This window comes from Camelina sativa, chromosome 7 (genome assembly GCF_030686135.1).
Source record: "Camelina sativa cultivar CO46 ecotype springtype chromosome 7, ASM3068613v1".
NCBI classification, from domain to species: Eukaryota; Viridiplantae; Streptophyta; class Magnoliopsida; order Brassicales; family Brassicaceae; genus Camelina; species Camelina sativa.
Genome location: NC_141886.1, coordinates 5920460 through 6062924, shown reverse-complemented (window position 1 = coordinate 6062924; position 142465 = coordinate 5920460). Strand labels below are relative to the sequence as shown.

At 33.7% G+C, this 142465-nt stretch overlaps 13 protein-coding genes, 2 long non-coding RNA genes, 2 other non-coding genes and 6 pseudogenes across 28 annotated transcripts in view; 5 read left to right on the top strand and 18 right to left on the bottom strand.

The window, feature by feature from the left end:
• LOC104700453 (uncharacterized) overlaps window positions 1-1021 on the bottom strand; it is a 1815-nt gene extending 794 nt beyond the window's left edge. Inside the window, exons 1-4 of the mRNA XM_010415976.3 lie at window positions 833-1021; window positions 482-620; window positions 97-230; window position 1 (exon numbers count right to left, since the gene is read on the bottom strand). The exon at window position 1 is cut by the window's left edge and continues 794 nt beyond it. Coding sequence (XP_010414278.2) covers window position 1; window positions 97-230; window positions 482-620; window positions 833-972 — 414 coding nt within the window. The 5' untranslated portion in view covers window positions 973-1021. The remainder of the gene's footprint in view (window positions 2-96; window positions 231-481; window positions 621-832) is intronic.
• Window positions 1022-7248: 6227 nt separating this feature from the next.
• Window positions 7249-9202, bottom strand: LOC104700451 (CBL-interacting serine/threonine-protein kinase 11 pseudogene; annotated as a pseudogene). The gene has a single exon (XR_015561562.1). The product of XR_015561562.1 is annotated as a CBL-interacting serine/threonine-protein kinase 11 pseudogene (transcript).
• Window positions 9203-10950: 1748 nt separating this feature from the next.
• Window positions 10951-13301, bottom strand: LOC104700450 (EPIDERMAL PATTERNING FACTOR-like protein 6). 2 transcript variants are annotated; one of them, XM_010415973.2, is made up of 4 exons: window positions 13115-13301; window positions 12535-12727; window positions 12352-12398; window positions 10951-11425 (listed from the first exon to the last, which is right to left on the bottom strand). In XM_010415973.2, the coding sequence occupies exons 2-4, from the start codon at window positions 12698-12700 to the stop codon at window positions 11180-11182; spliced, it is 459 nt and encodes a 152-aa protein (XP_010414275.2). In that variant the 5' UTR covers window positions 12701-12727; window positions 13115-13301; the 3' UTR covers window positions 10951-11179. The 2 variants fall into 2 exon arrangements, with proteins under 2 accessions (XP_010414275.2, XP_010414274.2); XM_010415972.2 differs by having other exon boundaries at window positions 12535-13235.
• An 8376-nt stretch (window positions 13302-21677) lies between these two features.
• Window positions 21678-22204, bottom strand: LOC147940924 (uncharacterized). Its single transcript, XR_015560846.1, has 2 exons — window positions 22072-22204; window positions 21678-21925 (listed from the first exon to the last, which is right to left on the bottom strand). It is a non-coding gene; the product is annotated as an uncharacterized LOC147940924 (long non-coding RNA).
• Window positions 22205-31418: 9214 nt separating this feature from the next.
• LOC109125399 (F-box/LRR-repeat protein At2g43260-like) lies at window positions 31419-32542 on the top strand (annotated as a pseudogene).
• A 1535-nt stretch (window positions 32543-34077) lies between these two features.
• LOC104700448 (protein GRAVITROPIC IN THE LIGHT 1-like) lies at window positions 34078-35964 on the top strand. Its single transcript, XM_010415971.3, has 2 exons — window positions 34078-34268; window positions 34518-35964. The coding sequence occupies exon 2, from the start codon at window positions 34536-34538 to the stop codon at window positions 35805-35807; it is 1272 nt and encodes a 423-aa protein (XP_010414273.2). The 5' UTR covers window positions 34078-34268; window positions 34518-34535; the 3' UTR covers window positions 35808-35964.
• A 5914-nt stretch (window positions 35965-41878) lies between these two features.
• LOC104700447 (ferrochelatase-2, chloroplastic) lies at window positions 41879-45224 on the bottom strand. 2 transcript variants are annotated; one of them, XR_015561561.1, is made up of 10 exons: window positions 44953-45208; window positions 44518-44803; window positions 44224-44367; window positions 43776-43877; window positions 43395-43498; window positions 43175-43301; window positions 42903-43038; window positions 42705-42805; window positions 42423-42624; window positions 41879-42292 (listed from the first exon to the last, which is right to left on the bottom strand). XR_015561561.1 is itself a non-coding variant. In XM_010415970.3 (10 exons), the coding sequence occupies exons 1-10, from the start codon at window positions 45045-45047 to the stop codon at window positions 42071-42073; spliced, it is 1536 nt and encodes a 511-aa protein (XP_010414272.2). In that variant the 5' UTR covers window positions 45048-45224; the 3' UTR covers window positions 41879-42070. The 2 variants fall into 2 exon arrangements, 1 of the variants encoding a protein (XP_010414272.2); XM_010415970.3 differs by having other exon boundaries at window positions 42903-43055; window positions 44953-45224.
• Window positions 45225-45936: 712 nt separating this feature from the next.
• On the bottom strand, window positions 45937-46941 carry LOC104700446 (transcription repressor OFP17). The gene is made up of 2 exons (XM_010415969.2): window positions 46560-46941; window positions 45937-46459 (listed from the first exon to the last, which is right to left on the bottom strand). The coding sequence occupies exons 1-2, from the start codon at window positions 46939-46941 to the stop codon at window positions 46116-46118; spliced, it is 726 nt and encodes a 241-aa protein (XP_010414271.2). The 3' UTR covers window positions 45937-46115.
• Window positions 46942-49421: 2480 nt separating this feature from the next.
• LOC104700445 (transcription repressor OFP2 pseudogene) lies at window positions 49422-50834 on the top strand (annotated as a pseudogene). The gene has a single exon (XR_015561011.1). The product of XR_015561011.1 is annotated as a transcription repressor OFP2 pseudogene (transcript).
• A 733-nt stretch (window positions 50835-51567) lies between these two features.
• Window positions 51568-53506, top strand: LOC104700444 (tubulin-folding cofactor A). Its single transcript, XM_087457739.1, has 4 exons — window positions 51568-52173; window positions 52457-52618; window positions 52799-52885; window positions 53252-53506. Exons 2-4 carry the CDS (start codon window positions 52466-52468, stop codon window positions 53351-53353), a joined length of 342 nt encoding a protein of 113 aa, XP_087313865.1. The 5' UTR covers window positions 51568-52173; window positions 52457-52465; the 3' UTR covers window positions 53354-53506.
• A 330-nt stretch (window positions 53507-53836) lies between these two features.
• Window positions 53837-57462, bottom strand: LOC104700443 (MYB-like transcription factor ETC2). Of its 4 annotated transcripts, none has more exons than XR_015561560.1 (4): window positions 57293-57416; window positions 57089-57193; window positions 54593-54686; window positions 53837-54011 (listed from the first exon to the last, which is right to left on the bottom strand). XR_015561560.1 is itself a non-coding variant. In XM_010415965.3 (4 exons), exons 1-4 carry the CDS (start codon window positions 57363-57365, stop codon window positions 53967-53969), a joined length of 300 nt encoding a protein of 99 aa, XP_010414267.2. In that variant the 5' UTR covers window positions 57366-57462; the 3' UTR covers window positions 53837-53966. The 4 variants fall into 4 exon arrangements, 3 of the variants coding, with proteins under 3 accessions (XP_010414267.2, XP_010414268.2, XP_087313866.1); XM_010415965.3 differs by having other exon boundaries at window positions 57089-57176; window positions 57293-57462; XM_010415966.3 differs by lacking the exon at window positions 54593-54686 and having other exon boundaries at window positions 57089-57176; window positions 57293-57445.
• Window positions 57463-73697: 16235 nt separating this feature from the next.
• LOC147940923 (uncharacterized) lies at window positions 73698-74778 on the bottom strand. The gene is made up of 4 exons (XR_015561559.1): window positions 74637-74778; window positions 74424-74535; window positions 74175-74312; window positions 73698-74070 (listed from the first exon to the last, which is right to left on the bottom strand). It is a non-coding gene; the product is annotated as an uncharacterized LOC147940923 (long non-coding RNA).
• A 115-nt stretch (window positions 74779-74893) lies between these two features.
• Window positions 74894-78494, bottom strand: LOC147940922 (MYB-like transcription factor TCL1). Its single transcript, XM_087457738.1, has 3 exons — window positions 78255-78494; window positions 78040-78127; window positions 74894-75155 (listed from the first exon to the last, which is right to left on the bottom strand). Exons 1-3 carry the CDS (start codon window positions 78457-78459, stop codon window positions 75059-75061), a joined length of 390 nt encoding a protein of 129 aa, XP_087313864.1. The 5' UTR covers window positions 78460-78494; the 3' UTR covers window positions 74894-75058.
• Window positions 78495-88022: 9528 nt separating this feature from the next.
• Window positions 88023-90722, top strand: LOC104700441 (thylakoidal processing peptidase 1, chloroplastic). Of its 3 annotated transcripts, none has more exons than XR_015561558.1 (7): window positions 88023-89058; window positions 89378-89446; window positions 89548-89683; window positions 89806-89892; window positions 89972-90039; window positions 90156-90292; window positions 90398-90722. XR_015561558.1 is itself a non-coding variant. In XM_010415964.3 (7 exons), the coding sequence occupies exons 1-6, from the start codon at window positions 88426-88428 to the stop codon at window positions 90280-90282; spliced, it is 1053 nt and encodes a 350-aa protein (XP_010414266.1). In that variant the 5' UTR covers window positions 88023-88425; the 3' UTR covers window positions 90283-90292; window positions 90398-90722. The 3 variants fall into 3 exon arrangements, 1 of the variants encoding a protein (XP_010414266.1); XM_010415964.3 differs by having other exon boundaries at window positions 89548-89616; XR_015561557.1 differs by having other exon boundaries at window positions 90156-90722.
• Window positions 90723-91363: 641 nt separating this feature from the next.
• On the bottom strand, window positions 91364-91434 carry TRNAG-GCC (transfer RNA glycine (anticodon GCC)). The gene has a single exon. It is a non-coding gene; the product is annotated as a tRNA-Gly (tRNA).
• A 2054-nt stretch (window positions 91435-93488) lies between these two features.
• Window positions 93489-93559, bottom strand: TRNAG-GCC (transfer RNA glycine (anticodon GCC)). Its single transcript has one exon. It is a non-coding gene; the product is annotated as a tRNA-Gly (tRNA).
• A 381-nt stretch (window positions 93560-93940) lies between these two features.
• LOC104700440 (B3 domain-containing transcription repressor VAL1) lies at window positions 93941-98837 on the bottom strand. The gene is made up of 12 exons (XM_010415962.3): window positions 98123-98837; window positions 97770-97851; window positions 97581-97682; window positions 96916-97478; window positions 96692-96788; window positions 96415-96589; window positions 96197-96273; window positions 95707-96096; window positions 95546-95595; window positions 95315-95428; window positions 95144-95202; window positions 93941-94890 (listed from the first exon to the last, which is right to left on the bottom strand). Exons 1-12 carry the CDS (start codon window positions 98248-98250, stop codon window positions 94319-94321), a joined length of 2409 nt encoding a protein of 802 aa, XP_010414264.2. The 5' UTR covers window positions 98251-98837; the 3' UTR covers window positions 93941-94318.
• Window positions 98838-102603: 3766 nt separating this feature from the next.
• Window positions 102604-108020, bottom strand: LOC147940919 (uncharacterized; annotated as a pseudogene). Its single transcript, XR_015561556.1, has 20 exons — window positions 107807-108020; window positions 107402-107519; window positions 107263-107285; window positions 106957-107144; window positions 106743-106790; window positions 106624-106666; window positions 106311-106486; window positions 105991-106086; window positions 105806-105860; window positions 105619-105715; window positions 105336-105528; window positions 104868-105021; window positions 104751-104788; window positions 104353-104419; window positions 104175-104276; window positions 104055-104080; window positions 103656-103952; window positions 103140-103468; window positions 102974-103023; window positions 102604-102899 (listed from the first exon to the last, which is right to left on the bottom strand). The product of XR_015561556.1 is annotated as an uncharacterized LOC147940919 (transcript).
• A 226-nt stretch (window positions 108021-108246) lies between these two features.
• Window positions 108247-110633, bottom strand: LOC147940918 (trans-cinnamate 4-monooxygenase-like). The gene is made up of 3 exons (XM_087457737.1): window positions 109446-110633; window positions 109228-109361; window positions 108247-109028 (listed from the first exon to the last, which is right to left on the bottom strand). The coding sequence occupies exons 1-3, from the start codon at window positions 110228-110230 to the stop codon at window positions 108430-108432; spliced, it is 1518 nt and encodes a 505-aa protein (XP_087313863.1). The 5' UTR covers window positions 110231-110633; the 3' UTR covers window positions 108247-108429.
• A 4813-nt stretch (window positions 110634-115446) lies between these two features.
• On the bottom strand, window positions 115447-117524 carry LOC104700437 (protein NETWORKED 4B). The gene is given in 4 exon segments (XM_010415960.3): window positions 115447-115693; window positions 115696-117009; window positions 117117-117228; window positions 117348-117524. Coding segments are annotated over 4 exon segments (1524 nt in total). The 5' UTR covers window positions 117363-117524; the 3' UTR covers window positions 115447-115610.
• Window positions 117525-126662: 9138 nt separating this feature from the next.
• On the bottom strand, window positions 126663-128390 carry LOC104700436 (uncharacterized). Its single transcript, XM_010415958.2, has one exon. It carries the CDS (start codon window positions 127784-127786, stop codon window positions 126809-126811), a length of 978 nt encoding a protein of 325 aa, XP_010414260.2. The 5' UTR covers window positions 127787-128390; the 3' UTR covers window positions 126663-126808.
• Window positions 128391-129713: 1323 nt separating this feature from the next.
• Window positions 129714-130714, bottom strand: LOC104700435 (mitogen-activated protein kinase kinase kinase 20-like; annotated as a pseudogene).
• Window positions 130715-135235: 4521 nt separating this feature from the next.
• On the bottom strand, window positions 135236-136670 carry LOC147940917 (F-box/kelch-repeat protein At2g43270-like; annotated as a pseudogene). The gene is made up of 2 exons (XR_015562819.1): window positions 136182-136670; window positions 135236-136099 (listed from the first exon to the last, which is right to left on the bottom strand). The product of XR_015562819.1 is annotated as an F-box/kelch-repeat protein At2g43270-like (transcript).
• Window positions 136671-142465: the final 5795 nt, after the last annotated feature.

Sequence of the window (142465 nt, the reverse complement as noted above, 5' to 3'; positions counted from 1 at the left end):
ACTGGTCACCAAAAGACAACAGAGAGATGGTTATGTCAAAAATCCGACAAGTAAATAGATAGCATCATAGCTATAACAACTACAAAACTCCCTAACCTGTTCCAAGCTGGAAGATTAAGCATTGTGTATACAAGCTTGATCTTGCCTGCAATCCCAGAGAAGGATTTGAAAGCAGCAGCAGCTTCTCTCACTGCCACCGATTCTCTCGGATGCTGCCAAGCCCATTCAAACTGCAAGCAAGGTTCCCCCATCAGCTTTACTAAAACATAACCTATTACTTATCCTTGTCTCTTCAACTAAGCCTATAAACCCAATTCAAATTTGATAAATCTAAAGAGATAAACAGAAAGGAGAGGCCACAGGTGAAATAAAAGCAATATCTTTTGCCAAGATTGGTAAAAAAATTTATTTAAAGATTGAAGCTTTGGGGTATCGAAGATACGATCTTTAAGGGTGTTAAACAAAAAAAAAAAAAAAGGACCTGAAGGGCAGAGACGTTGGTGGGGAAGCCATAGATACAGAGAACCATTTCCCAGGGACGTTTCCTCTTTGTTCTCCAAGCACCACTAGTGATCTCTCCATTGTGCTGCCTTATTCTCCGCTTCGGGTTCACCGTAAACCTGCATATACCAGATTATTGTAAATCCCTTCATCAAATCTAAAACTTTCCTTTACTGCAGATTACACAAAGACCAAGTTCGATTCAATAAGAATCATAAATTTCTGATCCAGATTGATTACTTCATAAACAAACAGAATCTTCAATTTCAATGGTACGGATCATCAAAATCGAATTTGGGGGAAAAAAGAAAAAGACGAAGGCAGTAAGTACCCGATATAGGTTTGACCCTTGTGACGAGGGCTAAGAGAGGTTAAGAGGTAGCAGGCGAAGAAGCCTTTCCCTTCTTTTCCGATGACTCCATCCTCACCGACGGGATCTAGGGTTTTCCGATTTCCCCTTTTCTCTCTCATCTCTATCTCTCTCTCTCTCTCTTCGCTTCAATTCGACCGTTGGACTAAGACGACACTTAAAAAATCCGTTATCTCGTAAAGTATGATAATGGGCTTATGATTAAAGCCCAATATTTATACGATATGGCCTAATTTGAAAACTACGATGATCTATCTCGTGCATCGTTTATTTGCATTGAATCCTAAAAAGTTAAAACCCATCAGGTTCAAAATAAAATTGATACTAATTAGTAATTATGGATTAATTACTATGTTTATATAATAATTTTCTATATATATACTTGGTTCGCATGACACTGTTATCCATTACATAGGTCTCCTAAATAATTGGATTCACCCTTAGGGTGAACCTCTTCATTCACCATTTTATGAAATTAAAAAATAAAATCTGCACATTATTATAAAATTAAAAACTTAAACTGTTTTTTTATAATTCCAAACCGATATATAATTTCATTCTAATTGTAAAATCTAAATCCTAACCATCTCATTTGTAAACCCAAACCGACATATAATTTCATTTTAATTGTAAAATCTAAACCCTAACCATCTCATTTGTAAACCCAAACCGACATATAATTTCATTCTAATTGTAAAATCTAAACTCTAACTATATCATTTGTAAACCCAAAGCGACATATAATTTCGTTCTAATTGTAAATCTAAACCCTAACCACCTTATTTATAAACCCAAACCGACATATAATTTCGTTTTAATTGTAAAATCTAAATTCTAACCACTTTATTTATAACACAAACCGACATATAATTTCGTTTTAATTGTAAAATCTAAACTCTAATCACCTTATTTGTAAACCCAAATCGATACATAATTTTGTTCTAATTTTAAAAATCTAAACCAAGCCAATATTTAACTTTTCTTAATTAAAAGTACACAGAATTTGTTTCCTTAATTTATTTTGCTTTTTAATTTAATTTTGATTTATTTTTAAAATGAAATATTAGATAAAAGATTCTGATTGGATGAGAGAAGAGGAGGTGAACAAAAAGTTACCCCTAAGTATTTTTCTTGATTTTGGAGGTTGTAAAAACAGCCCACTTATATTAAATTTCACCACAGCTAAATTTTTAGACTTCAGATAATATCTCCTCATTTTAAATCCTCTATTTTTTTTCTTTAGATATAATAAAGAATTTTGAAAATTTTGAGTTTGCCTAAAATCAAAAGTATAATTGAATTTTGAATTTTAACTTTGGTTTAGTAGACTTTTTTAAAAAAAAGCTATAGTAGACTTTTTATCTAGGAGAGTTTGGGACAATATATTTTTTTAGAATTTTTGATTTTTGATTTTTGATTTCGAAATTTTTTGTTAAAATAGAATTTTGATATATTTTCTTTTATGTGGTATACAATCCTCAGTCACAATTTTTTATTTTCATTTTGTAGACTTGCAACTTTTTATGGCATTAAATGAAAAACTGAGTGTAATGCAATTTAACCGTGGACAAATTTTCCCATAATACGGTAAAACCTCTATAAATTAATAATGTTGGGACCAAAATATATTTTTAATTTATAGTGATATTAATTTATCTATAAATTAATAATAATTATTTTATAGTGTAAATTAATAATTATTAGTTTATAGGTATTTTTAATTGTTTAATTTTTAAAAAATTATGAATGGAGACCATTTTTGCAAAATAAGATTAGAATTTTGGATGTTGTAAATTTTATGGTATTGGAATTGAATTTGAAATAATTAAAAAGTATTATTGACAATGAATTAAAAATATTATAGACAAATCCACTTATACACATGACATAAATATTCAAATTTATGAATAAGAATATCAATTATCGTATTATAATAGTCTATCAAACTATCAAAATGTATATGATGCATATTTAGAAATTGAAAACTTTAAAAAAATTTAGCTGTTTTATGAAATGTTATAGAATAATTTATATCATTATAATTTGAAGATACAACATAATAATTGTTTTATAGATATGATGTTTAAGAGAAACATATTTTACTATATATATATGTAAATTTACATGATTATTAATTTATGATGTTATTGGGACCATATTTTACATGGAGATTTCAAAAAAATTATTATCTTATTATTTTATCGAATTTTGTTATTTTTTACACTGTCCCGACTTGGGACTAGCAAAATTTATTAATTTATAGTGTTTATTAATTTATAGAGTATTAATTTATAGAGGTTTTACTGTATAATGCACATGAATGTATCTTTTTTTAAATAGTTTTACGCGACAACAACCAAAATCACACTAACCAAAGAGAATTTTGTTGTTTTATGACATAATTAAAAAACGCTAAGAGGGGTATTGAAATTAGAATTTTAAAAGATTTGGTTAGATTTAGGAAATTTTGGATTTTGAGAGATTTCAATGAGATTGTATGATACTTTGGTGGATTTATTATTATTTTTATTTTAGAAAAGAAAAATAATTTGTGATTTGGTGAGATTTATTGAAAGATTTTAAGAGATTTACACACACGAAAGCAAATAAGGTTCATCGACTTCTCAAACACAAAAGTCATGTCTAATAATTATGGTTTCAATGGACAACACAATGGAAGTATGTTTGGAATATGATTTTTCAAACATATTCAATATTGCAGAGGAAAATTGTAGAAATAATTATTTGGAAACCTTGAGTAGACACGATAAGTTTCAAGGGATGAATCAAAAAAATGCATTAGAGAGGACGGTGGTGTACTGGTGTTGAATCTTATGAAGAGGTCAATATATTGAAAGAAAACTCATTAGAGAAGTAATTCTGATTTTGAAACTCACCTGCTTTGTTTTTGTTCTTATGCAGTGAACTGGAACATTACTTGCATTTTTCACAAGGCAACATGAAACAACAGAACTCTCCAAAGAAAGTATCTTATATAAGCAAATCTATCTCCAGAATTTCTATTGTTTTGTAATCTCATGTATGCTTTATGTTTTTAAGAAAATAACAAATACTACTTTGATTCATTGGATTCTCTTCTAGACTAGACGGATTCCTTCCAGAACCGAATGGATTTGTCTATTCCACAAGTAACAAAGACTGATTCAACCGGCGAATAGCTCTTGAGAACTGTTTTTTTTTTTTGAGAACTGTTTTTTTTCTTGAGAACTGTTTTTTTTTTGTTTTTGAAATCCTTCAGAATAACACATATAGAGGTGAGATTGTTTCGTTCTTATTTCTCACTAGTTTTCAACTAAAGAACTATCCAAAATCTTTTAAAATAAATGTTAAACACTTTTACAAAAAAAATTGTCAAATTTGAATAACACTGGATTTTATAAGATTTTTATAAATCTCTAGTTGAATAACAATATATTCTAAATTACTTTGACTGATTTTAAGTAAATTTCAAATTCAATAACACTGGATTTGGATAATGATTTAAAAATCACAAATTGAATAACAGAAAATTTTATTAAAAAACCAGAATCTTTTAAAATTCTAATTCAATACCTACTCTAAATTTTTTTCCTTTTCTTAGCTAACTTCAGCAAAGCTTGGTGAGAGACTTGTTCTTTCCCATCAATGAAGATTCAGAATCAGTACATTCTTTTATAGAAAAACGATTCCACCAAAATCTATTTTATTAAAAAATTTACTCACTCCCTGAATTTGGTACTAGTGGCCTCTAACATTTATTTCTCTTTAAATAATCAAGAGTATCTATTGATCATGTAGAAGGAATGTCAGCAATTTTCGACATCCCAAAATTTAGGCAATAAACAATTAATCAAAATAAAATATTGTTTTGATATTTTGATACAAATAAAAAAAATTGCGGCAGAAAATCCATATTACATGGTTGTGGATCAAGGTTCAAAACAACTTCAATAAAAACAAAAATATGCAAAATCATCCAAGTGAGAAAAATAAAGTTAGATATACAACCTCTGACATGATGTTTTTCACTCTTCCTCTTCATCCAATACCGATGGGATGAAGAGTTGCTTGCCTAGAATTTGAGGGCCAACAAAAGAATTGAAGGCTGTTTGACTCCATCTCTTCCTTCACGGCTTAATTACATGAAGCTCGTTCATGTATGGCTTCATGTGAATCAGACCACCACCAGCTCTGTTAGGTAAGCTCTCTTTCTCTTCTCCGCAGTCACATTCATACCACACAATCATAAGCCTAAAAGTTAGAAAGAAAAACAAAAGAGCAAAATGAAGTACAATGATATAAGGTGTAATTTATTGTTTTACTCGGAATTCACATAATAGTTATAAACTAAGAGATTTTTTGTGAATTTCAATATAGATATTATTTTTAAGATGTATTAACTTCATCAACCACTTTTCTTCTACATCTACTGTCCTATAATTCACACCAAACAACCTATTTTGCCACATTGTTGGTTCTCTTTGCGCCTAAAAACCAAAAGGTGGGCAGAAATTGTACTTTGAGCTGTTCAATGATCATATAAGATCAAATTAAATAATTATTGTTTTTAAAAAATAAAACAAAATCGGCCAAACAAATGATGAGATGAATAAGAAAGGCTGGTGCTTATGATGATGCTTTAATAATGATAATGATTCCTTAACCTTCACTCCTTTTGAGTTGTAAATTCCTAATCAAGTAGACAATAATAGCTTCTTCTTTTTTTTTTTCATAAAAACAATATGCATATTTTTAAAGTTTTTGCAAGGTATTGTATGTACATACCTTTTTCATCACTGGACTTGGAACTCCATATTCAATCATTTCATATGTTCAATAATACATTACACAATGTTAAATTGAAGAAGCCATATCACACAAGCAATAATCCGAAATTGATAATAAAGTCCAATTAAATTTTGCCCTCCAATACTATGTGAATTAGAAATCCAAATTAGACATAGAGAAGAATATTTTCTACACAATACAAAAGAGTAAGTATCTACAAATGCTGGGGAAAACGGCCAAAATCAACCTCAACTATTTGTCAAATGCTTTTTCATACTTGAACTTTAGTACCATGTAAAAATCAACCTAAGTCATCCAAAAATTCAAATTTTAAACATAAACTATGTGTATTTGGCCGATTTCAACATCTATTTAAACGGTGTTAATTAGCGGGTTAACGGTGCTGAATCACATGACACCGTGGCAAACACATGGCAAAAAATTCCATACGACGTCGTTTTAGTTTTAAAAATTGTATAAAATCAAATGTGGTAGGGTTCGAACTCGGGTGGATGAAGCCCAAATAAAATTAACTTCACGCTATAACCACTGGGACACAACGACATATTGTGTTATGTTTTGTAATATACATTATTAAACAGAGTTATCTGTAAAGCAATAATTTAATCTTGTCGGGCTTGTCATCTTCGTCTCCTCTCTGCCTGCAACCATCTCTCTATCGTTCTAACAAGCATCACTTCCTGTAGCGAACCGTCCGCTTTGTTCATTTAACACCGTTTCTTCTTCTACTATGCCGATGAATCTCCGGATCTGTGGAATCCGGGGAGAAGTGTTTGGTTTCTCTCCGTCGAAGCAATTGACCTCGTGTCATTTCCAAATTAAGAGTAGAGACAACCAATAGCGGACCCAGGATAAATTTTAAACCAGATCAAACACAAGTAAAAAAAAAAATTGATGAGGGTAAATGTGTTTTTTTCTTAATAACCATAGGGAAATTTAAAAATTTACCCAGGTCATATGACCTGCCTTGCTTGTACGTAGGTCCGCATCAGACAACCTTTCTAGTTTTGATTATGATTTGCCAATTTATGATTCAAATTGTTATGGATAACTTTAAAGGCAGAACACAAATCAAATTATGAACAAAGGCTTCTTTTCCAATTTGATTTTTGGATTCTAAAGTTTTTGTCCCGGCGGCTGGTAAGAAAAAGAGACAAATGGAAAAAGATATATTGAAGCGTTGTGAGCTATTAAACGATGAATCAATATGGCTCAGTGGTATGTGATAAATTTAGGTGGTGTACGCTCCGCAGATTCGAGTCCACCTTGTAACCGTCAATATTGTTTTCACTTCAAAACGACGTTGTTTTGAATTATTTTAATTTTATGTGTTTGCCATGGTGTCATGTGACTCAGCACTGTTAACCCGCTAATTAACCCCGTTTAAATAGATGTTAAAATCGGTCAAATTCACATAGTTTAGGTTTAAAATTTGAATTTTTGGATGATTTAGATTGATTTTTACAGGGTATTAAAGTTCAGGTATAAAAAAACGTTTGACAAATAGTTGAGTTGGATTTTGGCCGTTTTTCCACAAATGCAGTTCTATACTTTGTTGTACTGGTACATAGTGAATAAATACATGCATTTTCTCAGAAAAGCACAAAATAGATACCCTACAACTTCGTACAGAATTTTAAATACATACGTCAATATATATATTTTTTTTCAACGGTAATGAGATAAATTCTAAAAACGTAACAAGAACGCAAATCAACCCAGCCAAATCCAACAACTGCGATTAGGCTTTTTAAAATCTCAAAAGAACGGCGTTTTTTTTTTTTTTTTTTTAAATAGCTGCGTTTGGAGACGTCTGATCGCAAACGCGAATAAGTCGAACCTTGAGTTTATCATTCCACATCTCCTTGTAACAATCAGCATCACCACCTCTCCGCCGTGCCTCCACAACCACAAGCAAATCATTCAACCGCGAAACACAAATCCCAATCACAAATTTCCCATTCTGCCCTTCCATCTCAAACCCACACTCTTCATCCCCTTTCTTCTTCATCCTCAGATTCTCCTCCTTCGCAAACACCTCAACCTCCTCCGCCAACATCTCAGGCGTCTTCTCCGATAAAAACCTCTCCGATTCCCCAATCGAACCTCCCCCGCTGCTGCTACAACCATCGAACAGCCCCGACAGATCTAACCCCGACGAGTACGAAATCAAATCAAAAGCGTTTAAACTCTTCACACCTTCCAATTCAATCTTCCGATCTTTCTCGATCTCGTCGTGGAACTTGATCTGTTCCAATCCTCCTTTAACAAACCAAGGATCAACCAGAATCTCATCGATGGTGATCCTCTTCTCCGGATTGATCTCGAGAAGACGAGAAACGAATCGTTTCAGATCCGGCGACATCCATCGAGGACAACGATACTCTCCTTTGTAAATCTTCTTATACATATTCATCAGATTCGGATCGTTGAACGGTAAAAAACCGGCGGCGAGAACGAACAAGATGATGCCACATGACCATACATCGACTTTAGCACCTTCGTAACCTTTCTTAGATAAAATCTCCGGCGCAACGTACGCCGGAGTACCGCACAACGTGTGTAACAACCCGTCGGGTCTGATCTGATCTGTTAAAGCACTGAGACCGAAATCGGAAACTTTTAAGTTTCCGTTTTCGTCGATCAAGAGATTCTCCGGTTTGAGATCGCGGTGGTAAACACCGCGAGCGTGGCAGTAACCAACGGCGGAGATCAGCTGTTGGAAATACCTACGGGTTAGATCTTCGCTGAGACGTCCGTGTTTGGAGATTTTGTTGAAGAGCTCGCCTCCTTTAACAAACTCCATCACGAAGAAGACCTTCCCCTTCGTCGCCATTACTTCGTGGAGCCTAACGATGTTTGGATGGGATAGTCTCCTCATGATCGAGATCTCTCGTTTGATGTTGTTGGCTAACGCTGGATTCGTTAAGAGCTTTTTCTTGTTGAGGATTTTCACGGCCACGCTTTGTCCTGTTCGGCGGTCTCGTGCGTGGAAGACTTTGGCGAAGGCGCCGCATCCTAGAAGCTTTCCGAGCTCGTATTTCCCGAATAAGGCAGCCGCGGCTTTGTTGTCGCCGCTCCCTAAGACGATCTCGATCTCTGGCATGGTTTTAGAAGCCAGAGAAAATGATGTTCGCTTGGAGAGTTTTTTGAATACGCGTAACTGAGATGTGGTCACGTATGTTAAACAGTCTTTCTTCAATTCTTCTTGGAGAAGTTTGTTTACTTTTTATGGAATAAGAATTATAAAAGGAAGTGTGGTTAGGTATTTAAATGGGGGAGGGTTGAGGTTTAATGATGAGGATTAAGATTGCCTAAAACAGAGTTTAACCGATTCTCTCTTTTTATCTTTTTTGTTACTTTTTTAGACTAAATGGATAATTCAAAAAAGTATAGGAATGTAACCGTTACGAAAATATGTTTTGTATTTTACAAAGAAGCCAAACTTAAACGTTTTATAAACCCAAACTTAAATTAACCTCATTCAGATGACCCTAAGCAACAGTATTGCAACTCAACCGGATCATCTTCAATAGCGTTACTGATCCACAACAATTTATATCATCTTGATCTTCATTTGCAAATATATAACCAAACTTAGTCTTTAAACCAACTAAATTTACGTAAACCAAGCTTTAAGTTAACTTCATCCCAAATCATTCTGACCAGCAATGTTGATATCATCTTTGATTATTCTCAATAGCAACATTCGACCTCATTTATATCATTTACGAAATATCTTCCTTTTTGAGCAACCGACCCAAAATAAAAATAAAAAAGTTTTTAAAACCCAAATTTTATATATGTGAAGCTTTACTATACAGTATATACATGCATCTACTACCATGTCTCACTTACAGTAGAAATCATTGCAAAATAAACTGTCCCATGAAGGAAAATGTAACCAATAATTTAATTTCACAAATAATTTTAATGTTACATAATAATTCAAAAATAATTAAGTCAACTGTTAAAAAACTATTTTTAATCGATTTATTTATCTAATTTCTTAAACCATGCATATAGAATGGTAAATTTGCTTTTTTTTTGTTTTTTGTTTTGTTTTTGATAAAAAAAAAAAGTAAATTTGTTTTAAAATTAATTATTTTCGTTCTATAATTTTTTTTGTACTATCGATCTACAGTCAACACCCAGTTGCATTTATCATGCGTATAACAAATGCGGCCAATCCCACAAATTATTACTCTCTCAATTATTGTGTTGTCGATAGTTTCTACTTCATTTCCTCTATACCAACGCGGCAACGCGTGATCTTATCACCATACACTCTCGTAACTTGTCTCGTACTTTTTAGTTTTTACATCTAGAACAATTCAGAATCTTGTATATTGTGCTAGAAAGATGCACATCGATATTTCGATAAAGAAGCGTGTCTCATCTCATGTGGTTTTCATTCAATTTTTAGGTCGTGAGCCTCGTGAAGATAGCGACTTGGTTAGTAAAAATTTTAATTTATACAAAACATGTTCCACGAGACTGTGGCAGGTGTCCTAATGGTAACACTTGTCGATATCCGAACGGTGGAATAAGTCGACGCCGGCTTCCAGCTGGACGGTTCAGGGTTGTGGGCCGGCTGTTGAAAATTTCGGTGCTGAGATATGTTTCTATTATTAACCTGATTGCAGACTAATTATATCTCTATTGTTTAAATCTGATGGACTAATTATTTCTCTGTTATTGTAGTATTATTCTTTTGTCCGTTTAAGACCGCAACCCAAAAAAAAAAAAAAAAAATCTTTGGTCGTTATAATCTATTTATTTTTAAAATAAAAGAAGAAAATTCATGGGCAGTTGACAGTTACATACTCACTTGGCGATTAAATTTTACATAAAAAGTCTTACTGTTTTCAATAGTAAAGAAGAATTAGTCAGTCAATGACTCCGACATAATCGTTTGAGCAGTAATATATGGCTGTGGCCTGTGACTGATATTATAAGCTTCTTTTTTTGTATAACATGATGTATTAGAATGAGACTACGTAAGCATATGCATTCTTAGATATTATTAGTATATATGCTTAGATGATTTGAGTGCGTTGAAATCGTTGCAAAATGTAAATGGAATCAACGAGTCTTGGAAATAGATGTTTACAGTTTACTTGGATGCATGATCGATTATATACGTGCCAAGAAAACTGTTATTGGGCTTTTTGCTTATCTATATTAGACTACATTTTATGAGCATAAATCTATCCGATCAATATTAGGAAGCCCGTACGTTTAATAAGACAATAACTAATAGCATGTCATGCTCATGAATTATTCTTACCATTTTATATCATTTGTTACAACCTAAAAATTATCGTACAGACGGGAGAATCATCAAAAGTTTCATGAGGGGCTGTCTTAGAAACATGTTTAACAAATAATTAATATTTGAGTAGAGACGCAAAAATTAAGACATAACCATGAAACCTACATATAGATCATATATATAAATATATAATGTATATATGTGAGTATAAATATAATCTACGATCATGGCATGTACAACTTGTTGCCACACTTGCATCTCCAAGCCTCAGGGTAGTATTCGGCGGTGACAGGCGTGCCCGGAGGCACTGGTACGTGCACAGGCCTGCACGGCGTACATCTTCCACACTTGGATGAGCACCGTGGTGGAGATGATCCCAATCCCCTTAGAATCCTCCGTAGCTCCGCGTCCTTGCTCTGGTCACCGATTTTCCTAGTGTTCTTGATCACTACTGTACTCTTGCCACCCTCCTGAGCACATACTCAAACCATATATATCAAGCGCATACATATATATTCTACTTTATAATTTTCTTTCTTTGGATGAAATTAAATACACAGTAACATAAACCCTAACGATATGGTTAATCAAGAATGTTTTTTTTTTTAACTTTTCTAATTAAATTTAAAGACTTTCAACATGGTGAACTCAACTCAAGTAGTATAATACTGCTAACATATGCACAAACTTGCTAACATGCGCAAGATTTTGCTAAACTGCGCGGTTTAGGTGAAAAACATTATTAAGACAGGGCTTGGGGCGGGGGGGGGGGGGGGCTGTGAGACAAGACGCGGGAAAACCGCTCCGGAAAAAGCGCTACGCACATTACCAAAAAAGGTGCAGAGAGATTGAGAAGTTCCAAGAGGCTGTCATACGTTAACGTGCGCCGTGGGGGCGAATGACTACTACTATTACCACTAGATTGAGATCGAAAAATTCACAGACAGAAGCAAGGTAGGGGACCCACGAGAGCTGAACGGACCAAAAGTTGAGTACTGTCCTTGTCCTCGTGTGCGCTAAAATGAATCGGACGGCTGAGTATCTGTGAAGGAGTACATGGCATCTGCATGCTCAGTCAGTCTCGACATGCCGTCACAGTCGCTGACTGTTCAAGCGCATTTTAGCCACAACCCCTTTTGGTTGTGTAGTCCTTTTAGAGACCCCCACATTATAAGATTATATTATTTTTAATGTCTATTATGATGATGATTCAGCATCAATCTTTTACTCCAAAGATGCTTGAATCAGGAGATAATTTTTTTTTTGAATATTATGTGGTTTTAGTTTTTGATTTATTTCTTCCAAAATTATTGACTCATGAACAGCACCCAAAAAACAAAAACAAAAACTATATTGGATCACGCAAGAGAGTAAGAGGTTAAAACAGCTTACGAACCTGTGCAAAGAAGTTCCCTAGTTTCTTAGAGTAAGAGTTCCTAATATCTGCATTTTTACAACAATATAATATACATAAACCCAAAAGATTATATGATACGTACGAACCATAAATTTAAAGATATTTATGTTGGAGAAAAATAATATATATTAATGAAAACGAGAAAAAGGAACTGGGGCTTACATGGAGAAGAAAGCGAAGAGGAAGTAATGAATGTAGTGGACACACAGACGACGATGAAGAGTAGGAATATATAGAAGAGACTGAACTTATTGGCCCTTGAGTTTTCTGATGTTGGTAATGATGATGGTAATGATGATGACAATGATGATGGTCTCTCCAAACCCATGATTACGAAACTTCCTGAAAACCCCACCTAAGAAGAAGCTAGCAGAGAGTAATTATGAACTCCTCCATGCAAACAAAAACAAAATAACTTTGATGGGTATATAAAAACCAGAGATGAAAATGGAAATCAAGAAAAGATGATTCAATAGGGTTTTTTAAATTTGTTTTGGTTTTATATGATTTGGGTTTTCTCAAAAAACGAGAGGGAGTAGTGGGAGTGGTTGAGAGAGAGAATGAACAAAAGGAGTCGATTATGAGAGAACACAAGGAGGGTTTACTGCAAAAATGTGCAATTAAAATTTGGATTTTTTTATATAATAAGATAAGAAGAAAAAAAGAATAAGGATAAAATTATATAGATTGGAGGGAAAGGAGAGAAAGAGTGTAGCAAGAGAGAAGTAATTAAGAAAGGTACCTAAGCATTGCTAAGTTTGGGAGTTAGATTCTCCTGCACTCTATACTCTCTGTCATTGTACCCTTCCTTTCCCCAGAAATTGCTTTTAGCAATCTTCCAAGCCATACATATATATATATATATATATATGCTTCTTCTTTTTTAAAAAAGCAATTCTTATAGTCGTTTTTTTTGTTTTTTACTGTTTCTTAATTAAGTTATTTCATATGCATGTATACACATTTGAGGTGTGTGTCACATCACGTTAATGAGGTATGATTTTGCTTGATTAGTAATAATGATATTAATAATTTAATCTTGATTTTTGTTTCTTTCTTAGGGTTTAACATAAGTACTCAAAGATTAGGGTTTCATATAAGCAGTAATTTTTATAACGATGGAATGTTTGTATTTAAGTTAGAAATGGTGCGTTTTTAGCTCTGAGGGTGAAAAAAAAGGCGATTAGGGTTTTTTGCTTTTCCTGCACGGTTTGATACCACCGGAGGCTATGCCGCTGGGGGACGTCGGTTTTGCGCATCGGGATATTGAGAAGGACAGAGTTGAGGTAGAAGAGGGTGAGATTAGTCAGGTGGAGGATGTGTTGGCTGCGAAGTCTGTGATCTCTATGCCGCAAAACGTAGAGGGGACTGTCGAGAAGGGTTTGTCAGTTGCGGTAGCTTCAGGTGTTGCAGATCAGCAAAAGGTTACAGCGAATCAAGCGAAGATGGGTGGTCAATCGAAACAACGCACATGAGTTTCGATGGTGAAAGATTCAGATGTGATGGAAAAAGTGGAGTTGGATGTTGAGGAGATTGATGGTATGCCAACTGTTAGGATCCCATATGCGGTTTTTGAGGAGGCTCAGCCGCTTTGGGAAGACTTTCTTATTGGTAAATTCTTAGCCAAGTCCCCTTTTGTGGGAAGGATTCATGCTTTGGTGAATAAGATCTGGACTTTGGGTGACAAGACAATGAAAATAGATGTTTATGCGGTGGATAACACCACTGTGAGATTTCGTATCAAGGATGAGCGCACTAGACTGCGAGTACTAAGAAGAGGTATGTGGAATCTTTGCGGTGTTGCAGTGGTTCTCACGAAGTGGACTCCTATCATTGATACTACACATGAGGGTCTATAAACGGTTCATATGTGGGTTGTTGTCAAGAATGTCCCTCCCAGGTATTTCTCTTGGAAGGTGCTAAGTGCGATCACTAGTCCTTTAGGACTACCAAAGCGTTTACACCCGGAGACAGAAGCGTGTAAATCGTTTGTGGAGGTAAAAAGTGTTTGTGGAGGTGGATTTGACAAATAGTTTACCAAAGCACATGTCTTTTAAATCTGGAAAAGGGGGGGACACAGTTGTGGAGTTTGTTTATCCTTGGTTGCCACCAAGGTGTGTTGATTGTTCAAAATGGGGACATCTTCGTGTTGACTGTTTATCAAAACAGAACCCTATTATCTCGGCTTCGGTCACACCTGGTCTTGTCGACAATGTATCACCTGTCACAGATGCTGAATTGCAGTATATCCCGGCAAGACTGCAGGAGTCCCCTAGTAGAGAAGATTCTTTGGCGATGGTTGAGAAGGTGATCCCTAAGGAAAATGTTGCAGAGATTGTGAGGGGGACGGGGGACAATGTGGTCGCCGGTGCTGATACCTCTGACCAGAGTACAGATGCAGAATGGTGTACACCTATCAAAGGCATTCGTAGTCCGGGGAAAATAGCTCCACTAAGCAACAATGAGATATCTAACTTGTCAAATTCTTTCTCATGTCTCAGTGACAAGGGAGAGAAATGCGAGGATATCTCTTCAGAGCTGCCTCTAAGAGAAGCAAGTGCGGAAAGTGTGAGGGAGACTATTGCTGATGAACCCGATCAGGAGAAACTTGCTCGGGATGACACAGATGATACAGTGTTGGACGAACAAGGAGTATTGCTGCATCCATCCCTCCCGCGTGCCTCTAAGGAGGGACATAAGTATGTTTCGGTGAATGGACAGCAGAGTACAAGGCTTCAACCCCCTAGTACTCTGCAGACACATAAAGCTCAAAAGAACCTCTGATGTCGGGTTTCTTTTGGAACATCCGTGGTTTTAATAAAAAGGAAAAACAACGAGTGGTGCGAGAGTGGTTGTCTCGAGGAAGGTTTGATTTTGGTTTTTTGATTGAAACAAAGATAAAGGAAAGACGAGCAGAGCGAGTGTTTAAATCAGTTTTTGCAGACTGGTCCCTTCTCACAAACTATGAGGAGCATCGATTGGGTAGGTTATGGTTGGTTTGGAGAAACAATGTTCGGGTTACACCAATATACAAAACTTCACAGTTGATCACAGTTTCGGTTTGCATTGACGATCGCCATGAATTCTTTGTGTCGTTTGTCTATACTTCTAATCTTTACGCAGAACGCAAGTCACTCTGGAGTGATTTACGACACCATCATAACTCGACTCTGTTTCGACACAAGGCTTGGCTTATCTGTGGAGATTTTAATGAAACAGATATTGATGACCATTCTCTCTCTGATTCATCACCATCTGTTACACTGGGTATGCGTGATTTTCAGGACCTTGCGCGGGACTGTGAATTTGTTGATATGAGTTATCAGGGACCGCGTTTTACATGGGGTAACAAACGCCACGATGGAGTGATATGCAAAAAATTGGATCGAGTGTTAGTAAATCAGCATTGGCTCCAACACTTTTGTCAATCATATTCTGTTTTCGAGTCCGGAGGTTGCTCAAACCACTTAAGGTGTCGGTTTTATATCACTGATGAGCAGAGGAAAGTGCAGAAACCTTTTAAGTTTGTAAATGCTGTTACAACACATCCGGATTACCTGAACACGCTAGCCAGATATCTGGAAAAGGTTCCCTCCTTTGTTCCATTCAACCTCTGCAATGCATAGATTTACAAAGTCTCTTAAAGGACTCAAGCCTCACATTCACCGCCTAGGAAAACAAATGGTCAGCAATATCACTGCAAGAACAAAAGCTGCTTATGAAGCTTTATGTGAGGCTCAAAAGAAGACAATGGTCACACCATCAAGCCAGGCGGTCCATGAGGAAGCTACGAAATACGAAAAATGGAGGACATTAGCAGACATTGAGGAGCGTTTCCTGCAGCAAAAAGCTAAGTTACACTGGCTTCGGATTGGAGACCAGAATAACAAAGCCTTCCATGCGTCGGCGAAACTTAGGGAGGTGCGGAATAATATCAAGGAAATCCAATGTGCAGATGGGAGATCCGTACACACACAGGAACACATTAAGCTAGAAGCAGAGCAATACTTTACAAACTTCCTCACTTTGAAACCTGCAGATTTTGTAGATTGGTCTACTCAGGAGCTAGCACAGATTTTGGATTACAAGTGTGATGAGACTGATAAAAGCTTACTTACTCGAGAGGTTACCAGTGAGGAAATCAAAAGGGTGTTGTTTGCTATGCCAGTAAACAAGTCTCCAGGGCCTGATGGTTTCAATGTTGAATTATTTAAAGAATCTTGGTCAGTTGTGGGTGATGATTGTGTTGTGGCTGTTCAGTCATTTTTCCAGACTGGATTTTTACCAAAGGGGGTTAACTCCACTATATTGGCCTTAATTCCAAAGAAGAAGGATGCAAAAACCATGAAGGATTACAGACCCATTTCATGCTGCAATGTCCTCTACAAAATCATTTCTAAGATACTTGCAAACAAGCTAAAGCTCATCTTACCAAAATTTATATCTCCTAACCATTCAGCTTTTGTCAAGGATAGATTGTTGATGGAAAATCTACTCCTAGCTACAGAACTTGTTAAAGATTATCATAAGGATTCAGTGTCCCCTCGGTGTGCTATGAAGATAGATATATCGAAGACATTCGATTCAGTGCAGTGGAGTTTTCTCCTTAACACGTTGCGAGCTCTTGACTTCCCGGATACGTATATACATTGGATACAAACTTGCATCACCTCGGCCTCTTTTTCCGTACAGGTGAATGGGGAACTGGCAGGTTACTTTGGTAGCAAACGGGGTCTCCGGCAAGGTTGTTCTTTGAGTCCTTACATGTTTGTGATCTGCATGAACGTCCTCTCTCGCAAATTGGATATAGCTGCTCAAAATAAACAGTTTGGTCTTCACCCAAATTGTCGATCAATGAACCTAACCCACCTCTGTTTTGTGGACGATTTGATGGTATTTGTGGAGGGACAGAAGCAGTCGATTGAAGGAGTTTTGGATGTTTTTCAGATTTTGCAAAACATTCGGGTTTGAACATCAGTCTTGAGAAGTCAACTCTTTATATGGTCGGAGTTTCTTCGATGGAACGGGAAGTGATTCTCCATCGGTTCCCTTTCGAATACGGTACACTCCCTGTTAGATATCTTGGCCTACCTCTGCTTACTAAACGAATGTCAGCAGCAGACTACCTTCCTCTATTGGAAAAAATTAGATCACAACTAACCTCTTGGACTGCGAGGACTCTCTCGTTTGCAGGGTGACTACAACTTCTCCAATCGGTAATTTTCTGGATTGCTGCTTTTAGACTCCCAAAAGCATGTGTGAAAGAGATTGATAAACTCTGTTCTGCTTTTTTATGGGCTGGTCCTTCCTTAAACCCCAAGAAAGCGAAAGTTGCATGGTCTGATGTCTGTTTGCCAAAGAACGAGGGTGGTTTGGGCTTACGCTCTATTGAGGAGGCAAACAAAGTCTGTGTTCTAAAGGTTATATGGCGAATTCTCTCTGCAAAAGGTTCACTATGGGTAAGTTGGGTAAATCGGCATCTCGTTCGAAGTGGTTCTTTGTGGGCAGAGCAAGAACCACTAACCTCGGGATCATGGATTTGGAGAAAACTTTAAAGTATAGGACCATCGCAACCCAGTTATATAAAGTGGATGTCCACAACGGTGAAACCACATCTTTTTGGTTCGATAACTGGTCGGATTTGGGGTGTCTTTACGATAATCTGGGAAATAGAGGAACAATATCTCTTGGGATACCACTCACAAGTACGGTAGCCGAGGTTATGGAAATGAACATACAGCGACGACATAGACAGTCACTGTTAAACCAAATAGAGGAGGCGATCAGGGCCCACAAACTTGTACGTGATGCAGAGGTGCAGGACGTAGCTCTCTGGAAAGGAAAAAACGATTGCTATCGCAAGAAATTTAGCACTAAGGATACCTGGTCTTTCATCCGAACTCCTCATCCAACTCTGGAGGTTTACAAAGTGATCTGGTTCAATTATGCAACTCCAATGTTTGCTTTTCTTACTTGGCTACTAGTAAAAAACAGACTTACTACAGGCGACAAACTTCAGCGATGGAATATAGGTGCTAACCCAAGCTCTCTTTTTTGTGGTTATCCATTGGAAACTACTGCACATCTCTTTTTTCAGTGTCCCTACTCGCTACATATCTGGGAATCACTAGTGAAGAAGATGCTTCTGAACAATTATCACACCGACTGGCAAGCGATTACAGTTCTACTTGGCGGCGAAGATCTTGACAAGACTACAAAGCTAATCATCGGCTATGTTTTCCAAAACACCATACATTCTATCTGGCTGGAGCGGAACGCAAGGCGTCATGGAGAGCAACCTGCAACAGAGGAGAGGTTAATCAAACTTATTGATAAAAACATCAGAAACAGACTTAGTACAATTGGGGATGAAAGAAGTACAAGCATCCAACGGTGGTTTGCTGCAAGATTTTACTGAAGTATGTTTAACATAGTTATCTAAGAGTTTTCTTTTTTTTATATTTTAAAAAAATTGTGCGACACAAACTTTATAAAAGGTTTATTTTTTATTTGAATATAATTTAACATTAAATTAAAAAAATAAGTAGTAATTTTTTTAATTAAAGCGGAGAGAAGAGAGGTGACTGATTTGAAGAGAGAGAAATTAGGGAGGGCCGTACGATGAAAAATGAGGGAGATTCCGAAGGCAAGGAGGTATGGACAAAACATCCCAACAAATGTGTAAGAGGGGTTCCATGTTCATTTCTAAATTACACATATATATATATATATATATATAGTTTTAACTTTTTAACAATAACTATTTACTCATTTCAATTCACAAAGGTTATATATATGCTAATATGCATGTTAACGATTCTTAATAGTATAAACGGTAAAAAATTAAACAATAAGCATTTCAAACAGTACAATTACATATATAAATGGCAAACAAATTGCAGTATAAATTAATGAATTTGTGGTATCGCTACCTTTTGTTTCCACCGATACCGCATAAAAATGTTTGATAAACAAATTAAATGTTTAATTTTAGCATCGAGCATGAGTGAAATTTTTAACAACTAATTTTTTGGAATTTATTTTTAGGTTTAATCAAATATATCAGTGTTTCTTACGTTTGACAAGAACATTGTTTTATACGGTCGAATAACAATATAATCATCGCATGCAATACCAAATATTTTGTTCTTCGATGTCTTGGAATGGTATGACGACCTATACGTATTTTTTATATTTATGAACGGTGATATTACTGCCAAAGAGAATGAAAGTTTCCCTAATAAGGTATGATTATACAATTTCACCATTGATAACTTCAATATGTATCCTCTAAATTCTAGTACTTGGGTACACTTTTGTTTCTTATCAATATTTTAGTTAAGTTGGTATTTACTAATCCTAGTATTTAATTTGTAGAATGTGTTATGTGTCTGAATACATCTATCTAGTCGATGGATGATCGTTAGGATTGTATGATATTTAATGTCTTAGTTTTTGTTTTCTGTCAATATCTTTTGTTCTCTTTTTTTTTGTTTGTACTTTTTAAGATTGTGTGATAAATCAGACAATAGCATTTAAAAAAGAAAAAAGATACAATGGTTAGGATAACTGAAATCCCAAAACAGAAGCCCTATAATCTTGGAAAAGGAATGCAAAATTTCATAAAATATCACTTTTGACTGACCACTTTTTAAAAATATCATCAATGTAAAACTTTTGAAGAGAAGAGAAAAAATCACAATTCTATATCTTAAAAAGATACAATGGTTAGAATTGTGATTTTTTCTCTTCTCTTTAAAACTATGTTTTAAAAACGGGGATATATCATAAATTTTTCTTTTAAAATTATGTTTTTATATATTCTATAATTTTAAAGACAATATTATAGTTTTATATTTTACTTGATATATTTTTTAACATAAATAAAATTCCTAATTAATCCCCGTTTAATCTCCGATTTTCTTGCTAGGCGCTAAGTTCATCCCGACCTCCCAACTAGCGCTTAACAATTTCTAAAACACGGGTGATACATGTCATAATCTGGTTTAAATATGGAAATATGCATGTGTGAGTAATACTGAAATTACAAAGAACAAATATCTTTATGGAGAAAAGACGATTTAAAAAGTAAGAACTACAAACTATTTTATCAAGTACTTGCTTTATATTGTTCAAACATGACTCAGGAAGTTAATATTTTGCATATCCAACCGTCTTCTTCGCAAATTACAATTGATATATAAGTGTATATAACATTTCCTAATTAATTCCAAAAAAAAAAAAAAATTAAAATATGGGTCTATTTAAATCGAAACTAAGATATGAAAGCATAGAAAATTGGTCGATAATTTGTCACCCGTTCTCCAAACAGCAGTAAACAACACATGAGCTTATAGTAGTCGTAGAATGGTCACACATAAATTATTTATTATATGCTTTTTGAATATGGCTGAATATCTTATATTTCTGAATCACAACCATAGTAGTCGACTACGAGAGAATACATAAATATGCATAGGAAAAAATTGAGAGGGTCACATGCCAAGGTAAGTATCTCTATCCTGACACACCACTTCTCAATTATTTTATAATAAGGTTTTATACAAAGATCTGACACACTGTATCCTTTTTTTTTCATTTCATCATGTTATTGTTATTTGAAATTTCATTTTGTTTCTTGACTGTGAGTCTGTGACAGATGGGACTTGCATTGTTTTTCTATCTATTATGTACTGATTAAAAGATGTCAAGGATGATGCAGCAAGAAACACTTATTTTTTTTCTTAGGCCAATAAATTAAGAAGAAAACACATATCAGTCCTAGGATCTGAATGATCATGCATTCATCCCATTATAAATGTATAGAAAACAAAAAATAGCACACTCCCGCAGGCGGATCTCAATTCGCACTTTCGCAGCCTCGCAGGCATTTGCAAGGGCATATAGGGTTTAAAATTTAGAATTTTCTTACTTTTAGAAAATATAGACTATTTAAATTTTTTTGCTATAAACTCTCTTTGAGAGTCCCATATTAGACTCTAAAAGCAAGATTATTGGAGGTTCATATATTGGGGATCTTATACACTATTTGAATTTTTTATGAATTAATTGTGTACTTTTTAAAAAATAAGAATCTTTGATCTCTTAATTAAAATTATCTCCTCCAATGGTAGGATCTAAATTTGGGTCTCTTATTTTTGAAAATATAGTTTTTTTTTAAATTTAAAATTTTTAAATAGAATAGAAGTAGTTTAAATGTTTAAACATATAAAGATTAATAGAAAACTTTTGATTGTTTATGATGAACAATTTCAAAAAATTAGTAACCAACCTCAAGATAATTTCATGACAAAAAGGTAACAAAAAAAACAGAGGAAATCAGTACAGGACCTTCTTTTTAGTCTTGCTTACTTCTTCCTCCTCATCTTCGTCGTCTTCTTCTTCCTCATCCTCATCATCTTCTTCATCCTCATCTTCGTCTTCATCAATATCATCTTCATCGTCATTGTCTATTTCAAACTCCTCTCCCTCAATAGCCTCACCAGTGAACCATGAGACAGCATGAGGTATAATCTTCTCCCGGATCGTAGAACTGCAGTAAGCAAGGAATACTTTAATCAGATATTAAGTAATGTATAACTTCACAATAAAAGATGCTAGCTCATGCTTTTATGCAGTAGGTAAAAAGATAAACGGAAAAGTATTAGACTGAAAGAGTTTTTATTCAGGAATACGAACCCAATGTCATAGTCTTGTTCCATCAGATTCTGAAGTTCCTCAGCCTGCACCAAGAACATTAAGCTTTAGAAGAAATTTTGATCAAACATATTCAAAACAAGGCATGTTTTGGAACCAAATGATATCATACACTGTCCTCATCAATGTCTTCGTCATCATCAGGAACTTGGTGAGGATTGAAGAAGTTGAAGAAGCTTTCACAATCTTCATTCTTGGTAATTGGCTTAGCATTCTTCGCACCTTTCTTAGGCTTCTTCTTAAGAATCTTCTGAGTTAAGCATTTACTAGGATACCAATCAATTTCTGTCCTGAGAGAGAGAACAAAGAAACAGAACCCAAGTTGGAGCATAGGTCAACACAAGATTACGCAGTTCCTTGGAAGCATCTCAAAACAAAACATGCTATGGAGCAATACAAGAAAGTATCAACCAGAAACAAATGCAAAGAGTATACCTTCTGCAGTTTTTTCGTCTTCTTGGTCTATCTTAGTATCCTCTGGAGCCCCTTCAACGTCAGTAGCTCCATTCACAATATCATAGCGCCGCACATTCTAGGTGTCAAAGCAAAATTCAAGAGAAAATCAAAAGTAAACATAGCCAAAGCAGATAAAGAAACTTATCATCTGAACAAAATGGTTTCTAATTTAGATAAAGTAACCACATTCTAAAGATAAACGTTTGATCTTGTCACAAAGGCTGAAAAAGGGACAAACATTGTTTTGTTCTCAATGTATACTCACTCAAAGGTCACACATTTGTACTTCCATATCCATACACAATACTGTCAAAAGGTTTGGTTTATTTTATCTTTATAAGAGTTGCTCCTTCAAGCAGAAAAAAAAAAAACAAAATCAAAAAAAGAATCACGGAAAACTAGACATAATTGAGTGAATCAATAATTATCGGTATTATAGCAAATAAAATTGAAAGATTACTGTTGATCAATAGTAAGATGTCAAAAGATAAGGTTACAGAAAACTCAAACAATGGTGGTACTCGATAAAAACCTGATGTTATTATCTCGGTTGGACAAAAATTTTCCCAAGATATTGATTGCAAGGACTCGTAAGCCACCATTTTCTTCAATGCTCATTATCGTTTGAACGCATTCATATAGGATAGCGTTGCCTGCATTTTTGTTTGACTCGGTTTTTGATGTCACCTAAGACATTAAAAATCAAGTTGGGAATCAAAACGATTTTCTGTGATTATGATTCTAACTGCTCTAGATCAATTTTTTTCTTAATGCAAGTATAACAGAGATCCTTCTAACAAAATCCATAAAGGTGAGAAAAAGGCTTCATTTGTTACCTTTATTGACTCTGAAATATCAGAAAGAGCAAAACATTATGAAAATAACATAAAGGAAGATTTTGAAAAGCAAATAAAGGATCACAAAGACAGCAAAACATGAAAAACCAGGTCATTCAAGCCAGGAAAAGCCTTGAAAAAAAGGGACTCATATTTGATAGCTAATAAAGACTTGATAGCTAAAAAAGGGACAAACATTGTTTGTCAAACAAGATCCACACAGAGCTGAATGAAGGAGTAAACTTACCTTTTCGATTTTAGCAGCAGTTTTCGCAGATTTCCCAATTAACTTTTCTGAACTGAGCTCCATTTTGATCCTTATCACCTAAACAAATCAAACAACTCAATTACAATTAAAAAAACCCATTAAATCCTGACTAATTCTGGTCAGCCCCCTGCCTCATCTATGGTGCACGATAGAACGGAAACAGCGGAAGATAGAGATAAATCTTAAAAGATTTTTTAGGAAAACAAAATTCAAATCGAAGAAGCCTTCACCTGAGATTATAAAGAACACGGCGCGGAGAAAGAATAACAAACGGCGGTGAAGCTATTTAGGGTTTTAGCAGATTCTATCTATCGCGATTGGCCTCCGCCGAGTCAATCGTCTCCGCTACACATCTCCATATCCTTCGTCCAAACACCTTCCCTTGATTCATGATCCTTCGATTCCAAATTCCATCTTTTCTTGTTTCGGGACTGTGATCGCCAGAGAAAGAGAGAGAGAGACGAAAGTAAATAATAATCGAGCTTCCCATAAAAAAATTTCCCTTTTGTATTTTTTTTTTGGCCAACGCAAAAACGACACGTAGCGCCTCTTAGAACAAAGATGAGTATACTATATAACAACCTCCCTTAGCTTTTTTTTTTCTAAATTATTTTTTTTCTCCAAAACAATATGAATACCTCTAAGAGACTACCGATGGAGAAGGTCTAACCCCCGAAAAAAAAAGTCCCGTAATGGTGTATGATTTCTTTTAATCGATTAGTTTTTCATCCATTTTTTGGGTTATTTTGCTAAAAGCTCTTTTTAAGAGTCCCATAGTGTATGATTTGGTTTTGTCATGAAGAATGAAGATACAAGATTTTGAGAGATGAAAATTTTGTACTACGAAACCTTCTCACAAAACAAAAACATTGCAATGCCATTTCCATCGAATCGAAAGACAAATAAATTTTAAAACAGATTAGAAAGAAAAAATTAAGTATGGAAGACCGGTAGAGGCGGATAAATTAAAGCGTTGGTAGTCGGTTTGTGGCTGTACAGTAATGGGTTTAATTAATTCATTTCTTTCAAGCTCACAATCTATATCATTCTTAAACATTTTTTTTTGTCGTTTTAAAAAAATTGGGTGGTGATCAGTTTGTAGCAACATTGTATTTTGGTTAACGTTATGTTTATTATATAAAACAAATTGATTTCATTTTAAATTTTGAACATGTCTCTTTATCAATATATTTATTTTGAACATGTCTGTAGTTGGGCACTATAAAATGGATAACATTTTGACAAGCAAATTTTGTTTGGTTAAACTTTATATTGGTAATTTTGCTAATTAATTAGTCTGCAAATAAATAAAATTTTGATTATTTTCGAAAGGAACTATTAAATTATCAAATAATTCATTTGTAAAATCATCCAAAATGTACTCTTTTTTATCCGCCAAAATATTTGTTGGTTTTATGGATCGGATTTTCATCAACACAATTGCCACTTAAGCTATATCAAATAGATAATAGGTATCCTTCTTTGTGTTTGACAAAAAAAAAAAGGTATCCTTCTTTGTATCTCATATGATATCTAAAGTAGATCTCTTGTCATACAGATAAAACAAGTCCGAGGAGGAGAAAAATGATAGCGGGAGAGAGAAGACGGGAAGTATGCAAATAGAGAGAAGCAAAAGTTGATAAGAGAGAAGAAATAGAAAGAGACAAGAGATGCACGAGCGTTTTGAATTCGTTGCCCTGTGTGTTTTCAGCATTTAGATTGGACCACCTCATCGTTTTATTTTTTTACTTCCCCTTATTCATTTTTTACCAAGACATAGTTTAAATTAAATACTATCAAAAGATTCAAGAATACAATATATAGATAGAGCTTTGTGGTCGAGTAAACAATAACGTAAAAGGGATACAATCCTTGATTGCCTTTGATAGAAGGATGTTAAGGAGGTGTGTAGCTGCAGTATGGAAATCCTCAACCCAAATTTCGAAAGACAACACGAAGTTGTATTCATATTCTTTTTTCTTTTGTCAAAAATAGATTTATCTATGTGTCGTAAAAAACAAGAAAGTAATATTTAAAGATGTAAATAAATATTTATTTTTCCCAATTCAATTCCAGATTCCAGAATATAAAAAAAAGATATGTGAGGGTGAAAATTTCCGAACATACCAAAAACATTGTTATGAATCTAACAGAAGAGATCTGGCGACTACCCTTGAGATCCATCCTCAGATTCAAAACCGTCTCAACCCAATGGAGATCAATACTGGAGTCGAAAAGGTTCGCAGAGAGGAGGAGGCGTGTGAATAATGTTCAAAAGATTCAGCATATCCTAGCGCTTAGAGACCACCAGACCGAGTCACAGTTCAAAGGAGAGGAAGAGGTCGAGATGGTCTATTTACAATGTGAAGCCGCTGCTGATAAGATAGTAGAATCAACATTCAAAATGAAGAAGATAAGTTCATGACTTTGTTATTATTTTCTTCTTAAGTTCTTGGTTACAATACTGTTCATATTTATACTAAGAGGATTAGGCTTAACATGTCACCTCTACCTCTAAACCTTTGAACCTATTGGTCAACACAATTTCTCCATTGGAACAGCTGTGATTACTTTTGCTTTTGAGACATTGCTTGACAACTTCCTCCTTCTCATCTAGATTCTTCTTCTCTTTGTCTTGATTTGTACGTGGGCTTGAGACTTCATTAATGGACTCTTTTTGCTTGATGGGCTCTGGCTTCTTCTCAACGGACTTAGGCTTCCAAACCATCTTTGGCCCACTATCTTTTGGTTTTGTCTTGTTGCTGTCCAAAGAGAATTCTAGGGTTGCTTTCTCCGATTCTCTTTTGTCCTCTCTTTTGTCTTTCTCTGAGTTGACCAACTGATAGAACTCAGATCGTCTATTAGCCCCCCGCAAACTTGGCGTGGGTGGAACAACGACACCGAGTTTGGATCAAAGAGCAGCGAAGGGTCCTGGTGGTAATGATTTGGTGAAGATATCCGCGATTTGGAACTGATTGTGGATGTGAGTGACGACGATGTTACCAAGAGCAACCTGCTCACGAACGTAGTGGTACACCGCTGAGAGATTGTCACAGTAGAGATCTGGAGTACGATGCAAAGGGATCCCCAGTTCCTTCATGATTTTATAAAACCAGGTAATCTCAGATGCAGTTTCAGACATAGCTCTATATTTTGCTTCTGTAGAGCTCTTGGAGACAGTGTTTTGCTTTTGTGATTGCCATGAAATTATATTACTTCCTAAGAAGGTGCAAAAACCACCTGTAGATCGACTTGTAGTTTTGCAGCCTCCATAATCACTGTCACTATAGACTTGTAGTCTGAAATATGTGCTTTTATTGAAAGAGATACCCATCGTGACTGTCCCTTTAACATATCTGAGAATTCATTTCAGGAGGTGGAAGTTGGAGACTGTCGGTTCATGCATCCTCTGACAAACGAAGTTGACAGCAAAATGGATGTCTGGTCGAGTCAGTGTAAGGTATTGAAGTTTGCCTGCCAAACGACGAAAGTAAGTGGGATTTTCAAAGAGTGGTTGCGGATGCTTGATTTGGCCGAGTGTTTGTGGCAGAGGAGTTGGCATTGGGGCACAGTCAGTCATCCCCGCGACAACAAGTAAATCCTCTGCATACTTTTGTTGTGAGAGGAACAGCCCAGCCGGATGAAACTGAGCTTAGATTCCCAAAAAATAGCTAAGTTGCCCCAAATCTTTCATCCTAAATCGTTTGTTTAGCTCATTGAGTAATGTCTCTAATGCTTGTGAGTTGTTTCCAGTTATAGCCATATCATCGACATAGAGAAGCAGAAAGATGATATCCTTTCCCCTGAAGTAATAAAATAATGAGGGGTCAGACTTGCTGCAGCAGAAGCCAAACTCAAGAAGAAAGGTACTGAACTTATCAAACCATGCTCTCGGTGCTTGCTTTAGACCGTAGAGTGCTTTGTGTAGATGACAGACATAATCTGGTTTTGCAGGATCAACAAAGCCAGCCAGTTGAGTCATATAAACCGTTTCTGTCAAATCGCCATGCAAGAATGCATTCTTCACATCCATTTTCTTGATTTCCCAGCCCATAACAGTTGCCGCATGAGGAACAGATCTTACTATTGCTGTTCTCACAACTAGACTGTAAGTTTCAAGGTAATCTATACCTTCTTCCTGGACATAGCCTTTTGCCACTATTCTTGCTTTTAATTTATCGAGTGAGCCATCTGCATTGAGTTTTGTCCTGAATACCCACTTATTACCTAGCACATGCATGTCAGGTGTTCGAGGAACAAGAGTCCACATTCCTGCTTCATCACAATTACCATATTCTTCATCCATAGCACCATTCCAGCCAGGATGTTTGAGAGCAGCACTAACCGTCTTTGGCTCTGGATTGGAGACTTTAGAGGTAAATAAAACATACCGTGGATTAGGTTTTCTTATTCCTGCTTTTGCTCTTGTGACCATCTTGTGACCTGGTGTGGATACAACTGTGGGTGCAGGAGACGAGTCTTCAATCGGTAAAGTCATTTGAGTAGATTCCTGAGGAGTTGTGTCAGTAACATTATCAGCCGTCGAAGTATTAGTTGAGACAGAGGGAGACACATCATCAGAGTCATCCTCAGAGTGTGAAGATGAAGGAGAGTTGTTGCCTATAGGAACAGGATCAGAGCCTGCCGTACACCCAGAACTCTCCTTATCAACCACAGGACGTGAAACTGAAGTCAGAAACGGTGGGAAGTCTTCTTCATTGTAAGTAAACTGATCAGGATGAGGAAATGTGCCATTGACATAATTTGACTCGATTGAAGATTGTTCTTGTGTTTCTGTAGGTTTCTAATTGACAAAGCTTTTGTTCCAGGCTTGCAGGAGTGGTGTACACAGAGTCTGCTCAGAGGGAGATACGGTGTGAAAAGGGAATTCTTGTTCCGCAAACAAGACATGTCGACTAATGTAGACACGCCCATTAGAGATGAGTAAGCACATGTATCCTTTATACTTTTCATTATATCCGAGAAAGACACATTTCAACCACCGTGGATCAAAATTGTTGTGAACATAGTCTCGGAGTGTAGGGTAACATGCACAACCAAACACCTGTAATGACGTATAATTGGGTTTGTGACCATGCAGGGCTTCATAGGGGCTACGATTATCGGACAGAGTGGAGATTAGCAGCAGGTTAATGAGAAAGTTCGTCGTGAAGAAAGCTTCAACCCAGTATTGATAAGGTACTCGACTCTTGCACATCATCGCTAGGCCTAGTTCAATCAGATGTGTATGTTTTCGTTCTGCTAGACCATTTTGATGTGGTGTATGTGGACAAGAGATTAATTGTGGAATCCCATGTTGTTGGAGATGACTCAAAAACTTAGTACTTGTAAATTCTCCACCACCATCACATTGAAAACTACCAATTTTATTTTGAAACTGATTTTCCACTAAATCTTGAAACATAGTGAATAATGAAAAGAAGTCTGACTTTAACTTAAATGAAACCAGCAGAAGCGAGAGAAGTTATCTATGAAAATAACATAATACTGAAATCCTTGCACTGACTTTATTGGTGCAGGTCCCCATAGGTCGCAGTGAATGCGTTGTAGAGGCCTTGAAGTTGTCGTGCTTGAAGGAGAGAAAGGTAATCTAGTGCTTTTCCCAAATTGACATGCTTCACAGATGCCATTGGAGCTTTTATTGATAACTATTGCTTTTGTTGTGGACAGATTTTGAAGAACTTGTTGACTTGGATGCCCCAACCTCATGTGCCACACATCTTCAGAAGCTAAGTGTTGCCGAGAGGAGTAAAGAGCCTGAACTGGAGTGTCCTTCAGAATGTAGAGACCCTCGTTACTGCTGTTTTCCAGAGCCAGAAGCCTCTTTTTTGCCTTATCAAGGATTTCAACATGATCATCATCAAAGTTAACAGAACATGGATTATCTTTGGTAAGTTTCGAAACCGATAACAGTGATTTTGCAATGTTAGGACAGACCAAGACATCCTTGAGAGTAAGCTTCCTGAGCTTGCTGGCAGACTGGTAGATCCAGTGTGATTGATGGGTAGAAATTCTCCATTTCCGACCATGACAGTATCTGACCAGATGTATGGACTTGATTGTTGTAGGTTGTGATGGGAGTTGGTGATGTGAGCAGTGGAACCGGAATCAGGGACCCATTCATTGCCGGAGTGATCGGTGACATCAATGATTCTCATAGCAGTTAAGGCAAGCAGAAGCTCTTCTTGTCGGTAACTGTTGTTGTACCGATGCCAACAAGACAGAGCAGGATGCCCAGGTTTTCCACATATTTGACAGATGACTCTGGTGTCTGTGTTCGAGGAGCTGCCAGAGACTGATCCTTGAGTGATTTGCTGATGAAAGCCTCTGCCTTTGGTAGTGAAACCTCCACGTCCTCGTGAGCCACCAGAGCGAACATTTCCTCTTCCTCGACCAGAGTAGTTGGTGAAAAAGGCCAAGTGAGGAGAGAGATCAACAGAGGTGCTGTAGTTGGATAGCCTATCCGCATACGAGGTCAACCGAGAAGCCACATCATCGAAGGTGGGAGGTGGATGAAGATCAATCATTCCTTCAACCGATATTTTCACAGGTTCATATTCTCTACCTAACCCTCTTAAAGCAGCAAAAATTTTCATCTTTTCCGGGACAGGACTACCAATGGAGGATAGTTGTTCACACACATTCTTAATATCTCTGAGATAGTCACTCATAGATCGTACTAACTTTTCTGCAGATTGGAGTCTACTTTGTAACTCGAAGAGGCGAGAGGATGATACCTTATTAAAGTTATTTGTGAGTGCTAACCACAGATCCTGAGCTGTTTTGGTGCATGTGACTTCAGCGAGAATATCTTCAAACAACAAACCGAGAAGCCAAGCACGCACAATCTGATCAGCCCTGAACCATTCACCGTAATCTGGGTTTGGAACAGTGGTAGCCTTGCTCGATGGAAGAGACACCGGAATCACCTCAAGCGGAGCAGGATGAGCACCATTGATGAAACCGAGTAAGTTTTGCCCAGAAAGAAAGGGCTCAAACTGAGCTTTCCAAGAGATATAGTTCTTCTGTGTTAGTTTGAGAGTAACACAGTTTGTAATGTTTAACGCAGGAAAAGAGTAGAGATCCATGGATGGATTAACCAAGGATCTACTGTGCTCTGATACCATGATTAGATAGTAGAATCAACACTCAAATGAAGAAGATAAGTTCATGACTTTGTTATTATTTTCTCCTTAAGTTCTTGGTTACAATACTGTTCATATTTATACTAAGAGGATTAGGTTTAACATGTCACCTCTATCTCTAAACCTTTGAACCTATTGGTCAACACAATTTCTCCATTGGAACAGCTGTGATTACTTTTGCTTTTGAGACATTTCTTGACAGCTTCCTCCTTCTCATCTAGATTCTTCTTCTCTTTGTCTTGATTTGTAGATGGGCTTGAGACTTCCTTAATGGACTCTTTTTGCTTGATGGGCTCTGGCTTCTTCTCAACGGACTTGGGCTTCCAAACCATCTTTGGCCCACTATCTTTTGGTTTTGTTTTGTTGCTGTCCAAAGAGAATTCTAGGGTTGCTTTCTCCGATTCTCTTTTGTCCTCTCTTTTGTCTTTCTCTGAGTTGACTTAGTGATGGAACTCAGATCGTCTATTAGCCGCCACACGACCTTCGATGACGTGTGATGGTCTGGTTTGCATCCTCGGCCCGTACCAGGCTGGATCAACGTTTTGAACCCTTGCACGGGAGAACTCCTTAGATTCCCTTATGGCCCAAAGCCAGTAGATACTAGTCGCTACGATCACTATTGTCAGCTAATTCCCGGACCTGGAGCTATATATAATATATATTCATTGATGGGGCTGAAAAATCGAAATCGTAGAATCTAGTTTCGAATGTTTCCCGGAATATTTTGGTCGATGGGATTTGGTAAGGACGAAGTTAGTGGAAGCAGTAAAGTAGTGAGAATGTTCTTTGATAGCGACCAATCTGAAATTCTTGATATTAACATTGGTGAATGGCGGAAACTCCCAAGTCCTTCGTACCCTGTGGAAGCCACAAAACATTCGGCCTTTGTGAATGGGTCCATCTACTGGTTCCAAGTAGTTGATGATTACAAGATACTCGCTTTGGACCTTCACACTGAGCAGTTCCGTGGAGTCCCCAACACCGCCCATGTTACCTTCCCCTGCCCCTCTAGTCAACCTTGATGATCGTCTAGCCATGGTCAGGAATTATATTCAAAATTCTCATGTGAACGCAGAGATATGGACCATGGATACACAAGAAGAAACATGGACCAAAACTTACTCAATACGTTTATTGCCTACACATCTTTACCCCAACGTGTGTGGGATGTGGTTCATTCCACTAACAGTTTCGAAGTAAGGGAATCTTTACTTCCATGACAGTGAGAAGAGGTTGTTCAAGTATTATCCGAAGACTGACCAAGTTTGTTGGATCGCCAAAGACATTAGTGTTCTATCTTCTTTTGTTGAAAATACGATCCCACTTCGAGATCCAAAAATCATGACATACATATCCGGATTTCAGTATTCATAATCTTGGATATCCAAAAATTTTAGACAAATCGAGATCTCAACTACTGTTTTGCCTACCACGACTTTTGAGGCTCTTGTAATTTTTCGTTTTTCTTCTGTTTCGTCTAGGACATATTATCATACGTTTTTTTTTTTTTTTTTTTTTTTTTTTTTTTTTTTTTTATTATCATACGTTTTATTTCCTCTTTGCTTTTAAGTTCTGGATTGATGGAACTCGATTGTTTCGAATATACTCAATGCTTTAAAATTTTTTGTTTTTTTACGGATTGAATAAGTGTATATACTCTATTTGTTCACTTGTTGTGTATATTGTGTAGCTGTTGTAGGACCTGTAGGTGCAAAAGCTTCGAGTGATGTATGTTATCAAAAACCTTCAAATTAAAATTAGGAAAATATATTATTTGGTACTATTATAGACGTACATCTTTCAATCTTTTTTAGTTTTTTTTTGGGTTAATTCATCTTTCAATCTTTTATCACTGTTCTCAATTTTCTAACCCAAATCATTTTTTTCCTAACCCTATCATCTCAATTTTGTTTTCCTTCATTCAAACTGTTACTTCCACTGACGAAGATAGTTGATGTAGCTACTTTCTTATCAGATTTTGCATGCATAAAACAAATATATTGTTTTTTATGATCTGTTCGTTAGTTTATCATATGCATTCTTTATTTTATTTTCAAATAGAAACTCAAACGGTAAAAGTGAGTAATTTGTTAGACAATTTTTTTTTTTTTTTGGCAGTTTGTCACATTAGTTGATGCAATTTTGGGTGTATTTGAAATAAGAAGCATTATTTTTTTCTGAATAATTATTTAGTGTTTAATCTATAATTTTCATTATTAATTATAATAATTATATACTTATACTTCATGTTTTCTGTTTTAGTTGTCGTTTAATTTTCTAATGCATATGTTTGGTAAAAAAATCCAATTTTATTATAACTGTGTTAATGTCTTGACTCATAAAAAAAATTTAGAAAATATATCAAAGAAGAGTAAAATAGAAAATTGTGTGAAAAAATCTTAAATGAGTATTAATTTGAATAAAAAATAAGAATAAGAAGAGTTTTCTAGATTTTCTTTAATTTTAGTTTTGCGTCAAGCTAATACAAAACGGATAATTTGGCACGTAAAGTATGTACCGAATCGTTTATGAGTTTATATGTAAACGATGTTCCTTTACAATGGCTGATTTAAATTAATAATGTTGACAAAAAAAATTACTAATTTAAATAGAAAGAAGTATATATTTGGATTTAATATTGTTGAACTCTTTAGTGAAATAGTTATAAAATTTATGCAAAAACGCATCGGTTTTTAGAAAACGTGTAATACTCAAATAAATAAACCTTGAGACAAACAATGAAAAAGAGTCCATTAGGAATTCAAATCAAATTTTCACCACTTCGGTTTTATCAACATTTTAAGAACAAGAAGCAAGAAACAAGAAAGTGTGTAATAATAGATTTTTACTGACCAAGCAAAAGAAATACTTACTATACTGTAGTATAATTTTGATCAAAAAAAAATACTATACTGTAGTATAATTAGGACAAACAAATAAAAATGAATTTTTAAAGACATGAGTCCCAAGAAAGAAACAAAGGAGGAGACAAAGGTTTTTGTTTCTCCGCGACGGTGCCTGTGGAGATTCCTGAAGGTTTTCTCTCTTGGATTCCCAAAGATTTATTCAAAAAAAAACAATTAAACAATTACTAGTAATTTTGAAAACTGGTTGAAGATCAAAGTTTTCGAACAAATAGATTATTTATTTCAAAAAGAACTAAAAGCCAATTATAGTCGATTTATATAATTTAGGAAACCAAGAATTATCACAATTAACGAGGCTCTTGTTTATTTAATTAGATCTTCAGTCTTGTTTAATTAGGAGCAAAATCTAAAAAAGAAGAATATAACGGAAAACCTCATTCCAATGTTAAACAACAACAACAAGCATTCACTCTGAAAGACAGAGAAAGAGAGAGAAGCACAAACCACAAAGGCTCCAACTTTGGCACTTCCTCGTGCATATTTGGCTTTGGCTGCTACTAGTGTACAAAAAAATCCAACAAACAAGGTGATTTTTTTTTTTTTTTCTTTTTCATTCTTTTGTTCTGTATCATACAAATGGTTAAGCTTTCTTAGTGTTCTTGTTTGTTGTTCATCATTTGAATCTTTTCTTGTTCTGTTCTACTTAGCTTTCACGTTTTGACCAATTTGAATCAGCTAAAGTTAAAACCAATGAAAGCTTTGGACTTTGTGTTTCGTTTCTTGCTCTATGGCCTTTAATTTGATAAAGGTTGTTCCTTTTTTGCTTCTGGATTAGGGTTTCTTTCTTCAACTAATGGAGAATGTCGCCGTTAAAACATTGACTCACTCCTCGAATCTATCAGAGATCATGTCCAAATTCGCTAAAGTCTGCAAATTTAGATCCATTGGTGTGTTCTCTGGCCAGAAATCGAATTCAAACGACCTCTGTGAAGTAGAGATCTTGGTAGATGATGATAAAGCCAAGGAAACTGAGGTTTGTGATATCATCAGCCACAAACCCTCGAGAAAGATTCAAACTTTTCGTTGGGATGATGATGAGATTTCGAAGCTGTTCGACATTGTTTCAGCCCTTAAGCTTGCCTACGTTGAGTTTCAACAAGCTCATTTGCCTTATGATCCTGACAAGGTCATTAAAGCAGATAACCTCGTCGTGTCTCAGCTCGAGGCTTTACGCAGAATCAAGCGTCTCTACCTTAAAAGGAAACAGCTTGACGCAAAGAAGGCAGAGATTGCTGCTTCTTGTTTAGATCGTTTGAGAGATGAAATCGAAGTGAATGAGAAGCATTTGGAGAAACTTAAGGCGCAAGTGAAAACTAAAGAGAGTGAGATTCACTCTTTGAAGGAGAAGCTAGAATGTTTGGTTGCAGAGAATAGGAGACTCCAGGATAGGTTTGTTAGTGTTTCTTCGTTTGAATTCACGTTTAGAGCTGCTTCTAAGTCGGTTCACGACTTTGCTAAGCCAATGATCACTCTGATGAAAGCTACAGATTGGAATATGGATAAAGCAGTGGAAGCTATTGTTGGAAATGTAATGTTTGCTAAAAAGTCAGATAAGAAGTATGCTTTTGAGTCATACATTGTTCAGAGAATGTTTCACGGCATAAAGCTTAACCCGTGTGATGCGACAGAACTAATGAGTTTTGATGATCCATTGGATGTGTTAACAGCGTTTCCAGACTCAGCGTTTTCAAGATTCTGTGGTCAGAAGTATCTTTTAGTTGTTCATCCGTCCATGGAGGCTTCTTTCTTTGGGAATTTAGATATGAGGGGACTAGTTTTGCTCGGTAAGCATCCAAGAACAATGTTTTATCAAATCTTTGCAAGAATGGCAAAGTGGGTATGGATTCTTGGATCATTTGCAGCTTCCTTGGATCTTAAAGCAAAGATCTTTGTGGTCAGAAGAGGAACCAGATTCTCAGGTGTATACATGGAATCTGTTGTTGTGGGTGATGACAAAGAAGAAGGACAAGACGATTTAAGCGTTGAGTTCATCACAATGCCAGGGTTTAAAATTGGAGATTCAGTGTTTAAGTCTCAGGTTTATCTTTCTAAGACAAAAGGGTAAAAAGAACCTCTCTGCAGATTTGGTTATTTCGATAGTTTCAGGTAAAGAGCTCTCTGTTTTTTGAAAGTTTTGTAGGTAAGTATAATAATTTGGTTTGTATCTTTGTTCACATTCAAGTTTTGGTCTATAATTAATAATAAATTACAAGTTTCTTCCTTATGTGAAACGCGCGAAAACATATAATCTTTATAGTCTTTCACACATGTCAGTTTCCAACTTTAAGCTCTCCAAATGTAAAATGAAATGATAACATGACAACAAACTAAGATAATAACTTCTGAATTCGATCCACACAAAGGATGACAGACAAATTCTTCAAATGTCATGTACATTATAAACATAAAGGCAAACATAAAGATTGATCGACTAATATGATGAGTTGGAAGAGATTTATGGGTATAAGAATATGGTCACATTCGACATAATTTATTGTCATGACTCATGAATAGATATTGGAGACTAATAATAGCTATAGATAGAAAAACTGCAAATTATAGGTTAGTATAGCATATTTTGGTGGAATACTTGAGGGGGTTATTGGTTCTATGATTTTAATGGATTTGAAAAATCCAAACAAAAATAATGTGCTATTCAATCATTGATTTTAAAATACTTGTGAAAATTATGTGTTATTGGTTCCATGATTTACAAATAGTTGTTAAAATCCTATGTTATTCATTTAATGATTTGTTTTTGGATTTCAAAATCCACATTATGTTTAAAATAAATTTGAATGAATTTGAAAGTGTAAAATATAAGGATTCAAATCCAAAGATAAAATATGTTATTTCAAAATCCATGTATTTTGATTTTTAGTATTTACAATTCCATATGGATTTAGAAATTACCTCTCCAATAACAGCCCATAGTCACAAATTTTGAAATGATGAGTGAGAGAATCAAAGAAATACAAATATACAATACACCAATTTCAAAATATTAAAATGAATTAAATAAAATGATATTTATTGGAATATTAATTGATATTGCTAACTTTTAGGGGGTGTTATCGAAAAACAAATTTAGTGAAGCAATGACATGTATATACTTCATTTAAAATTTGGACTTGATAATGATAAAGCAATTTTTGCTTATTTTGAAAATCTTGAGCTTAGTGTCTATAAAACTAGATAATATCCCGCGCAAATGCGCGGATTGTTGTATAATAGAATATATTAATTAATTTAAATTTATTTGATAATCACATAAAAAAAACTTAACAAATTAATTTAAATGTCATTAACATTTTTGACACTTTCATTTATTCAAATCATACAATATCAAAATATATAACTTATTTAAATATAATCTTACATACATTATACATATCTCTTAAAGTTATTTATTTTTTATTGTTCAACTTTGATAATAATTTTTATTAGTATTTTTAAGCATTTGAGGTAATAAAATATTATTAATAATAAAAACGAAATTTTACTATGTGATTTAAATATATAATTTAAGTTTTTCATATAAACTAACACATAACCTAAAGTATTTAATAATTAAAAGCTAAACTATTTTGAAAGTAAAAAATACATATTTCCTATAAAATTAAATGAAGTGCATTCAAAGTTTTAAAATACGATAAAGAAATCTTTTTAATATTCCCCTTACTTTAAGAATCTTAAATTAAGATATATTGCTAGGTTTAGTTATAATTTTTAATTCTTGTAATATAAGCTAGATAGAAAATGAAAAATCAATTTGTTTTTTTATATAGAAAATCTTTAAAGTACATATTTGGATTAAATAAAAAATAGTGATTTTTATATCATTATATGTTGAATCACAAACTGAATATAATGATTATTATTCTAAAATAAATGTATTACAATTTTGTTGGATGTAAGTGAGAGTTAAGAAAAATTGATTTGATAATTATATTACAATTTTTTTATATTCCCCTTAATTTAATTTATATTGCTAGGATTAGTTTCAATCTTTCATCCTTGTAGTAAAAGCTAGAAAGAAAATAAATACCAAATTGCTTTTTTATATAGCAAAATCCTTAAAGTGCATATTTAAATTTCAAAATTATGACTTTTATATAATTATATGTTGAATCACATACGAAATATAATGATGAGTATTCTAAAATATATTTATTACAATTTTGTTGGAGGTAAGAGAGAGGTAAAAAAAATTGATTTGATAATTATATTACAAAAATTTCCTTCATGAGAACATTTCAAATTTTAAGAATAAAATAAATATACATGAATTTGTAAGAACTAATCAAACATCTAAAGTAAAGACTTAAGATGTTTTCTTTAGCTTGATTCCCTTATTATGAGATGGTTCTAACCAAAATATTATTATGGTCATCAAAAATTTATTATACATATTAGAATACATATGTATTCTAAATCAAAATAATATAAGAAAACAAAGAAGAAAAGGAGAAGTACATAAAACAAAGAAAGAATAAAATTCAAAACAATGTAAAATATATAGTAAACAAAAAATATAATCAAACTCTTATTTGGGTTTGCAAGAACATTATAAAAAAACAAAGAAAATATTTAGGATTTGGGATATGGTGGAGGAGGATGTGAGAATGGTTATTTATAGGATAAAAATTGATAGAAGTTACATTTCTAAAATAATTAAATTAGAAAAAGTTACAATTATAATTAATAGTGTGTTTAAATGAAAATGAATGGAGGAGAAAAAGTCAATTCACAATTTATGTAATTTCAGTTATAATTCAGTAGTAAAAAATGAATTTAAAGTATGCATTAATGTATATAATAAAATGTCTTGGCTAATTAAAAATGAATATTAAATTTTTAAAATTAAATGTCAAATGGACCAATAAAAGGAATAGGAATATCTAATTCTCAAATAAACTTGATTTTTTTTTTTGTTAAAACCAACATATGTGCATTTAAATCTAACTATGGAAATTCAAAAAATAAATATGAATAGATTAGAAAGGCAATAAATATAAAAGAAATATTTTATTTTTTATATGAATAAAATAAAAATTGTAAACCATGTTAAATATATATAATACTTTCTAAATTAAAATATATAATCAAACTTTTACAACACATATGAGATATAACAACATTTGATATTGGTGGGAGAGGAGGAGATTTTATTTTCAGTTATAATTTTATTTTAATGTGTGAGTTAAATGTATTGTATTAATTGGTCTTAAATATTGTTTAAAGCAATTAAACAATTAGAAAGTTAATAAAAACATTAGAAAACATTAAATAAAAATCAACCAATAAGGAGAGATCAAAACCTGACTTTTATGTATATGATTTACGGAGTTCCACAATTTTTATTTACCAATTTAGGAGTGAAAAAAGATATTCTTAAATACTAAAACGCACCACAATTGTGAATTTTGAATAATGTTTTTCAATTTTATTATTTTAAATAACAAAAATACTAAATTACGTTAGATATATATTAAAAGTAAAATAAAACGATAACATGACTGTTATTAAATTAAATCAAGATAAACTTATGAATTCGATCCACACACAGGATGACAAGCAATTGTGCACATGTTAGGAACATTATGAGCATAAAAACGACCATAAAGATTGATCGGCTAATATGATGAATTGAAAGATATTTATGGGTATCAAAGAGGTCACATTGGACATATTTAGTTATCATGAAAAACTTATCAGCGGAAGAGAGCATATAACTCAATACGAATAACAGAAACTGATCCATGAGGTTTTTAAAAACATATGCGAAGCAAATATATATATCTATATATATATATATATATATATATCTCAGTATTATGATTTAGGAGGAGCAAAAGTTAAAGGGACTTAGAGCTCTAGGCGGGAGTTTATGGATAAATTTTCATCCAATATATCATATATACATATATGATTTAATAGAGACTAGTAATGGTTAGATATCAAAAGAATTGCAAATTACCCCTATACATATATTAATATTAATATATGAAAAGCATTCTTTAGAAATATGTTGATATGTCTAGCTCGGGAATAACCTCAGGAAGTCTTGTAGAATGACTTTTACTATAAGAATCGAGGGAAATAATGTTGAACGGCCAAAAGATTCGGGCTAGTCGTTTCACATCAGAGTGGGTATCCGAAATCTACAGCCAAAATACAAAAACATTAACAGAATTAAGTAAAAATATGTTTTGATATTAATTATCTAAGTCCACTATGAATTAAACATTACCTCACGAGATTGTGTCTCATCTCCCTGAATAAGCTCCAATACTTTGAATAAAGCAAGAGAGGTTTCACATACATATTCACGTCTGTACCTAAGACTACAACAGACGATTGTCAGCATGGTGAAAACGCAAAGCAAACAACATATAAGCACATACCTCTCATCAAAGAAATAAAAATATACAATACACCAATTTCAAAATATGAAAATGAATTAAATAAAATGATATTTTTTGTAATATTAATTGATATTGCTAAATTTTAGGGGGTGTTATCAAAAAACAAAATCAGTGAAGCAATGACATTTATATACTTCGAGACACATTTTAGTAAATAACACTCATTAGTTACTACGAATTATATTACATCCATGCCATTATAGATTATTCAAAATTCATAAAAATAAATTAAAACTATTTGATATCTTTCAAATTTATCAACATGCACCTCTTTTGTTAACATCTACTTTTATAAATTATTCAAAATTACTATTATAAAATCTAATGTCTAATTTAATTAGTAAAATAGTAATACTCATATATTTACGTTGCAAGAAGAAGCAATGTTCGATCAGATTCATCAAATTCATATGCTCAGTGATTTTAAAAACGAATTTATATATGTTATCATCATGATTGTACCTAATGTTCAAAACATTTATAATTTCAAAAATTATATATTAGGATTTAAATAATTTAATCATGATCATAATCTCAAACGTATTAGGATTATAAAGGAATTTTGAAATAAAACACAGCTAAATTTCAAATTCATTCATGTTTTAAAGATATATTCAAAATGAAGATGACATTCATTCAGAATATCCTTTTTAGAACATAGATATATTCATACTTTAAAATTTAATTATATTTTTTCACAATTATTTTTTTCTCTTATTCTCTTTCATTTATAGAAAATCTTAACAAACCGACTAATTCAACAAATTAGAAATGGTTTAATTGAAAATATTAAATCATTAAAATTAGGCTATCTCCAAAAAAAAAGGAGTTTTAAATCCGATTGTTACTAGCATATAATAAAATTAACTAATTAAATTATCTTGTAATATAATGTATGTTGTTAATTTGTTATGGTTCTATAAGAAACATGCAAATTGTTGTTGTTATTCGATAAAACATAAAATATATGAATTTGATTTTTAAAACACAAGAAAACATGTATTGCTATAAATAGTAACATTTTATCAATAGATTTTCCACGTCAAAACTTTTTTCCACATTCAATATATTTTTACACCGAATAAATACAAATTAAAAAGAAGAATTAAATACATACTTTTTTTTAACATCTTCCTTTATTAACTTGAATCAAAGATTACATAGTTTATCAATGAATATACAAAGACAACCAATCCTTAAGTAAGACAAAGTAATCGAAAAGGTGAAATTAGATGTCGCTTCGTCTTCATTTGATATTCTTCTTGCTTGGCTAACATCTTTTCGATGAGACTCCAATATGCTTTTTGAAAATCATTGATTACGATCCATCTGTTACATCGTGAGCCATACAAACATCTCCAATATGTCTTTTTATTTGCACTCATCGTATTCATCCATGGTTTAAAACGATGTCCGTCTCTGACTATTTCCCATACATAGAAATTTTGGGAACACCAATACTCAAAGATTCTACTAGTGATGCCATAGATGATATACATACTTCATTTTACACAAACGACATTTAAATCCTAAAAAGTATTTTATTTCAATTGATTTATACTTCACATAGTGCGAGTTGTTAAGTAGACTAAGTTGTAGTGTCGAACATTTTCAGCAATTTTTGAAATGATGTGTAATCATAGAAATAAAATACACCAATTTCAAAAGATTAAACGAATATGATATTTACAGAAATATTAATCCATATTGCTAAATTTTAATGTCTATTTCTCCCCTACTTCTCGTCACCATAGTTTAATGTTTCATGAAAATACAGTATGACGTATTTAATGTCAAGATTCTACAAAAAAGAAAATAAAAAGAGAGTATAACAACATAGCTGGGGCCTTATCCCACACGGGTTTTTGGATGGAGAAAAAAAAGACTATGTTTCTTATATTTATAATGATGGCAAGATGCCCCATTGATGCAGAAACCCTTTTCCGGTGGTGACTTCAAGCACCAAGAGCGCTAGCACCGCTAACATCGCTGCTCTTCCGTTCCATGTTTCTGCACTTTTTGTCCATCCCCATTCCCACATTGTCACTGGTGCTGGTAACTCCCTCCTCTGTGAATCATACGTTGCTAATAGTTCTTCTACACTCCCGAGTGGAACTAACGACTGCCCAACAACAACAACAAAAAGAATTAAACCATAGGGTACTAATGAACCATCGAAATGAAGATAAAACAGCTTCTTCTTTTGTGGAGCTTTTAGGACATAAAAGATGAATGAGTGTTGTTGTTGTTACCTGTCGAGCTTCAAGATTTGAGACTGCCATAGCTCCAACATATGGAAGACTTTCCACAACAGCATCTGCCAAGTCAGATATAAACATGGGTTCTGTTCCTAACGCAGGTACTCTCCCCCAGTTTTTGATACCAGACTTCAAAGCTAACTCTTTATACTCAACATCTATCTCCTCCAGAGTTTCAATGTGCTCGCTCACAAAGCTGTTAACATAGGGAACAAACTTGAGTATCAAATAACCAGAAGAGACAGCATTTTGTACCAGAAACACTGTTTTCTTTACCTTATGGGTACGGCCAGAAGATTCTCAACACCTTTTTTACCAAGATCAGTTATGGCTTCTTCAGTGTATGGCTTAAGCCATTCTACTGGTCCAACTCTGCTCTGTTGGAGAGTTGCGAGAAAATAACAAAACAACAGACTGAGTGAAACTATTTCAAGATCACGTTTCTAGATACTACTAATGTAACAAAAAAGATACCTGATAAGCAAGAGTGTAAGAATTAGTTATCTTTCTCTTGTCTAACTCCTCCATAATCAGATCAACGCATTCTTCCATCTCTGCCTTGTAAGGATCACCAGCTTCTTCAACATATGCAAGAGGCACTCCATGTGCACTGAAAAATATTACAACCTGTAACATATATTTCGGTTTGAAGTGCGTCTTAGGATAGTTAAAATTGGCAAAACCAGAAAACTACAAATTCTTTTCCTTTATAAAAATCGAGTGAGATGAGACGCAAGATTGTCTACCTGACTAGGGGAACCAAATTTTTCCAACTCGCCTTGGATTAGATTTGCCATTGCCTTTATATATCCTTCTCGCTGATACCATGAGGGTATAACAGTATGCTGCATGTTCACAAGATACTCGTCCTCACTATGTAAATAGTGAGCCAAGCACAGAAAGGTAAATAATTATATATGCTGGTCTTGGTATATACTAAAAACATGAAAGATGTGCAAGTCTCACCGAAATATTCTCTCCAAGAGTCTTAGGCTTGAACCACTAGTCGATATCGAAAATTGTGGATAAAGTGGTAGAACAACTAGTTTTGTAATTCCATCTGTTTTTATCTACAAGTTGATATAGAAAGAAAATTAGTAAGAGTCACTAGGGTCAGCTTCAAAGAAAAATGTTTACATACTGTTATAGAGCTTACAAACAAACTCAAAAGTAAGAGTTGTAAGAACTTTGATCAATTTGTTCCTTTTGTGTATACATGTTAAATTATTTGTGTTCACATTCAAAAACCAAACAAAATATTATTTTAAGAGGAGGTATCATCTGACGTGTGCATCTACGTTTTGGAAATGATGTGTGATAAATTACAAAGATGTTGTGGTTACGCACCTGTTCAATGGCTTCTTCAGTGAATGGATGCCAATACCGCATACCAACATATACCTTTGCTGGGACATTTTTCTCCACAAGGCACTTTCTTAATTCTTCAGCCTGGTGAATAAAGTTATGACAGGTACAACATAAGAATGTAGAGTAAACAATGGCATGACTTAATAGCATGAGGAGGAAGCTAAACAACTAAAAACTATGAACTAAAGTACTCTTATCGCTACTTCCATTCGATAAATTTTGCATAATGTAAACAACTAATTACTCTCAAGTTGAGGTGTCTAACACAAGCAAAAGAGATATACAAATGGAAAGGAAACTGAAAGTCTGAAACACTTTGTAAAACTACCAAGCCATTTTAGTTGCCTCTTCTAAAAATAAATGACAGAGGATAAGAAAAGCAGAGTAGTTAAGATCAAATTGTGATATGAGAAAAACAAGGACTAACCTGTGCATCAGTAATGTGGCGAAGAGGAGAACCACCACCAATAGATGCATAACCTTCCTTGCTTTTGGGAGCCCTTGCTACTGATATAAACTGAGCTAACGGCTTCTGAAGAAACTGGAAGAGCGGCGGCAACCGTATAATATCCTAACAAACAATTGAAACAGTCATAGTTGAGCTTTTTCAGATAAAGAGTGTATCTTTTGCATATCCAAACAAAAAGGTTGTAACTTTGCAAAATCAAAAACACATATTCGTAACGCATTTCAAGGATGCAGAGAGATAGAGATTAGATACCGGGTCGGCAAAAAGGTTAAACAAGAAAGGTTGAACATCATCTAAAGTCTCAGGTCCACCAAGGTTCAACAACAAGACTCCAATTTTGGGATCACCACTGAGAACAGAGGAAGGCGAAATAGCATCATCACTGATAACAGAGGAAGCCGAGATGTTTAAAGGAGTAGAAGACACCAATGCTCTCAAAGGCAATGAATGCTTTCCAAGTAGACGGTTCGAAAGGGATGATAGATTAGAGTAGTGCAGAGATCTCTGTGAATCGTTGTTACTCAATTGTGGCAAGAGTCTGAGGTATACACCAGACAATAATACTAATCAGTTATGTAATGTCTAAGGTGACACACAGAGAGAGAGAGAGAGAGAGAGAGAGAGAGAGAGAGAGAGAGAGAGAGAGAGAGAGAGAGAGAGATATTGTAATGGTAATCGGAAACTTACGGAGGAAGAGGACGAAACGAAGAGTAGGAGGAACAGGAAGAAGAAGAAGAGCAAGAAGAAGGAGATGGTGCTGCACTCATGGCTGGGCAATTCATTGCAACAATTGAAGTAAACCGTAACGCAACGATTGGACTTGGAGAACAAAAACTCTGATTTATAATATTACATCCGAATTGTTTTGTTGATATTTTTCCAATAATCAGACAGAACAGAGTTGGGATAAAATGAAAGGGGCTTGAGGAGTGTGAAGACGCGGAACCACACGTGTCCACACATTTGCGATAATTTTTTTATTTCTCAATTTTTATATTACGTAAAAATAAAAATTAAAAAAAAAAACCTTCAATTGATATTTTAATTTGTAGATGAGTTTATTAACATATTTAAAAAATTAAAAGAGAACATGTAAAATGTTGTGAACTTGTGATGATAAAAATGTAAAAGTCAAATTGATTTATTAGATTACTTTATTTTTGATAAAATAAATTTGGTGGAACCGGTCATACCGGATTGACCTATGATTCAGTTGCTTGTCTGTGTCCGAACCGGAAAGGGAGAAGACAAGATGAATTTGGTCAAACATAGTTTTTGCTCGGTTCAAGAACTGTCAACGATGTTTCAAATCTTTGCAAAAATGGCAAAAGTGGCTATAGGTTCTTGACATCTTTGTGGTCAGAAGAGGAACCAAATTCTCAATCTCAAGTGTCTACATGGAATATGTAGTGTATGATGGAAAAAAGAAGAATGACAACAAGGTTCTTTAACCGTTGAATTGTTCATAATCAGAGATTTAGTTGTGAAATCTCATGTGTAATCATCTTTCTAAAACAAAAGGGTAAAACCAAAAAAAGCTTTGGAGGTAGGTGATTATGAAAGTTTTATTGGTAAGTACTAATGATGAACTATAACATTTCTCTCCATACTCCATGGATCATTTGGTTTGTATCTTTGTTCACATTCAAGTTTTGGTCTATAGCTCATATAAATCCAAGTTTCTCGCTTATGTGAAATGCGAAAACATACAATCTTTATGGTCTTTACACATTTCAACTTTGAACTAAAAAAACCTTAAGATAGTGTGTATCCAACAATTGTCAAACCACAAATATATTAATTATTTTGGTCGACAAAGAAAGATATCTTTCGCTCATGTATTGATCTGTTCATTCACCTGAAAACAGGTCTCTGCAAAGCTCTCCATAGAATCTGGACACAAGTTCAATGAAGACAGGACTCTTAAGATTCTTCCAACAATAGAGAAGCTCCTCTATGTCCATTAAGTCATCCATCTTCCCTTCTTCAACAATCAGATGGATCAGATAGTTTTCAAATGTTCTGCAAGCATCTTCCACAGCATTGTCTTCGAATGCGTCTCTTGAGTTAAGCGATCTCCTGGTCCGTGCAGCGTAAGCAGGCGTCGTGATCGGTGAAGTGAACAGCTTCTTGGCTGTTGCTGGTGTAAGAGGCGACTGCATATACTTTGAGAAATCCTCATCGTTCACACTAACTGCAATGGCCATTAAAGAAAAAAGAGATAAAGATCCACGTTATATTTGCAATATAGCATAATCGTTTACTCGAAACTAAACTGATATTGATCGTCTTACAAGTGGAACTTCTGGCTTTGGTGTTGCTCATCTTCTGGTTCTTGCTTGGGCTGAGAAAACAAAGACAAGAACAGATTGGCTTCTTGGGATGATGTCGACGTCTAGGTTTGACATTGCTATGACGGGAACGAAGAGGTCTAATAAAGACAGGTCTTTTAACTCTGAAGCGGAAGAGTGAGACAAATCTGTTGCATGATTTGGAAAGCTTTGATTTGAAGTTAATCAAAGTTGCTTTCACTCTCATTGTCTTGAACCTTTTTTGATGATGATGATCCTCTTTGGCTTTTTGCTCTGTTATGGGCGTGCATAAGGTTTGAAAATTGGAATTATATTGCGTGGATTCACGTCTTTGTGTGTGTAAATCATGATGGTGGAGTCCCATGAAGTTTTCTAAAAACGGTGGACTAAAAATGTTTTTTTTTTTAATTTAAATTGCAAGTGTTTGGTGGCTCTTGCTTATAAACAAAATCCAAGATGATGATTTGTTCTTGTATATTCAATTTCAAATGGTCGTTACTTCATTGGTGGGTCAATGCAACTACACATGTTGAATATGTATAAACTAGTCCCACGTCCAATTCTAAGTGGAAAACGAATCACCTTTTAAATATGAATAATCCGCTAGTTAATTAATTTCATGGATTTTAGAGATTTCATACTTAGATGTTTCTTTTTTATGTGTTGGATTTCACATCTACAAATATTGCAAGACTTGGACTATGAAACTAAGAGAGTGAGATTCAACAACTAACCACAATTAAAATAAATGCTCTTGTATTATTGGCAAACTACGAAAAATCTCATGCCTTGCATGGCGGGTTAATTATATATACTACTATAGTGGAATATATCAGTATTTTATAATTAAACATATCCTACTATATTAATTTGGAAGTACAAATATGAAACTAACTTTAAAATATATAAAAAATTACATTCAATTGCCATTAGAAAAACTTAATTAAGATTAATTAATTAATTAAATAAATATAATTAATTAGAAAACGAAAATTGTAAATACATAAAATAAAATAAATTGTAGAAAAGTTAAAAAACATCTATTAGAATCAAAACTAATTTGTACTTTAAAAAATTAACAGCTTAAATTTTAAAAATCTAATTGAATAAAATCTATAGAACTACAAATTTTGTCAAAAAACTTTTCCAGCATGGGTTAAATTTTTTATCAAAAATCAAATGTAATAAAATATATAACAGTTCTTAGATTTTGAAAATTAATAAATAAAAGATATAGATATAGTATCTTATCTATTTTAAAAAGTTATATTTTTTTTTAGCCACCGTTCTTTAGAAAAATAAAACTAAGTTGAGATTTAAATATATTTTAATGCTTGAAGATGCTTATTACAAACAAGTAATGGAAGACACAGAAAAAAAAACAATGAATGTTGTTTTTAAGAGGTTTTTCAGAATCTTCACTAGTTATATTTAGTTGCTTTTTTTACATGTTAGTTATATTTTTTACTTACTTCACAACAATAGCAAGGATTGCGTTTAATTGACAAAGGTTTAAACAATTTTATTCATTAAATGCAAATATTTTATTGACAGATTTTCAATAAACATTTTTAAAATACAAAAAAAATTAATATAAACAAACTGAATTTTTAATCACAAACCTTTATAAATAACATAATAACAAAATAATTTATTAAATATTTTCATCAAAAAAAAGTTCAGCCCACATGTTTCCGCGGGTTAGTACATAGTACATATTAAAATGCGATTCGTTATTTTTTTTTGCTCGACTTTTTAGCCTATGAATTTGTAGTTGTACCCTATGAATTTCTTTTCATTTCATGTCTATAATCAAATGTGAAATATATATGATTGTTTATTGGCATGCTGACTGCTAAGTCTCTTCCCTGTTCAGTAATAATTTTCGTAACATTGGCACATTGCTTTGATTTGTGTGTGCACATATATTATCTGCTGTTTAATCCAACTTTCATATATAGATTATAGGTTTGTTTAAAGCAATATAAACTCACATCAATTTATAGTTATCGGTCCGACGGCCTCTGATCACTAATCAATTGTGCTTATATGAAGCAAGGATGGAAAATATTTTATTTTGAATAAGCATCTTTCTTTACTTTGTCGAAGCTAAAAAGATAGTTGCCAAAACAGTTGATCTGTAAAGGAAATGTATATAAAAATAGTGTCCTCAAAATGTTCGGCGTTAGTGGACATGGTAGACCAAAATTTTCTTAAGATCATTACTACGACGCAAAAGTTGCTTCACCTTTATTCAAAGGTGTTCAAATGAGCAAAATGGAACATTTTATTATCCTAATCTCATCATTTGTATATCTGTATCACCTATATATAAAGTGCTAGAATACTAAATTATTTCTGCCTAGAAACATAAGATAAGGTTCAGACTTTACCAAATTCAAAGAAGCATCGAAATGAATGTATATAATTTCATTATTATGTACTAAAACCAAGATTGATTGATTCATATATATATATAAAAAATTAGTTGAATTGCGTAGTTTTTTATATATTTATTTAGAACTAAATGATGAGGAACGTTTTAGTGTTTTCATTCAAAAAGCTTCTTTAGAAGAAAAAAAAAAAAAAATCTTTAGAAGAGGAAAAAAAAAGCTGCGTTTTCTTATGCAATTGCCATTTGGTCAACGGGTTCCCTAAAACTGTTTACATTTGTTACTCTTTATAATTCGATAATTATTTTACTTTTAAGTTATTTTTGTCATTTTTATAAAGTGAAAAACAAAATCTGAATGAAATGATTTCAAGAATCTGTCAGAATCAACTGTATCATATTTTCATAATTTATTCCACACCAAAATATTAAAAATCCACTATTAATTTTTTTTATTGTGTTACTAATTTTAAATCCTACTTATGTAGTGAACACAAGCGTGTAAATGTGATGTCTCAAGTAGTTCATGCTGATGAGTGATGTTGATGATGACGATACAAATAAAAGACATCTTTAAGCTTTCTCTAGTACTGAGCCCCACTAGTTTCCAATTTCTATCTTCAGTTTCTTTCTCTATCTTTCATATTATATTGAGAGAACTCTGCTTTCTCACCTTCTTCTTTATCTAAAGGAAACAAAAACATAGTTTTCTTTTAAGAGAAACATCACAAACTCTTGTGAAAAGAGAGAGAGAGAGAGAGAGAGATGAGGAATAACAAGTTCAGGCTTTCAGATATGATTCCAAATGCATGGTTTCATAAGCTCAAAGACATGACTAAACAGTCTAAACCCAAAACCAAGCCTTCTTCTTCCTCAAACAAGAAGAAACCTTCCTCAGATTCTCTTTCTCATCACTCTTATCTCTCCAACAGCTTAGTAGCTAATAATCCTCCTCACCATAACTCACCAAGAAGCTCTCTTTACACAAAAAGGATGAGTAGTAAAAGAAAGACACTTTACAAACCATCACTCAATCCTTTGACTCCTCCTCTTCTTGTATCCGCAGGTTTCAACAAGAGCAATATCAATGGTCAAGATTCATCTCACTGCTTGCTCCCAGCTCTTGAAATCTCCCCTGAGTCTTTCGTGTACAGTTTCTACGAAGAGGAAGGTGATGATGAGTTCGTTGACTTTTCAAACTTCAAAATTCACTCAAAGAACAAAGCCTTCACCAAGCACAAGGTCAAAGAGTCTGATTCTGTAAAGAAAGCTTGTACTGCAAGTAACCCGATCAAGAAACTACAGATGAGCCATCTCTCCGTGAAGATTAACAGAGAGAACGAAGAAGATGATGAAGATCATGAGTATAGAGCCGAGAAGAGATACCAAAGGCGAGTTTCAAGTGGAAGAAAATCCTCAGCAGGGATAAACCTCAAAAGAGTAAATTCACCTAGAATTCAACTCTCGGGTATGCGTAGAAGCACGTCAAAAAGATCAGAGAGCAGCAGACAAGATGTTCTTGAGAGCTATGCTGTGATGAAGCGGTCCGTTGATCCAAAGAAAGATTTCAGGGATTCAATGATTGAGATGATAGAAGAAAACAACATCAGAGTTTCAAAAGACTTGGAGGATCTTCTTGCTTGTTACCTTTCTTTGAATCCTAAGGAGTATCATGATCTTATCATCCATGTTTTCGAACAAATCTGGCTTCAACTTACAAAAATCAAATAGAATCTCTTAATGCAACGTTGGTTAACCTAATGGTCAAATTAGTATAATTAAGTATGTCTTGTGAAATTTGTAGTTGTTGACTTGTTGTTAATGTTCATATGAAGTTAGATGGAACTGTGGAGATTCTCTTTAAAGCCCACTTTTTATGAATTCTTTTTCCACTTTATAAAAATGTAAGCAACAAATAAAAGTTGTTATCATATTGTCGTTTTAATTCAAACATGATCACTAAGGGCGTGGAAACACTGTTAAATTAAGACAGAATGTTACCACTAAGCAAATTCTTGTCTTGTCTCTGTGATGACTTCAAGATTTGTTACTGTTTCAACTGATCAATACGTGAGATTATTGGATGGATTATGTTGAGCACCATAATTATTATTATTATCATTTGAATATTTTGAAATGACAAAGTTGAGAATGGCGGTAAAAAGAGCTACAACAAAACCAGAAAAAGCCAACAGTGGTTTGAAAAACCCAACAAGTACGGAGTAAGTAATATATGATGCATGTATGAGGAGCATGATTTGCATAATCGTTGGAGGTAGAGAGGACCACTGACACATAAAAACTGAGAAGTGATTAAAGAAGAAAGAATCAGAGATGAGTTTTAATCCTATAGGTTTGTTTCTTTTTCTGTGATCGAAGAGTATGCAGATGAAGAAGAAGAAGGAGAAGAAGAGGACCACTGTTTCAAATTCCATCTCATATACGTCTGTTGGCTTATGGAAGTTTCAGCAAGAGACATGTGATATGGTAAGGCTTCTGAGTGAATTTTTTTCTCGATTAAACAAAATATTCAAATCAATGGGAAAAATGGATCTTGTAATTTTGTGAATTGTGAATATAAAGTTTGAAGTTACCTTTGTTGCCTAAAGTGTGATATGTCATAATAACTAATGATGTCAAATAATTTTTTATTTTTCTATAATCTTGCAATGTTTTGTGTGGTTTTCAATTTTTCATGTTACATTTTATGGTAGTTTTTGTAGTTGTAAACCATAGGTCAAACACACTATGACAATATTTTACAATCCGATTTTTATATTTTTTCAGGAATAATTACAATGATACTAGTCTCCCCTGTTTCATATTTTGACACTTTTCACATACTACAGAAAAATGAAAGTATTCTAAAAAAAATAAGTTACTATTTTGTAGATTTTGAAGTAAAATTATACTATTTTGTGCTCCATTTCTTAATATATAACACTTACTGTATTTTGAATGGAACAGTCTTTATAATTTTAGTAAAATACTTTTTTTTTTTTGCTTCAAATTTAAATTAGAAGTTTAAGAAAAAATTACAAATTAGAAAAAAAAAAAAAAAAAGGAAGTGTTAAATTGTTTTGTGTAATATACTTCGATTCGATTCATCAGCTCTGCGTCGTCTCCTAAACTCTCGAATTCATCCGAAGCAAACCACCGTCTCCGATCCGAAGCAAACCACCGTCTCCGATCATCGTCCGTCTGGTTCGTTTCTTCTATATTACATTTTTTTTTTCCTTCATCATTTTAATCGAAGCTAGTTTGTGTCAATCTCAAAAAAAGTAGATCGGAATCAAGTAAAAAAAAGAGATCGATATTAGAATCCAAATTGTTCCCGATCCTTTAGTAATGCACGAACTCAATCGTTGATCTAATCGTTCTCCCCAGTTTCAAATCCGAAATCGAATTTTAGTTTTTTTAAGGAAACCGTTTGTGTTCGCTGGTGATTTTTAGAAACCCTAATTTATTTTGGGAATTGGGGGAGCAGGGAATTGAAATGGCAACGATTAGGAACTTGAAGATAAAAACATCAACATGTAAAAGGATTGAGAAAGAGCTTCACTCTTATGAGAAAGAGGTTGAGAGAGAAGCTGCTAAGACTGCTGATATGAAGGACAAAGGTGCTGATCCATACGACCTTAAACAGCAGGTTGTCATCTTCTTCATTCTTCAAAGATTCAGAAGAAGATGTGTTTTGTGTTCTTTGGTTGTGTTTAATTTCTTGTCATTAGTCATTTGTATCATGTAAGCTTGATTAATGGTTAGAGATTTCAGATTCTGTTTTTTCTTTTTTTTCTCTCCCCTGATTGTCTATGTGGTGATGATGCAGGAAAATGTGTTGGGTGAGTCAAGGATGATGATTCCGGATTGCCACAAACGTCTCGAGGCTGCATTAGCTGACCTCAAGTCCACTTTGGTATTGACATTTTCCATCGTTGTTACTTTACTAAGCATTGATTCTAGCTTTAGATATTAGTCTATGACAAATGTAGAGTGTGATCTGAAGTTTAGGAACATTCTCAAACTTTGCTAAGCATTGATTCTAGCTTTAAATATTAGTTTAGGAATTCTAGCTTTAAATATTCTCAAAGTAGATCTTCTATGTATCTGTAGTGATAGGATTAATGCCTTGCCATAGATGGGTGCTCTGCTTTAGTTTTTCTTTGAAGGACCTGCTTTTTAGTTGATTACCCCATGAAAGCATCTTAGTCCCTCTTTGAATAAGCACAGAGAGGAAGCGTGAATCTGGTGTTTTGTTTCTAACAGAAAACTGAATTTGCAGGCGGAATTGGCAGAGACGGATGAGAAGGAAGGTCCGGAGATTGAAGATGCAAAGAAGACAGTCGCCGACGTGGAGAAGCAGTTTCACACTGATGATGCCTGATTGAATCATTAATGAGTGCTTGGTATTTGTATTCTGAGAATGGTATGGTTAACCAAATTGTAAGAATCGTCTTCTCTGTCATCAATGTCGGATTTGAATACACTGAAATTGCTTAACTCTCTTAATACATTTTGGTGATTGTTCAGGACTTCATTCCTTCAATATCTTTGGAATAACACAACAGTCATAACATGTGTTGTGTAGCTGCAACAAAACGATTGAAAATTGACATAACTTGAACAACTAGTTAGTACGATTCTATTAAACTAGTTAATGGTGCTCCATCATCATACATTTTGGTTATGTACAACGATGATGAATCATAAACTGGGTGAAGATTAAGAGCTCGGATATGCAACCGGTTCTCAACAGCACATAATTACTTTCTTCCGAAAGAGATTCTACAACTTCTTAGTCATATATGAGAAGAGAAGGGTATAGAAAAAAGGGTATTTTTGAAAATCCCCCAAGAAAGATTCTAGATTTGTTGTTATACATTAAAAGCTTTTATTTGGTTTTGTTATTGTCCATAGCAAAAGATATCAAGGAGGTGAAGTAGAAAAATTAGTGAGAAAAATAGTCAGAGTTTCTCATAATCCAAAACCTCTCTATCTCATTTGCCTTTCGTCCGACCACTCTTCCTGCTATTAAATCCCACCTGCCAATATATATCCAACCCAATTGTCAATATTCTCTTTGACAAGATTCATTCCGTTTCACTGTATTTTTTAAAATTACCACACATTCACACGTTAAGAAAACAAGATTTTTTTAGATTTTTATTTTTTTCTGTTATACAATTTATTATTTATCAACATTTATCTCTCAGCAATTGTTTCGCATTGTACAGTACGTGGAGAAAGTATACACGTTAAAATATCAATTGGCAAAAGTTTTAAAATAGAAAAAGTTTGAGATTAAGACTATACTAGGTAATAACCCGTGCTATTACATGGGATCAAATTTTTTGCCTGAGATATTATATTTGTAAAAATATTTATTTAGTGTAACATTTCTAATACAAACTTATATTGGTTTGAATTCATCAAGTTTAGGAAAATTTAAAATACTAATTGTTTCACCATAAAGTTTAGATTGACATGACGACAGATCTAGATCGAATGTGAACCGAATTAGTGATCAGTTAGATTTTTATCAAAATCTTGAACTATCAATTCAGATAAAAACCACAAAAAACTAAAATTTCCTGAACCAAATGATTTAAATAAAATTGTTAACCCGGTCAAATCCGTCCGCTAAGCCATCCCGCAACGGATTTAAATATTTGAGCCGCAAAATGTATTTGCATCTGTCCCGCTTGAGTTCGTGAGACCTACGGTAACCCACATGAATTTCAATAAATCATATTTTATAATATATAAAATATATTTAAACCTTAAACTTAATTTATATTAATAAAGTTATGTGATAATTTTTTTAAGAATAACATATTTGCTTTTTTTTGTTAAACACAATGGTATATAGTTGTAAATAATAAACCAAAATGAGGTTAAATTAATAAATCTAAAAGATTATGTATTTATATAAATTGAATAGCAGTAACAATCGACAAAAAAATAGCAGTGACAGTTTTATGTAATATTATAAATTATTAAGAGCAAATAATAAATTAGGGTCATAGCTCTCTCGCAACGATACGTTAGCTTTTTTTAGAGAATGTTTCTCTTTTAATATATAGAGAATTGGCAATGCTGTCATTTTTCTCAATACTCGTTTAAAACTACTCTACAATAACATTTATCAACATAACTTTTTTTCTTCTCTTTAAACCATATAATCGAAAGAAAATGTCTTTAGTCAAATGTTTAACGGTCTACTCCTGCAACTAAATTGTCTATGGATTGGCCCATATCAATCTAAAGATGTCAAAAAATAAACAGACATAATTGATGATAAAGTAATCATTATTTACTCTATAAATTTTGGTTTCAAAATTTGTTCATGATAAATTTATATTTTAATTTTTTTCTTAAATAATAAAGAGTTTCCAGAAAGAAAGAAAGAAAAAACTCCAAGTTACTGTTTTTGGTAATTAAACCTCTACCTCCTTTTTTTATGGTCAAAATCCTCTACCTCCTAAAAAATCAAAAATAATATGCAATATAATTCTCATACCTATTTTCTAAAAGGTTTTACTATCACATTATATCAAAAATGGACTTAACCTATACGTCGCAAGGGGTTCGATTTGATTTATAATTTATAAAAAATTACAAACTTTAACAGTGACAAAAATGTTATATTACATATTATTTTGAGCATGCAGGATTAACCTGCATTTTTCGGAAATGAAGGATAAAACTGTAAATAATTGCGACGTAAATTTTTTCTTTGAAGAATACCCAACAATAAAATACTAAGTATTTAAATAATAATTAGTTTACATGTTTTTAATAAAATGAAAAGAGAAATTATAGATCACTACCCACCATATCATATGGAAATAAAAATTATTTCAGTTTCTGAATCTATATAATCAATTTGTTAGGAAAAAAAAATTAACAATCGATTTTTTTTTGGGAACAGAGGGAATAGTTATTAACATGATGGCATCATGTGAATAAGTCTACCCATCAAAAAAAAAAGTCTACCGATCAGATGTCTACAGATATTAAAAATAACATTTTTTTTATTTTGCGAAACATGAAATAATAAAAAAATACACAAAATAACAATATTAATGTATATGTTTATATCTAAAAAATCATTTTTCTTTTTCTTAAACCAACAAAATAAAAACTGAATGGAAAACATATTTCCATTTCCTTAACTAATAAAGCATGAAAGTTGAAAACTTATATTTATAAAGATGTTGGTTTTTCAAAAAATTGTGAATTTTTTATTAAAAAATAAATTTTGTTAATTTTTTAAAAAAATGCTAATTAACTAAGTTATATATTTGATATAATACACATATTATTTTTAATATAATTCTTTAGCTTTTATCCTTTAAGATGGAGTGCGTACAATTAGAATTTTGTTAGTATTTAAATATATGGTTAAATTAATTGTTCTGCAAAATGGAATGTGTAAGGTTAAGATCCGGTTTTTCAAAAACTGTCATATAAAATCTTGGTAAAAAGTGTGTGGGTTACTATTTAAAATATAAATATTATTAATGAAAAGTGACATTTTTTCTTACACATGTGTATTTATGTGGATCCTATCTAGTATATGTATAAAGTGTATTACAACAAACAAAACGTAAATTCTAATTATAAATCGGTTAGAAGGTGAACCGAGTTGATCTGGTATCACAATTGGTTAGTGAATTTTTCTTTTTGTTTGATGTCCTAAAATAAAAATATTTCAAATTAAAAATTGAAGAAAATACTGTGACAAACTTTGAAGCATTATGACCATTAACAATATAATATAATAGATAAATAATACTCAAATATATTGACCATAACCAAGAAAGAAGAACTAAAATTAGCAAAAAAAAAAAAAAAAAAGACGAATGATCATGTTTATATGCAATATATTTCCATTGGAAAAATTCCTTGAGACACAGTCACTGAAGAAAAATATTGAGGAATTGGACTTCACACATAGCAATTTGTTTGGGGAACCCCCATTAATATAAATTACCACACATTATTATATAGATTCATAAATGATAGATTTATGCCAAACTTTTAAAGTTATATTTGAATAAGACAAAACAGAAACGACTATATTATATATATATAAACAGAAGAAGGTAATTGTTACCTATCACCGACAAGTCTGTACATTCGAGAGAGGAGATCTTCCTCTTGTTCGGTCATCCTGATAAACTCCCATTGGATGCTACTCACTTCTGCATTATATATTCAGCTAAGAATTTGCAGGAGAAGATAATTCAACGTAGACAAGTTAAAAGGATGAGAGTAGATAACGATTAACGATTTAAGACTAACTAAATGAAAGTGAGACCTTCGGAGTCATGTCGAGTGAACTTTGTTTGCCTAAAACTGAGTACGCGACGGAAACGGTTAGTATTATCCATTAATTATGTGAGGTGTAGAGAGAAACTGAGATGTAGAGTTTTGGTTTTGGATAATGGTTGATAGAGAAATTAGATATAGATGTGAGGGAAACAGAAGTATATATTAGAAGAGAGAGAAGAATTATTACTTTATTGGAATTTGTATGCATTTCTATATTCTACTACTCATTTTTTTTAGGGTAATATTAGTAGATAGCACAAATATCGAGTAATATAAAGAAAATACTATAACAACATTTTTTATAGAAAAATATCATATGGCTCATATTTTTTTGGAGTAAAAAGACATAAACACTCTTTTTTGTTTTAGTGTTAGATAGAAAAAGCGAAAGATTTGGTGAAATTTTTTAAAAATAGCATGTAATATTTATATTTTACATGTTATATTGAACTAAATAGAATTAAATTGTAAACCCAAACCGACATATAATTTCGTCTGAATTGCAAAATCTAAATCATAACCATCTCTTTTGTGAACTCAAACCGACATATAATTTCGTTCTAATTGTAAAATCTAAACCCTAACCATCTCATTTGTGAACCCAAACCGACATATAATTTCGTTCTAATTGTAAAATCTAAACCCTAACCATCTCATTTGTGAACCCAAACCGACATATAATTTTGTTATAATTGTAAAATCTAAACCCTAACCATTTCATTCGTGAACCCAAACGACATATAATTTTGTTTAAAAAAAATGATATGATATTTAAACAAATAACATCTAATATATAAAATAAAATGAATATAAATGTAATTGTATTTGAAGAGAGAATATTCTCTGACAACCACACTGTACAATTGTGGTATTTTCTTAACTATGTTTTGTTTTTGTGCTATTCCTTTTTTTCCGAATAAGTCAAACAAAATTTTGTGTTTACGCTATCTTACTATTTGAGACATATAATGCTCATATAATAATTTTTGGTCCAATTTTGATTTCCGACCTAAATTCACAAACGAATTATTGACATTGTCCTTCGATGGCTCATTTTTACTATCCGTTGTTTTGTTTTGTTCATTTAATAGAACCATTTTGATAAAGTCAGTAAAATGACATTTGAGTTTTACTATTGGCTAGTAATGTGTTAAAATCGTGTGAAAAAACATCACATGTAAACTACAATAAATATTATTGTGAACACGTAATCCTACAATATCTTTTTATATTTTGGACATTTTTACTTATGGAGATTGGCTGTGCATGCACATTAACTACGACAATTTTGTTCTCCAATAACATTTAACTGCGAAATTTTTCTTTCCCAAAGTAGAAAATTGGACAAAATCCATAAAAACAAAGTCTGTGTCGTGTATAAGATATGTGGGTCCAACGTAACTTTTGTTTTCTTGCACCTTCATTTGTTTTTTACCTTCTTTTATTCATTTTTGTTTGTTTTTTTTTTGCATTCTACATATGCCCTACATCATGCATCTATTAAATTACCATCTCAGCGATAATAATTAAATGTAGTAACTGTAAGAAACGGACGTATCAATTTACTTTTTTTTTTCTTTACAGTTTATCGATACTTCATGATGACCATATCATTTCCTCAGCGTGAAATCATTGACTATTTACTCTATATTCTTAAAAAATAAGTTACAGTGGAGACTATTTACACTATATTTCCTACGTGTTGTTAATGTAACGAAATAATGATTACAAAAGTCCAGAAAAGGAAAATATTTTCTTGCGTACGTTGTTAAAAGTGATACAAATGTTCTGGACGTTAAACAATAGATAAACCTATAATTTGGCGACGACTATTTAACAGCTCATAATAACAAATTAGACACCAACTTAACCATTGCCAACGTTTATTTGGCAGCGGATTTAACCACTAGTGCTGGGACGATACTATTTCACCTCTTTGGAACTTATTTATATAATTTATAAGTAGTATAATTTTTTTTTAGAAAATGAAAATAAATTCAAAATTATATTTAAAAAGCCTTTTTGTAGTATATATCTTACTCTTTACGCTACAAGAAAACAGTCGATTTGCGATAGAAGAATCCATCGCAATTCCTTCGCAAATCGACGGTCGCAAGGGATTTGCGAGACACAACTATTCCTCGCAAATCGCTCCTCGCAAATAAGCTGACATCGCAATTCCCTCGCAAATTTTGCGAGGGATATTTTCCCTCGCAAATCTAACGCAATTGGCGAGGGATATATTCCTCGCAAATCCCACGCACATTGCGAGAGACGGTTGTACTCGCAATTGTCAAGCAAATTGCGAGGACTTTTTTCCATCGCAATGTTCGATCCGTCGCAAATTTTGCGACTACTTTGCAACGTCCATCTGCCTAGTATTGTTGATATTCGCTAATTTTGTAGCAATTCTTCATTTTTATTTTTTTTTTCTTTTACCATTTTTATGTTTGATTTTTTTTTTGTGAATAATATTTTAGATGTTAAAAAAAAATAATAATAAGAAGAACAGAATTGAAAATTCAAAATAGAATAAAACATAAATATTACAAAACAAAAGTCATGTTTTCGTTTCTGGTCAGAACAAAGTGAGAAGAGTTTACAAAACAAAGATGGTCATGTTTACAAAACAAAAATCAGAACAAAGTGAGAAGAGTTCTTAAAAGGATTGAGAGAGAGAGGTCACGTTTCTGGTCCCAGTTTGGCTACCAGCTGCTCCCGTTTCACCTGTGTTGCCCTCTAGGTTGGTGCCTTCCTGGTTGGTGCCTTCTGGGTTGGTGCCTTCTGGGTTGCTCCCTTGTTGGTTGGTCGGGTATCGAAACTTGGCAGCAAACTCAGGATCCTTTTCCGCGAGATAGTCAAAGTATGCATCATAGCTATGCATTCTTTGACTACTTTCCTGGATTTGACTCGCCTGGGTTTGGATTTGAGTCGCCTGGGTTTGAATGCATTCCTCAGCGGCAGCAAGCTTCTGAGCCAAGATAACCGGATCATTAGCTGGAGACAGAGGTTGCGGACAGCTAGTGGTAGAGGACGCTTCAAATTGCAGAGAACCAACCCCAAAAATTCTGTTTTTCTTCGTCGGAGCAACCTAAAAACAAAACAACAAACGACAAGTTACAAACATACAAAAGAAAACAATGGATCACATACTAAACAATTGCAAGTTATCACAAACTAAACAATCCCAAGTTATCACAAACTAAACAATCGCATGTTATCACATACAAAACAATCCTAAGTTATCACATACAAAACAATCCTAAGTTATCATATACAAAACAATCCTAAGATATCACAAAATCATTAACAAGGCAATCGATAGCAATATACGATTGGCAACTGAACACACCAGAAGCACTAAAAACTAACTTAACCACACAGTTCAACCATTGAGTATTTTTTTAAAAAAGAACTAAGAACGTTTATCTTACCTCAGTGTAAATTTTGTTTTTGATATGAATGGGCACCCCACCAGAAGCAGAACTCTCTCCATTCTCCCCTGTGCAAAGCTCAGATTCTAACTCTTGAATCTTGGACGACACCTCATTGAACACGGACTCGGACTTGCCATCCGTAAATGAGCCATCTGGTTTTCGATGAGTGTCTTCTAAGATTCGTAGGAAATCCGGAGTTAACTCCCCAGTGATCTCAGACTAGAAAGAAACAAAAAAGAGGTTGATTAGTTAACAAATAAAAGAGTGTCTGAAGGCCTAATCTTAAGAAAAAAAAAACTTAAGGAACTTACATGCTTTCGAGCACGGGCTTTAAACGAAGTTTGGCCTGAACGGTGCTTGTATATTCCAGTGCCATCCGGATCATGATAGCGAGCATTCCGACTGTTGATGCTCTTGATTTCTGATTTTGGATCAAGCCAATACCGAACAAGACCCTCCCATACTTGAGGATCAATCCACCGTGGCTTTGCCTCATCGCCTTTAAGCTTCCACTTTAACTTCCACCTTGACACTTGATCACACATCCTGTCCTTCAACTTGTCTTCAAACTCTTTCCTCACTCTATCGTTTATGCAACGGTCCCAATTGTAAATTTGCTTCCAAAAAAAGAAAGGATTAGTCTATATTTAATTAAGGCAAAAAAATATATTGTAAAATAGCAAACAAAGAGAGTTCACTGACCGCAAACGTTTCATACCAACGGTCTACCACTTTAGTTGGCGTCTGTGTCCAATTGGCATGGGGCTCTTTGAAATCTCTTTCAAAGATGCTTCGAACAGTAGCCGCAACACAGGAGTCTTGGTCAAACCTTCAAAATAAATTCAACTTTCAGAATCCATGCAAACACAACTTTGTAATTATATTATCAAATTAAAAACTTAAAAGAAAATTCTTACCACAGAGTTCCTGGAGGTCGGCGCGGATCTAGTTTAGTTAAACTAGATCGACCAGGACTATCGAGTAACTCCTCCAAAGTCAGGTTGTTGAGACGTTGGGACATGACTGTAGACGAGGAAAGCGCGGGTTGAGACGCAGGAATTTCAGGATCCGCCGCAGAGCCACCATGCATGGGAGATGGTGAAGGCGTATTATATGGAGGCGTGACAGGCAGGTGCTGCGAGGTTGGACGGCGGCTATTCTGAGAACCGGAGTTTGGGTTGTGAGAACTGGAGGCACCGGAGGTTAGACGGCGACGATTAGAAGCAGTGGGAGAGGGATTTGAAGTAGTGGGAGTGGCTAAACCTTGATCCAACAGGAATCTTGTGTAATCGTTGCCTCCAAACATCTAGAAAGAAATAAAATGGACATCTAAATCAAAACGAAAGGATAGATCGAAAGCAAAATGAAATCGAAACAAGAACGAAATCGAAATAAAATCAAATCAAAAGTAGAGAAGAAGAAATCATATGCGAGAAGATTTACCTTAGGGTTCTAGAGAGGATAACGGAGAGGACGAGGTCGGAAGAAGAACATTGAAAGAAGAATATCGGAGAGTACGAGGTCGGAAGAAGAACACCAGAGAGGACGAGGTCGGAGGAGAAACACCAGAAGAAGAACACCAGAAGAAGAAGATGGGAAGAAGAATATCGGAAGAAGAAGATCGGAAATGGATTAGGGTTCGATCGAAAGAGAAAGAGAATTAGCGTTTAGGGTTTGACGGCGAGTGTTTTGGGTTTGAGCAAGCTCAAACCACGATTGGTCTTGTATATATAAACTTTTTAAAGCGTCGCAAAGCCCTAGCAATATTTGCGAGGGATTACCTAGGAGACCTTGCAATTCCCTCGCAATAAACTTAAATTGCGAGAGATTAGCTAGGATTCCTCGTAATTCCCTCGCAACATTTGAGTGTCTAGGGTTTACAATTTTGCGAGGGATTAACAAGAATTACTCGCAAATCCCTCGCAATGTATCTAGGGTTTTTAATTTTGCGAAGGATTAACAAGGACCCTCGCAAATCCCTCGCAATGTTTAAAGTTGCGAGGGATTAGCTAGGAACCCTCATATTCCTCGTAATTCTCTCGCAACGTTTGAGTATCTAGGGTTTTTAATTTTGCGAAAGATTAATAAGGACACCTCGCAATTCCCTCGCAATGTTTAAACTTGCGAGGGATTAGCTAGGAACACTCATATTTCCCTCGCAATCTTTGCGTGTCTAGGGTTTACGATTTTGCGAGAGATTAGCTAGGATCCCTCGCAAATCCCTCGCTTATAATATTTAGGGTATTGAGTATTGCTAGGGATTAACGACCATTTTGCGAGGGATTTGCGAGGATTTTCTCGCAAGTACAACGCAAATCCATCGCAAAACTATAAATATGTTTTATAAAAAAAAACATGAAAATATACAATTGTGCTCATTCGGATTTATTTTCTAAACTATTAGAAATTACATTATCATCATTAGAATCTTCTCCAATATCAGACACTTTGAATTCTTATAATTCACCTCTTCTACTTTAGGGTTTAGTAGATCATCATGTTAGTTGATGATCAAGTTGTGGTGCAACAACAATATTTGCGAAATTTCCATTCCAAACATATCAATAGAAGATGTACATCCACATTGATACACAAAAATCCATTGCAATGTGTAAAAGCTTAGGGTTCAAGCATTTAGTGTTTAGGGTATAGATTTTGCGAGGGATTAACGACCATTTTGCGAGGGCAAGCCAACATTCCCTTGCAAGTCCCTCTCAAATCCCTCTCAAATCCCTCGCTAATTTTTTTTATTCGTTATTCCCTCGCAATTTGCGAGGGATTAACGACCATTTTGCGAGGGCAAGCCAACATTCCCTTGCAAGTCCCTCTCAAATCCCTCGCTAATATTTTTATTCGTTATTCCCTCGCAATTTGCAAGGGAATGTTGGCCTTGCTCTACATATCTTGAAAATTTAGAGACAAATCCATCTGGAAACTTCACTTCAGATTTAACCCACTCGAACAACACCTTCTTAGCCTCTACTGACAATCGAAATTGGGGTACTGGTAATTTCCCATCTCTTGTAAGATGTAGCCTCTACTGTCCACATTAGCACTGTCCGCATATTGAAATGCTGTTTTCTCGACGAATCGAACGTCTGAACACCTTCATACCACAATTGCTTCAGCTCATGAATTAGAGGCTGTAAGAAGATATCTAGAGATCGCTTTGGATGCTTTGGACCTGGTACCAAAATACTCAAGAACAGAAATTCGCTTTGCATACACATATCTGGAGGAAGATTGTATGGCGTCAATATAACAGGCCATAAAGAATACTGCCTCCCTGACATACCAAATGGACTAAAACCATCTGTACACAACCCAAGATAAACATTCCTACACTCTTGAGCAAAGTCAGGATATACCGATTGAAAATGTTTCCACGCCTTTGCATCAGATGGGTGTGTAATTTCTCCTTCTTCAGTAGAATGTTCTGCATGCCATCTCATTGCCGCTGCAGTCCGTTTTGATTGGTATAGGCGTTTCAATCTATCAGCAACTGGCAAGTACCACATACGTTTATATGACACTCGCGTCCTTCCTTGTGTAGGTTGATATCTCGGCTTCCCGCAAAACCGACATTCCTGCAGCTTAGCATCATCTTTCCAAAAAATCATGCAATAGTCAACGCACACATCAATCATTTCAGATGGTAATCCAAGACTCGCAACCAACTTCTGTATTTCATAGTAGTTCTCAGCCGATACATTATCAGGTGGCAAATACTCTTTAATGAGTTCAGCCCAAGAATCCATGCAATTCTCACTTAAGTTATTATCAGCTTTAATTGGCATCATCCTAGATGCCAATGATAACTTAGAATGCCCTTCTCTACATCCAACGTAGATAGGTTGATTTGCAGCATCTAACATAGTATAAAAACGTTGTGCATCTACGTTGGGTTCTTCCATATTATTCTCAGGAAATGCAGCAGTAGTTTCATGAAATGCATCATTAACCATATCATGAAATCTATTTTCCTCATTATACCCATAAAAACCAAATTGATCAGATTCTTGATGCCCATAATTACTAGGTTGATCAACAGCATAATTCATACTACTACTTCCAACGTTACTGCTACAACCCTCTCCATGACTAAACCATACATAGTAATTTGGCATAAATCCTCTATTATAAAGATGCTTCTTCACTAGATTAAATTCCAAATACTTATCGTTGAAGCACTTAGGACATGGACAAAATATTGTACCGTTTTGACGAGCAAAGTCTTGGTTTCTCGCCTGGTACATGAAAGTGCGCAACCCATCACAAAACTCTCTCGTCACATCACCGGTCTCCGGATCTCTGTGATTGTACATCCACTGTCGCAATGTGTATACCTCATGCTGCCCGCCTCCAAACATTATTATATAATTTAAAAGTGTTTAGGTTTTTTTTTAGCCTTTTTTTCTTTCACAATATTTTTTTTCGTATTCAAAGTGTGTTTGTTGGAAGTGTTTTGTGTTTGGTTTCCATGGATCATAAACTTGCTATTTATAGGCCTACTAAAAATAGTTGCTATGGATTTGCTAGGAAAATTTGCAAGGGATTTGCGAGGGATATTTTAAAATATTATTTTTTTGCAAGGGATTTGCGAGGCTTTTACTGTTTTGCAGACAAAACAGTTACACTCGGGAAAAACGTGGCTGCCGACATCATCGGCCCTTGCAACTCCCTCGCAAATTTGCTACGGAAAATGTCATCGCTAATCCGTTGCAATATGCGAGGGAGTTGCGATGTTTTTGCGAGGATGTTTCGCGGAGTCGCAAATCTGTCGTAAATCCGTCGCAAATTTGCGAGGGATTTCGCCGCCGCAAATTTTGCGAGGAAATTGCAAGTACCCTCGCTAAACTAGCAAACTACTCGCAAGTCCGTCGCAAATTTGCGAGGGCATTTTGCCATCGCAAATTTCCCTCGCAAATCGACTATTTTCTTGTAGTGTCAGAAAATTTAGATATATACTGTATTTTTTTATTATACTACACCAATTCAAGAAATATGGATTCCCTGATTGATCATTATGTGATCATAATAGTGGCTGCTAAGGTTAAATTCAGTATGTGAATTATATTTATCAGTCTTGAGAGGAAACTTTAAAATTAATGGACTAGCTAGAACGACTTTATTGAAACTTTGTTGCAGGCTGCAGCTGTTGTCTGTGGGTTTCAACTAAAATGTTTAAGAGTTTGCCAAGACAAAAATATACTTTGTACCGCAACGGATCTTATGAAGGTGTGTACTCTATATTATATATATTCAGCAAATATATATATATATATATATAGCAAATATTTAAAACCAAGTCAATAAATAGCAACTAGACAAAAGAGCTTCTTCAAAAACCGCGGATATAAAGGACAAAAATGTAGACCTGTAACAATGTGGTTCACGAATATATTTTTAAGATCGTGGCCATCATTTCGTTTTTGAAATAGGAAATGTGGAAATGTGGTTTTCAAGTGAAAAACAAAAAAGATGACAGTAAAAAAATTAAAAATTAAGAAGCTCAGTAAATGGACTTAATCGTTCGTGGTCAACAGGTTTAATTAATGAAAGAAAGGCTAAACCGCACATTAAGAATTATATAACGAAAATGTAAATTCGTATATCTATCATGTTAGAATGCAGACCCATTTTTTAAAAGTCAGAAACCGCTAGGTGGATATACAGGGAAAACGAAATATTAGACTGGACTTATAGATAACATATGCATGTTTATAAGACTATATTATCTAGTACAAGGCTTATACACATATTTGTCATCTATAGGACTGGTTTAAACCTTAGGACTCGGGATCCGTTTAAGAAATGTTTGATGGCTTTGATTTTGCATTCTTAAATGGATCCGTTCTAGAAAGATGATAAAATCCATATAGAAGAATTATACGAAAAATTGTTCCATAACTCATGACTTCAGTGGTTTACAAAAAAAAATAAAAATAAATAAATAAATGGCTTCACGTGGTTACCAAATGTCTACATTCAGTTAACATAGTTGAGTACTTAAGGTGTTTATTCAAACTTGTTTTTCGAGTTGTTGATCAATTGTCATTGTGTTCTTAGCTATATATGAACATTTGTTATCCTTAGTGAACGTACGTGACATGATAGAGTTATGTGTTTCGTAAGTAATATGTGATTTTAATTTGTGGTTGATTTATTGTGGCTTAATTATTTTATGCATTTATAAAGTGTTTCGAATATTAAAAGTATTGAACGAATAATTAAATCGAAAAAATTACTTAAGTAAAATATTGGAATTGTTGACAAGGTTCGTAAGTAATATATTAAAATCGAAAAAAAAGGATAACGCACCTGAGGTTGTATATTCCACATATGTGATTTTATTTTGTTTTTGTCACAACAAGTGATTTTAAGATGTTCGTTGGATTTGGTATTGTTATAATATATATATATATATATATATATATATATATATATATATATATCTAAAATGTTAAGTGTTTGGAGAAATCTTATGCAACTAATGGGGTATTTTAAATGAAACAAGAAACTTTATTTGATGGTGAGAGGGCACACTTGATACACAACTCTCCATTGCGAGACTTGATGAAACTGATCATGGTGGGTGATAGCGACAAGTGATGGGTTATGGGTCGATGTCCGTGGTGTATGGAACCACCTGTTTGAGGGTCGTATAGATGACCGAGATAATATATGTGTCAAAGAAAATGTTCGAGGCTTGTGATGATATTAATGTATATATAACTATGGTGCGAATGTCGTGATGAGATGTGACAAACAATGGGTTTGTAGATTGAAAAAATGGAGAGATGCCAAGCATAATGCTCGAAGGCGAATGGTCAATTTTTTTGACTAGATGTTCGAGCGTCATCATGACCAGGTTATCTTGAGTTGGATGCTCGACGGCTGTGTTTTCGTGACCACGATTACATAAGGGAACGTGTGCATGAAATTGAATGTTTGTGATATAATTGTTGGTATTTATTTACATAAACAAATATTATAAAGTTTATGTAAGCACTGATTGATAGAAGAGATACATCCATTGGTTAAGCATCTCTTGGTTTAATATATAAAGACGACAAGTTGTCAAGAAAAAGGATAAGAAAGAGAGAAACAATACGAAAGAACAACAAACAAGAGAAACAGAGATTGAACTTGATTCAATCTTCTTTTTCTCTAAAATCAATTTCTGGAAATCTCAGAGTAGGTTTGCTTGGGTCTCTGTAAGATATCAATACAGAGATCGATAGTTGTATCCTGCAAGATAAACACCCACTGAAGTTATTTATACCATAGTAGGGGTGAAATTATGTCTTAGGAGATTGCAATCCGCAAGCCTCTATCAACAATACGTTTCAGTCTCATAAGGAAGAAAGAATCATTAAGTGAGTTTCTGTTTTCGTAACAAGTGCAAATTGTATTTGTTCTGTTCTATAGAGAAGACGTAGTTGGATACGTATGGTTTGATCTGCTTCTATACTCTGGAAACAACAATAATGTGGTCAAGATTATAAAATTTATAAATAGTTTGTTTATTAGCACAAGACTATGTGATTTGATTGTACTCATCGATTGAAAGGATCATTTGATTATCATGATAGCATATGGGCGATAATAACTCTCATTAAATAATTAGTTATTCTTGCATCCTTTTAAGATCCACGCGAGTAGTGTGATAGTGAGGAGTGTTATTCCAGGAGAATAAATTTTATAAAAACATAAACTTACAAAATGTGCTGAAAAACATGAATTTTATTTGTGGTAAAATAAATATTTTAATTTTGTTAATTTTCCAAATAAATCACGAATTTTAATTGATTTTATCAAACAATATATGATGTTAACGAGATCTATTAACGGAGATTAAGCTGTTAGATTGACTTTTCAAATAATTTACAAACTCTTGTTTTACTATTCAATGGAATATGTTAACGGAGGATTAAAGCGTTAGATTGTTCCTTTTTCTTTTTTTAGTTCTCTAATATTCAAAAATTCAGACCCGTCCTAGGTCGTCATTTAGTTTAATAAAAGCTGCTCATTTCTATGATGATAGTACGACTGTTTTGCGTTGTGTTCTAACTTCTACGTGCATGTGCATATTCATGCTCCCTGTTGGTTGCATTCAATTTACTGCCATGAGCCACTTTTGTATCACATAAGCTATATGATACATATTATAGATACAGATATCGATAAAGTCCGAGCTTTTTACAGTACGTTGTCCTTTATAATTGTCTATGTGGTGATACTGATACATAAGAATGTGTTGGGTGAGTCAAGGATGGTTGTGATTTCGGATTGCCAGTCTTGAGGCTGCTTTAGTTAACCTCAAGTCCACTTTGATGAATACATTTTCCATCGTTAGTGCTTGCTTAACCGCAATTTGAGTCTTAAGCACAGCTGAACATGCAGGCGAAATTGGAAGAGACGAAGGAGAAGGAAGGGACACATAGATTAAAGGCGCAGAGAAGTCAATTAATAAAGGTAGAGAAGATGAATGATTATATCATCTAACTGTTAGGTGTGTGAGTGGTCCTTGTCATTAAAATGGCGAACGCCAAATTTCACGGTAATTAATTGTAAGAATATTCCTCACTCTTATAAAGTTCAAAAAGAAAAAAATTACACTACACTGTCAATTGTTCTATCTTTTTTTTCCCGCTATATAGGTTTAGCTGGAACATCAACAAGTGACACAACACACAAGTTGTAGAATTGACATTTATTTGGACAACCATTGCTGAGAATTATAATTACGTAGAAGATTTGTTCTATTCAACAACAGAAATTTAGGAGAAGAAATACAAAAAGATTTGTGAAGTCTTCCTCGTTTGTGGGAGAAATAATCAGAGTTTCTCATTATCCAATATCTCTCTATATTATTATATTAAACAACGAAAGGAAAAACACTTTAAAAAGCACTATAATATCATCCAAAGGTTTACGTACGTCAACCTTTTTTTTTTTACGTACGTCTACCTTAATTGCTAGGAATCATTTGGTTTGGTTCAGAATTTGATATGAGTGTGTATAAATGTACTGTCGATAAATATATGTATATATTATATTGCTTCACGTATTGCATGCTTAAATACACATATATGGAACGAGTTAAATATACAAGCAGAAGAAAAAAATGTAACCTATCACCGACAAGCCTATGCATTTGAAAAATGATCTCCTCTTCTTGTTCTGTCATATTGATAAACTCTGTGTGTATCTAGGCATGCATTACGTGAGCAAAGAGCACAAAACGAAACATGATCATTTCTATTAAACAACATACTAATATTTTGTGATCGTTTATATTTTTTAGTATTTATATAATTTGTTGAATTGTTTTAAATTGAAATATTAAACCATCTTTTAGAAACAAAATTTAATATGCACGCTTTTAAGTTTTAGCCAACAAAAAATAGTATAAAATTTGATAAAGAGTATCATGCTAACAAAATAATTAAATAAATATTCAAAATTGCAGCTAATTCTTCGTTGGTTATCTCTTCGGAACCACCATGTCTGTTTTTCACCGAATACATCTCCACTGATCAAAGCCTACCCATGTAAGCAAAATGGAGAAATATCGAATTAAAATATATTTCTTTGTTTTCTATTAATTTTTTAAAAATTTCACTATCATTTATCTATTTTTCTATTTCTGTCTTTTATATATATAGAGCTACATAGGCACATAGCCCTTTCCAATATCACTTGAGATTTACTTTTTGTTCCTAATTTCTACTTCATGAAAATTGGACAAACTCTGAAACACCCGCTTATTTTCTGATGTGGTGTTAGATCTCATCTCTGTGTGCCGATAGCAGTCGTACTTGTATAGCCTAGCCAGTAAATCATTGTTGGTGAGTGGCGACACACCAATGAAACTTCTGTTTTCTTGTACTTTCTAAAGAACCTTTTCTGTATTCTATATATATTACATTTTTTTGTTTTGTCTAACCACGTACTCCCTCTGTTTTAAAATATAGGATGTTTTGAGTAAATCACGCATATTAAGAAATAACTACTTTAAAAAAGTTCAACCAATTATCAACAAAACTGCATAATATAAAATATTAAACTAATATAAAAGTTGCATAAAAACTTGAAAACATCCTATACTATGAAACAACAAAATTCTCTAACATATCTTATATTATGAAACGGAGGGAGTATTACCGTACTTTTTTTATATGTACAATACAAATATATATACATAGAGGCACTAACTAATATTTATGACTCGAGTCAATAAATGTTTTCGTGATAATAAATTCAGTTGCTGTAAAAAACTGACACGTAACAATCTCATCTTCTAATTGAGGGCAAGTTTTCATCGCTAGTTTTTTTACCAATAGGTTTTTTCTACCATATAGTATTGTTTCTCAGCGCGAAAAAATATATATAAAGAACCATACGGTTTTTTTTTTATGGTCAAACTAGATTTTTTATAGATAATTCTACTCTCCAACAATGGAGAAATGGTTCAGCAAGTACAGCAGAAGGGCTACAAAGGCCAAAGAAACCGCAGCTACAATATTGCCAAGCGGAAAGCATGAAAAAGAATGATAGAAGCATACATAACAGTTAAGCAATGAGGCTTTGATTTATAGAACCATACATTCATACATTCTTACAAAACATTAAGTCACAAGACAAAACCTATTTTGATTTAACTAACGAAAGGAACCAAGGCTTCTCGTCAAGTACGTTCGCCGCTAGTGACAGAAGCAAAAGACCTTTAGATGGGCAGTAGAGTGTACACACGTTAGCGCTGGGGCATAAGAAAGCTACGATCCCTTATGATGCGGCATGACGTCATTTATTTTTAACTATCTTTTTATCAGTGTCCCTTCTCGTTATATTAATAACATCTGTGTAACTAATGTACTTAAAGTCTCTTAGACCATCTGCATCGGAGAAATACCTCGTCATTTCTCAAAATAATATATTTTAATTATTTTATTTTAATATTTTATATATTTAAATAATAAATCTTAAAAAAAGATTAGTTTATACTAGAATGACACATGTTAAGAAACGATTCTCTATGACACATGTTAAGAAACGATTCTCTGAGAAAACGGTTCTCAACTTTTTTTTTTTTTTTTATATTATTTTATTATTTTGAAGTGAGAGTATTCTTGATAGAAACTACTAGTGGACATACTTTTATAAAGACAAATATGTCAAACATTTCTTCTTGATATTAAGATATTAATTGATTCTCCCGCTACTTCCGGCAAACATTACATTTGTGGGTGGTAGCAGTTGCTAGCGATTGGTACCAATCATACAAATCGCTCCCAATCATTTCCAATCGCTTCCAACCGCTTGAAATCACTGAATTCCAAAAGCTGCTTCCCACAAGTGTATGAGGTTGCGGACGGTTGCGGTTGGATTCTTTTTTTAACTAAAAACAAATCAATGATATTGAAATATTTTTTTATATATTTTCTACCTAACTATTTTATCCATTAAAGATGGGATAAAATGAAGTACATATACGATTGAGGAGATTAGAAAATAAACAATTATACAAGAAAATAAGATTCCAATTAACAATAACCCGGAAAACTTGATGTAAATTTAATGGCACATCGCACATAAGTTCCAAAAATATCTAAATAAATATAACATTTCATCAGAAAATTTAAGAAAATAAGATTATTTATGAAAAATATTAAAACAAATCACCAATGACTCTTCTCAACTATCGCTTTAATATGAAATTTATTTGTTTTCAGAATAATTATTTTAGTATTATTAAATGAATTTTAATTATAAATCAAGTTTAATAAAAAATTTGGTGTTTAAAAATATTTATATAATTATATATTACATTTATTATGTTTTAACCGTTATTGCACCCGCTGGTCAACCAGTCATAAAACTCCCGCAAACGTATCCATTTAAAAACGCTAAACCAATCATTCAAAACGCTTAATAACGCTTGAAACCGTAACTATCCACTTCCGCAATCTTCCGCAATCGCAGCCGCAAATGCTGCGGTTGAACCAGTCAGGTCTAAGTAATATACAATCAGTATATTGTTAGGTTCACTGTTTTCAGATCTTATTTATGTTAGGTTTTCTTACACAATAAATAAGAAGAACTAACGAAATTTCAAGATCCAGAGTACGTCAATCGTTATCTATTAGGACTACAACCACTTCATTGACATAAATAGTCGACGCATGAACTGTCCTTTTTATTGTAGTTTAATAGTTTCAGTATCTCAAAATACACTCGGTGTTGCCAAGCGAGGACCTTCCTTATTATTGTTTCCCGTGTTTAGATTTAACTAAAATCCGAATAGAAAGAAGCTTAACCATAAACAGTGCTGGAAAAGAATTAATAATAGACCAGCATATATTAATGTAGTATGGTAACACTTTCAGAGAAAAAATATTTTTAAAAATGCAGTTTGGAAAAAAATATTAAAACATCAAAACATGGTTACAGCAGGTCACTTCAGCTAACAATTTTAGAGCTTGCCGGAGACAAAAACGTACCTAATCGATAATGTATCTACGAGTATCTATATATACATATATATATGAGTGATGCGAAACAAGATCAAAAAGTATCAACTAGCCCAAAGATTAAACAGATACAGATGGTTTATTGATTTCTGAACTGGTCGACAATGTATCTGAAGTGGCCCAAAGATTATAAATATCATGTAAAAACGAGTAGGTAAATTCACTTCACCGCACCCACTATATGAGTGAACAGAATGGATTCATCTTAGCCTTCAACATATTAGAATTCGTTCAATATTTAACAAAGGTTATATATTTTTTCTTTTTACAACTACATAATTAGAAAGTTGCATATACACGTTATAATCATTCGTTCAATATTTTTATTTAGAATCACGTCTCTTCATCATAATATTTTTATTGATAAAATAAATATCAATAAATGCTTATATATGAGGATTGTATCCCTTTACCATAATTTTTAATAAAATAATTAATATTTCTGATCGTTAAAAAAAAATTACAAAGCTGCCTTGATGCATTATGATTTTTTTTGTTATTTTATTTATTTAGAATTGCATCTTTTTAGCAATAACAATTTTATCATAATTTTCCTTTTTAATATATATATTTACAATATTTTTAATAGTTATATATTTTCAAGTGTTGGTATTAGGAGAGCGTGTCAATAATGGTGCTCCATAAGAGTATCTCCACTGACCTAAAGCCTCACACTTCTCAATTCTCACCTCATTTTCAAGAGTGCATAATTTGCACAACCAGACTTTGTGCTTCATCTCCCTTTCCTTCGGCTTTGCTGCAGTGCATAGCTCACATAATAGAGCCATAGACTAGTATTGAGAAAAAATAAAAAATAAATGAGAAAACATAATAGAGTCAAAAGTAAACTTCAAGTTTGAATTCAAGAAACATACAAACTCTAAGGAAGACTTACCTGGTTCAGTAAGGTGCATTATGCACACTCCCACATTGAAGATTCTTCTCTACTTTTGTTTGCATTGTGACTGGTCGATGGAAATGTCACTAGTGACTTTGGGAAACAAGATTTTGGTTCATCTTGGGAACAAGGACCCTAATCACCAAGGAAACAACTTATTTTATTGCATTTTGTTTCAAAAGTTTCGTTTGTTAAATCACTCACATCTTAATATTCTTTTAAGTGACTATTCATTCAAGCTCTTACAAGTTTTCCATGTGGAAACAAGTAGGTTACATGTGTCACTAGCATTCTCTTCATCTTCTAAAGCCTTTGTATATTGGGAAACCACACCAAATATCATCACGCAAACGTCGATCTGTAGTCATTATAGAAGCCTAAATCAGAGTAAAATCTAACATAATGCTCCAATTGCCACCTAACCGATGAGGTCCTAAGGGTAATAGATTATCCACTTACACTCTTGTTCAGTTGGTGTAGCTGTAGTCGAACAAACATATGAGAGAAGAAGCTGGTGAGAAAATCCGCCCAAACACTCCCCAGGAATACCAAAACCCCAACATGTCCCAGTAATACTGTTTGACATCAACTCATCACATTCCTAAAAGACAAACAAATAAAGCATTGACAAATTGGCAAAATTTGTGTATCACTTTTTTTCAAAAGGCAACACAAATCTTTCCCTCAGATAAGAAACATTTTTAACAATATACTAGTGTACTAATTCGATCACATTTATTTGGAAGTAATTTATAATACTAGCTGGAGGTATCATGTGAATATCTGATGAAAATAAGAAATGATTAAAGCTTATTTTGTCCACAATAACAAAAATTAATGAGGATGAGACATAGAAACACATGGAGGATGTCGCAGTGCTATCATTTGTGAGAGAAATAGTCAGAGTTTTTCATAATCCAAAATCTCTCTATCTCCTTACCCTCTCGTCCTACGACTCTCCTTGCTATTAAATCCCACCTGGTATAATGCAAATTGTGAACAACATATTAGTATTTAATAATATAAATTTCGTTTTATGAACTAATAAAAATAGCTCACTAAGATTTATTAAAATTCTACATTAAACATATATAAAAACAGCAAATAAAAAATTGAAAATTTTTGAATACATACCTTAAACTTAATACGAAATTTGAAATCTATACTAAATTTTTTAACTCTTTGAAATGTACCTTATGTATTGCACTAAATGACTATTTTGTCCTCAATTACAAATTATTAAAAATAAATACAATTTAATTAAGTTAATTCATAAAAAATTAAAGGAGATTTTTATAAATACACCAAATCTTATAAAAAATTTGAAAACTACACTTAATATTATAGTTATTTGAAAACTACATACTTTGAAATAAAAATGGACAGAAATACCCTTATTATTAAACAATTTTAACAATTAAATAAAAATAAGAAAAACTTAATTTATAATTAAAATAATTAAATTTTAAAAATAAATTACTTTTAAAAATGTTTAAATTTGAAATAAATTAATTAATAAATAAAAATTAGAAAAAAATATATTTATTATATTTTAAATAATGATTACATGAATCAATTTTTGATCTTATAATTTTGAATAAAAAAAGAAGAATTTAAATATTTATGTTGATATTATTTAGATTTAAATTTATTTTAAAATAAATAATTCAAGATTATACAATTTATAATATATATATATATATATATCAATATTTTAGACCTATTTTAATCAATGTTGATTTATTTACAATGTCGACTTTTTGAACAATGGTTTTGTTTTTTACTTTTATTGACTTGATTATCTTTGTCATCGACTTATATTTAAACAATTGACTTATGTTATGGCTAGTAGATTTTTAACATAGTCGATTTCTTTAATGGTTGACATATTTTTTTTGTTCATCGATTTATATTTGTTTTTTGTTGATTTGTTTATTTATTGTTGACTTATTAATTCTACGTTGATTTATTAATAAGGTTGATATTTTGAATGGTTGACTTAAGTTTAATTTTTGTCGACTTATTTATTTTTCTATCGATTTATTTTAAAACTATCGACTTTTTTTTTGTTTGATTATTTTTTTACATTGTCGACTTTTGATGATGTTGACTTTTTTGTTTTGTTTGTTGACTTATATTTTTTTCCTGTCGATTTGTTTGGTCTTAATAGACTTATTCCATTTTAAGTTGACTTCTTAATAGATTAACTTTTTCAACTGTAGACTTATATTTTATTCCTGTTGATTTATGTTTTTTCTTTGTTGACTTATATTAACAAAGTCGATTTATTATTTTATTAATTGATTTGTTACATAGTCGATTTTTTTAACCGTTGATTTATTTTCTAAAAGCTCATATTTTTTATTATTTTATTAAACTTGATAATTATCAAAATAAATTGAAATATATAATTATTTTTCAAAACTCTTTTATTAAATAAAAAAGTTTGAATAATTATTAGTGATTTATATATTTATTTAAAACTAATATTATCTAAAATTATTTACTAAACATTAATCGTTAAAGAATAATTCTAATTAATTTTATTTTAGTTGCTATATAATAAATTTTTAAAATTAAATTACTAAATAAAACCAAATTTTTAATCACATTTGAGTTAACCATTTAATTGTCAGTTCGGTTTTAGTTTGATTTTTTCAATTTGGTTCGGTCGATTATTTAGTTACCGGTTATTTTGCTCAGCCCTACTAAGTGTATATAATAAAACTATATCATAAATATACCAGAAATATATATTATGACGCCACTGCTTTGCGTTAGGGGGAGGAAAGATATTCATATCCACCGCATTTGAACTACAACTATTCGGATTTAGCTCTATATTTTTTGAATATCCAGACTTAAGATATTCGTTCAAATATAAGTGATTTAGATTTGGATTTGAATCTTAAAAATATCTACTTAAAGATTTATTAAAAAAGTATCAGTAAATTTTTTATAGTAATATTTTTAAAATTGATATATTTAAAAAATATATAAAACTGATTTTTATATGTATGCTTATAATCAATGTTCTAAAAATTTTGTTATATGCTAGACATACGGTGTTCTACGACCATATGCGGGGACTATATGGTGGATAATTTTTTAGAAGAAATATGTAAACATAAAATTTGTCAAAATATGAATATTGAATAACAAAATTATAATACAAAAAAAATAAGTATAATAAGCATGAAGAATTCTATACAAGCATACCCATATATTAAATTAAAACATTTTAGAAAATCTTAAATAACTAATAAGTATAAAAATATAGAACAATTATTATAAAAAAATTATAGTTAATATTAAGAAAAATTAGTAGTTTGTTTTTTTTAAATGACATATTTTTTGTTTCTAATTCTTTAAAAAGACGTCATATATGCAGATTTTACGGTACATACACCGTATAAATGGACCATATAGCTTTCATCATATTGAACAATTAATTGTATAGCTATATATAATACAGTGTGGCTTCCCACTGTACATCGTGTATACGATATTTTAAAACACTTCTTACAATAAATCATGTTATGTAGTTTTTTTTTTTTTTTAAGTATACTTAATACATTCGACATCAGATCCTTAAAACGATTATATTATATCTAGAGCCATATATGGTTTCGAACAGATTCAAGATTTCACTATTTAGATCTAAATTTTCATAATGCATTAGAAAGCATATATCTCCCATTGAATCTTGGATCGTGGATATATATAGCTTTACTTAGCATACAATACATACACTCAATTGAACATTAATTAAGAGCAGAAGGTTTACAGAATATAATATAGATAGAACTAGGTCAAAAGTTTTAAATTTTTTAACCATATAAACAGAAGAAGAAAATGTTACCTGTCCCGGACAAGTTTGTACATCCGAAAGATGAGATCTTCTTCTTGTTCGGTCATATTGATAAACTCCCATTCCATACTACTCACTTCTGCATTTTAGATTTAGTTAAATTCAAGTAAATATCAAATAAAGCGTGATAAAATAATTAAACATATAATAGTGGACTATAGACCAAAAGGAACAACGATTAAATATCAACTAAATCAAAGAGAAACCTTGGGAGTTATGTCGAATGATCTTGGGTTCATTACCACCGTGAGGGCGACGAATACGGTTTGTGTTATCCATTAGTGCTGGCAACGGAAGAAGACAAATGTTATAGAGAAAAACTGAAAAGTAGATGTGAAGAAGAGAAAGAGAGGTCCCCAACGTATTCAGAATACTATAAATAACCAACATACTCAGTGTGTTGATAATCATATTTGCTGAATTTATATATCACGTAAAGCGTCGATAATGCTCACAGTGAAAATGGTGGAATTTTGGAAACACTTTCACCGCTAAAGCGTCATGACTCACCTTACTCGATTCCGTTTTTTTTTTTTTTTTTTTTTTTCGGTAGAACATCAAAAACCTCACATATGTGGTTTCTGAATTTTTGCAATGGATTACATATTTTATTATACACTAGTATAACGTGTTAAATTCGAGTGAAGGAACATCACATATAAACTTTCTATTAACATGACAGCATCCAGTATCAATTATTATATCACAGTTTTACTGGAGTATTATAATTTTGGACTTTTTACAAGATCCAATATCAATTGTTATCCCCAAAAAACAAATGTGTACTATCGAAAAATCATATTCACGTTGCTATTCAGTAATTGTCTTAAGTACCGTATGAAGCTGACATGACATCTTCATTTTTATTCACGTCAAAAGCATTTCGTACCCTATTAATTAAGGTTAGTTGTCTCGTGTAAATCACTAGTAGTCTCTCCTATATATCTTTTTGACTGTAGAATTTGTAACGTCAAAAACGTTTCGTACCCTATTAATTAAGGTTTGTTGTCTCATGTCAATCAAATAGTTTTTTGACACTTGGATTTGTCCCACATAATTGCATCGTTCAACGTGGTAGGGAAAAATATATGTAAAAACTATAAAATATGTGTTTGATCTGTGCCTTTAACAGAAAAGAAAAAAAAATGTGTTTGATCTGTTTTTCTTCAGTCCCATTATTGGAGAGATAACAATGGGACTGTGGTACGAGAAGTATGGCAGGCCGTGGCTTCAACATCGACGACGCTTTAATGAAGAGCATGATAGATAAATATTTAGTCCAAAATTTAGAACATTGGTGTTTTCTATATATTTACATCTTCTCTATTGTATTGTACCAAATCAGGAAGAAAAAGAAAATGAAAGTGTAACGCTTCCAAACCGAATTATCGGTTTAGGTGTCGGTCGACACATGTGGTTGACACCAACGAGGGGTGTCGGTCCACATCATTTATCGGTTAGTATTCGGGTTAGTTCTAATTTCTTCGGTTTGGCACGGTTTAATAAGACAAGCCCTAGGATTCATATTTAAGGATGAGTTTGACGCCTTAGTGGCTTTGTTAGCCGTTTTCGTCCGAGAGATAAGAGAGAAAGAGAATTAATTGAGAGATCATTTTGTGAGCGAAGGAGAAGGTTTTTTATGCTAGTTTTGGTGTGTTCTGAGCATTAGAAAGGAGATTTGAGCATGGAGTGACGTTTGGAGGTTACTAGAAGGCTTGAATATTAGTGTTCTTGTCCTTTTATTTATAAATCAAGGTGAATGAATGACCATGGCTTATATGAGTGATTAGATCTCTGTTTCATGTGTTTCTATGATTGATGATTGATTTCCTTGTGTTTGTTTGATTTTGTGGTTGTTTGTGCGATTTTGTGGTTGTTTATGGCTTGGTTTGGCTATTGTAAGTGCTATGGACAAGTTAGTGGCTTGTGGAGGTCGTGATATGTCGTTGGAGTCGACGAGAATTGATGCTAGGGAATCGGTATCGATCAATACCAGGAGGGTGTGTCGGTCAAATGGTTCCGCGATGGACTGTTGAGGGTGTCGGTCGACATTGGAGGTATGTGTCGGTCGACATTGGGTGGTTGTTTTTGGTCGACACTGGTGGTTGGTGTCGGTCGACGCCAGGAGGGTCTCTCGGTAGACACCAGTGTTCAGGAGATTGCAGATGTGTCCTTTTGCTTACCTGGTTTGATTGTTCTTTGTGAATTTCTTATGCTTGTCTTTTCTCTTGTGTGTATAGCCTACTAGATGAGAGGATTGCCTCACTAAGTATTTGTGATAATACTTATACATTTCGATTGTTGTTTTTGGTGCAGGTATGTGTGACGTGGAATCATGGCGATAAGGAGGAGGATGATCTAGGTTCTCGGTTTTATGATGTTGTTTTTAGTGTTTGTGTTGTTGAAACCTTGTATAGAAGTGTAATGCCCCGACCGCCACATCTTAGTGGGCCCCTTGTCCAATCCCATTCCACGGGCCCACTTTCCTTAATGGGCCTCACGACCTCTCACTAGGCCCGTGAACCCATCCATATCCAACGGCCGGTTTGCTACGTCCAAGAGGCTTTAAAGACTTGTTACCATCCCTACAAATCACCACATGATCTTTCCTTGTGTTTTGTCCTCATTCGCACAGTTCCGACAGTCACTTCTGGGAAGGTCACCCATCCTAAGACTACTCCAGCTCAAGCACGCTTAACTCTGGAGTTCTCTCAGGCTTATTGACCGAAAAGAAAAGTGCACTTTGGTGACATAGGTGGCCAAATCAATTCTTTTAAACCTCTCCGCAAGTCTCTGAAACCGGAGTGTCACAATTCACCCTCACTAACAGATTGCAATGTCCTCGTTGCGCACCAAGACCGTCACCCCCGACGGTATGAGCCCACTCGACTCCACACTCGACTGGGTTTGGCTCTGATACCACTTGTAACGCCCCGACCGCCACCTCTTAGTGGGCCCCATGTCCAATCCCATTCCACGGGCCCACTTTTCTTAATGGGCCTCACGATCTCTCACTAGGCCTGTGAGCCCATCCATATCCGACAGTCGATTTGCTACGTCCGGGAGGCTTTAAAGACTTGTTACCATCCCTACAAATCACCACATGATTTTTCCCTGTGTTTTGTCCTCACTCGCACAGTTTCGACAGTCACTTCCCTTCGGAAAGTCATCTATCCTAAGACTACTCTAGCTCAAGCATTCTTAACTCTGGAATTCTCTCAGGCCTCTTGACCGAAAAAATAAGTGCACTTTGGTGAAATAGATGACCAAATAAATTTTTTTAAACCTTTCCGCAAATCTCTGAAACAGGGATAAAAAGTGGCAAATCCATAATAATCTCAATTTAGATATGGCTCCAGAAAAAATAATCCATAGTTTTTTGAAGCCAGTGTCGGTATCAAAGCAGGTCCAATGTTATAAATGGCATGTACGAACGACTGCTGATTCATGTCAACCTCCCCCACTGACAAACTTACGAACGTTATGATTTTACATTTCTGATAGGACACCCTCGTATTTTTATTCTCACAACTAACATAAAAACCATTTTTACCGACATGTGACCTCAACTAAAACTAACATGCCAAGCATACTATTTTTGAATTTAAATGTATGTATAATTGTATATAACTTGGCACCGTGATTCTACCTTTAGTTTATAGTTTAACTTTCAAGTAAAACACTTTTTCAAAAAAAAAAACAAAAAAAAAACACTTTCAAATAAAACAAATTATAAGCTTAGAAATATCGTAAATATTAGTTTAAATTATACAGTGATTCACTGATTCTGTTCCAGAAAAAGAAAAGAAAAAAATCTGTCGGTGTAGTTCATAATTAAATCCCTTAACTAACCATGTAGACCCACTTCACAAGTCTGTCATGCATGTTTAAGTTTCCTCTTCATTTTTTTCTTTTTAGCATTTGTTCAGTGAAAGTTCCTTTTTCTAAAAAGAAAACTTTAGAACAAACGATAAAAAAAAAGTTCTTATTGTTCTACATTAGAAACTACCATTATTAAGGAAATCAAAACAACATACAAAGCTATTCATTTGGATTCAGTTTTTGTTTGTTATGCATGCATGTTATGTTGTAATCCTTACATCTCTCACATGCGTGTTTGTTGATGAAATAAAGGTCAATGTCAATGCCACTCATCGCCCAACAAAAAACTAAAAAAGATTCTCATTAAGATTATGATTAAAAATAGATGTGCTTTATTTACGAGATCGTCCCACGAAACTCAACCTCTTAGAGTATACTAGCTATATTTTAAATACATAATCACACACACACATATATATATATATATATATCGACATTGATTCATACAATGCATGCCTAAATTCACATACATAGACACATATAGATAAATTTGATGAATAAATTAAAAATGTTATATGGTATTATAGTACTAAGAAATTTTAGAATGAAAATTCATATTCTTCTTTTAAAATGGTATTATATACTAAGAAATTTTAGAAATCAACGAAGCCAAGAAATTGTCAAAAAAAAATATAGAAAATTTAGATCCATTTGTGTTTTCGATTATATTTCACACCAATTAGACCATCTTTAAAAGAATAAAAAAATTCACTCTAACGATTCTTTAAAAAAATAAAAAAATGTACTTTAATCATATATATATTTTTATTATATTTTATTTATAGTAACCAATAGAAAAACGACACCTGTCTATTTACTAAGAGAACCGATTCTTGCGCGAGCAATTTAAGTATCGATTTTTTTATTTTTTTCTTCTTTTTTATTATTATATATTATTTTTTAACCAAAATTTTTCCTGAGTAATCCCACTAATAATGCCCTTATAAAGTCATTTCTAGTGGGGAGTGCTCACCAAAACACTTATTAATAAAAAAATTAATAGAGTGATGAGAGAGAAGAAGAAAAAGAGAATATTATTAAAAAATAATAAATATATATATGATTAAAATAATAGATATATATATATATATATTTTAAAGCAACATGAGAGAGTTGCTGCGGTGGATTTGGTCTAAGTTTCTAATTTAACATGGTGAATCAGTAGTGAACCAATATGTGTATGTTTTCAAAATCTCTCAATCTGAAAACCAGTAGATTAATACGTATTTCTTACTTTAGGTCTTATCTTTTTTTCTTACGTGAAAATCTCAAACATAAAAAAATCTGAACTGGGCCTCCAAATTTTTCTCTCGAAGGCGAAAAACCTAACGCAAATCTTAGTTCACTTCAACGGCTACACCGCCGTCGTGTAGTCATCACTGACTGATTCCGGTAATCTCTTCTCTGGTGAGCCATCTAGTCTCTCCTCTTTGACTTGATGGATTCTGTTGCCACCGATTCTTGTCAGAACTCCGACGCTCTAAACTCTCCTCTCGCGACGGAAGATGTGACTCAAACCTTGCAGCACTCATCTCCGCTTCCGGCAGCTCCTGTCTCTACTCCATTTGTTCCCACCAATGGAGCATGGGCAAAACCGCCTAAAATCATCCCGGAAGTTGAACCTTTCCGTCATGAAACTCTAATTCCAATGGAAATAGGCAGAGCTGATCCGGATGTAGACATTTCTTCCTCCAGCGATTAAAGAGAATGGACAACTACGCTTTCCATGAGCAGCAAAGATGGACCCTTCGATCCAAAATCTCCATCGAACAACAACACCAACTTACATGGAAGATGGAACTCCCAAGGTACACATTCCAAACCATGTCTTGTTGAGAGGACTTGAGAATCAACAAGAATATGTGATAGGTCAATTTAATCGTTGCCTTACACCATATGGAGGTCCCATCAATGCAGTGGCTAATAGAATTTGGGGGAAAAGTGTAAGATTTTCTCACGAAAATTTGGGGAATCCTCTTATTTGTTTCATATTCCGGATGCACCAACTAGAGCTTGGGTTTTACAGTGCGGTTTATGGCACATTGATGACTGCATCATGTTCGTTGCTCCTTGGACTTCTGCTGATACATTAGCTCTGCCAGATATCACATATGTCCCGGTCTGGGTTACGCTAAAAAACTTCCTTAGTCGTCTTTACTCGCACTGGGGAATCAGTTGGATAGCTTTGGGTTTACGCGAACCTATGGCTACTGATAAACCAAGGTTGGATCTGTCTCTAATGGGAGTGGCTAAGCTCATGGTTGAAATTGAGCTAGAAAAAGGATTTCCACATAGAATTGTTGTCGAGAACAAAAGAGGCTATGTCTCTATGGTGGATGTGGGTTTGTAGGCCACAAAAAAAACTAGATGTCTTCTCTTTTCTAAAGCAGGTTCTGTCTCTAATTTGGCCTCTAAGGTTGATGTAATTCCAGTTGTTGTTGAAGGTAATAAAATTCCCCAAACACCCCTTGTTGAGGCTGCCAAACCCTCATGTGTTACTACACCCATTGTTGCACAAGAAAATCTTGTTGATTGTGCATCACCAGCTGCTGCAGTGATAGGTGCAGGTTCTGTTTCTGCCTGCACTTATGTCTCCCCTACTCTCTCAGTTGAAGTTTCTCTTGTTGAGATTACAGTTGAAGCTCCGACTACCAACACCATTGCCTTATGCAGCCCTATTCCCATCAACACTGAAGTTGTATTGTCATCTTCTCCAATGGTAATTGTCCCATTTTCTCCCTCTTGTTCAAGATCATTTCAAAATGAGTTTGTGCAGGAAAATATCGTATGAAGTAATCAATTTGCTGATTGTGATGTTGGAGTTCATGGTTATGAGATGGGTGATGAATCCTCTCAACGTACCCGAGGAGGATGGACAATCAAACCTACCCAAAAACTCCAAGATCAATGGATTACGGTCAGAGGACGAGGCAAGCGTGGTCGTGTTGGTCGCAGTGGTCGAAGATGATCGATCCAAAAATAGTTAGAGGATTAATTTTTCAGTTTCCACTAGTTCTATCTTTCTCTCCTTTTAGAATATGCTTCATTGTATAATCTCCTATTAGTTTACTTTTAAAAACTATATAATCTACAAATCATCCCTATATTACTTTTTATGCATTTTAATTGAAAGCTATTTAACAAAAAAAAATTTCAAACATAATTCTTACTCGAGACTCGAGTTATATCTTTTTATAGTTATTTGTTTAAAAATTAGAAATAACATGAATACATCAAATTAACAAAGAAGCCCGTTTAAATTATTGGAGAGACAACTAACAATGGGACTGCGGTACGAGAAGTATGGCAGATTCCATGGGCCATGGCTGCAACATCGACGACGCTTCAATGAATTAATAAAGGACATGATGGCGAAACCCAAATTAACGATAATTTGTCTTTTCTATATATATACAGCTTTCCTATTGTACTTTGACCAACTATTTTATCATTGTGTGATTCGGAGATCTAGGCGCCTTTTCAAAATTCTATCTTTTCATATTGGCAAGTTTTTGCAATAGCACATATATACATATATAATATATCTTTACTGATTCAAGATATTCCTCTGCGAAATAATAGATGTGAGTTGAACATATTTTTTTAATGATTTGTTCAATTTTCTAATATTTTAGTTGAATTGGATGAATCAATTGTCCAACTTATTCATCTAAAATGACAAAAATGGGATGAATGTCCATTCAACTCTTCCAACTTATTAACTTGTGTTAACTATTTCTATTTGCACCCTAATAAATAGTAGTTTTCAAAGTAATGTCATTTTGCAAATTAACCCAAAAGTAAAATCTACATCATCTTTAACACATCCTATGTATGTGTGTGAGTTTCTTAAACAAATATCAACTGGACATTTCTTCTGTTGGAGTAACTTGACCAGTTAAACCCCAGTCTCATACTATATAGCAACAAAAAAAAATGTTCATAGTGGTTACTTTACTTTTAAGTGTTGACTATATTTATTTAACATTAGATAAGAAACTATGGTATGCATATTTATAATTTGATATTTTATAAAATATTAAATTAAAATTTAGGCCATCTCCATTAGATATATTAGAAGAGTGTCTTAACATATATTAAATATATATTAATTTTGTCTTGGAAAATAAAATGTGAGACACTTTTGTTAAGTTTGTTATTGTTTTTAAGACACCCATAATATAATATCAGTATTTTATAAATAAAATTGATGTGAAGACATCCACAAAAATTATGCAATGTAAATTGTCTTAGTGATTCTTCTTCCAAAACAAGTCTGTCGGTGTACCCACAAATCCCATAGTAAACCATGTGACCCACTTCACAAGGGAAAGAAATAGTAAAACAAAAAAGGCATATGGTAAAAGTTATATAAAACAATCTTCGAGACCAATTCTCAAGAATGTGATCTGTAAACTCTTAGATTATGTTAATTTGTTTATCTGGCTAAGAGAATATAGCGTCGCATCAGATATGTTGTAGGATGCAGAGTCTCATCATTTGTCAGTTTCCTCTTCATTGTTACCCTACACGGCTACGCGCTAACTCTTTTTTAACATTTGGTTAATCAAGTTCTTATCCTACGTTAACTCTCTTTTTAACATTTGGTTAATCAGATATGAAACATGTACATGATGACTTATTCCATCACCTTTTCAGACTTTTCAGAGAAAAAAAAAAAGGAAAGAAGGTGCAACTCACACTTCGTGTATACTTTTGTATATTCTTAATTACAACGAATAAGTAAAATTTTGCTTAAGTTAACTTACTCAAATATTTGAATGCAGTATGAATCTTTCAGACTTCATCAGTGAGTGAGAGGATAGACGGTACTTAGCTTTCGGGGGAGGTATTGGTTTAGGATTTAGAAAGAATTTTAATGACTTTATGTTCTTGCTGATTTTTAGAATCATAGAAAATTGAAAGTTAAAAATGAAAGATTCTAAGAGATTGTTTAGGAAGTTTTTTAAAATCTTGCTGATTTGTTATTTCTAATCTTGTAAAATCTTTCTATTTGATGAAAGAGTTTTCATGACTTTTGTTATGAAGGAAATGATATAAAATCCTAAACCAATAACATAAAATTTGAATTCATTAACAATCCAAGATTCTTTTGTTTTACTTGAATAACATAAAACTTTTAATGACTTTAAAAAACTCTTAATCCAATAACACTAGATTTATCAAGATTTTAGATAACTTTTTACAAATCCACAACCAATAACACCAAATTTTTAAAGAGTTTTAAAAAGTCTTGATTGAATAACAACATATTTACCTAACTTTTTAAAGTCATTAAAATTCTTTCTAAATCCTAAACCAATACCTCCCCCTTCTTTTTCATTTTTTTGCTAGACATATACAATTAGGAAATTTAGAAGAGTTATGGTAGCCGGACTTGAGCACATGTTTTTGAAACATTTAAATGGGCCCCCACTTTGAAGGGGCTCCACTTTTTTATTTTTTTGGTGTTATATATGAATGATAAGTAGGAAATTTGATGAAAATTTTTAATAGAAAAAGTAAAAAATGGTTATCTTTTTAAAAAATTGAAGTTTTTTTTTAGTTTATTTTTAAAGATTTTATAGTAATATATTTTTAATATAAGATTTTTATTAAATGATATATTTTTACTTTGTAGGTTTTGATATTATGAAAGTATAATGTCATTTTACCTAGAAAACTTGATATTTTACAACAAAAAAAAGTGCAACTTTTTCTTAATTTGTATAGGGCCCCATTTCATTGGTCCGGCTCCGTATTTTAAAACTCAAAACTTGATTAAGCCATGGTATTTTAAGCATATTCTCTACGTAAATTAACATATTTAATCTAAAATCAATAAATCATAAAACTGATCAGCGTTGACATTGTTTGTTTCGTCATCGTTGACCTCACGCACTCAACATATAATGATATAAATAACGACGAGCATGCTAAAATATTTTAAAGACATACTAAAACCTCCCACTAGTTAATGTGTCCGTTATTTTACAACGGCATTACAAATAACGAGATCGTGCGGCCCATAAAAGCCCAGCAGCCGAGTTTGACTCATCTCCTTCTTCTTCCTTTTCTTGGGTCAAACTTTTGACTTTTCTGCAAAAATTAATTTTAAAATAAACAAAAAAAGAGTTCATCTCAGATAAACTCACCACCACCCTCTCTCTCTCTCTCTCTCTCTCTCTCTCTACCAACGAAGAAGCTTCCTTTGATTAAACTCAAAAGATCTGCCCTTTAGGGATACCCAGATCTTCCCTCTCTCTAAAGTCTCCACCTTTAACGCGTTTTCCTTCTCGAAACCTTCGCCGGCGAATCCACCTCGTCGGACATAGTTCGACCTTTTCAATTCGTCGATTCTGCTTTCAATTTACTGATCGACTGATTAAGAATGAGTTACTGGTTCTTCTGAGTCTCTCTTTATCTGAAAAGGTTTCGCTTTACGACACTTCAATTTACCCTTACTTGCTCAAGTTCTTCTTAAGACTCGTACTTATGGCGATTAGAATTACTTTCACCTACTCCACCCATGTTGCTCGGAATCTCGCCGGGACCCGTGTGGATCCCGGCGGCGATCTTCGTTGCTGCTTCAAGTCCTTGGTTCGTCCTCGGTTCTTCACCAACAAGCGTGATTTCGATCGATCTCCGACTCGATCTGCGTCCATGTATGGTAGCGTCGCGAGGGAGCTCATCAGAGAAGGAAGTCAAAGTCCGCTTGTGATGGGTTTGATCTCGATCTTGAGGTCAACGTCGGCTCATGAGTCGTCGTCGTCGTCGTTAAATGTTTTGGGGGTTTCGTCTTTCAAGGCTTCTTCTATTATTCCGTTTCTTCACGGGTCGAAATGGATGAAGAAGGCTCCTGATATTGATGTGGACAGAGGAGGAACGGCGTGTGGTGGTGGTGATGATGATGATGAGCAGGAGTTTAGTGGTAAGGATTCGAGGAGTGGAGGAGGAAGTGGATGGGTTAATAAGCTTTTGGGTATCTGTTCTGAGGATGCTAAGGCTGCTTTCACGGCGGTTACTGTCTCTATCCTCTTCAGATCGGCTCTTGCTGAGCCAAAGTCTATTCCTTCTGCGTCTATGTACCCTACCTTGGACGTTGGTGATCGTGTTATGGCGGAGAAGGTACCAATTCTGAGCTTGTTATCTATAATTGCTATGATTTTGATTGTACTCATAGATGATGGAATTGGATGGTGACTTTTAGCCTGTTCTGAAATTACTTCATTCTTGCATGTTTATGATGGAGTAGTTGTATGATAATCGTATGCTTTATTGAGTGTGGACATATTGTTCTTGTAAGCTTGATGGCATTGATGTGAAGGTTGCTCCATAGGCAATTTGCTAGACTGTAACTTGATATTTTTAGTTGTTTTTGAATGAGATTCTTATAGTTTCTTATGACTAAACTGATGAGTTTTTTTGCCTTGGTGTTGCTGGTCAGGTTTCCTACTTTTTCAGGAAGCCAGAGGTGTCAGATATAGTAATTTTCAAGGCTCCTCCAATTTTGCTGGTAGGTCACAGTTTCAAACTTTTTTGCATCAGATGTTTCAATCTGTGTATGGCATCTTGAATTGTGAATTAAGTAAATGTTGTTCTCCTTTTGAATTGTAGGAACATGGGTACGGTTGCAATGATGTTTACATAAAAAGGATAGTGGCAAGTGAAGGTGACTGGGTTGAAGTAAGCCCTTATATCCAATCCACTTGTTGATTGATCCTTTTCACCCATTGAAGTCTTTGTTCACTCGGTCGGTATTGCTTTTGTTGAGGATTTGTTGGACAAAAAAAGTTTTCTCAGAAATGTACCCAACCCTTTTTTCTGTCTTTTTTATCAAACAACTGTCTAACCTGTGCATTGTGTACTATGTAGATTCGTGATGGGAAGCTCCTTGTAAATGACATTGTACAAGAAGAAGATTTTGTCTTAGAGCCAATGTCGTATGGAATGGAACCAATGGTAACTTGTAATTACCACTTATTTATTCTTGTTAAGTATCAGACTGCTGATAAGCTTTGCTTCACATGTTTAATTGCAGTATGTCCCTAAAGGTTATGTTTTCGTCCTTGGAGACAACCGCAACAAAAGTTTTGACTCTCACAACTGGTAACTCTCTAAAATCCAAAATCAGTTTTGAGGATCAAATACATATTATCTATTATGAGCAGTCTTTGTAATAGTGTGCGTCCGCATTGATACTAATGGTGAATGTGTTAATGCAGGGGTCCGCTTCCAATAGAGAACATCATTGGAAGATCTGTGTTCCGGTATTGGCCACCGAGCAAAGTATCAGACACCATATACCACGACCAAGCTATCCCAAAGGGACCTGTTGTTGCAGTTTCATGACAAAATAAAGGTGGATGCTTCTTAATATTATTAAAGCACAAGATTGTGCAAAACCAGTCTGGTCAGAATTGGGTACACTTGGAACTGAAAACTCAACACGTTACGATATCTGCAGATACATACTCTGTATCGTTATGGATCGACATCTGGTTCTCTTAGCAGATGGTCGGGAAGCCGGAGAAATTATGTGTATAAAAGGAATGGAAGATGCAAACAAAGAAAAGATAAGAAAGCTTTACTGTGATTGTTGTGTGTTAAACCCTGAATTCAAGACACTGTTGTAAAGCCGTATAGGCAATTGTCAAACACGAAAGGGTTTTTTTTTTGTTTTTGTTTTTGAGTTTTGTAGAAAAGGATCGTGTGTGTAATTTACCCGTGTTGTTGTAAGAAAAAATATGAAATCTTTTTGTTATGATAATAAGTAAAGTGTTATATCTTAATATTTTGAACATTAGTCTGTATTATACAGGACGACTATGTTAGAGCATGTGCATTGGCAGAAACTCAAATGAATTTCTCACTAATATAATATTAGTTTTTTTAGTGTAGAGAAATTTGAGAACTTTTGATTAATTTTGTATGTCCATTGGAGTGAGAAATCCAATAAGTTTTTCATTCTTACAATATTATTATTTTTAATATAATTTTATATTTTAAGATAATTTTATTTGAATATTTATTTTGTTATTTTGTATTTTATCTTAACATTATTAATATTTTATAAACAAACTAAATTATTTATTAAATATATTTAATTTTATTAATTAGTTATATTTTATATAATATCAACTAATATTACTTTAAAATAATATGAACTAAATAATATTATGCAAAATGGAACTTGTTAAATAGCTAGTTTTATTTTATGATTTATAAAAAATAAAAAAAATAACAAATAATATCAAATAAACTATTTAATTAAGATTTTAAATTTTTTATGGAGTTAATTTATTATAACAAATTTTAACAACTTAGAAAATGACATATGTCACATGAGTGAGTAATGGATCTTATGAGTTTCTCAAAATTATTGGAAACATTGAGAATTGGTTCTACACAAACCTTGATGATACAGCTCAAATGCACTAGCCGGGAATCGAACCCGGGTCTGTACCGTGGCAGGGTACTATTCTACCACTAGACCACTGGTGCTTCTTGTCTATTTAAATAAACTTATAATAATAATACCAAACATTAATTTTGTCTTTGAGCAAACAACGAGGCAGCTCCAATTTCATGCTTACCAGATGGTAATTCACTTTCACCCAGTTCCTAAGGATACAAGATGGAAATCAGTTTCTACATGTCAAATTGTGTAACCTTTTCCTTTTCTTTATTAAAAGACATTGCAAATTACTATTTTACTAAATATGTCATCCATTTTTTGTCCATTCACCAAAAGGGCAAGATCTCATGAATCATTGACACTACATGAATTTCAATACAAATAGTATTGGAAAAAAAAACATTGACAGAAAAGACTTTTTATTAGAGGATCAATAAGATTATAAGAAGTCTAAGATTGAACTGTCTTACGAGAAACTCATCTAAACCCGTGTTACCAAATGTTGGAGCAAGAGCTTCTCATATATGTGGTGTAAGACATTGATGAATATAACTAAAGTTGTCCTTTGAGAAGTTTCAATGCCTCAATATTCAATTATTTTATGAAATATAATCAAAATCTTATTAGTTTTGAAGAAAAACCTAAAATATCCTTCTTTGGTCTTTGCACTTAAATAAAGTGTCTCAATGAGCTACTTCATTTCATGTTTTCTTTTCTATCTTAATAAGCTCTTTAGATCATCAATAATTTTCTTCCTTTGAATTTTTAAATATTCAAATTTTGGTAAGAAACTTATTAGTATTCAAATATTAGTATACATAATAAAACTTAAGAGTATAAAAAAATGTGGAAAAAATTTAAATATGATAATGAAAAGAAGTAAGAAGGAGACTATATTATTAACATAAAAAACAAAATTTAATGCTAACATATTTGAGTACTTCGATGAGGTTGAAATATAAATTGATGAGAACTTTTTTTTTTCAAGGTTCGTGTAGAAATTGTTTTCCTTGGAGTCAATGGCATTTTTTTTTTTGAATTTAATATTAAATTATAATAAATAAATAAAAAACGTTTTTGGAGCCAATGGCATATTAAATGGAACAAATAGTTAGTAACTTGTAATTAACGACTTGTTCATCCTTGTAAAAGAATCAGACTGCTGTAAAGGTTTGCTTTTCATGAATTTTTTGCAGTTTGTTCCAAAAAGCTAAATCTTTGTCCTCGGAGACAACCGCAACAAAAGCTTTGACTCTCAAAAATGAACTCTTTAAATGCATATCAATTTGGAAGATATAATACATATATAATCTATTCTGAGCATTTTTGTAATCAGTCTTTAATATTTGTGTGTTTAAAATTGTCAAACAAAAGGGTATTTAACTATTTATTTTTGTTTTGAGTATTTGTAAAAATATTTTGTTTTGAGTTTTTGAAAAAATATTTTTGAAAACATTTGTGTTGTAAAGAAGCAAAATTGTGAACGTTACGATCATGTTTAAATTTTTCTTTAAAAAAAAAACCTTTCATTTCATACCTTATACTTCTTAAATGGGATATCGGTTCATACAACAGTGCCTCCTATATGAGTAACACCTACACAATAAAGAGAGATACAAAAAAAAGGAAAAACAAATGAACAAGTGACCACCTCGAGAACATGTTAGTCTTGAAACAACTGAAACCATGTAACTAATGTTGTATCTTCCGGATCTTGTGAAATGAAACCTGGGACCTGAGATCTTGAGAAGGATTCCAAGCGACTTCGGATGATGACCTTGGTCTCGTTAATCAATATGCATGGGGGTCGGGAAACCGCATTGTATAACCTTAAATTTCGCTCCTTCCAGAGTAAATAAACGACTGCTTGAAAGGCCAATCCTATCAATGCCACATTCTGATAATCGAAGAATAAATGCTGCCAAGTATTTTGTTACTTGGCATGTTTAAATTTGCAACCCTAGTATTCTGTTACATATTATTTAACTTGAGTTGATTAGTAAGTTAGTAACTTTAAATTATTACAGAACAAAAGGAAAAAAAATATGAAAAGCTCAGAGTGTGGCATTTCTCAACCGAAAGTTCAGGAGAATGCGAAGGACCCAACCAACGCTAAACCAAATTCATCACAGCTCAAAAATGCACCAGCCGGGAATCGAACCCGGGTCTGTACCGTGGCAGGGTACTATTCTACCACTAGACCACTGGTGCTTTGATGCTTTAACACGGATAAATACAATAAAGTACACTCATTTTCTACTGTAACGAGACTAATTGTAAAATATGAAAGAAAAATTTTGAGATGAGATTGAAGATATTCTTCTCAAAGCTATGCAATTGTAAACTCATTGTTATTGAAACTGAAAAAAACTATAGTATAAAAGAACATATTTACAAAATCTATCCTGCCAATAAATCTGTCTATCAATTTTAATTCTGTCGGTAGCCAAAAGAAACTACCGTTTTTTTAATGTGGGTTTCAAAAGTGTAGAAATTAGCTCAATCTGATTGTGTACCACATCTTCTTATATAAGCTTAGCACTATTTATTTTCTTTCATAACCCTGAAAATCGAATGATAAGAGACAATAAATTAAGAAGAATGATCCTTAATTAAATCCTAATGCCAATTCCATGTGAGGTTGGAAACAATAAAAAGAAATTCAAATGTTACATCACCAAGCCATTAAGCTCTATTTGCCTTCTACAAAAACCCACATTAATGGAGACATAACATACTAAACTCACCACAAACCATTTGAAAAAGAAAAAAAAATTACAAAAACAAAAGACGGATCATTTCTGGTTGTCTTGACTCTTGAACCTAAGGTCTTGACTCTTGAACCTAAAACTTATTTTTCCTACAACTATGACACAACATAATCAAACACAAAACTGTACCTCTCTCTCATTCTCACTCCTTCTTCTACACTGTCCTCAGCTTTTGGTCTTTCCCTTTTTTCCTTCCATATCAGCTTGAACCTCTCGGATCTTCACCAATTTTCTCAGCCTCTCCTTCTAACTCCTTAACTCCTAAACCATCACCGTCTTGAGCCTCGCCTGAACTCTCCCCTATTTTTCTTTTTCTACTCTCGTCTTTCTCCACCGCAACAGCTTCAACATCTTCTTTGTTGTATGGATCACTGTTCAGATCTATCCTCGCTGAGTTCGCCTCCTTCTCTGCCTTACTCTTATCAGACTCAGCCTGTTCCATGTCCTTCTTCTCCTTATCTTCCGCTGCTGGTCCATCGCGTTCTAACAGCTTCTTCTTCCTCCTCATCATAAGCGTCTTGAACCTTCTCTTCACGGTGCTACACACGTTGCACCCGCAGTTGGGCTTGTGCCTACCTTTCCCACTTGGTGGCTGAATGCACACAATGCAAGAGCATCCAGCCCGGTGCCTTGGATGTCTGGTTGTGGTTGCAACCTCTGGCTCGCCTATTGTGTCTCCTAAGACTGCTGCACTCGCTAGTGCATCCAAACCAGACTGTTCTTGCTCACTTTTTGCTGCCTGGCTTTCCCCAGTTCTTCTCTTCTTGTACTCTACACAAATACACAAACAGACAGTTAGTGTCTTTGAGACTTGAGAGATTCTCAATAAGCTGAGTACACGTACAGTAAGCTGCGTTCATAAAACGAATTTGCAGGATACATAACAGATACATATCCTGACGTTTTTATACCAACGCCCAACAATACTATGCTCACAGTACAACTACTAGGAAACAGTCTCTCACTCTAATGCAATAAGCTAATGACAAGGAACCATGAGAGGCCAAAGTAGAATAGATTTCACCTGCTTTAAGAACATTCTCAAGTTCCTTCAGACTCTCCTCCGGTGTAGAACATGAACACCTATCACCAATGTATATTTTATTCGTTACAGCGACAGGACCTCAAGATTAAAAACCTAAAATGAATATTGATTCAGGTGTCACGAGATAGAAAAAATAGTGAAATTTCTTACCTGCTCGCGTCCCAAACATTGTCTATACATGTCCATTTGAAGGGAAGAAGAGCGTTTATAGGTAACCTTCTCCATTTCGAGCAGTCGTCACAAGATGTCCATCGTTCTTGTTCACTGGACCACAAAAGACATTTGTTAAAAAATCGCTTGCAAGCTGGAGATAAGCACCAAGTGCAAGTATGGATATAATTCATATGATAATGTATGTTTCCGTTCATATAAAGAACTTACCCTGAAGGTGTTGTAGTGACTATAGTCCTCTTTCCAAAGACAGGAGGTTCCTGTAATAACATTAAAAAGAACTATGAGTTAACTAAGAGTAATCCAGTACAACAATGTAAATCACATGAAACCCATTGTTAGTAAGAAAATTAACAAGGTGGACCACTTACGTCAAATTCTTCAATTTCATGCTCCTCAACGACGACGATGGTAGGCTTTGCACTAGGAGCGGGACGAAGCAAGTCCTGAGCTTCTTCCCAGGTGAGTCTCAGCTCCATAGACTCTTCACTATGCAAAAGAAGTCTCTTATTTTTGGCCCCGATGGTTCGCGTTCTCTTCTTCTCTTTAACTCGTGTAGGATCATCACCTATCCTGCCCCCGTTATTCTCATTCTTTGTGCTACTACTACCACCATAAGGTGAGCTCAAATTCTCAGGCATACCATTCGATTCTTTTGGTATTACTGAGGGACCCGAGGAACCATTTATGGAGGGTGGGTTTTCTGTAACACCAGACGATGATGTGTCCTCAGTTGAAGTACCGTTGGTGACACCACAACCCTGGTTACAAATATTGGAACCGGATAAGAATGGAGCTAAAGCAGAATATTAAAAAAAAAAACAGCACATTCCTGCAAAAGCCAGTTCATAGAAACCAAACCTGCATGTCTCCACCATTAGCTGACTTCCTGGAACCCATGATTAGTTTTCCACCAGGTTCAACTCGACTGAAAGTTACTGTTCAGGTGAAAAGAAAGCCACACAATGAGGAAAAAAAAACCAACAGTTTTTGAATGGTTCATGAAGCTTTGATGTAAGTACCAACAAAATCCTGAAGCTTTGATGTAAAACTATATTATAAAGCTACGGGAGAAGTACCTGTATCACCAGCCTGTAGCAACATGGACTGTATGCAAGGAGTGACACCTTCCAAGACATACATTCTACTGTTGTTATTAGGCCAATATCTGAACTGGAACGTCCACTCCTTACCCTTCACATCTTGGATTTTCAAAGGAATGCCTTCTGATTGACTAATTGGAGGAAAATATGCCTATATATACAACCATGCCAATAAAGTCATAACTCTCCAAGATAAAGAAACACGCGAAAAAAAAGAAGAGAAGACAGCACCATATATATATGGGAAAGTTACCTCTGCACAAGCTTTTGGAAGAACTAGACGACCAATGCGACCAGCATCACTGGCACTGAGAGTTTTCTCAAAAAGAGGTACAATGTTCAAATTCAAGCTAAGATTGTTAAGATAAACATTGGAGTTACCAGAAGTCTGTATAGAATAAGTTCTGGCCAATACCGCGGAAGTAAACATTGGCAAAAAAAATATTGAAAGCAGAGAAGAAGCAAATAAAAGGATACTTTCCAGAGATTTGCTGAACCTCTTTATCTGTATATTTAGGCCAATACCGCGGAAGTAAATGGCCTTTCCCTCGCCCTTCGACAGGAGGCCTTCCAATCCGGGCCTGAGCAGATTTACTACCCACAGGAGGAGTTGACATAGCAGGTTTTGACGGCTTTTGCAGAATGTTAGAGGCAGAGCAATGGACCATGTTGGACTGAGAAGAAGCACCAATGTGTTTCTTTCCCTCGATACCTTCGGTTGAAAAAGATGGGCTATATGGAAGTACTGACAAACCCATGTTCAAAGATGGCTGTGACGGTGATGATTCATGCATTTCCCCAGCATCCAGCCTGTACCCGGTGGTGGTATTACCAAACCCACGGTGAGGCATGAACTCTTCTCTTTTATCCCCGCTCATGACTAGTGGCTGAGCCTCACCTCTGTGGGCTTGAGAAAAGAGATCTGCTTCGTTTCTTCCTCCCTCAATATTCATCCCACTTTCCCCGTTCACATGTTGCCTATCAGCTAACGCTTTCATTGTCAATCTGCTAAACACACCTGGATTCTCACCCCTCTTATTCTGCAAAAGATTAGTAAATGTAAAGACATAATCATTAGAACAACAAACAACTTGAATATATACTACAAAACGAGTAAACCAAGGCTAGTAAAAAAAACTCACCAAATTGAGTTGATGGCAGCTAGCACAAGTACTACAACCAACACCACCATAGTCCATAAGCTCAATCATTACCTTAGAAGCAATGCATCCACAATGTAGTCTCTGTCATTGCAGAAAACTTCAATAAGAATAACAAAAATTGCAGAGATAAAGAGAAAACATATATTCATACAGTTTCACAAATCGAACCTTGTTGCACAAATAGCATTCCCTCCAACCAGATTGGTCCTTATGGAATTGTTCACAGAAAAGAGAACTCTCATATGCAGATCTATATGATAAAAAATCATTACAACGACCAATCAATTCTTCTCTCAAAATTTTATTCCTTTTATGTACCAAAGTCACATATTTTGTGCTATTTATAGATTAAACCCATCTATCTACGTAGTCAAAACACAACAACACAATACGCAAAACCAAGGAATCAAAAACAGAGGAATCAAGAATACAAGAACAGGGTCATGAAAAAGATCGAGACTTTGATTCAAGAATCGAACAAATTAGAGAGATTGAGATTGAGATTGAGAATGAGAGAGTACCCGCAACGATAACAGAGATCAGCAAGGAGACCAGATCGAAGAGGCCAACCTTTCTTCCATTCAACAGTAGAGGTCGTACCACATGAAGCGTTCATGCACATCTTTGACCCCATTTTGACTTCAAACATCACACCTAGATTTTCGAATTCGAATCCCAATTCCCCCAAAATCGTAAATCCCTAAGAGAACTAGAACACCGAATCGGAGATGAAATCGACGTGAATTGATTTTAAAATTGAAAAAGGATTAGACTTTAGTCATGGAAACATGCATCGACGTTGTGGGTCGAAATCGAAGCCATGTAGAGAGACAGAGAGATCAGAGGATTGTTGGTGAAAAAGGAGTGTGAAAACACCGGCGGGGAGATTAAAAAAGAGAAGATTTTTTTAGACGGCGAATTGAAGAGGACTGTAACGGCGAAGAAGAAGAAGAAGAAGAAGGCAACGAGGTTTTGGTTTTTTTTGGTTTTTTTTTTTTTTGGGTGATTTTTTTTTTTATAATTTAGTTCTTCGATGTGAAAATTAGGATTATGGGTGAGATAGAGAGAGAAAGAGAGAGAGCATGCAAGAGAGTACGAAACGCATAAAAATGCATGCACGACACTTGATGAAGACTTTACAAAGACACAAAAGTAACCAGAGAGAGATTTAGTAGTAGAAGAAGGGAGAGACACAAAGTGAAAGACTTAAAAGTTTTTTTTTTTTTTTTTTGATGTTGGGATTGAGATTTTTTATTGATTTATATAGGCATGAAAATTAGGGTTGGTAGGAATCATATATTTTGGAAATAAGAATATTATGACGTAGGTTTTAAATATTTGGTTATATGTATTCTGCTATTTTAGGTACTTTACATAATAAAATTTTGGAATATCATAATTTATTTAGAAACTAATTATTTCTTTTTGATCATATCATAAATCTATAGAATGCATGCATGACACTTAAACACACATGCACACACACACAAAAAGACTTTGCGAGCTGAGGTTCTTCTTTTCTATTTTGACGAGGTTCTTACTCTTAACTTAAGAAATCAAAATTTGCATGTGTATTTTGGTTTCTATGTGATTGCCTCAAATATTCTCCACTCATAACCAAGACACAATCAAATGATCAGACTTAACTCGACTCTTTAAGAAAACTTGGTGATCATTCAGAAAAAAAATTCAATTTATTTCATAATTCATTTTTGTATAAATTTTTTTTTTAATAATCAGATATTAAGGTTATAAATTCTATAAAATTGTTATACAAATAGAAAATAATATTATATTGTCTGTACTTATCTAATAAAAAAATTATAATAGAAATTTTCGATCGCATACATGTATCTATTGTATAGTCAATATATCATTCTCTATATTTGTATCCTAACCAAATTTGAATCTTACCATAAACTTTAGAATTGACTAATATCGTGCGCTGGATAAGCAGGATTCATATTAGATAACTAAGATCGCACGTTAGATGATGATGATTCATATTGAATGACTAAGATCGTGCGCTAGCTAGATAAATAATTTATGATAAAATATATATTCCTAGATATAATACCAAATATAAAAAGATATGAAAACAAAACATAAAGAATAGACCACCCCATAAAGTGAAATTTATTGCTTACATAGATGAGTATACAATGGGGATTGTAAAATTTGGGAATATTATAATTTATTTAGAAACATAATTATTTATTTATGATCATATCATAAATATATAGAATGCATGCATGACACTTGAACACACATGCACACAAAAAAAGAATTGCGAGGTTCTTCTTTTTGCTTTTGACTTGCGAGGTTCTCTTACTCTTAAGAAATCACATTTTGCATGTGTATTTTGGTTTCTATGTGATTGCCTCAAATACTGTCCACTCATAACCAAGACACAATCAAATGATGCTTAACTCGACTCTTTAAGAAAACTTGGTGATCTTTCAGAAAATTTACAATTTATTTCATAATTCATTCTTGTATAAAAAAGTATTGTTAATAACCAGATATTAAGGTTATAAAATTTATAAAATTGTTGTACAAATAGAGAATAATATTATATTGTTTGCACTTATTTAATAAAAAATTATAATATAAATTTTTGATTGCGTACATGTATCTACTGTATAGTCAATATATCATTCTTTGTATATGTATTCTAACCAAATTTAAATTTTACCATAAACTTTAAAATTGACTAATATCGTGCGCTGGACAAGCATGAATCATACTGGATGACTAAGATCGTGCGTAAGATAAGCATAATTTTTATTGGATGATTAAGATTATGCCCTAGGTAGATAAACAATTTATGATAAATATATATAATACTAGATATAATACCGAATTTAAAAAGATATGAAAACAAAACATAAAAAATAGATGACCCCATAAAGTGAAATTTATTGCTTACATAGATGGGTATACAATGGGGGATTGTAATAGATGGGTATACAATGGGGGATTGTAATAACACCATATACTTTGATTCATCTGCGGTTGACTAATAAATATATCATGTTTTTCTTTGACATTTTGCCACATTTTAACATCACATGATAACTCACTTATTATTTTCCATTAAAATCTTTAATCTTTTGTATCTTATATAGGAACTCAAAATTTAGATCTAACAACCTACCAAATTAAAAAATAATAATAATAATAAATATAACAAAAATGACACCATATGTTTTGAAATCGCTATTTTTTTTTTTTGTTAGAAACTTCTACTATCATTCTATTGAGCTTTTTAGCCTACTACGCTTTTTACACCTTTTGACCTTGTAAGCTTTGTAAGTGTAACTACTGAATGAATAGTATGGAAACAAGTAAGTAACTTCTAATTTTAACCCGGTGAAAAACGTCAGAGTCTGGTAAAAATACTAAAAAATAAGAAATGGTATTCTATCTTCCTAATTTTCATTACTGTATCTATGGGATTTTCTTGTTGATAGCAAAATATATAGACGTTTTCCCTTTTTGGATTTTTCCATATTTTTATATAGAAATTATCTTGATTTTACCATGCACAAGATATAATATTGTCTCAGGGCCACGTTCCCCTTATCCTTCTATTAAATCCTTTTCACCCAAAATTTATTTCATGAAACTGACTTGGATAATCCGAACCACTAGATTTATATAGAGATTGACATCATATGATTACAACTAGATTATAAAATTTAAAACCATATAATTCTCTTCTTTCTTTTTTGTATGAAAAACTATATAATTCAAAGCACGTATGAACTTCTTCAACTTTTTTCACTTTGCGTGTTGCCATATAATTCTACAACTGACAATTTCGAATATATATTGTTAAAAATTAAAGTTACTGGAAACATTCGGATACTTCACAAAAACAAAAATCACCATATCCTATGAAAGATATAACCTTGACTTGTAAATCCAATCCAATGATTAGTTTCAGTTACATACATGATATATAAGTTAACAAGTGCTAAATTCTCGAGTTTGATATGATTAAGCTCCGCTTTTTAAAAACGTTTGGCCATGTGAAACCACTTCTTAGAGTAGTTGTCATCAAGAGATACTCGCTAACGTAACAAGTATCAATCTCGTACCACACATGTTGCACATGAGAATCAAACAGCCGCAATATTCTTAATTACTTTTTTGAAAAAACCAAAATAATCAAAGACCTACCTAGTCACCTAGACCTTCATATTTTTTTAGCCCGAGACCGAAGCACGCTGAATTACGTTGTTGTCAATATCATTGCTATTCAAACTCGTAATTTGGATGATGACCAACTAATTTACCAGTCGGGTTTAAGTACATACATCATAACCATGTATTTTTTTCTTTCTAAACGTATACTGAGAATTTAACAACTTACTTAGCATATTTTTTAAAGTAATTAACATGCAAAGGACTTTGTAGGACGGCATGTAAGAAATAGAATCAACTGATAGAAACTGCAATAATGCATGATACACACCAGCTGTAATTGGGGCTCACGTTCCCAGCTTGCAACAGACATTTTTTTCTTTTTATTAATAAAAATATAATTATAATACTAATATCAAGACATCTCATTAGCTCCATATAATTTAAAGTATATGCAACATTGACTAAAAATCTATAAAGTAGACGACACTTTTATAGAAAAAGTAAGCATTATCAACTTTATTTACTCCAATATCCCATATGTAGATAAAAATATGTCATGTATAAGCCATATATATTCTTGCGAGTATGTAGAACAAAATCAACGACAAGTTTTAATGTTAGAGATAGGATTTAATTTGGAACCTTTAAAATAGACAAAAATATAAACATTCGCAATACCCGCTGCACAAACATGTCTACCTAAATTTCGTCAGAAACATGTTTTACGTGATTATATTTGCCTTCATGAACTATAGTCTATAGACCCACAAAAACGGCTCGAATAGTAGTAAAGACAGAACGTGGGTTGTGACAAACACGGTTGCATGTAAAGGTAGGTACAAACGCTATATGGACAAGACAACATGATATATTGATGATATGGTTGATTTTTTAATCTGTCTGCATGCTCAATGATAATATATATCAAAATGGCACATTCCTTTATATAATATCCCCATGAAACATCTGAAATTTGGAATTCAGATTTGGTGATAACTTGAACTAAAGAGATGTGTATATGAATACTTACCTAAGTTTTTAAAGAGTCAAGGAGCAATGTCTTGTTAAAAGAAACGAATTGAAGTGTGCGTCTTTCCAGCATTATCAGTTGTTGGAACGAGTCTCTACTTGTCCTTTCTCCTGATTCTATCTCAAGTTAGCTTCTTCTACTAATAATAAACAAATAAATGAATAATCCCAGGAATCAAAATTCAGTTTACCTCTGTTCCCTTGATGCTTAGCTTCCATGACTACCTTGTTGGGGTTACATCTAAAAACAATTTAAACATTCTCCATGTGTTAGGGGGGATTGAGATTTAATTATGGAATTTTGGTATTTGCGAACAGATTGTACGAGAAGTGTGTGACAATGTTCACCGTACATACTCATTTTCGTCTGAGGCTCTTTGCAACGGATGGCGAGGTCTCATCTCCCTGACTTTTTGGGTCATTCACTTCTCTGCTTTGCTCATTATCGTTCTCTGATAACGAGTCATTCTCGAAACCGTTTGTGTCTCCTGCTAGTTTTGATCTACGGTTTGCTGATAAACGGTTTACATAGTCGTCTTCATCATCATCATCTCCAGTGCCTCCTACTGAAAACTTGGGAACCCATGTTTCCGGAATAGAATCAGGGGCACGAGATGGACACCAGTTCGAGCTACCAAGCTCAGGGTTTAGGAAATGATATGGCTTATCCCTCTCACTTGTAATATCTGTGACAGAAGTTAATACAGGAATTTACATGTGAGAGATCGCCAAGATATTGATTATGTTATAAGTACGAAACCAGATCCAAATTGATATTCTATGGTCCTAGATATAAGATCTCTGCACCGTGGATTGAGACAGGATGATGGGCAATCCATTGAAGATGTTTCTGATAACAAAGTAAAGGCAAACCTGAGCTTATGGCTGCAGATGTAAACCCTTCTGCAAACCAATTGTAAGACGTGTCTAGACCACCTCCTCTCTGACTGGTAGATTTTAAATTTCCTGGGTTTGATAGTCTAACCTGCTTTCCAGGCCCAGCTTGTCTCTTCATATGTTGATCATTCACATCCCAATCTTCCCACGAGTCTTGGAAAAGGTCATTATTCAGATACTTCCGGTCTCCAAGGTTGCAAAACGAATTAGTTTCCCTTTTCCTTTGTCTTCTTGTGGTCTCAAACTGTGAATTATGGGTTTCATTGGTCCAAACTGACAAAATTAAGGAGCAGTGACAGTTCAGTACTATAGAAAAACTGAATGCTTGCAAAATCATAACATGTGTACATAAGAATTCTTCAGAAAGATCAATACCTGCACTAGATGAGCAAGATTCTTCGCTGTTAGGAAAAGTGAGGTGGCGTCAGGATTGCAGTTCATTCAATATTGAGCATATGAATCACAATCAGAAAGAGACATATTGAAAATGCTTACCTACGCAAACTAAGGCTGTCTTTATCTTCCTCAGGTACAATGGACGACCAAACCGGTTGGTCAAACTCATTGTCAAAATCAAAGTCAGGGGTTTTGAAATAACTGGATGTTATTTGTGGCAAGTTCAGTCAGCATGAGTTAGAAAAATGGCTCGATGCAATATAAGGAATTGACTTACGCTGCCTTAGTGAAACCTGGATGATCGATATTCCTTTCTAGAAGATGTGATCTTCGAGTTGGTGAATCTGAAATACAGAAAAATAAAGGATTCAACAAATAAACAGGCCAAAAAGTAACTCCAACAAGTATGTAGATACATGTCTCTCCAACGTCACACACCAACAATAGATGAAGCTATGAGATACTGAAAGCAAGTGAATTAATGAATCAAAAAGATATAATTTAATTTAGAACTTCCAAGAATGATTTGAAACAAAGAGTCAATGAACTTCCTAAAGACATACGCTTAGACTAGTTAGTTTATGAATACAACTTATCAGGTCAGATGAAAGCTCTTTGATAAAAGCATATATGCAGGTCGCTGTTATTCCTAATTTAGTTGAGAGCTAAACTCACCTCTAATGTTGGACCTCCAGGTCGTTTCCAGGTAATCCCTAAAATACAAAGACTTTTAATGTCAAGAGGCATAGTATCACCATAGTAAAGTGACAAAATGAGAGATTTGAAGAGCACCTCTTCTTTTTCCTATGGTATTCTGCAGAAGAGCAACTCTCAGTGTAATCCTTGCCATATTTCAAGAAATCAGGGTTCAAACTTTCCTTTTCACATGGCTGTTCGCCGTTCCAGTAAAAACCATCTTCCCGGTCGTCAAGAAAGGCAGACTTAGCTAGTGAATTAAGAAAAATAAACCAAATTTAAATTTTTTGTTATTTGATCTCACAAGGAAAGAAAAAAAAAACAGATGAGGGTTCATGTCACACAACATGAAATTGCGTTCATTACATTTTATACTAGGAATATTCAGTAAGAAGTGAAATGCTACTTTGATCAAGTTATATTTAATGTAAATTGCAGAAGGTGAAGGGTATTACCGACTAAGAGAAGATATAGAAGATGCATGAAAGATAAGGGTTGCATAGATGGTGAGGTTATGCATGAAACGAAAAAGAAACCTTTTTTGCATATGGCCATTCCACTCACCATCCGAGAACCTGCTGTTGTTGAAATCTGCAGCATCGCAGAAGAAACTTCTTGAGTCGCTATATTGATTTGGCAAGTGATCACTGAAAGTGAGCAGCTTTTGCTTTCTGCCCCCATTTTTAGCATGTATGGCAATGGGAGACCTATAACGGCTGTCATCTTGGAACATTTTGCCACTTTCAATAATTGTGTCCTGTAAAGAGGGGATGAAAATATTGGGTCTGGAAAACAAGTTAGAAATGGAAGGAATACAGTGAAAGATAAGATGACAAGAGTCTGTTACCACTTCCTTCTCAAAGTCGTCGAGCCTTGCCCTGATGTTCAATTTAGCTTGTTGACCAGTATCCTTCCATGGAGAGGAGCACCGGTACGCAAACGTTCTTTCATGCACAAGTTAATACAATCACTGATCCTAAATGGTACATAATTCAACCAAGTGCATACAAGTGCCAATCGTGAAAGCTGCCCACCTGTCTGGTGGATGTGGAGAATTAACTGGAGTTTTCGTGTTTATATTACCTAATCCTGAATGGAAAGAGTAAGAGTCAAAAGAGAAAGGCATAGTAGGACATCTCATCTTAAAGACTGATCAAGATCTAGGTAAACATCGTAAGTTAAACTTTTCCCACCATTTTGTGATCTCTAAGACCTATACCTTCAACTGAAAATGCCATGTGAGCCTCAGACGGAGAAGGTTCTTCCTTGTAGGTTGTTGTATGATCATCCCCAACCAAATCAAAGACAGATAACTCTGAAAACCATTTTATAATGTATCAACTAAAATGTTGAGACTTGCATATGGCCTAAAATTCGGATAAGCAGACAGTGAAAAGTGATTGGGAAGTAAAACCAGAATGAAACAGACCTATCTAGATGCTATAGATGTTAAAAAGGAATGAAAACGGAATACAGTAAACCTCTCTACTTTCTAGATATTAACACAATAGTCAATACAAAGTTATAGTGATTACTTACTCCGCTCTGTGCCATCCAACAGATCCGTTGTGGTGTTTGCTTTCTTGAATTCATTTGTCTGGTTGTCAGGGAGACTAAAAGAAGTCCTGTAAGACAGTGAAGCATCCATAACATCCGTTGTGGTGTTTGCATTGTTGAAATCTTTTGTCTGGTTGTCAGGGAGACTAAACAAAGCCCTGTAAGACAGTGAAACATCAAAATTTCTATAAGGTGTGCAGTTCCATTAGCAAAATAATCAAGAGGATATACATGCTGAGAAAGAAAACTTGGGCAGTCACATTATATGAAAGCGAAACAACGAAAACTGCCTTGCCTCTTCGAGGAAGTAGGTTCTGCTTTATGGTTTAATGAACTTCCTGCATCACCACACATAACATATTAACATGATCATAAATGGAGAAGATTTATAAATCAAGAGTTTGGAGACCTTACCTACTCTGGATGTGTTGTCATTCAGGTTGAAGAAATCAGCATCCAGATCTTCCATTAACACAAGTGACACAAAAAGGAAGAAAGTAAATTGGGAATTATATGTCATGGTCCGAGCAATAATGAAAATGAAGGGTCCATAAACTAACTCCAATCATAAGGGAACTATAAACCACACTCAGAACGGTGCTGGAAGTCCTAACAAGCACACACTTACCAACTTTTGGACAAGAAGGTTTGCATTCAGGAATAGCGGTTGACAAGTTGAGCAAATTGAGAATATCCAGAGAGTGGTGTTCTCTTGGGTGTTGATTACTATTGTTTATATCATTAGTACATCTCTCCGACCCAACTGTGAGCTGCTGATTTTGTTGCTGTCTCCTCTGCTCAAAGTATTGCTTTTGCCTTCATGTTCAACAAAGATATAATCAAAAATGTGTGCACTAGATGTCTACGAAATCATCAATAGGAAACCATATATTTAAAAATAATCTCATAACAGAGAAAGAAAGGGCTTACACACCTCTTCTTCACTGAAGTATGTGACTGAATGCCGCAAGAGATCACAATAAAAACGATAACAAGTCAGAATTGAAACAAATTATAAGAGAACTACGCAATTCACAATGGATCTCTAAAAGGAAAAATCAAAAGTCACTCACAGCAGCCACTTTACGCCTCGATCCTCCCATCCATTGCAACATTCTTAGGATCCCGAATTCACTAGCTTCGCAATTTAACACTCAATTGACCACAACGTTGTCTCTTCAATCGCTGAAACTTTCCAGCAAAAATGAAGTAATCAGCCTCAGAAAACTGTAATTCCATTAAAATCAAGCTTCTGACCAGAAAAATTGTATGCGAGATGAGCCTAATTTGATTTACTTAGGGTTTGCGAACTGTACGGACTACACATTGGATCTAGAAATTAGAATTTATCAACATCACCATGAACAATTCGACGCAACGATTCCATAATTAGGTTGACGAATTTCAGATCTAGGTAAAGATTCTACGAAATCTCTATAAAAAATATGGTGAAATCGAGAGAGAAGATAGAGAGATACTTCGAAAATTCGAGGAGGCTTCGACAGTATCTGAGCTCGGAGCGTATTTAGGGAAATCTGATGATTGCTTCTGCACAACGATGAAGACGATGATCTTTTGATCCAAAATTGAAGCAAGAGAAATAAAATCAAAGACATCGAACGGTCTTCTCGAAATTTCGAAAATTTCTTATGAGCACCATTTGCAATTTGGTGTTTTCGTTTCCCGCTGCGTGATCTACGCGAGTGGAGTACGATATCTATGGGCCATATAAAGCCCATTAGCCCATATTACTCGACTGTGCTCCCCCACAGAGAAATGATCGAACTTTTTTAACAAATTGTGTAAAATGACATGAGTGTTTTTTAACAGGTTTAGAAAAGGTTTCTGTTGAAGTTAGAAGAACCTAGAAACCACCAAATTAATATGACTATAGTTCAACAATCATGAGACTTTTGAATTTGATATAACATCAATGTCCATTTAAAACAATGGGCACCACTAGATTATTGCAATCGTAGCATTTTAAAGACATTTTACACAAAACATCTCACAAAAAGCAAAACATGGGGAATAATAATATTCAACAGATTTCACAAGCATCACTATAAAAAGTCATTTTTTTTTCTTTTTGCAGAAATTTTTAGGAGTTCCTTGGTTTCATAACGATTGTGGAATGGTTAAGGATGTGCAAGCTGAACTGTCCACCTTTCTCAGAAGTATCAATTTTAGACTGTCCTGGAGGAGGAAGAAGCTCAAAGTTCTGTACCATCCTACCAATGGTGATTCCCAAAATAGGCAACGCCAATATAATCCCTGGACAGCTTCTACGTCCAACACCAAACGGCACATACCTGAAGTCATTACCGTTTGCTTCAACGTGTGCTTCCTCTTCAAAGAACCTCTCTGGTCTAAACTCTTCAGGCTTCTTCCAGCTGTTTGGGTTGTTTGCTAGCCACCAAGCATTGACAAGGATTTTGCTTTCTGCTGGGATATCATATCCAGCTAGCTTCGCCTCGTGGAGGTTCATGTGAGGCACGAGTAGAGGAATCGCCATTCTTAGACGAAGTGTCTCTTTAATCACGGCTTGAAGGTATGGAAGCCTGTGTAGCTCAGGCTCTGTCACTTGCACTCCCGGTCCAAGAACCGTGTCAATTTCGTTCCTTAACTTGCTCTGGATCTCAGGATGGTTCACTAATTCCGCAATTCCCCACTCGATTGACCACAGTGTTGTCTCAATAGCTGTTTCAATCAAGAAATCAGCATCACAAAACTGTACAAATACACAATATCTAGCCTCTTCAGGGGAGACAAATAACAATCTACATGAGCCTAACTCCGAATTTACAGGATACACTTAAAACACTAATGTCCAGTTTCGTATGCAAGTAAGAGACGTCTAGAGGATTGATTACGTATACTACAAGGAAGAAATAGTTACCAGCGACGTTGATGTTTTCAACAATGTACAGAACGTTGTCTTCATTGATTTCTCCCTTCTGTTCAGCTTCAAGGATATGATCAATGGCGCATTTCAATCCTTCACTACCTGTAGGCTTAGAACTCGCAATTTGCCTGCAATGATTTCATCAATGTCAATATCCAAAAAACCCCTAAAAACCAAACTCAAAATCCAAAAAAAAAAAAAACAGAACTCACTTCCTCTCATCAACAAAGTACTTCTTGAACAGAGCGATTCTTCGATCCTTAACATCTTGACAAATCTTCAAATAACCTCTAAGGAACGGTCTAAGGATAGGGATGAAATCACCATAGTTATACTCAAAGCTCTGAGCTAAACGACTCCTCTCACCATTCAAAGCCTTAAGCCTAAGGAAAAGAGGATCATCCTCACTCTCAAACCTTCTATCGAACATGATACGGAACATATTGTTATACATCATCAACTGCAAACGTTTCCTCAACACGATCCCTTTAGTAGCTGAATCTGGATTCATCTTCACATCTTCAACAACGCTCGCTGCTTCGAACTCCCAACCTTCACGGTTCTGCTGAACAACCTTGTTTGTAAAGAAAGGAACCGTCATGATCCTTCTCATCTTCCTCCAGTGCTCTCCGTAGACAGTGAACACCATGTCTTGACCTTTACCTGTGAAAATGTCGAACACGACGTTTCTCGTTCTAGATCCAAACTCAACACCTTGCGTGTGGAGGACTTCTTTGGTTAGATTTGGTGAAGAGACGACGACTAGGTTACGCTGACCCATCCTTAGGAGGAAGAGATCGCCGAATTTTTTAGCGTAATCGACGAGGTTACGGTGGTTTAGATCATCTCCGACTTGTAGCCAGTTTCCGAAGATCGGAATCGGCATAGGACCTGGAGGTAACTTTAATTTCTTGCCGCGGAGCTTTGAAACCACCGTGGCGAGAACCACCGCTACGAAGACGGCGATTAGAGACTTCTCCAACAAGAGAAGGTCCATAACTGTACCTCTCAGCTGAGTATTTGATTCCGGTGAGAAGCGAATTGGATTGTTAGAAAAATAAAAATAAAGCAGAAGAAGCTGCTGAGGAAGAAATGGTGAAAGAGGAAGAAGGTTTTATAAAGAGGGAGAGGTTGGTTTGGTTTGAGAATGGAGGAACCAACGGCAAAAAGAAAACGGCGTTAGGTGCGGGAGAGGGAGTTGGTGAAACGATGATAAACGGCGTTAGATTAAACGGTGATGGATGTGTGTGAGTGGGCTTGGTGTTGTTGATGGGGGTAGGTAAAGACCACCAAGTTTTTAAAAAAGGTGTTTGCTGAAGAAGGTAGGAGGAGGAAGAGAAGATGATTATATTTCATTACTTATTATCAACTACTAAACTTCTCTTTTTGTCTTTCTATTTGAGTGTATAAATTAAATAACAACTAAATATATACGTATTCATTAACAAAACCAAAAAAAAAAAACATAAGAGTTTGATCATTGGTTTTTTTTTATTTTATAGATCAACTATGATGGCATATATATATATATTTACTTTCGTATCAGAGTCTTGTCAATATTTATTAGTCTCTTTCAAAAGATTATGTTTTATGATAGTCATAATTTAACGTTTTTGCATTGTTTTGTAATGTGATTTTTTAACTTTCAAACTATAGTTGGAAGTCTTTAGTAATGAAGATGAGCCCAATGCTCGACTCCTACAGCAGAATCTCTTTGGCTTTGAACATTCACTCATAATATTATAGTTGTAAGTCCCTTAGATTTTTCCTCTCAAGTCCTCTGATCTTCAGCTACAATATATTTCTAAGTTTATGTTTCGTAAATTTGCTTTGTTTTCTGTTTTTAAAAGTTCTTTATCCCCATTACAAAAAAATATTTTACTTTATATATTGATTAATTTTACCGTGTAATGCATATATACATGGTCAAAAGATCATGTACTTCTTTATGCCTCTTTGAAATCACTTCCCAGACTTTACAACATCCTTTCGCATTACACGAAAAAACATTACAGAGACCTATCGTAAAATATTTAATATATATATATATATGTAAATATTGTAACCTCAATACTTTTATGGTAGATATATGTCAATCGTTAAAAGTGGTATAAATTAACAAGTAGATTAACCTGTACAAAAGCAAGACTACTTTTATATCGCATTGATATTTATTGAGTTATCAATCATACCTCATGTTTATTTTCCTGTAAACCTTATTAACTCCATCATTATGCCGAAAAAAGCTTACACCCTTTCCAATAGTTATCTATATTTTTTTTTGTTTAATTTTCTATTTTACATTTACGGTATAATTTTGAAGAGATATGATTTAGTATTTAGAGTATAAGATTAAAAGCATTATGCTATTTTAATATTTTTAGAATTTTAGAATTGATGTGCTAAATTTGAAACCAAAACTTATTTTTATGCATTTTGTGAAATTTGTCCTTTTCTTAATACACTTCAAAATTATAAACTTATAAATGTATATACAATATTAAAAAAAATTTCAAGGCATATATAAATAATATCATGTACATTTTATATATAATTTAATGAAAATATTATTTTACATACAAAATATTTGATTTTTTAACCCACATATCGCGTGAGTAACATTCTAGTATATATATATATATATTGAAACCAAAGTATTTGCTTAAAGTAGTCATATAACATACCTTCTATTAAAAAATATGCTTTTGATATATACAATTATAGTGTTGTTTAGTTGAGTCTGTCTGTCCTACAAAGTCCTACAAAAGTGAATATTTCTATAGACAAAACTACCAGCTACAAAAAAAAAAAAAAAACTACCAGCTACATGGGTTTATGTAGTATGATCACGTATGATCACACACTATCCAACACAAGAAACAATTTTTTTTTTTTGGTAAAAGACACAAGAAGCTCTTCAGCTCTTGTGGTTGAGTCAGCCCCGTCTCAAAAAAACTTTTGTCCCTAGACATATAATTTTTTTTAGGACCCTATCCAATATAATTTTTTTTTTCTTTTTTTTTGTCCTATGGCCATTGCCTCTCTCGCCCTAGGTATGAGCCCGGGGCTGGGTTGAGTGGTACATCATTTTGAAAGATTAACAACAAACTCCCGGTTCTCATTTTATCCCAGCCGGCTATAGTTTGTAATCTCATAAATTTGTATTAGTGTTGACGTTGTATCGTAACCCGCAATAAGATTACAGTGTATATGACCAAAAAAAAAAGAAGTTATGCACCAAATAAAAATTATTTAGTGTATCTGATTTTTTAAAAAATTATTGTCTGAATTGTATATGATGATTCCTTTAACATAATGTACATACGACATATTCTTTCTTTATTGATACATTATTGATGAATTCTTTCTTAAAGCAAAGTTTAATTAGATGCACGTTCAATATAGTTACGTACATTGGTTTGGTTAATTAACTGTTGGTCTCAAGTGGTTTCAAAACAGATGGTTTTGGTCTATAAACTTTAAAAGATCAATTCCGGTTACAAGTAAACTGTGAGCCAGATTTTAACTAATAGTCATAAGGTTTTACCGTTTTGAAGAAAGTAAAAAATTGATTATACGGCTAATATAGATAGATGAACTCTGATAAGAGCTTTACGGTATTATATCATATGGAGGCATTTTGAAAACTAAAAGACACCTAAAAAAAAAGATGAATGGAAACCAAAGAAATTGGATGGTTTGACTGAAAGAGAAAACCAAAATTCAAAATTTCAAGCTTCAGTTAAGAACAAAAAAAAAGAAACAAGAAATAGATCACAACTGTTAAAAATGAAAATGGTGATTATATTGAGTCGGATCATGGAATATCTAAGATTGTGGTTATGACCCCTTCTTTTAGAATGTTTAAGTGATGAAATAAGAATATGCTTGTTATATTTTGTAATACAATAATTTTTTAAAAATTTATAAATTAGGATCCCTAAGTTTTTAAATTACACATGACATATATAGTTTGAACAATACTGATTGTGGTAATTAATCTTTGGAATTTAAAACAAACTTTTACATTAAGATATTAGTCTCCAACTACATATATGGCTAGGCTAGACCAAACCGTCAGCGAATTTATTAACATTGCCAAATGGTTTTTGACTTTTATCCTGATAAAAGGTTTCCTATTAGGTGAATATTGTTTTAATTAAAAAAAGGTGATAGTGTGTGTGTGTTTTTCAATAATTCTAGTGATATGTATCGTAATTAATGAATAGGAGACACGGTCATTCCGTTTGTGTCTCTGAGTTGACATGTGACAACAAACCAAATATATTTTTTTCGTCGAGTTATATCATTGAATGTATAAAATCAAGATACAGTTGGTTCATAAGCCATGATGGCGATGAAAAACAATCGAACAAAAAAACAAAGAAATATGAGTAATATAATTACAACATCTCTTTGTGAAAATAAACTGAATTTTGTGAAACTTGTTGGTCCAGCATCTGATATCTAGAATAATATTCTCTAATGTAATATCATTGTGTTGGTTGTTTAAAATTTTGGTTAATACTTCATAGTCTTCTTCAAAGCAAACAGATGCAACAAACCAAATATAAAATTGAAAATTAATACGAATTTCAATGATTATCAAAGAAATGTAAATAACAATTAACCTTACCACCACTATATATGGTCAAAATACAAAGCAAAGAAAGGAAAGAGAAAAACAAAAAAAAAGGAAACACAAGTCAGTCACGGCGAGACAAAAAAAGGTGTGAAAGAGAGACAAACAGACAGAACACGAGAGTGCGTAGGTCGGAAATTTAAAAGTCATGAAGACGACGTCAGAATTGACGCCGTTAAGAAAACAATTTAAAAAAAAAAAAAAAAAACTAGTGGTAGTGAAAATAAACGCGCGGCACTGTACAAGGCTTAGAATTTTGGCGGATGCACATCCATCCATGAACTCTCTTTTAATATCCGAGAGTCAATTTAGGCAACAACCACTCTTATTGACTTCCATTATATTAATACTCACGAATTAGCCTCTATCTCTCTCTCTCCTTGCACTCGTCATTTCATATTTATTCTTTGGAGTATTTAGGATTAGAGGAAAAAAAAAACTAAATTTAAAGATAAGTAATAATAGTTTAAAGAGATAGAGAGATACACCTACCGTTACCACGAAAGACAGCGACATGGAGAAATGGTGCTACCTACCCCCCCTACTGCCCATATTTGTCCACCATCTCCTCATGTGTTTTAATTCAACGTCGCCTTCGTTTCGCAATCATGACCTTACATGGGCCTTCTTACTTTGGACCCATTTGATATATGTACCATGGATCCTTTAGGCTAAATTGTTTAGCTTATTATAGAGCTTAATGTTCACTAAAATACACCATACGTATTGCGTGGTTTGAACCCGTATTGAAACAAGTTACTATACGCATAATGGTCTCTGAGCGAGGGAGGGACCACCTTTTTTCTCTTATTTGCAAATTATGTATGTATGTATTCTCAAAATATTTGCAAATTATTGTACAATCACAACACAGCTGTTGTCTATGCCTGTTGGTGTAGCCTGATGATTCAATTTCAGTTTTGGTGCTTTGGTTTTACTTCTGAGCCGGGATTGAGATGAGTTGGTTATAGTGTGTGATTGAAGATGGTTTTAGCTTTGTGCAAAACACTGTGTTTTGGAAAAGAAAGGGTTAAAGCAAAAGCCTCTGGTCAAGATAGAGTCTCTCCCTTTAGTGAGTATAAATATAAGTGGAAGTTATTGGTTTAAGATTTGAATAGAGTTTTAAAAATTTTAAATGTTATCTAGAATCTGTTGTTATTAGATCAAGATTTTGTTAAACTCTGTTAAAGTTTAGTGTTATTAGTTTGTGATTTGTAAAAAGTCATTTAAAATCTTAACAAATTTGGGTTATTGGATTCAGACTTTTATAAAGTTTTTAAAAGTTTTGTGTTATTCAATTAAAACAAAAGAATCTAGGATTGTTAATGAGTTCAATTATTATGTTATTGGTTCATGATTTTAGATACTTTCTTTACAAAATAAAGTCATGAAAATTATCATAAAAATACAGGGATTGTTTAGAAGACTTTACAAGATTTTAGAAAACTAATCAACAAAACTCTCTAAAATCTTTAACAATCTTTCACTTATTCACTTTTAATGATTTTGTTGAACTCTTCAAAAATTTTCATAAGTCTCAAACCAATACCAACCATTGATTTGAGTTTGAGTTTTGAGAAATGAGAAAATATTACCATTGATTTGTTACTATATCAACATAGATTATTCATTTTTCAACGTATTTTCCAACATCAACTAACAGCCCTTAAAAACAATTTTTGAAGTCCAAAAGAAAACACTTGTATGTCCAGCACATAGTCATTGTTCTTACACTTCACGTTGCTAAGATCACTACTCTCTTACTCTTATGTCCTGCAACAACCCTCCAAAGCCTGTCATACCCATCTCTGTAATGTTCAGTGAGATACAAAGCTGCCTTATTGCTTCTCTTTTCTGCTCAGCCACTTCTGATGCACCCAATCTCGTTCTTTCCATTTCTTCTGTAAGCTCACCAGATCGTCTTCTCAGCCTCACTTGCTCCATGTGAAACTCCTCCATATGCTTTTCCATTTCCTTTAACTTCTCTTCTCTCTTCCCAATCTCTTCTCTTAGCACATTGCTCTCATCTCTCATTACGCTGATCTTCTTGGATTCTCCTCTAAGCTTCTCCTCTGTTTCAGCTTTCTCTTCTGTGATCAGCCTTATATGTGATTCCAGCTCTCTCAGTTGCTCTCCAAGTCGGCTTCGTTCTTCAAGAAGCTTTGATATTTCTCCTTTGATATGTGCCTTCTCTGGGAATATCTTTTCTTCAGCATCTGAGACGGCAGTTTTAAGTGCCCTTATCTCGTTATCTCTGTCCTGTAAACTAGTTTTCACCATTGCCAATCTCTCTTGCAACTTAGAGACTTCTTTCATCTCTGCGTTGAGCGTGTTTCTATACCCATCAGTGTCTTTCTGAGCCAACTCTAGCTCATGCTGTAAGCTCTTCAGCTTCTCCTCAGCAGCTCTACTGATCTCAAGCTCATTTCTCAGAGAATAAGTCTCTTTCTCAAAGTGCTGAACCTTCTCTTTTGCGATACTCAGCTCTTCCTCCAAGGCCTGCACTTTTGCATCTTCTTTAGTGTCCTCTTTATCCAAATCAAGACTCTTTTGAGGATCTTCTATTCCAGAGGACATGCAGCTCTGAAGCTCAATCTTCAGATTAGCGATCTCTTCTTCGTGCATTCGAATCTTTTCATTAGCTTCACCAAGCTCTCCCCCATATACAGTAATTTTGTGAAGGAGGTCAACATTGTTGTCACTTTCCTGCTGGAGAAGGAGCTTCTGTTTCGTCTCTTCAAGCTCAAGCTCAAGATCAGCCATCCTGTGGATCAATGCCTCATCAGCGTCTTCATCATTAGCAGAGGAATGATCAGAATCAGAACCGGAATCTGTCAAAGATGATGAATCTTCCTCTTCTTTATGACCAGACTGACGGCGACTCAACTTCTCCTGGGTAGGAGATGATATCTCAAGAGAGCTCTGTGACTGGATCTCAGATGAATGATGATTCTTCTGAAGCTCACCGCTAGCTTGATCATAACGCTCAGCCAATGCGCGGTACATGCGGTAAAATTCCTCGACAAGCTGGATTAACTCAGGACGCTTCTGAAAATACATTTGAGCTTTCTTGGCAAAAGAGTCTGCGTCTTCTTCAATCAGTTTCAACATGTGGTTCACTCGGTCATCCATCTCTGAGAAGCCAAATCAAGAACAAGAAAGAAAAAAACGTCAGAGTTGGGTAATAGTATCTACATTAAGTGGATGGAGATCTCAATGCTAAGTGAGGCAGGCAACATACTCTCTAGATTCTCTGCAAGCCATTTTGAGTTCTTGGGACAATTGTGACTATCCCACCACCATGAGTGTGATTTCTTGGTCATAGACCTCTTAAACTGCTGCTTGCTCTGAGCCTGAGAGAGAACATCAGACAAAGTGAGTAAATGTTGAGGACTAAGAGACTAAACAACACAAGCATCTAAGGAGTTTTCTAAGTCGTAGGTGAGTGAGAGAGATCACAACGGTTTCTTACCGCAGACGAAGCCATGACCTTGCCGTGCAGAGGAATTCAGAAAACCCTACGGGAAAGATCAAGAATTTAATCCATTTGAAGAAAAAAACAAAGACAACTTGATGTTCAAAGACTCAAGACTTTCTCAAATTGAAGATATGCTCTCTCGGGTTGAACAAAACAGTTTTGACAAAACCCAAGAAACAAATTAGATGAGATCAGAGGAGAAAAGAGGATTTCACATGTGGCACAAAGATGACACGTGAAGTTCTAACAACCCAATTTGCATTTGTCACAAATCTCTAGAAAATCTAAAGATAAGTTTTAAGCATTTACTATAAAATAATGGTATTTTGCAGAAAGAAGAAGAGACAAAAAAATTGCAGAGAAAGAAAAGCTTACTTTACCGAGACGACAATGCAAAAAGACAAGAAGCTTGTGACTGAATAATACTCAAACGAATGGCCTCTCTAAGCTTTTTATATTCCTTGTAAAATAGCACGGCAGACAGTTTGTTGTTATGAGTTCGGAATTAATTTGAAGTGTTTAGACACTACTTATATCCATTTTGTCCTGAAACAAGTTAAAACCGGGAAAACATTGATTCGAAGCAGTAAACATCTTTGTTACTGTTTCTAGAATCATAATGTGTGACAATCCAATGTATTTGACTAACTGTAAGAGTTCGGGATGAATTTGGAGTGTTTAGACAACAATTATACCTTTTATCCCAAAACAGGCTAAAACCGGGAAAACATTGATTCGAAGCAGTAAACAGCTTTCTTACTGTTTTTAGGATCAGAATGTGTGACAATCGAACGCATGTGACAATCGAACGCATGTGACAATCAAACAGATTTTGATGTCTTTCAAAGGTGGATGGACCGATTTGTGTATTTCTCCGTTAGTCATTTCCCATGTGTGGTACAATGTGGAACTAGTGTTTATTGATTCATTTTTATATGGGTAGCATATGTCATTTTCTAAAGCGTATGTTTCAAACCATGTGAAAAATGAAATATTTACTTCTATATTTTCCATGTAGTTATACCATATTTCTCTAAAAGTTGTAAGTATTTCTTTATTAAAAGCTTGAAAGTACCATTTTCTTTTATCCTCGTTTTTATCTGATAAGAATTCTTCTTTAAGGTAATCTTTGTCTATTGTAAATGTTTTTATGATAACATTTATTGATTTAAAATCTGAAGCTGTTGGGGAAGTAGGAAAGTTAGACGATCCCACTTCTGACTGTTGAACTGGTTCAGCTATTGGTGCTTGAAAAATAATAGGTTTTTTCCCTTGGCTTTTTGTTAAAATTTGTTCTATACTTTCCTCTGATTCAGTGCTAGCTTGGCCAGTTCTGTACTTAGAGAAAGATGAACGTGGGTGGAATGAACTAAATTTTAATGATGGTGGATCTCTGAAAGAACCGAAGTTTAATAATATTTTTCCATCATATTGTTCTGTTATACTCGTAATAGTTCTTTGTTCAAAATTTCTTGGTGGTTGAGTAATATTAATTTTTCATTGATCAGGAATTGTAATTTCTGTCCATTTTAATTGTTTAGGTGTATATGTAGAGGTTGGTGTGTCTTTACCATGTGCAGCCAATATTGTTGTTTTGCCTTTATCATCTTGCAATAAACATCGTGGGTTGAACTCAGATGTAGATTGCTTAAAGTAAATACGATACAACAACAAATAACCATGTCTTTCTTGCTGAAATTTAATTTCAGGCAAGTGTACGTTTAAATAAAACTAAAGTATTAAATATTGTAGGGTCATGTAAGCTTACTTGAAAATTTGGTGCACAATTAAAATATATAGCTCCGTTGCATAAGTTTGATTGTACTGCTCCTAATAAGGAGTCTTCAAATTTTAAAAGTGTTTTATCTCTTAATAACATGAGTATTGGAGAATCAATCCCTGTTCTAGATAAAGGTTTAATTGCTAATTGTATTAGGCCAAAATGAATATAATTAAAGTTTTTTCTTTTATAGTTTTCTAAAGCCATAGAAGAAAGTAGTTTAATTTCTTCAAATTCATTTTGTAATGATAAAGTTTGTTAATGTTCTTTAATTGAATATGCAGTTCTAAAATCAAAAGTTCCTATTTGATATATATTTTGTGGATTAACATGCGGTAGTTGATCTTTTGATATTTTTTGATTAAAGGTTGTAATTTTTGACATAATTTCTCTTGAATTAATTGTTTTTTGAGATGTAGAAGATGATGCATGCTTAGACTTAAACAACTTTCTAACCGTAGATGCCATGTTTAAATTATACTTAATCTAATGCTAAAAATGCAAACTAACCGCTCTTATCGATGACGAAAGACGCATGGGCTTACCAACGGACTCACTGCCTTCTGGTCTTACAGCCTGGAACACCTACGCTATCAACGCTCCCGACAAGGTTCTGGTAGGTTGGTTTTTAACACTAGGCTTAGGTTTAAAATAAACATGTCGTCTTTTGGCTTGGATGTTTTAAGAAAAACATATATCATACTATAAGGAAAATTCTGTTGGCTCTGATACCATACGTTAGAAATATATAGATTATTTCCATACGTTCTTTAACAAAACCCAGGATAAAATATATAGATTATATATTCTAGATTGTTGTATAACTAGAGTAAAACAAGTGTATAAATAAAATGATTAACTTAAAATGTAGATAAGAGGGATGATTAAAACTTACTTTATTTAAACTTGGTTAAAATACAAGAGTAAAGATACAAACTTATGAAATTTGAAAACAAACTTATGAAAATTGGAGAGTAGGATGTATAGGGAATTTGTGAATGATCGCTAAAAACACTCTGCCCTCTCCTATTCCTCTCACTTCCTTATTTATACAAAGCTGTATGAAGTTGCGTAAGTTGTTGTCGACGTGTCCTATTTTTGACATTGCGAGAGATGAGTAATCCTTTGTTGATTGAAGTCTTTGTCTTGTTATAGTCTTGAAGTCTTCATTTCTTGGTCTTGAAGTCTTGTATTGATAGTTAAGCTGTTGCATAATTGTGTTTTTGTCTTCATCTTGTCTTGAAAATTGGAGTGTTGATGGAGTCGGTGGAAGAGGTTGCTTCTACAAAATTATATACTAAATATATATGTATTTATATTACAAGCACATAACTTATATATGTATTTATATTACAAGCACATAACTTAAACATATAATAAAAGAGCTGTACCATGATACTTTCACGATTTTTTTTATTTTTTATTTTTATTTTTTTTGTTTTTATTTTTTTGTTTTTATTTTTTTTTTATTTATTTTTTTGCGATAGTTATGTTTTAGAATGGATCGTCGTCTTGCGTATTGTTGTCTTGTGTTATATCATCTTCGTCGTCTGAGGAGGATATTTGCATAGCTATTGTCTCGAGGAGTTTCTTGAGTTTTTCTTTGCCTTTACTTTTCTTGGATCCGGAGGACGAAGTTGTTGATTCTGTAGGACTTGGTGGTTTATGTGGCGAAGTTTTTGTTTGAATAGGTGGTAATGCTCGGGATACTGTAGCTATGGATTGCTTTATTTGTTGATGTGTCTGGATCCATTTCTCCAAGTTGGATAAAGAGCAGCGGTCGAGGTTACATTTGTCCCACCATTTGATTCTGAATTCTCGGACTAGTGAATATGGCATCTCTGGTAAGAAGGGTAGAAGGTTGTAGTGCCAAGATAGTATCCAGGGTATTCCCATATCTATGTGGAAGGCTATCTTTGGTAAAGGGCCGATGAGTTGGTGTTTTTCGTGTTTAGTGTAGTAGGGTAGTGAAAACTTGGGTATTTGGGGTGGATATATGTCATCGGTTGGGCCAAACCAGTACCACCATTCGTAGAACCATCCTGGTATTATCTTGGGGCAATGAAAGTCGAAGGAGAGGAACCAGGAGTGATCATAGGTTCGTAAGTAAAGGGTGTGGAAAAAGGCCCTCTGGTAATCTATGTAGGTAAATCTTGGAATATGGAACCCCGGGATGGAGAATTCTTTTGCGGTGTGCAGGTTTATGAATCCGAGATCTTGGGGATTGCATATTTTGAGGATTTTGCAGGTGGAGTAGGAAATAAGGTTTGGGTCATTCTTGTCGGTATGGTGGGTTATTTCTACTGATTTGGTGTCTACGAGAATGAATTCGTAGAATGTGCGGTTTTTGGTAAGGTTATCGGTAAGGTATTGACTTTCTTCGTAAAATATGCGGTTGGTATATTGGGTTAGGTCTTTAAGGGATATTGGTTTGGTAAATGAGGTTGTAATAAGGTGTTGGCGTTGTGGTTTAAGGAAGTAGGACGATTTTTGATCTATGGTTTTTTGTGAGGAGGATGGATTGGATATTTTTTGTGGCTAGGGGTTGACGGCTTTTGCATAGGATAAAGGAGGAAATTCCGCCAAGGCAGAGAATTGGTTGCTAGTGGTTAATTGCTTTCCTTGTAAATGTGGTTGATTCTTGACGTAGTCTGATGCACTCATTGGTTTCTTTTGTGTTTCACTCATTTTGGTGATCGTGAGATTTTCCCTGTAAATACTCCCTTGTTAGAAAATCAGGTAAAAAATTATTTTCCCCTTTTATATATTGTATATCAAAATCAAAAACAGATAAAATAGCTTGCCATCTAGCAAATATTTGTTTAGAAACTAAGTTTTTAACATCCTTTTGTAAAATCTCTTTGGCCGATTTGCAATCGACACGTAGTAAAAACTTTTTGTTTATTAAATCATTTTGAAATTTAGAAATACAGTTTACTATAGATAAAACTTCTTTTTTAACTATAGAGTAATTCTTTCGTGGTCCAAGCCAAACTCCTGAGTGGAAACGAACTATAGACTTCATTGTATTACATTGTTTAAGGGTTTATAGTTGATTACTAAGCGTGGTACTCCTCTTTCTTTTTCAGCTTGGTTGTCAACATAAAATGCTGAACAACTCCAAGGAGATTTAGATTTTCTTATTAAGTTCTTATCTAGTAATTCTTGTATTTCCTTTTTGCAATATTCTAAAAGTTCTTGATTCATTTGAATAGGTCTAGCTTTAGTTGGAATATTTTTTTCGTTAAAATCTTTTTCGTAGGGTATTTCAACAATATGTTTTTTTCTTTCCCAAAAGGCATTTGGGAGTTCAGAACATATTTTGTTTAGTAGTTCAACTTCTAAAGTTTTTATTTTATTTGTCACTTGTGGATCACTTAGTTGTTGTTCTATATGTTGGTATTTTATTTCTTGTTGTAAATATTGTATATGTTTTTGTTTCCCGTCTATTAAATTTATAGATTTTTCTATTGTTGAATTTTGTAAGGCTAAGATTTCTTTTGTTTTCATTGGGGATAGAAATTCAAACATTATTTTCTCTCCTACAATTTTTGTGGTAATCCCTAGTTTTGTAACTTTAAACAGATAAATTTGTGTAAAAAATGGTGTTCCTAGTATAACTTCTTGGCTTAAGTTTTTTACAAGGATAAATTGAGTTTTAAAACAATAATTTTTGTTACAGATTTTTGCTTTAGGTAATTTGTAGTTGACCTTCAAACTACTTCCGTTTGCACCACTAAGTTTTTCATATGTTTTTTCATAGAATTTTGTAGGAACTATTCCTTCTCTAATACAATTATAGTCAGCTCATGTATCTAGAAGTGCTATTGTTTCTAGTTTAAAATCATACCCTATGTGTATTGTGATTTTTGTATACCATTTTTGATAGTTTATTTTGTTTATTATCTGGATATATTCTTCTTCTTCTTTTGTTTGTTTATGGTTTTCAGGGTTGCTTGTGGAGGGTTTGTCCATTGTTGTGGGTGGAGATTCATGGACTTTTGATTCTATAAGGGCTAATCTAGCGTCTACTTGCAATTGATGAAGTTGATGTTGGTGAACTATTTGTTGTAATTTTTTTATTTGTGTTTTTAAATTTTTAACTTCTCCTTGTAATTTACCAGTGGTTACTTGTTTAAATAGTGTTGGAGAGGGATATTTTTCTATTATTTTGTTAAGACTAAAAGGTTGTGGAGTTAATAATTGATTTTCTCGTTGCACTAAATCTTTTAATTTTAATAAATATTCTTTTTTTGTTTCTTGATCATCTATTTTATCTATAATATCTATTAAAAATTGTTTCTCAATGTCTTTTGTAATTACGTTTATTGTTTTACAATTGCATATGCCATCTGAGATATTTTCAGAATTTTGAGAGGATGTGTCACTTTCATCTTCTATTATGTCTAGAGAAGGGTCGCTACTGAGTTCTTCTGAATTTTCAGTTTCTGAAAGAAGTAATTTTTCTAATTTTTCTTTAATGTCTTGTTGATCGTGAAATATTTCATTGATTTTTCTTTTCATTTTATAATCTGTAGATTTATGTCCTGGCCTTTTTACAGTTCCAGCATATAATTCTTTCTTTTTTAGATGGTTCTCTGGGGTTTTTGTTTTTTGTATAGTATGAGTTAAAAAATTTCTTTGTAAATCTTTTATTTTTATTATAAGGTTGTGGATAAAAAGTTTTATTTTGTTAGCGTAGTTTTCTTCTTTCTTTAGAAGGTGGAGTGAGACGATTATAACCATATTGTTCACAAAATGAACCCATAGTTTCTCCAAATTTAAATTTGTTACTTTGCTGTTTATCTTTGTGTTCTTCACATATTTGTAGACCTTCCTTTTTAATAATAGCAAACAATTGACCATAGGTTATTGTATCCCATGGGATTGGTTGTCCTCCAGAATAATCTTTTAGTTTATTAATTAATCGTTCTGCGAAAAATGATGGTAATCCTGCGTTGAACCGTTCTTTCCAGAAGGGTTGGTTGCAGTCGTGTCTTTGAAATATGTTGGTTATAAATATATCTTTATACCATTTAAAGTCCTCTAGTGTTGGACATCTAAGATTTGTTAAAATAAGTTTTTTACTTGTTAGTTCTTCCGAAGGGTTTCCTACAAAGTGCATGGTCATGGTGTGGAGTAATACTTCTACAGCGTTTTGAACTTGGTCTTCTTCATAAAAACCATCTTCTCCTTCTACTCTTCTAGTTTCAGTATGGTTTAGAATATAATATTGAGTTTCTACGCCTAAAGCATTGTCCCACCAAAATTTCAAGGCTCCATTGAAGCCCGAGATTAGCATGACACATGCTTGGTGGTCTGACATTCCTTTAGCTTTATAGGATAGGGTTGTCATCCCCATTTCTTGAAATAAATTCATCATTTCATATTCGGATCTACCATCTATATTCCATTCATATATGCTTTCTCCGTTGTAAAAGTTTGTTGAGGGAAATTTATGATGTTCTTTGAATAATAAGTCGGGTGGTGAGTGCCTTGGATAATATGGTTTTTTGGATGGTTGAAAGTTTCTTTTTATTCTATTTATTTCTATATCGGTTTCAGATTGAATGTTTTCGTCAATATTATTTATCCCCTTGGCTTTATCTAGTCTATCCAGTCTAGTTGAGATTGATTTTAAAATTTCATTTTCAGGAAATTTAATGGGTTTTGTTTATGGTTTGAAACATACGCTTTAGAAAATGACATATGCTACCCATATAAAAATGAATCAATAAACCCTAGTTCCACATTGTACCACACATGGGAAATGACTAACGGAGAAATACACAAATCAGTCCATCTACCTTTGAAAGACATCAAAATTCACACTCCCCAAAGACAAGTAATAGCTACACCTTTTAGAATCGGGGCAAACCGAGATGATAAAGATTCAATATATATGGCAGACATTAAGATAGTATATGAACAAAATAATTATCAAAGTCAAATATTACATACTATTTCACGACAAATAGATAACCTTGATAACAAACTAGAAAAGGACGAAAAAAACATAACAACAAACTGTAACAGTAATTAATTGTTATGTTTCTCTATTTCTCTATTTCGAATTTCTTGTAAACTTCATGTTTTATGAATTTGATAGAATTTTAATATTTTAGAATTTTGAAAGATTTAGAGAGATATTCAACTTATATTTGAAAGATTCTATAATATTATTAAAATCACTTGTTATTCAATTGATGATTTTTAAAAATCTTTTAAAATCCTATGTTATTCAACTTGAGATTTATGTAAAATCATTTAAGATAATCTAAAATTTCTTGTTATTCAATCATGAATTTATAAAACTTATTTAAAATCTAGTGTTATTCAAAATATCATAATTTTTAAAGAATGCTACTTTGAATGATTGTGGAAGAGTTTTGTTTTTGTTTTTTAGTTTACAAATATAATTAACAAAATCTTACTTTTTTGACGTAAAATTTGAGGGGATTTTTTTTTTTTTTTTTTTTTTTTTTTTTTTTTTTTTTTTTTAATAACAGTCAGATGAAAGATACATCCTCTAGGGTATGACCACGGAACATTATGTTCTTTCTTCAGGTTTTCAACTTTACAGATAAGAGTAATAAAAATAAATATATCGGCTTATTGATCACACTTCACATTCTTTTTGTTCTCATGATCACATGAAGCTGACTTTTGGTCAGAATTCACATAGGTGCTCTTTTCCTCGCTATCAATAGAAGCGAGACGACATATCTTTTTCTGTTAAAGGTTAAAACAATAACATAATTAGTTTTTTCTTCCTCTGTTCTTTACTTGAAATCATGTTTTAATCAAGAATCAAATCTTAACAATCAAATATTTTATTACGGGGTCATCTTAACTAGATTTAGACTCTTTGGTGGTGATAGACAAAATTACGTCTTCATCTTCTGCAGCTTCACAAATAAGTGAAATTTTCTTTTTTGGCATAGAATTTTTTTTGTTGTAAAATATTTTTAAAGTACCCAAAGTTTACTAATAAAATCTTATAGATACTCATAAAATCATATTTCATTTTCTTTTTAATCAAATCTCTTAAATTTTTCAAAATTCTAAATATTAAAATTCTGACAAATCCTTAAAACATAAAGTTGAATACCCACTTTTAGTTAGTTCTCACAATAATCTTGAAACTATTGGCAACGCGGCTAAGAAAGTGAGAATACACGCTTTATCTCTACACGTCTTAACTCCATAGCTATTCACGTCTCACCTGCTTATTTTTAAGTCTTTTTTTTTTTACATTTTTTAAAAGAAGACTCAATAATTTTGTTATGATAAATGGGAGATAGCATTTATGGCGGATCCTCAACGCTCAAGGTTTTGCATGTGGCTTCATTGTGATTCGTGTTTTGATCCCATCTCTCTACTACGCATATAGAAAGAGAGAAAGATCAAACCAACCGCCAACAAACTTATCATGGACACAAATTTACAAGCCAAGTCAATGGTTCAGAAAACATAAACCATGATGATGAGGTGAAAAAAAAAAGTTAAATAACTTCTCTTGATGTTAGTTTTAGAGAAACAAGATTTGAATCACTTATCTTTTTCTATGTTTCCATTCTACAACAAGAAAATTAACAACAGCAAATAAAAACAGAAGAAAACAAAACAAAGATCAGAGGGTCTTTTGTGTATAAATCAATCACTCTCATTGTATTCATTGGGAAAAGATTCGAACATCACACGTAGGCTTGAGTCCATTTAACACATCACTCTGCTTCACTTCCTCGCAAGCAATAACAATTGGTATATGAACACTAAATCCCAACCAATCAAAACTCAATTTCCCTCTCAAGTACACATCAACCACAGCTTCAAGATTCTTCTCTTTGTTTGTCAGCAACGTAGCATCAACATCATAAACCTTGGACTTTCTCAGTCTAGTGGGGATCTTCAAAGAGGTAACGTTACCAGGGTCCTGCTTGAATCCATGAAGCGTTTTCTTTCCGAGGTTTATGTTCTCAGAAGAGACATCAGCTTTCATGGGGCTGTAATACAGCACTGTCTTGTCGTTTTGGTTAGAGAGCTGAAGAACCGTGTTCAAGTTCGCATTCATCAGAAGATCCGTCGCTGATTTAACGACATCAAGTCTCGAGAACTTGAGATTCATGACAAGCACCTGAGGCAGTTTGGATTTGATTGAAGTGTTCACAGACAATCCTGTCAACAAGACGATGACAAGGACAATGGAAACAAACATGCAGGTACAAGCGCAGCATTTTCTGAAACATCCAGAGGCGCATAGCCTCTTGTCCTCCTCCTGACCAATATGATCCACAAAAGAACCAGAGTTTCTACTCCGGTTGGCTTCTTCGTCCTCTCTGAAACCAGAGAGCTTCAACGACGAAGACTCCTCCCTCAATCCAGAAGGAGGCAGCTTTCTAGGATTATCAACATCATCAAACCCGTTACGAGAGATACAAGGGCTAGAGAACCTGGAACTCAGATCAAAAGAGCCTTTGCCATAGCTGCTATCTTCCCCTTCTCCATCTTCCTCTATAACTTTTTCGAGACCGCGTTGCTTAGCAGCAAACTCAGGGAAAAACAATGCGGGATCGCCGAATCCACAACCCCTCCTTGTAGGATGAGGAGGAGGAGGAGGAGGAGGAGGGGGAGGAGGAAGCAGCTCCGACATTGGAGCTTTGTTTTGGAATTCATGAAAATCAGATTTGTTTTTCTCTCTCAAAAATCAAAGCTGGTTGGGAAGATAACTTCAAGGGTCGTAATTCTCTTAACGACAGATCAAGGCTGGCTTCTATCCTAACAAATTTTGCTTCGTTAATCTATTGTTGGCTTCCCTTTGTAATCCATAATTAGCATTTCCCGATTTTTCCTGTAACAAGCAATTTCACAATCACCCCTTCCTAAACTAGTCTACCATACGACTTAAGATTCGAAAAGACTAGGCAAAGATGATTGGATTCTATCCCTAAAACTGAAACTTTAACTAACCCTAAGCCATAATCTTCACATCAACATACATAAAAATCGAAACTTTGACTAACCCTGAGCCATAATCTTCACATCAACATAAAAATTAAAAATCGAAACTTTGACCAACCCTGAGCCATAATCTTCAGTTTTTTCTCCGCCACAGCTGTACTTAATCAGGTTCCCGGTGGAAATTTACGGCGAAGAGTTGTCGTCGCCGGTGTCTCACTTGTTTCGTCATTATTTAATTTAATTTCTATTTAGGGGATTCTTCCGCTGCCCTTCTTCTCAAAAAAGTAGCATTTCTCATATACACCTGTTATAAAACTGAACTAGATTATAACCAAATTTTTTTTTTAATAAAATATTTTAATAGGATGTACTATTTTACTAATTTTACTAATGTACTATTTTTTTAATTTTAATAATTTAGTACATAAATTCGCGGTTTAGCGTACAACAAATTTTGTATAATATAATTTTAATTAAAATAGTTTGATTTGATATATTTTATGTTGGTGTTGTTAAAATATTAAAATGAGTATTTAATCCCTATTAACGTATTATATTAATGATATATTTTTTTAGTATTATCAATTCAACCATGTTATGTCATATAACTCGCCCTGCAATATTATCCCTTTGTGTTATTTTGAAAATTTAATATGTTTAATTATTCATAATTTTAATTTTTAATTAATTTTAAATATATCAATTATAATATTTTAAACTTCTTAGAAGTTTAAAATTTAATATATACAGTTAACTTAATCAGTTCAACTAAAAACCCGAATTAAACTCGATATACCATAAAACTATATTTTTCAACACAATCTTAATTAAGTTTGACATATCTTGGTATTGTTAAAAATATTAAAATGAAAATTTAACCCTTATCGAAGTATCAGATTAATTATATTCCAATTTATTATTATTATTGATTCAAAATCATTAATATGAATATGAATAAAGGGTCTATTTTTTTTTTAAAGGGTTTTTGTTTTTATTTATGTGAATAAAGCTCTGTTTCAAAGAGTTTTCTGGCAAATAACACAAAGCTCTGTTTCTGTTTGAAAGGTTTGAAGAATATGTTAGTTTGTTGGCTCCTTCTGTACTAAGCTTTACCTATTCTTGAATACTAAGTTGGTGAACTTTAATGTTAACATTTTGAGCAATCTGCATGTGTATTAGCAGAACATAGAAAGGCAAAAACAGTTTTTTTTTTTCAAAACGTAATGAGCCTTCAAGCAAGTATAAGTACTGTAAACAAAATAAATAAAAGACCTTCTCAGACTTGTCGAGATCTCATGTATGTGACTGCATATGGTAAGGATCTAAGAATCCTTATCCGAGGTCGTTCTTAGACGGAAACACTTTGTATTGGAAATATAACACACAGAAAAGACACAGGAATTTGAAATGTGGATATGTAAAGTACCTCTAAACAATATTTAACAAGCAAAAAAGTGTATCTAATTGTAAATGTGACAACAAACATTGAGAACAGAGATCTACTTTTTGTATCGACTCTGTAACTTGAGCTTCAGTTCTAAACTAAGGAACAGACCCTTTTAAAGAATGAAACTAAAAGCTGGAGGCTTCATGTTCTAAAAGCTAAAAGCTGGACCTCACTATTGAACATGAATGAAACTAAAAGCTGGAGGCTTGGGAGGCATAATCTTCACCTTCAGGTGTTTAAACTGTGGGGGCTTTGGTGAAATAATCTTTAACTTGATGGCCTTCTTTGAAATCAGCAACGAGGAACCGCCAGAGATCGTATCTTCCATCTTCTGTTCGCCACGCAAGAACTGATGCAACAATAAATCCGAAGCGCTTCCTCTCTCCTTAGGGTTCCTTGCGAAACATGTTTCTGTAAACTTCCTTGCATCACAGGGGTACACTCTCTGGAATCTCCGGCGCTTCCCCATTCAATAGAACCGGCGCAAGATCTTCATAATTAATCTCTGACCATGGAAAAACACCGGTATACATCTCCAATACTATGCACCCTAACGACCACAAATCTAGGGCTTTCTCAGCCACGTTGTCGCGGACTGATTCTGGCGACATGTAAATAGGCGTTCCCATAAACGGGTTATCAACTTCCCAGCAATCCGAATCTTCCCCGACTTTTCTCGAAGATCCGAAATCTGAAATCTTCAATTCGTAAGACTGTTCTCTACATGGAAAGATAAGTAGATTATCTGGTTTTAGATCGCAATGGACATAACCGTGGTTATGAACAGAGACCAATCCTTGGAGAATCATACGGGTGAAGTCTCTGATTAGAGTATCGGGCAATTTACTATCTTTGTAACTGTCCATGAACGTTGTTAAGCTCCCTGCAGATGCGTACTCCATAAGCATCTTGTAAACTAGGAATCCGCCGACATCAAAATCCTCTTCTAAAGTATAATTCCCATAGCATTGGACGATGTTTTCGACATCCCTTGAGTTTGGATAAAACCTGAACCTCTCTTTCGAGAGAGTCGTATTCTTCGCATTCAGCGGTTTTTACGGCTGCGTAAAGCGGCAAAGAGATGTCGTCGTCGCTTTTGATGTACTTGACGAGGTTGACTGATCCAACCGAACCTTTTCCCAAGAACTTCACCAACTCTGTTTTTGGTGTCATCGTAAGAGTTAGGTTTCTTATCTCTAGGTTTCTTGTGTAAAATTTATAACCCTAGATAAGACCGAATCACTTGAGGAATTGCAGCGAGAGAGAGTTAAAAAGGAAAATTGCAGCGAGGAATTGTAGGGTTCTTTTAAGAAATATTTGCACTACCACACTTTTCTCAAAAGTATTTGCACTCTAACACACTTTCTATTATTTGGACACTTTCTCTATGTCTATTAACTCTCTATTTACAACAATGCCATCAAACTATAAATTTTCCTCTAGTTACCCAATTCACATGTTTCTTTTTCATTATCTTCTCTCTCTTTTATTGTTTAAATAAATATATAATTTTTGTTAGCTGTAAAGTGTAGACACAAAAATATATAATTTTTATTAGAGAAAAGCAGAAAATTTTTCTAGATGAGATAAGCAAAATGGTATATTATGTCATACAAATCATGAACATGTGGACATATTTAGATGGATAATTCGAGTTAACACTTGGTTGAGTTTTTTCAATAAAATCTTTCTCTTAACCTCAAAGGATTGAGGCGCCAAATTCCAAGTGTTTCTAGCACAAAAACTAGCAATATAATTTCCAAATATTTCTTTACCGTTAAGAACAACATCAATAAATTTGGAAATTTATAAAGAATCTAATACAACAAGTCAAAATTTTGGCCTAATTTAAGGTTCAGGGTTTATAGGTTGGGGTAGGTCAGTTTCATGTTTTCTAGTATAGTTTATGATCTAAAGTTTAGAATTTAGGGTTTAGTATAAAATATAATGAATGGTTCCATGCTTAGGTTTTTATGGGATATGATGAGGTTAAAATTGTTTGATAGTTAATAATGTCTACTTCACCAAAACAAAAGTAGTTTTTAGTGGACGTGTATAACTTATTGTCCATGTGGACTTGATTTTATGGACATGAAAAATTAAAATCGTTTGATAGTTAACTATGACTACTTTATCAAACCACAAATTTTTTTAATTAATTAGGTATTCATATGTTTTTTTTTCTGATCATCCAAAAATAAGTATCCATCTATGCATGTTAACCATCCACATAGTAGTGAACAACATCAATGCATTTGAAAGTTATAAAGAATGTAATGTAAGAAGTCAAAAATTTGGCCTAATTTAAGGTTTAAGATTTACTGGGGTAGGTCAATTTCATGTTTTCTAGTAAAAAATCTTCATATTTGGCTACATTTGTTAAAATTGCTATGAAATTAAATTTATGATTATGGTTTAAAGATCTTCAGGTTAAGGTCTAAAGTTTAGGATTTAGGCTTTAGGGTTTAGAATTTAGGGTTTAGGATTTAAGATTTAGGGTTTAGGGTTTAGGGTTTGAGGTTTAGTATAATGAATGGCTTCATAGTTAGATTTTTAGGGGATATGATGAGGTTAAAATTGTTTGATAATTAACAATGACTACTTCATCAAAACATAAGTAGTTTTTAGTGGACGTGTGTAACTGATCCATGTGAACTTGATTTTATGGACATAAAAGATTAAAATCGATTGATAGTTAACCATGATTACTTTAGCAAAGCACAAGTTGTTTGATTAATTAGGTATTCATATTGTTTTTTATCTGGTCATCCAAAATAAGTATCCATCTATACATGTTAACCATCCACATAATCGCGAACAATATCAATGAATTTAGAAATTTATAAAGAATGTAATGCAAGTAGTCAAAAATTTGGCCTAATTTAAGGTTCAATGTTTACAGGTTGGGGTGGGTCAATTTCATGTTTTCTAATAAAAAATCTTCATATTTGGCTACATTTGTTAAAATTGCTATGAAATTAAACTTATGATTCTGATTATGATTATGATCTAAGGTTAAAGTTTATAATTTAAGATTTAGGGTTTAGGGTTTAGCTTTTAGAGGTTTAGGGTTTAGCGTTTAGGGTTTAAGGTTTAGGGCTTAGAGGTTTCTGGTTTAGAGTTTAGGATATGATATGATGAACAGTTTCATGCTTAGGTTTTTTGGGGATATGATGAGGTTAACATCGTTTGATAATTAACAATGACTACTTCACCAAAACATAAATAGTTTTTAGTGGACGTATATGTGGACTTGATTTTAGAATAAGTATAGTATCCACAAATAAGTATCCACATAATAAGACATTTTTAGCATCCATATAACAATCAACAAATATTCAACTAGAATTGGATAATATGTATTATAATTATTCATTTTAAATATAGTAAAATGGATCTCAAAATGTAGAAAAAATAAAATTATAATGGATCATAAAAACAAAATCAAAAATATATGTCATAATAATTAAATAAAGTGATTAAAAAGAGAGTAGGAGAAAAAAAAAGTGAAGAATAGAAAAAAAATGTGACAGAAAATTTTGTTCATTCAATTTTAACTAATAGTTTCAATCCAATCGTTCTTATTATTTGTAATACAAACAACTTTTCTCTTTTTAGTTATATCTCAACTTATATGATGAGGGTTAAAATAGTCTAGAAATTATGTGAACAGTGGAAAAGTTGGCAAAAAAGTGTCCTATGGACAGAAAGTGTGTTAAATGAACATACTAAGTGTGTCTGAGTGCAAATCTCACTTCTTTTAATAAGTCTGTAACTTATAAATTTTGGTTAACATCCGAAGAGTGAAAGCACGCACCAATCTACCGTCGGTTCACAAAGTGATAATAGATCTTGTCCGTTGGATCTATTTTAAGCCCATTTTCAATATAATTATACGTTATGAAATTATGCATTTTCTATTTCACATTGGATTAGGAGATATTAATTACTGTCCGTCAGATTTTTTTTTTTTTTTTTTTTTTTACTGATCTAGGATCAGGGTTCCAATTAGAAAATAAAAGGAAATACATTATAGCAAAAAATAATTAACGACTGATAAAAATAGCAAAAATAATTTTATAACCTAATCCACAATCTTTTTTGGCTGGGACAAACTCATTCTAAATAGTAGTATTACAAGGATATGAAATATATATATATATATATATATATATATATAATCTCTTAATTATTATTTAAAAACCCTTTGTATTTTTTTTATAAAATCTGTAATTTTTGATAGTTATCTTTTTACATTATTAATATTTTTTAAAACAAAATAATTTATTTTTGTTGTAATCATAGTTCTCCTATTAAATATTAACTTTTACACATGTCAATATCTGAAATTGATAACTTGACAAATGTCAAAATTTTAATGTCAAAATCTTGTTAATTGTTAACTTTCAAAACCCAACTTTATATAATAAGATATATTTTAACAAGATACATAACTTTTAGATTATATAGTTTTTGAAAGTGGAATAGTGAAATATATTTTAAAGAGGATTTAAGTAATTTGGGCTATTATTAGTTTTACATTTAGGTTTTGCAACCATGTTTGTTTATCTTGTACCGGCTCTTGGTAGGTTGGGCTTGCAAACCCAAATTAACTTGTTTGGCCGACATACATTTGTTTTTATTAAAACGAAAGGTGAATGAATACTATACTATACTATGATATAAGGATCAAGAGTTGTTCAGAAGATCAGTCAACGAGATGATGACGCTTAATGAGCTGCCCTTCTCCTTTGTTAAATCAAAAGGCTTTTGGCGATTTTTTCTTACCCTACTCCATGTTCTCACCGACAGAGAACAGCTAGCTACTAAGGATATCTTGTCCATGTTTTCGTAAGGAATTAAAGGCTGCTTTGAGGAAGTTGTTCAGTTATGAGAGAGGCAAGCTCATCAACGTTTGGGTTGTTGCTAAGATCGAGGAAGTCAACAATTTTGGAGAGGAGCTTCACTTGATTGAACTGGAAAAGCCAATGAACCCCTAGTCTGTTAAGAAACAAACAAACAACAGGTGCATTGCAGTCCAAACTGGTCATTGTTGAGAAATTTGAGGGTTTGCAATATACATCCATAGGTACAGTGTGATGAGAAACCATCCATTTGTGTGTCGTAATGTGTGTTGATGTACTCAGAAAAATAATTATTCACAGGAAGGTGTTGTAGGCTCTGGTATTCTTTTGTTGATTGTGATTTTTGAGCCTTTTGGTAAATATAGCTGTTTTGAACGAGTCCAAAGTTGAATTTATCTTCTACCGTTCTGTATTAGAAGTTTACTCTGGTCTTTCAAGTTTCAAACACCAATTGGATTTAATTTACATGTTTTTCTTGATTGTGAGCTACACCTATTTCTTAAAGATTTGGAAGCCACCGCTTATCTCTAATATTTGTACTTCGTGAGGTGCAACATGTTTTTCGTGAGGTTATGCAAGATTTTATTTTCTCTGAAACTACCACCGGTTATCTGTAATCTTTGTACGTGTACCATGCTCTCTAGTTTCCAAAGCTCAACATTGGGCCACCAAATCAGAAGAGGTCGTCTAAGGCTCCCATCACCTTTACCTGAAATATCCTAAACACTGATTCAGAGTGAAACTGTTGCACCTACCTACAAATTAAAAAATATACACAAGTGAACACTATAAATTCAATCTGTAAAACAAAAAAAAATTAAAAGCATCGTTTGTTTTTAAGAAAACAATCGTAGTTGGCTTCAATCCAGTTCTTAAAAGAAAAGAGGAAACACAAAGAATCACAATATATATCCTAACATAAAGACCTAGACGAAGCAGAAGAAAAACGAAAAATTACAAGAGCCACAACAGTGGTGGTAAGCAACAAAGTAGTAGGGAATTTGATCTGTCTAACAATTTTGGATATCCTAGATTCTGAATACTGAAATCCGGGTGGGTATGTCATGATTTTCGGACCTTGGAGTGGGATCATATTTTCAACAAAAGGAGATAAAACACGAATGTGTTTATCGATACAACAGACTTGGTCAATCTTCGGATAATATTTGAACAACCTCTTCCCGGTGTCATAGAAGTAAAAATTCCCTTGCTTCGAAATTGTAAGTGGAATGCAATACATCCAAGACATGGGGCGGGGGTAACGATATATAGGCAATATACGTATTGAGTAAATTTTGGTCCATGTTTCTTCTTTTGTATCCATGATCCATATCTCTGCATTCTCATATGAATCTTCAATATAAATCATCAAGGTTGACTAGAGGGGCAGCTAAAGGACACATGAGCGGTCTTGGGACATCACGGAACTGTTCAGTGTGAAGGTCCAAAGCGAGTATCTTGTAACCATCAATTATTTGGTACCAGTAGATGGACCCATTCACAAAGGCCGAATGTTTAAAGGCTTCCACAGGGTAAGGAGGACTTGGGAGTTTCCGCCATTCACCAATGCTAATATCAAGAATTTCAGTTTGGTCGGTATCAAAGAACATTCTCACTATTTTATAGCTTCCACTAACTTCATCCTTACCAAACCCCATCGACCAATATCCCGGGAAAAAATCCAACCTAAATTCTGCGATTTCGATTTTTTCAGACCCATTAATGAATATTTGTTTATTTTATTATCCGAAAAAAAACATTATATATAAAAATACCTCCACGAACTGGCCGATCATAATGATCGTAGCGACTGGTATCTACTGGATTTGGCCCCGATGGGAATCTAAGGAGTTCTCCCATGCAAGGGTTCAAAACGTTGATCCAGCCTGGTTCGGGGATGCAAACCAGACCATCACACGTCATCGAAGGTCTTGTGGCGGCGGCTTCACATTGTAAATAGACTATCTCGACCTCTTCGTCTCCTTTGAACTGTGACTCGGTCCGGTGGTCTCTGACCTCTAGGATGTGAATCTTATTCCTACGCCTCCTCCTCCTTGCGAAACTCCTCGACTCCAGTATTGATCTCCATTGGGTTGAGACGATTTTGAATCTGAGGATGGATCTCAAGGGTAGTCCTACCAAGATCTCTTCTATCAGATCTGGAACTAGGTCCATCATCGGATTAGGGTTTTTCGTATTCTTCTTTCTTACGTTTCGATTTTTCTTTAACTCTTTTAAATTGTGAGACAAAATCAATGTAACAGATTCTTATTGGGTAAGTTTACTTGTGATTTATATAAGACATAGAATTGAATTTTTATCTTGCAAAATTTCCCGAAACTTTATACGTATTTTCCAGTTTTTTAACTATTGAACAAAAATTTAGTTCAACTTTGTACAAAAATCTGTTATATGTCAAAAAGAAAATGATATTATAAGAAATATGATGATGATAAAGCTTGACTCTTTTTATATACCTCTTTCATCATTAGTTTCTTTTGAAATTAAATAAAAGAAAGATTTTATTCTATAAAGTTGGGTTTTGAAAGTTAGCCATTAACAAGATTTTAACATGTGTCAAGTTATCAATCTCAGATTTTGACATATGTAAAAGTTAATATTTAATAGGAGGAATTTGATTATAACAAAAATAAAATATTTTGTTTTAAAAAAAATAATAATATAAAAGGATCAATATCAAAAATCACAGAATTTATAAGAAAATACAAAGTTTTTTAAAATAATTATAAGGAGATTATATATATGTATTTCTCAAAAAATTCGAAATTATAATATTATTTACTTATTTTTAGTTTTAAGTTATTAATTCTACAAAAAATATATAGAAAAGGGACTAAGGAAAATATACAATTAATTATTAATTCTAAATTTTGTAAATACTCATTTCTATATAAACATAGATCGTCTCATATTTAAATAATTTATATAAAAACACTGCTTTCAACTTTGTTTAATTGGGAAAAAAATTTTAAATGGGAAGGTAAATTTTTTTTTAAACCAAATTTTTTCCTATTTTCTCCTTTTTCGGGTGGAAATAGGTAAGATTAATATGTTGACCCAAAAAAAAAGATTAATATATGCGTCTTCTTTCCTAATACTGTATTTTAAAATTTATCGTAGTATTTTTGGATTGTTTTATTTAATTTATATTTTCATCTTTGAATTATTTGGGATTAATATATTACCCTGCTTATAATTTATTATTATTTTTTTAATTATAATTTTTTTTTCTAATTTCTCTATCTTGATTGGTTAGTCATAAACCCTTCTTTTTTTGCAAACATAATTGTTATCATTAATTCATTTAATCCCAAAGAGAGATAACGAGTAGAAGCTCATCAACCTAATGGATGAATAAAATAGGCTAATCAAATACAAGCTTACAACAAACATAGAAAGATAGATTGGAAAAACATAAATCATTGTTAATAGATCCATAAGAGTTCAATGACTCTGACACCCTGGTTTGTAAAAAAGTTTAAAAGAATTGATTTGGCCACATGTGTCACCAAAAGACACTTATTTTTTCGGTCAAGGGTCCTGAGAGAATTTCATGATGGGTGACCTTCCTGGAAGTGATTGTCGGAACTGTGCGAGTGAGGACAAAACACAGGAAAATATTATTTGTTGATTTGTAGGGTCGGTAAACATGTTTTTAAAGCCTCCTAGACGTAACAAACCGGCCAACGAATATGGGTGGGTCCACCGAGAATAGATGTAGGACCCACTTAGAAAGGTTGACCCATGGACTGAGAGTGGACATGGGCTTACTAAGCAAGGTGGTGGTTGAGGCGTTATAGAGATAGAGGCTACATCATGGTGTGTCAAAGACACTTCCACGAATACATTGGGAAATTTAACATTAGTTACTATCAAAAAAATTTGTGACGTTTGAAAAAGGTTTTTATTTTCATTGGTTGTCGGAGCAAGCTATTTTGAGATAGCGAAAAGACATGAATTTTTTCTCTCCACACATGAGGAGAGCAGAGCAGAAGTTCTCTCTATAGTGGAGAAGGTTGGACACAAGGTTATCTCCCCAAGGGAGGAAGGTGGAGGAGGTTGGACGCAAGGTTATCTCCCAAAGGGAGGAAGGCGGAGCCAAGATTCTCTCCATGGTAGTGGAGGTTGGACGCAAGGTTCTCTCCATAAGGGATGAGGGTGGAGCCGAGGTTTTCTCTATGGTGGTCATACATTATTGTGATGATACATCATTGATTAGTATATTATGTAATATATTTTTTATTCAAAATGTTTTTTGAGCCAACAATTTTAGTAATAAAAAAACTATGCAGAAGTGAAAGTAAAATAGTTGGTTTAATGTGTTCATATAGACATTTTCTAGGTGGTGATAATGAATATATTTGTAACATATAATATATTTAGGTGTAAAAAATACACTTTTGATAGTAACATACATAAAAGATTTGTAAATAGATATAAATCAGTGTATTATAACAAAAATAAAAATTTATAAATAACATACAACAAATTTTAATATATTTTTGTGAAATTTAATTTAATTTATAAAATTTTAAATCCGCACATCGGACGGGTCTTCATTTAGTAATAAAATAACAGAAGGAAAAAAGGCAAAAAAATTGAAACAAAAATAGCAAAAGGCCAATAGGGTCAAGTGTGGAGAAATGAACTTGGGTTTTGGGGTATCATACCAAGTTAATTACCAAATATGCATGAGCATGGAAATCTTTTCATATTTTATATATGTGCAATCTATTTTCATGCATTAAAGCAAAATTTAATTCTTTTAATTTAGTCAGTACGTAAGATGAGTGCACCATGCATGTCAAAGCGTACGTGTATTAAGTATTAACACAAGACGAACCCACTAACCCAATTGTGCATTCAAACCTCACGATTTCAGCTGTTGTGGATCTCGTTCCTATCTTGGTTCGATTATGTCATCTCATCCTTTCATCCCCACAATTCTTCAATCGCTTACGCCCCCTCATCAATATGATAATTAATAAACGAATAAAAAATACACTTGTTATGTAATTGCAAAGTCGTGTAAGATAAAACCTACTTCATCTAATTTCAACTGTGAAAATACAATATATACAACAAGTGAAAAATGTCCAACTACAAATACACAAGAAGTAAACAATATACTGTTATTCAATCTTTTAAACAAAAAAAGCATTGAGATTGTTAGAAACAATCGAATTGCATCAATCCAAATCTCAAAATATAAGAGACAAAAGTATGACAATAAATACGTTAAAACAAAGTTACAAAAAATTTAAAAAAAAAACAAAACAAAAAAACGAAAAATCACAAAAGCCACAACAGTCCTGGTAAGCATAGTAGTTGCTGGGGTCAGCAATTCGATTTTGATTAATCTAAAAACATTGGATATCCAAGAATCAGAATACTGAAATCCTTTTGGGTAAGTCAAGATTTTTATAATGGAATACAATGTTAAGGTATAGAGACACACAACACACTGATTTACACTTGGAACACCCCTTCTAAGCCTTATTTTTGTGGCTTCGAAGTTTACAACTGTATCAATATTCTAGAGTGCTCAACTTGGCTCGTGGCCTACTCCTAGAATATATATACACGACTTGAGAAACTCTAGAAGGCGAATCTCCAAGTATCAAGGGATAAGGAAACTATTTACTCTCAAGCTTATCTTTTCCTTATTTGTTGTAGAGAATATTCTTCATATCTCCAAAGATAAGGAAACTGTTTACTGCTCAAGCTTATCCTTTCCTTATTTGTCGTAGAGAATATTCTTCATATCTCCAAGACCAATCTCGTCTCTATCTTCATGCCAAGTCATCAACTTTCCTCGACATATCATCACATCCACTCATGTCTTGCCACGTCAGCTCACACATCCATGTCAGCAACTCGGACGCATGTGATCTGATGCAGCTTCCTGATTGGCACAACGCTCTGTTCGGTATAACGACTTGTTCCTCACAGCGAGTTGTTCCAGAATCTGCATTTACAATCTCCTCCTTTTTGACTGAGTTTGATACTCAAGCATCTCTCTGGTTCATCCTGAAAAGACACTCCAACAAACACAAGCCAAAAACAGAACAAGCAACAACTAGACAAAACAACAGTCATTATCTAGCAAAATCAATCAACAACGTGTTCAAACAGAACTATGATTAAGAACCTAATAATCAGAAACCCCAATGGGCTGCAGCGGAAATCATGTTCTTAATAGCTCTCTAATCAGACTTAATCAATTGGCATATTTTCAAACATTAACAACCTAAGATCAACCAATTAATCAATTAAGTCTCCCCCATAAATGATTCTCCCCCTAAACCAAGTAGCTAAAAGGATTCTCCCCCATAAGCACATAACTCCTTATCATTAGGCGTTTATTAGAATTATATCAAAAACCAGAACCAGAATCATTCTCCCCCAGCTTGAGTGATCAACTAAGTCAAAAACAGACATATGTATCACAACAGTATACTGAGTTATGGGATTCACTTACCTGCTAACAGTGCTTCGCATCCTTAAGCACTTTGATGATCAGTCTCGTCGCCTATTGAAACAACTTCATGTTTGTAGGCATTTTGACTCTCCTTGCAACCACAACTGGATGTTGGGCAATAGGACGCTGATAGTCGAGAATTCGAACAGCAAGTAGCTCTTTGATCGAATCACAATGTGAATGTGACCATACACAAGCTTTGCAGGAAAAAAAACAGCCCCTTGTGTATCATGTTCTACACTTTCAAATCTCTGCTTCACTGTAGATAACCTTCATTCTTGCATCTAAACCAGTTTCTTTGAATGATTCGACATAGAGTCTTGTTGCCCTTACCTAATCAGATGAGCTAAGCACATATCACTTCTCTAATTCGTCATCTGTAGGGAACTCAAACATATTATCATCTATTAACTCAACTATCATCAGTCTCACATGTCTAACCACAAGATGACATCTTCTCTAGATTCACTTGTAGAAGACAAAACAGACCCTTGCTTTGGAGATAGTGACCCGTGGTGAAACTTGTTGAACATTTTACCATCGATATAGACTACAATATATACGCCAAACAGTTGGTAGACCATAGATACTGGCTTTGTAGCACAGTCCAACTTTCGGTAACAGTCCCTTGCGTCAAATACTTGGATCAAAGATGAACTCAAATGAACACCCACTTGTTGTACAGACATGATAGTCACATAACACCTTATAAGCACAGTCTTCTGTCTAGGAACTCTCATCAGCCTCTCGAAGATGTAGCTTTATTTATTCCTTTGCATCATAGAACCGACATTATACTCATTTATCGATTGAGACCCAATATCAGTCATTCGATTCGCCTTCAGACACATGACAACTCAGCAGCAATCCTCTAAAGCACTTTCACAACCCACATAATTAGATGAACACGCAGCTCTCTGATCCTACTTCCATGATCAATCCATCACTCAAGATGTCAGACCCTTGATCCATTGCTGCTCTCTGGAGTTTACCTCTTAGAGAGTCATGATCAGTCCTATGAGCTGAAACAAATAAGCTTAAACCTGAAACACGTAATACACACATCAGTGCACACTTGTTGAAAACATACAAACATTTATCATCAACAATATTTACAATCAGCCTCGTGTTTCAGCAACCAATCATATGAATTTAACTACAAAACATTGATTTTACAACACATTTTTCTTTTCAGCCTTTTATATACAACCTCAGACATCCAAACATAGTTAATCACAGGAAGTGAGGGAACCAGAAAAGCAATAGACCATCAAAAGCACTTTTATATTAATTTTTACTTCTTAAAGTAAGAGGCTTTCATACCTTGAGATATGTTTTGTGATGTTTGTCAACCACTTGTTCAGGACTTCACCAGAAACTACCACAATTCACCAGAAACTACCACAACCTATTGTGAATCTTCAAAGAACAGCTCTATGATCAGTGGCTAGTCTTTTGCTCTGGCATGCCTTTGATTCTAATGGTTCACCATCAACGTGAAGTAGGCAACTGAAATTTCCTTTGGAGAGAGTGCATTGACAGGAGTGTATCAAGTCA

Bases quoted from the DNA above. Each gene is read 5' to 3' on its own strand.
- LOC104700446 (XM_010415969.2), bottom strand. From the start codon at position 46,941: ATGGGACTCCACCATCATGATTTACACACACAAAGACGTGAATCCACG. The intron at 46,460-46,559 runs GTAAGACGATCA...TGGCCATTGCAG, and splicing joins CAAAGCCAGAAGTTCCACTT to TTAGTGTGAACGATGAGGAT.
- LOC147940918 (XM_087457737.1), bottom strand. From the start codon at position 110,230: ATGGACCTTCTCTTGTTGGAGAAGTCTCTAATCGCCGTCTTCGTAGCG. The intron at 109,362-109,445 runs GTGAGTTCTGTT...AAATCATTGCAG, and splicing joins TACTTTGTTGATGAGAGGAA to GCAAATTGCGAGTTCTAAGC. The intron at 109,029-109,227 runs GTAACTATTTCT...TGATTGAAACAG, and splicing joins TGAAAACATCAACGTCGCTG to CTATTGAGACAACACTGTGG.
- LOC104700441 (XM_010415964.3), top strand. From the start codon at position 88,426: ATGGCGATTAGAATTACTTTCACCTACTCCACCCATGTTGCTCGGAAT. The intron at 89,447-89,547 runs GTAGGTCACAGT...TTTGAATTGTAG, and splicing joins AGGCTCCTCCAATTTTGCTG to GAACATGGGTACGGTTGCAA. The intron at 89,617-89,805 runs GTAAGCCCTTAT...TGTACTATGTAG, and splicing joins GTGAAGGTGACTGGGTTGAA to ATTCGTGATGGGAAGCTCCT.
- LOC104700436 (XM_010415958.2), bottom strand. From the start codon at position 127,786: ATGTCGGAGCTGCTTCCTCCTCCCCCTCCTCCTCCTCCTCCTCCTCCT.
- LOC104700443 (XM_010415965.3), bottom strand. From the start codon at position 57,365: ATGGATAATACTAACCGTTTCCGTCGCGTACTCAGTTTTAGGCAAACA. The intron at 54,687-57,088 runs GTAACAATTACC...GGGTTACCGTAG, and splicing joins TACAGACTTGTCGGTGATAG to GTCTCACGAACTCAAGCGGG. The intron at 54,012-54,592 runs GTTAACAATTTT...ATATATTGGCAG, and splicing joins TAGCGGACGGATTTGACCGG to GTGGGATTTAATAGCAGGAA.
- LOC104700447 (XM_010415970.3), bottom strand. From the start codon at position 45,047: ATGAATTGCCCAGCCATGAGTGCAGCACCATCTCCTTCTTCTTGCTCT. The intron at 43,499-43,775 runs GTGCGTAACCAC...ATCAACTTGTAG, and splicing joins CTGAAGAAGCCATTGAACAG to ATAAAAACAGATGGAATTAC. The intron at 42,806-42,902 runs GTATCTTTTTTG...ACTCTCCAACAG, and splicing joins CTTACACTCTTGCTTATCAG to AGCAGAGTTGGACCAGTAGA.
- LOC104700450 (XM_010415973.2), bottom strand. From the start codon at position 12,700: ATGGGTTTGGAGAGACCATCATCATTGTCATCATCATTACCATCATCA. The intron at 12,399-12,534 runs GTAAGCCCCAGT...GTAAAAATGCAG, and splicing joins CTCTTCGCTTTCTTCTCCAT to ATATTAGGAACTCTTACTCT. The intron at 11,426-12,351 runs GTTCGTAAGCTG...GTATGTGCTCAG, and splicing joins TAGGGAACTTCTTTGCACAG to GAGGGTGGCAAGAGTACAGT.
- LOC104700444 (XM_087457739.1), top strand. From the start codon at position 52,466: ATGGCAACGATTAGGAACTTGAAGATAAAAACATCAACATGTAAAAGG. The intron at 52,619-52,798 runs GTTGTCATCTTC...GTGATGATGCAG, and splicing joins CATACGACCTTAAACAGCAG to GAAAATGTGTTGGGTGAGTC. The intron at 52,886-53,251 runs GTATTGACATTT...CTGAATTTGCAG, and splicing joins CTGACCTCAAGTCCACTTTG to GCGGAATTGGCAGAGACGGA.
- LOC147940922 (XM_087457738.1), bottom strand. From the start codon at position 78,459: ATGATTATCAACACACTGAGTATGTTGGTTATTTATAGTATTCTGAAT. The intron at 78,128-78,254 runs GTTTCTCTTTGA...TCTAAAATGCAG, and splicing joins CATTCGACATAACTCCCAAG to AAGTGAGTAGTATGGAATGG. The intron at 75,156-78,039 runs GTAACATTTTCT...GCATTATACCAG, and splicing joins TACAAACTTGTCCGGGACAG to GTGGGATTTAATAGCAAGGA.
- LOC104700440 (XM_010415962.3), bottom strand. From the start codon at position 98,250: ATGTTTGAAGTCAAAATGGGGTCAAAGATGTGCATGAACGCTTCATGT. The intron at 96,789-96,915 runs GTATCCTTTTAT...TAACAATCTTAG, and splicing joins GTTCAGCAAATCTCTGGAAA to CTTGAATTTGAACATTGTAC. The intron at 94,891-95,143 runs GTGAAATCTATT...GTATTTGTGTAG, and splicing joins TGAGAATGTTCTTAAAGCAG to AGTACAAGAAGAGAAGAACT.
- LOC104700448 (XM_010415971.3), top strand. From the start codon at position 34,536: ATGGAGAATGTCGCCGTTAAAACATTGACTCACTCCTCGAATCTATCA.